The sequence below is a fragment of the Lepisosteus platostomus genome, chromosome 14, assembly GCF_059453375.1.
Source record: "Lepisosteus platostomus isolate fLepPlt1 chromosome 14, fLepPlt1.hap1, whole genome shotgun sequence".
NCBI classification, from domain to species: domain Eukaryota; kingdom Metazoa; phylum Chordata; class Actinopteri; order Semionotiformes; family Lepisosteidae; genus Lepisosteus; species Lepisosteus platostomus.
The window spans coordinates 34962872-35098509 of record NC_142624.1 but is presented as its reverse complement, the minus strand read 5'-3'; the positions used below and the strand labels follow the sequence as shown (position 1 = coordinate 35098509).

General features: G+C 50.6%; 11 protein-coding genes and 1 long non-coding RNA gene across 38 annotated transcripts in view; 4 read left to right on the top strand and 8 right to left on the bottom strand.

The window, feature by feature from the left end:
* LOC148649348 (gamma-crystallin M2-like) overlaps nucleotides 1–1343 on the bottom strand; it is a 1854-nt gene extending 511 nt beyond the window's left edge. The window contains exons 1-2 of the mRNA XM_088605945.1: nucleotides 1212–1343; nucleotides 795–1037 (exon numbers count right to left, since the gene is read on the bottom strand). Of these exons, the coding sequence (XP_088462071.1) occupies nucleotides 795–1037; nucleotides 1212–1220 (252 nt within the window). The 5' untranslated portion in view covers nucleotides 1221–1343. The remainder of the gene's footprint in view (nucleotides 1–794; nucleotides 1038–1211) is intronic.
* A 1264-nt stretch (nucleotides 1344–2607) lies between these two features.
* On the top strand, nucleotides 2608–4550 carry LOC148649347 (uncharacterized). The gene is made up of 2 exons (XR_015926339.1): nucleotides 2608–2651; nucleotides 3419–4550. It is a non-coding gene; the product is annotated as an uncharacterized LOC148649347 (long non-coding RNA).
* LOC148649346 (gamma-crystallin M2-like) lies at nucleotides 4374–5540 on the bottom strand. The gene is made up of 3 exons (XM_088605899.1): nucleotides 5418–5540; nucleotides 5040–5282; nucleotides 4374–4690 (listed from the first exon to the last, which is right to left on the bottom strand). The coding sequence occupies exons 1-3, from the start codon at nucleotides 5523–5525 to the stop codon at nucleotides 4412–4414; spliced, it is 630 nt and encodes a 209-aa protein (XP_088462025.1). The 5' UTR covers nucleotides 5526–5540; the 3' UTR covers nucleotides 4374–4411.
* A 2838-nt stretch (nucleotides 5541–8378) lies between these two features.
* On the bottom strand, nucleotides 8379–9341 carry LOC148649345 (gamma-crystallin M2-like). 2 transcript variants are annotated; one of them, XM_088605912.1, is made up of 3 exons: nucleotides 9253–9341; nucleotides 8911–9153; nucleotides 8379–8723 (listed from the first exon to the last, which is right to left on the bottom strand). In XM_088605912.1, exons 1-3 carry the CDS (start codon nucleotides 9259–9261, stop codon nucleotides 8448–8450), a joined length of 528 nt encoding a protein of 175 aa, XP_088462038.1. In that variant the 5' UTR covers nucleotides 9262–9341; the 3' UTR covers nucleotides 8379–8447. The 2 variants fall into 2 exon arrangements, with proteins under 2 accessions (XP_088462038.1, XP_088462037.1); XM_088605911.1 differs by lacking the exon at nucleotides 9253–9341 and having other exon boundaries at nucleotides 8911–9174.
* Nucleotides 9342–12872: 3531 nt separating this feature from the next.
* Nucleotides 12873–14467, bottom strand: LOC148649344 (gamma-crystallin M2-like). Its single transcript, XM_088605951.1, has 3 exons — nucleotides 14314–14467; nucleotides 13949–14191; nucleotides 12873–13206 (listed from the first exon to the last, which is right to left on the bottom strand). Exons 1-3 carry the CDS (start codon nucleotides 14320–14322, stop codon nucleotides 12931–12933), a joined length of 528 nt encoding a protein of 175 aa, XP_088462077.1. The 5' UTR covers nucleotides 14323–14467; the 3' UTR covers nucleotides 12873–12930.
* Nucleotides 14468–16957: 2490 nt separating this feature from the next.
* Nucleotides 16958–18852, bottom strand: LOC148649343 (gamma-crystallin M2-like). Its single transcript, XM_088605919.1, has 3 exons — nucleotides 18696–18852; nucleotides 18085–18327; nucleotides 16958–17303 (listed from the first exon to the last, which is right to left on the bottom strand). Exons 1-3 carry the CDS (start codon nucleotides 18702–18704, stop codon nucleotides 17028–17030), a joined length of 528 nt encoding a protein of 175 aa, XP_088462045.1. The 5' UTR covers nucleotides 18705–18852; the 3' UTR covers nucleotides 16958–17027.
* A 415-nt stretch (nucleotides 18853–19267) lies between these two features.
* On the bottom strand, nucleotides 19268–27252 carry c9h2orf80 (chromosome 9 C2orf80 homolog). 2 transcript variants are annotated; one of them, XM_088605898.1, is made up of 9 exons: nucleotides 26937–27252; nucleotides 25599–25713; nucleotides 25066–25147; nucleotides 23209–23291; nucleotides 22370–22457; nucleotides 21635–21712; nucleotides 21459–21546; nucleotides 20720–20838; nucleotides 19268–20001 (listed from the first exon to the last, which is right to left on the bottom strand). In XM_088605898.1, exons 2-9 carry the CDS (start codon nucleotides 25637–25639, stop codon nucleotides 19918–19920), a joined length of 663 nt encoding a protein of 220 aa, XP_088462024.1. In that variant the 5' UTR covers nucleotides 25640–25713; nucleotides 26937–27252; the 3' UTR covers nucleotides 19268–19917. The 2 variants fall into 2 exon arrangements, with proteins under 2 accessions (XP_088462024.1, XP_088462023.1); XM_088605897.1 differs by having other exon boundaries at nucleotides 25599–25693; nucleotides 26937–27251.
* A 599-nt stretch (nucleotides 27253–27851) lies between these two features.
* On the bottom strand, nucleotides 27852–35297 carry sgo2 (shugoshin 2). 3 transcript variants are annotated; one of them, XM_088605867.1, is made up of 9 exons: nucleotides 35166–35297; nucleotides 34037–34176; nucleotides 33507–33682; nucleotides 32850–32927; nucleotides 32379–32455; nucleotides 32090–32262; nucleotides 29100–30737; nucleotides 28733–28847; nucleotides 27852–28100 (listed from the first exon to the last, which is right to left on the bottom strand). In XM_088605867.1, the coding sequence occupies exons 2-9, from the start codon at nucleotides 34161–34163 to the stop codon at nucleotides 27977–27979; spliced, it is 2508 nt and encodes an 835-aa protein (XP_088461993.1). In that variant the 5' UTR covers nucleotides 34164–34176; nucleotides 35166–35297; the 3' UTR covers nucleotides 27852–27976. The 3 variants fall into 3 exon arrangements, with proteins under 3 accessions (XP_088461993.1, XP_088461994.1, XP_088461995.1); XM_088605868.1 differs by having other exon boundaries at nucleotides 32090–32256; XM_088605869.1 differs by lacking the exon at nucleotides 35166–35297 and having other exon boundaries at nucleotides 33507–33662; nucleotides 34037–34169.
* A 9058-nt stretch (nucleotides 35298–44355) lies between these two features.
* LOC148649340 (lectin-like) lies at nucleotides 44356–50665 on the top strand. Of its 7 annotated transcripts, none has more exons than XM_088605932.1 (7): nucleotides 44356–44471; nucleotides 44697–44754; nucleotides 45143–45214; nucleotides 47112–47269; nucleotides 48321–48458; nucleotides 48859–48964; nucleotides 49917–50665. In XM_088605932.1, the coding sequence occupies exons 3-7, from the start codon at nucleotides 45157–45159 to the stop codon at nucleotides 49982–49984; spliced, it is 528 nt and encodes a 175-aa protein (XP_088462058.1). In that variant the 5' UTR covers nucleotides 44356–44471; nucleotides 44697–44754; nucleotides 45143–45156; the 3' UTR covers nucleotides 49985–50665. The 7 variants fall into 7 exon arrangements, with proteins under 7 accessions (XP_088462058.1, XP_088462052.1, XP_088462054.1 ...); XM_088605926.1 differs by having other exon boundaries at nucleotides 44358–44471; nucleotides 45146–45214; XM_088605928.1 differs by having other exon boundaries at nucleotides 44456–44527; nucleotides 45146–45214.
* Nucleotides 50666–56090: 5425 nt separating this feature from the next.
* On the top strand, nucleotides 56091–60905 carry LOC148649339 (lectin-like). 5 transcript variants are annotated; one of them, XM_088605921.1, is made up of 7 exons: nucleotides 56091–56187; nucleotides 56367–56426; nucleotides 57078–57146; nucleotides 58381–58538; nucleotides 59020–59157; nucleotides 59408–59513; nucleotides 60243–60905. In XM_088605921.1, the coding sequence occupies exons 3-7, from the start codon at nucleotides 57089–57091 to the stop codon at nucleotides 60308–60310; spliced, it is 528 nt and encodes a 175-aa protein (XP_088462047.1). In that variant the 5' UTR covers nucleotides 56091–56187; nucleotides 56367–56426; nucleotides 57078–57088; the 3' UTR covers nucleotides 60311–60905. The 5 variants fall into 5 exon arrangements, with proteins under 5 accessions (XP_088462047.1, XP_088462050.1, XP_088462046.1 ...); XM_088605924.1 differs by having other exon boundaries at nucleotides 56097–56187; nucleotides 57075–57146; XM_088605920.1 differs by having other exon boundaries at nucleotides 56158–56251.
* Nucleotides 60906–62334: 1429 nt separating this feature from the next.
* pikfyve (phosphoinositide kinase, FYVE finger containing) lies at nucleotides 62335–99690 on the top strand. 4 transcript variants are annotated; one of them, XR_015926338.1, is made up of 42 exons: nucleotides 62335–62712; nucleotides 65860–66050; nucleotides 67854–68018; nucleotides 68466–68575; nucleotides 69171–69342; nucleotides 70096–70303; nucleotides 70464–70553; nucleotides 70977–71115; nucleotides 71528–71685; nucleotides 71911–72022; nucleotides 72510–72657; nucleotides 72804–72971; nucleotides 73479–73544; nucleotides 80826–80955; nucleotides 81776–81956; nucleotides 82224–82298; nucleotides 82709–82816; nucleotides 83058–83198; nucleotides 83581–83707; nucleotides 84078–85249; nucleotides 86037–86137; nucleotides 86325–86396; nucleotides 86706–86880; nucleotides 87889–88067; nucleotides 88327–88440; nucleotides 88712–88820; nucleotides 90150–90304; nucleotides 90608–90698; nucleotides 91071–91131; nucleotides 91450–91608; nucleotides 91688–91808; nucleotides 92066–92161; nucleotides 92350–92433; nucleotides 93095–93189; nucleotides 93405–93464; nucleotides 93575–93751; nucleotides 94296–94399; nucleotides 94584–94712; nucleotides 94836–95097; nucleotides 95710–95784; nucleotides 96622–97267; nucleotides 97446–99690. XR_015926338.1 is itself a non-coding variant. In XM_088605880.1 (41 exons), exons 2-41 carry the CDS (start codon nucleotides 65870–65872, stop codon nucleotides 96735–96737), a joined length of 6183 nt encoding a protein of 2060 aa, XP_088462006.1. In that variant the 5' UTR covers nucleotides 62335–62712; nucleotides 65860–65869; the 3' UTR covers nucleotides 96738–99690. The 4 variants fall into 4 exon arrangements, 3 of the variants coding, with proteins under 3 accessions (XP_088462006.1, XP_088462007.1, XP_088462005.1); XM_088605880.1 differs by having other exon boundaries at nucleotides 86709–86880; nucleotides 96622–99690; XM_088605881.1 differs by having other exon boundaries at nucleotides 93408–93464; nucleotides 96622–99690.
* Nucleotides 99691–100526: 836 nt separating this feature from the next.
* Nucleotides 100527–132711, bottom strand: ankrd44 (ankyrin repeat domain 44). 10 transcript variants are annotated; one of them, XM_088605892.1, is made up of 28 exons: nucleotides 132143–132708; nucleotides 123833–123916; nucleotides 123016–123094; nucleotides 122363–122433; nucleotides 121795–121995; nucleotides 120987–121074; nucleotides 120709–120851; nucleotides 120409–120621; nucleotides 120192–120270; nucleotides 119323–119437; nucleotides 118036–118118; nucleotides 115217–115334; nucleotides 114966–115034; nucleotides 114743–114883; nucleotides 113023–113088; nucleotides 110413–110524; nucleotides 109581–109652; nucleotides 109289–109490; nucleotides 108510–108597; nucleotides 108094–108211; nucleotides 106410–106626; nucleotides 105913–106000; nucleotides 105260–105343; nucleotides 104896–105041; nucleotides 104494–104576; nucleotides 104021–104103; nucleotides 103800–103891; nucleotides 100527–103380 (listed from the first exon to the last, which is right to left on the bottom strand). In XM_088605892.1, the coding sequence occupies exons 1-28, from the start codon at nucleotides 132167–132169 to the stop codon at nucleotides 103121–103123; spliced, it is 3222 nt and encodes a 1073-aa protein (XP_088462018.1). In that variant the 5' UTR covers nucleotides 132170–132708; the 3' UTR covers nucleotides 100527–103120. The 10 variants fall into 10 exon arrangements, with proteins under 10 accessions (XP_088462018.1, XP_088462019.1, XP_088462010.1 ...); XM_088605893.1 differs by having other exon boundaries at nucleotides 115217–115280; nucleotides 132143–132707; XM_088605884.1 differs by lacking the exon at nucleotides 132143–132708 and adding an exon at nucleotides 125596–127379.
* Nucleotides 132712–135638: the final 2927 nt, after the last annotated feature.

The window sequence follows — 135638 nt, the reverse complement described above, 5'->3', positions numbered from 1 at the left end:
TGGTTTGCTTAGCTCTATGAAATGTGAATACGTAGCACAGGATCGTCTCAGTTCACAAATTGAACTCAGAAGAACAGAAGACAGGTTGCAGAAGAGATGACGCTATGCAGCCCTGGAACATCTGGATCTGGAACATCTGTTTGGTTGCTCAAAGATCTTATCCAGCCATTTCTTGAAAGCAGCCAGTGTACCAGCTTCAATAACATGACTGGGTCGCTTCTTCTAGACAAGCTCATGGTTTTATTCTACATGTAGTGAAATTTATTTGCTAATATTGACATAATAAACTGGGTCTTTTTCAGTGCATAGTAACTGCTTTTGTGTTCTGTCCCTCATTGTATTTCTTCATCTGTCTCTTTCTCTGACTTTGCATCTGTTCATGTGATGCAGTGATCCACAGTTTCTGCTATTAGTGAGTCTGTGGTCATACACACCAGGAGAACATCAATCCACAACTTTTATCTTCTTTAAGAGCACTGTTCAATATCATTTGCTCTACGGGTTTTGCCCTCAGTTTAGCCCTAGACAGGCTAAAGGAATGATTGCAACAAGAAGGCTGTAATTCTAACCCTTCTGCAGCACTGATGAACATACCTAGTGGACTGCAGAACTCCCATTTCAGATTCAGCACAATACGAAGCAATCGGGCAAATCAAAGCATTCAGGCAGTTCACAGCACCACTGGATCTCCCACTTACAACACAATGAGCTCACAGAGTTCCACGTGCGCAGAAAGCACAGTGTCCACTGGGAAAGCAGTTCCCTTCTAGAGACAAGAAGGAAAAAGAACTTACATGAGGAATGAAGCGGCAGGACCTGATGCAGTCGTTGTAGCCCATCCAGCGCTGGTAGTCGGGATACTCGCCCCTGCGCAGGAAGTACTGGTAGCCCATGTAGTTGGGGCGCTCGTACAGAACCCAGCAGCCGCTCTCCACTCTCATGGAGTTGCAGCGGCTGAAGTAGGAGTGCAGGTCGGCGCAGTCGCTGCTGCACTCATAGTTGCGCCCCCCGAAGTTCCTGTCCTCGTAGAAGATGATCTGAAATGAGCAAGTGCAATTATTTTGTCAGTCATTCTGTAACTACTGACGGCGTTAGTCAGAAATGTACTTTACAGTGCAAACCTTTGCTGAAACCTAAATAAAGCAACGGGGGCTTGAAAAAGAGAAGTATGCCCTGAGTTTGTGAAGCCTACGATGGATCTCTGCGTTTACCTTCCCCATGGTGCAGCTCTGCCAGGTCTCTGCTTACTGCTCAGCGCCTCCATCTCTGGGCTTTTATAGAACCAGCTGTGTGATGGCCACGCGCAGGGCTTTGTCATGCAAACGCCTGATTTTAAAGAACCACTTCTCTGTGTCAGTGGCGGGGTTAAAAACACAGGATTATGATTAGCTGGCCCTTCATGTGTCCAACATTGACCTTGTTGTTCTACCTCAGTTTCTACATATTCATCAGTATTCATAGGGGGAAAAAAACTCTACTGTCGCACATACAGTACTGTAGGTACAAAAAGACACATACTGCATTTCAGCAGAAATCTCAGTCAAACACTGACCAAGACAAAACTGTTGAAAATATGTCAGGAACTTCAGAGCTGTGGGGTCCTTTTCACTGTTTACTAAAGCCCACCATCTATAGATCCCCCATTCAATCCTTTCTTCTCTTTCACTCTGTGTTTTCTACACACTTCTGGACTGGGTGCTGTACACAAGGTCTCAGCATGAGGGGGGGCATTGTCACCTAAATCCTCACTTCATTACCAATACAAAGCCAAATGAATTAGAACAGCTATTTTTGGTAATAGTACCTCATTCATTTAGCAGGTGCCTTTAACTTGTAGTTAGTACACGGTAATTGTTACTATATATACCAGCAGGAGATTGCAAAATATAACCAATAATAATAACTACTGTGACTATAATAAACAGTACAATCAGGAGTGAACCTGGACCAGTACATTGAAGTGTGTGATGCATCATGCACTCAGTTATGGTTGAAATTAATGAATGTTGGAATTGGTGAGGCCCCAAAAATGTTTTTTTGATCTCTTTTATTACAAAAGCTCATTCACAGATTTCTGCAAATCAAGCAATAATAATACACTGTGGGCCAAATTCACCACTCACCACTCACACCTGATTATACTTTCATAGGAAGACAAAAGACTTTGCCAAGTGTGTCAGGTGTGTTTGACCCACTTTTAACTGCTTTATCCAATTCAGAGTCGAAGGGGAGCCACAGACTAAACCCGCCAGCAGTGCCACAAGGCAGGGCACACACCAGCACACTGACACCAGGGCCGACTTACAGAAGCCAATTAACCTACAGTACAATCATGTATTTGGGCTGTGGGAGGAAACCCACACAAGCAGGGGAGAACATACTGTACCAAATCAGTATATCTATTTATAGCCAGCAGTATATCACCCTGCAGCTCACAACTAGCAACCTGCTGAAGCTCAGCAGGTGTGAACCTGGCCACTAAGCTGCATGGTAGACTCCTGTGAAAAACTAAGGTTGCTGCTGGAAGAGGTGTTATTAGGGCCAGCAGGGGGCGCTAACCCTGTGGTCTGTGTGGGTCCCAATGCCCCGGTCTAGTGACGGTGTACAACCATTTCAGTGCAACTGCGCTGCTGTCCTATCCTCGAAACACGGTAAAGCATTTAAGACCCTCGCACTTCCAATGCATACAGTACCTTAATTGTAGAAGCGCTCATATGATCGTTTACTGTTACTGTTGCCATTTAAAAAACAGGACGCCTTCTTACAGGCCGTGTAGGTTTAGAAACACCCAGCCTCAGACAGGAAACCAAAAAGTACTGTAAACGCACTCTCCCGGTTCGGTTTCTGCGGCGTGGGGCAAACGAAAAAGAGCAGATGTTTCGGTTTTTCCCGTTGTATTATAGAGAGAAAAAGGGGGTAAACCTGGGGTAAAGGAGGAAAGGTATAGGGAAAGTCCAACGCGGGGCAGGAGAGCGGATCGCTCCTGTGTAATAACTGTACTGTACATCAAGCTGCAGGTCGCCTGGGTGCTCCGGTCACCCAGTAATTCCCCTGCTTTGCAGAGAGTTCTCCGACTTTCACACACCGCCAGGCCAAATCAACCAGCTTTTCAGAAGAGGATCCTTCTCCGAAATCACCTTCACACGCCTGGACGAGAGAGCCCTGTATGAGACGCATCAGTTCGTCTATTGCATAGTTTTAAAACAAACTCCTCGCGCGGTTTTTATTCAGCAGAAAACAGAAATCCAGTGACATCCATTCTGTGTAGGTCAGAGATTTGCACTTCGGCGCAGTCCTTTAAAAAAACACGACGGGACAGGTTAGGACTGGAATGATCAGAGCTACCAGAGGCACGGCAGTGGGCGTGGTGTCTGTGTGTGTGATGAGGTGTTCTTGTTTATTTTGGGTTTTTTTGCAGGAGATGCACTTGCAGACGTGGCGAAAGACTCCTGAATGTAAAGTTAAGTAAAACCTTTAATCATAGCCGTTGTCAAAAGTCTCAGGTGTTGTTGTTGTTTTTTATTTTATTTTGTGTGTGAATCTTTATTAGTGTGCTCCTTGTCCTGGGCATAAACTCTACACGTGGCCACTCGTGATTTCTTCACTAGGAATAACAACAGCCGAGAATTAAGCGTGCCGAAAATGCTTATCGAGTCTTTTAGTGGCAGTAAATTTGGCTTGGCCCATGGGACACAGAGGCCTGGAAACCTCTGCGCAGAGTGACCAAGGGGCAGCTGCAGAGGGGGAGATTGGGGGTGGAGGAGGGATACAGGAGACGACTGAGAGGGAGAGGAGGGGATGACATATTTTGTTTAACCTGAGTGAATGACGTCACGATTTAGGGCAGCTGAGGCCGATTGATCCTGGCTCTTGTCGTCCCTCCCTTGTAAGCACTGTTTAACCCAGGGCAGTATTACCTATCCAGGCCTGACAGGTTTTAGAAAGGGAAAGGCTTTCAGCTGCTCTCTGCCCCCGCCGGGACTCCACCACTGTGGGCGCCTGTGGGCTCCGAGCAGACATGGCGGCACGCCCCAGACAGCGCGGCACTCTGCTGTGCCACAGGACCCAGCCTGCTGTGGCGAGACCCTTCTGCCCTGTTTAGCTTGCAAGGGGGTGATGTCACCCCTCTGTGATGTGTTCAGTAGCACTGAGCCCTGTTACATGTGCTAGATGTGTTTTTCCGTGTGGGGCCAGTAGAGAGAGGCTAGGTTAGGCAGCAATAGCCTCTGTGATCTTTTCACCACTCCCTGGATTTACTGTGATTCTCTTAGTCAAATAGCAACCAGGTGTGGATCTGTATCAGGTGGCGCGACGTAGGCCTGTATGTTCTTTAATCATGCCCAGAAATTCCCCCAATCAACAGTCAATAAAAGTATTTTCTAATGACTTTATTTTTAAGAGCACTTCAGGTTTAACATTCAAAATCAGTGATGCGCCTGAAAGAGCCCACTCTTGCACTCATGGCGCCCCAGTCGCTGAACCTGCGGTACTCTCCAGCTCTCAGGTAGTACATCCTGCCTCTGTAGTTGGGCTGCTCGTAGAAGAGCCAGTGCCCATCCATCACATTGCAGGAGAAGATGTCATTGTAACGGAAGCGGTCGTAGACATTGGGACAGTCGTCCATGAACTCCATCATCTGGCCTCCAAACTCTGCTCTCTCGTAGATCCTCATCCTGTAGGAGCCATGGTACTGTTGGAAAACAGAAGGGGCGCGGTCAGGTGTGATAAAAAACCTAAAGGCATGCCTGTGGACCCTTTATAAAGAGTTCTGTGAGACATTTAACTCAAAATATATAACAAACAGGCATGAAAGCAGTCATTTATTATAGTCCAAATATAAAAACAGAGGGTAATATTTAAGACCTAACAGTTGAAAATCAACTGAAAGTTGAATGTCATCAAGGAATATCAAAGCATTTTATGTGACCGTTTCTCTTCTGTTGAGAGACAAAGATAACAGTCAGGCTGTATAACTGCAATTAGGACCCTGGGAATAAATTTTCTAAATGACATAATTACCACATGCAGAATTAACTTACTGGTTGGATCATGCGGCACGACCAAATGGAGTCGTTGAAGCCCATCCAGCGCTGGTAGTCGGGATACTCGCCCCTGCGCAGGAAGTACTGGTAGCCCATGTAGTTGGGGCGCTCGTACACCATCCAGCAGCCGCTCTCCACTCGGATGGAGTTGCAGCGGCTGAAGTAGGAGTGCATGTCAGCGCAGTCGCTGCTGCACTCATAGGAGCGCCCCCCGAAGTTCCTGTCCTCGTAGAAGATGATCTGCAAAAGCACAATCGCCACAATATTAGAAGAAGGGCTGCGAATGGAAATCCTTCATATTTCAGAAACATCTTTTGTATTATTAGATAACAGAAAGATCCAAGACAAAATAGTCCAGGGTTTTTAATTTTTTACCTTTCCCATTTTGACGTTGACAGACTGCCTCTCTTTTCCACGTCTTTTTCGAAGACACAATCTCAACTTTATATAGGAAACGTGAATTGCAGACTGTGCATGGGGCATTCAAACACAAATGTCCGCAAGTCAGCAAGTGCTTAGTTCCTGTGCCATTGTCATTAACTGATGGTTTCATGAAGAGGAAAGAAAAAAAATGCCCATTGTCTCCAGCACCACTATAGTGTACAGCTAATGCAAAACGTGTATTGTAATCCACGTAACAAAGCCTTTGTCAATAAACACGTGCCTGCATCAGATGAGAAAGGCTTTAATTATTTTTATGTTAACCTAATGAAAAAGGGACTTTTGTGTGCAATGCCTTGGTAACTTTGTAGGTTCAGATGTGCAATGCAGAAATCCATTGTTGTATTTACTTGTGGTTACATTTTGTGAATCTAAAATCCGATCATCTGCAAACATGGCAGAGAGTAAGGAGCATGCAAGAAAGAAGACTTGGGATGAGTTCTCACGCATCATCAGGCTGTGTCTAGAGCAGCACAGATTCATATGCTGTCAGGAAAAGAAAAGCAGAAATTAGCCTTTCTGAGAGATTAGATTTTCATCCATTTGTCCTGCAAACTTTTGAGGTTTTGGAAAGGTGTGCAGTGTTTCCTGCTTCCTGATGTCCTGGCAACACTGACTGGGCTGTAGGAGTGGAGAACAACCTGCACAGCCGTGTGGTGGATGCCAGTACCCTGGCCAAGAAACAGCTGCAAGAGATTCTCGGATCAATTAACTACAAGCATCCAAACAGGCTCAATGGGCTGAATGCCTTTGTCTCGTTTGTGACCTGTCTTGTGCTCTTATGTTCTCTGTGCTGCCTGTTTAGCTTTGTCATCCATGACCTGGGAACCACAATTTTGGAGAACCTTTAAAAAGACTGATTCTTCAACCAGCTTAATATTAAATTATCTTAATATTGCAGTGTAATTATTGCTTAATAAGCCTAAATACTTATAATATATTTGCTTCTTAACGGTACAGTGAAGGTCCTAAGCAATGTAAGTAATAATTTTTTTTATTATTTTTAAATTTAAATCTGTCATCTGATTCCACTCTGACCCACAATCATGAATACACTAGGTGCTATATTCATATCACATTTAGATAATAAGAGGATGTCTACTGTTCATTTAAGTAGTATTCAGTATGAATGTTGTATATTAGATTATAAATATAAAAATATTGTAACACATACGGCCTCCATTGCTTGTGAGAGCCGGCTTACCAGCGTACCGCCCTTCCCTGTGAATAGCAGGGACTGCAGCCACTGGGCTGAGGGGAGATCTCCCTTTGGCTCAAGAGGCTGGGTCCCTGTTGAGTGATACCGCAGGCCTGGGTTTGAGACCCTGACGGTGGGGGGCTGACCTGATGCGGCAGTGGTGAGGGTGCCCACGTGAACCCCGGAGTTCTAAAATATATTATAACAGATTGCATAAATTCTTGTTTATTAAAGAGTGTTTGTTAAAACAGGGTCTTGTGTGTTGACATTAACAGTGTGTTTTTTTTTATTCCTCTTTGTATTTTTCAGTTAAATATATCATTTTAAACTTTACTGCACTGCCAATCCCCTGTTTAGGCAGGAGGATGAAGGCTTCTGAATAACCGTGGAACAAAAGTTAAAATTGTAGACAAGCAGGGTGTCACGATCGTAATCCCTCCTCTTAAGGGCGCTCCAGCTCTTTCACATTTTGCTTATTCCATGTACCTGCCCTCAATCCTGCCCCTCCTTACTTAAACTGGGCACACTCGTTACTCCTGGCTCTGCATTGGAAGACGGACGCCCGGAGGTCCGCCTACCACCAAGTCACCCTACGCCCTATGACTTGAGCGCATAGACCTCCTATCGACGTCCTGACCCAGCTGAGTCCGGGGCTCAGAGCGCCTGGCCTCAGAGCGCCTGGCCTCGTGATAATGTATTTATTTCACTGTACCGGATCCTGTTGTGGTTTTTAACTGTGTCTTGTTTTCATTGCAGATGGATCACTTGGATTAGGACCTTGGACTTCGCCCTGGATTTCCCCCTCGACTACCCTTGGACTTGTTTGCCTTGGCCACGCCCCCCGAGCACCAGTTCACTGTTGTCACACCCCCCTGTTTGTCAACCTGCCCTGTTCCTCGTTGTCTCCTCCCCATTGTCCTACTCCACTCACTTCCAGATTATACTGTCTGCATAGGGTCCTGAACTACACATCGTTACACAGAGTGAGCTCCAGTCAAGGAAGATTGCTGCCTGCCGTGGCGATTGTGTTGGACAGTACGGGGAGCAGGCGCAGAGCAAGAGAGAATTTATTTTTGCACAGCCTATAGAGAGTGGAAAGCAAATACATCTGTGTTCTGGGTTTTCTTTTTCTGTGACCAGCTGCCTTTGCATAACAGACTCTGGGAGCCCAGACGACTTGATCTGAATGTTGTCTGGTTTGGGCTTCATCTGGGTAATCATGTTCAAAATCACGCTCTGCAGAGTACAGTAAGCTTGTCTTCCCCTCAGACTCAGGCTGTTTGTTTTAATCTTGCCTGTCTGTGTCTCAGCTCATCAGTATGGAGCTCTTAATTAAAAATCAATCTTCGGGAACGGTGAAGGCAGCTGAACTAATTGAGCTCTGTAGCCAAAATTCACAACTAATCTTGACAGAAATTGCCTCAGTTCCCAGCTATACCATTCACTCGATTTTTGTGTTCTCCATTAGCACTTTCACTGTTAAAAATAAACCTTGTGAGTGTCAGTGCTGTGTCCCTTCTCTGTCATTTATAGCACAGTTGAACCCCCCGATAATAAATATGAGGTCCTAGTCTTCAATATTTAACAATGTCAACAATGTATTATTGACCCTTTTAAATGCTATTGTCCCCTGCAATATCTTCACCTCATTTCTCTTAATACCATTCATTCATATGCATAAGCGGATACAAAACAAGTTCGCAACACATCTTCATTTTATTTAAGACAAATCTGCAAAATGCGGGAATTTTACACTATTTCCTTATTTAACAGAAGTCCATGAGGCGCCGGAAGGAGCCGATCCTGGGGCTCATGCCTCCCCAGTCGCTGAACCTCCTGTACTCTCCGGGCCTCATGAAGTACTGCCTGCCTCTGTAGTTGGGCTGCTCGTAGAACATCCAGTATCCATCCATCACATTGCAGGAGTGGATGTCATGGTAACGGAAGCGGTCGTACACAGACTCGCAGTCGTCCATGAACTCCATCATCTGGCCTCCGAAGCCTTCTCTCTCGTAGATCCTCATCCTGTAGGAGCCTTGGTACTGTGAACACAAGACATTCCTTAATACAGACTGAACTGGAATATAATTAAGATTAAACACCGATTCATTTCAACAACTCCAGTCTGAAGATAACTGATTCACTGTTTCTTGCCAAAATCTATATTTACAACTTCTGAAATATATTAATATGATTGTTTAATTCCTATAAAAATACAGAGCAACTTACATGAGGAATGAAACGACAGGACCTGATGCAGTCGTTGAAGCCCATCCAGCGCTGGTAGTCGGGATACTCGCCCCTGCGCAGGAAGTACTGGTAGCCCATGTAGTTGGGGCGCTCGTACACCATCCAGCAGCCGCTCTCCACTCGGATGGAGTTGCAGCGGCTGAAGTAGGAGTGCATGTCAGCGCAGTCGCTGCTGCACTCATAGGAGCGCCCCCCGAAGTTCCTGTCCTCGTAGAAGATGATCTGCAAGTGAGATGAAGACATTCAGAACAGCATGTTTTAAAGTGCGTTGAAATCAGAATGAATCAGAAAAAAAGAGTAGCAAAAAGTCTTCGCTGTTACCTTCCCCATTTTTTGTTTCAGTGTGATCACAGGGCCTTAACTGCTTGTATGAGTCCTGGAACAGGTCTCCTTATATACTTATCTCAGTAGAATAGGTTCCATTTGTTATTTAAATACAGATTGGTCCACGTCAGCAAACCTTTTAAAGGTGTCTTACAACATTTACTTTTCTGCACTCATCATAATAATTGCTTTCAGCTTATTGTTTCCACACATTCAGCTGTCCAGCACAATCTGCAGCATTGTAAACCATTGAAAAGCCTGTGGTTTACAACATACAGTTCTGCTGCTGGCTACAGCACTCTGTCAGGTTTTAAATACGAGAACACTTAAAAGATCAAATCACCAATTAAACTAATTGTGCATGACATCTCTTTAAATTACAAGTGCCTTATGAGCTACAAAGAGAGCAAATGACCACATTACTTGTTCCTTAACTAGTAGTTCACCAGTGTCTGGTAACATGCTTCTTTATTTAAATCTTTAGTTTTCTTAATGAGTTGTAGCTTGCAATGGGTTATAGTTAGGATTATTTTTTACAGGGCTTTCAAAATTCTAGGAAATAGCTTCTGAACTTTTGTGTTAGAATTAGTGATAGGATTATGTATAGTTTTAGGGATAGATTTGGGTTTTGAATGAAATTAAATGGTGTTTTAAACAAAATTTCAAACCCAAACCTCATCCTCTTTCACCCATCTACGTATCAATATCACACTTCTTGCTGATTTGCTTGTATTTAATTATCACATTCTTCGCTCCAGCCCATCTTCACCCCTGCTGCAGCTCTCTGGCTCATTTCCACTAGAGATGAGGGCAGGGCCGTGGCCAGGAATTGATTTTTTAGGGTGGGCCTCTGCAAAAGTAGGTGGCCCGGGCTCTAACTGACCGTCCTGCCAGCATAGTGCATAGCATCCCTCCAATTTACAATCCAATCCTCAAGGGATATAATCAAACAGCAGAATTAGCAGAACCTTTATATATATATTGACTCTCTCTCTCACTCACACACACACACACACACACACACACACACACACACACACACACACACACACACACACACACACACACACACACACACACAGGTTATGCCACGTTCGTAAACCCCTCCTCTTAATGACGCTCCAGCCCTTCCTTGTTCTTTACTCATCTCCCGCACCTGCTCCCTGTTCCAGACCCCTTTTCAGTTCCCCTTAAAAGCCAGATGCCTACTCTGTTCCGGTCTCGGCATTGGTTCCTGCACCAGGCGAGTCCGGGACCTGGAAGCGCCTGGTCCCCTCAAGCTTTTAAGTTCCTGTTCCTGCCGGTTCCAACCCGGTTCCCGTTTTTATTCTGTTCGTCTTGGATGGACCGCCCGGTTTTGGATTTTCGCCTTCTCTTGGATTCCCCCTTGGACTTGTTTCTGGACTGTTTGCCTCGGCCACACCTCCCCCGAACACCAGCGCACCATGGACACACCCCCTGTTTTCATTCCCGACTCCCGCCTGCTTTTTCCCTGTTTTCCTCACTCTACCCCAGATCATGTCGTCTGCATAGGGTCCTTAAGAACGCTTCCGTTACAGGTTAAGCAACAATTACCTAGGCTGCCGAACACAACTGTGCCACAGCGGACACACACAAAAAAACAATCAGTGCCTACTTCTGTTGTGAGGTTTTAGCCTTCTAGACCAGACGCAGGCGTCGGAGCTTGGAATTGAATATGGCGATAATCTCCTCACTGTCTAGAGAGTCTGTAAATTCCCGTTCAAATGACAGCTAGTTTGCAAAAGTCTCTCATATGAGGACTTTGTCTTTAGCTGAAGAAAAGCTACAAGAGCTCATTTTCACTTGTTGCTTGTAACAGTTCTATTTTCGTATGCCTGCTTTTAGATTGTACAGCAGTCTTACGAGTTACTGTAAAGTTAATATTTATTTGCAAAACACAATGAACACAACGCAGAATGCAAGATTCAAAATCCATCTGAAATATTGTATTTAAAATACCATGCAGGGTTTACCTTGCCTTTAAATAGAAAAATAGCCAATTAGGCTACTGCTACGCCTGCCCCGCCCCACCACATTTACATATTCTTATTGGCCCCAAAAGATACAGAGAGCCAATAGCAAATCACATAGATGAAAAAAATCAAACACGTTACATTAAAAGGCGTAACGCAAACAAGGTAAAAAAAAAACTTAAATTACTTTGGACTGATTGGGTAGGGCTAGGATCTATTAGTCCCACCCATGGCTACACCCCTGGATGAGGGTGTCCGACAGCCCAGTCATTACAGACAGTTTGTTGGTCTCCTTGACCTGCTGAGTTACCCCCAAAATGATCTTTATTCGAATCAAGCCTCTTCTCTCCCTGAATTAGGGTTTACCACACTACTAAGATGGCGGTGTTGCTCATAAACAGCTGTACCAATAATGGCAACCTTTAGGAAATGAAAGCTTAGAACAGAGTGTTGCAAAAGCAACCCAAACAGAGGTAAGTGACACGCTACTCTTTCAGTCCATAACCTCAGGTTAATACAAAAGTAATTAATCAACCATCTAGGATTAAATACAAAATGCACCTCGATATGTAAGTACAGTTAATGTGTTGTGAGAGAAAGTTTAACTACAGTACCATAGAGTTATCATCTCTTATTTAAATGTGGCCAAACGTAAAGATGCTTGAATTCCTTAGAACATTTTTGGTGAACAGTGGACACTCCCTTTTGAAGATCATGACTGAAGTCCTGGAAATACAAGTTAACAATCTGTGTAAATGATGAATGGTGATCTAAATGATCACTGGGATCAAGTCTGACAGTTCCAGTGACAGCAAAAAAACCTACAATGGCATTCTTTGACTTTTAAGAGGCAAACTTGACATGCAGTGCTCTCCACTAGCACCCCCCTCCACTAGCATCTGACTGCAATCTGCTGCAAGGGGCCAACTGCTCCTGATGAGGTTTGTTCATTCTGGTTCTGTGCTTAAACAGTCCTCTTTCTGTGCTCAGTAAGCAAATATTCATAGTATGTTTGCTGGTCTGTTTATTTTAAATGGGAAACAATGTGTAATACTTGCATTCCATTCTATGAAGTATTTTGAGCAAGAATGACTTTTATAGATAGCTCTACTCTTCTGCATTTTGCAGGTGCCAAAAATGCTTAAACATCTGTAGTAAATACAATTTTAATTTATTCCACAACCCAAAATTCAATCAATATTTTATTCATTTTGTTTCACTTTCGTTGATACTGAATATAAAACTGGACTAGAAATGTCCAGCTTTTTCTGACACTATTTGAAGCAATGCTCTTTCACGATATTCTGCTGTGAAGATCTTTTAAGATTCTCAATAACATATGGATAGAAATGGCAGCTGCTCCAGTTTTTTAGACTTAGAAGTGGTCCAAATAAACTCACTGATCTATGAATTAGTCACAAATGAACCCAAGCTTAAGGAGATAAGGAGATGGCCTCATGCAAATAAAGACTCTTTGTGAAGTACAGGTTTTGCACCTTCTTAGTGGTAGTAGGGGTCTAAATTGTGATTTGCTCGAGGCCTCAGTGTAGAAACATCATGACCTCTGAGAAGAAGCCCTTGTGGAGACATTGTTTTCTAACAAAAGGAGGAGGACAGAGCTGGTATTCTAAACAGAGTACTTTATTTTGCAAACAAGGTTTACTGCACAGTGTTGCCCAGGTCAGTTGAAGTCAGTGATGCGCCGGAAGGAGCCGATCCTGGGGCTCATGCCTCCCCAGTCGCTGAACCTCCTGTACTCTCCGGGCCTCATGAAGTACTGCCTGCCTCTGTAGTTGGGCTGCTCGTAGAAGAGCCAGTAGCCCTCCATCACATTGCAGGAGTGGATGTCATGGTAACGGAAGCGGTCGTACACAGACTCGCAGTCGTCCATGAACTCCATCATCTGGCCTCCGAAGCCTTCTCTCTCGTAGATCCTCATCCTGTAGGAGCCTTGGTACTGTAGACCACAGGAAGAAGCTTTTACATATTAATATTTTTTTTCACATGACAGGAATGGATATTTGCATTAGTTATGTCCAAGAACCCTACCAGCTGGCACATGAGCCTATCCTCTCTCTTCTCCATCTGTGATGCCCTTCTGCCTCTCTTGCTAGCACTGTCACATGACAATGCAAGCATTCTCTGTCACTGTGCACCAGCCTTCCCCTGAATGGACAAGACTCAAGTTTTCCTTCTTTTGTGAGAAAGAGGGTATGCAGCATCTAGAAATGAATCGTGCAGCTGGAATCTGTATGGTGTGTTTGACTGAGTGTATTTGTTCCTTAGTACTCAGCTTCTGTCTCAAACAGGAAACACGTCCTCCCTGTTTCATAATGCAGGACGAGTCCTCTTGCTACTGGAATTAACACATGTATAGCGATGACTTGACGTCATGAGACATGGACCACAGGGTGCAAGTGGGAGCACATCACAAACTGAGAACAGGAGGCACTTCTTTACAGGAAAGGGTGGCAGGGGTGTGGAACATGCAGCCCAGCCACGTTGCTAAAGCCGATACTCTGACTTCTCTGAAGGAACACCTGGATGAGATCCTTGCACTAAATAAAGTCCTTAGGCCACACAGTTCAGATGGCCTCCATTCAACAGATCTTAGGTTCCAGAGGTGAAAAGCTGGTGCAGCTCTACTGACTGAAAGCCAGCTCATGGCCAATGTCACGCTGTTTTTACCGGACACCTACGTGAGGAATGAAGCGACAGGACCTGATGCAGTCATTGTAGCCCATCCAGCGCTGGTAGTCGGGATACTCGCCCCTGCGCAGGAAGTACTGGTAGCCCATGTAGTTGGGGCGCTCGTACACCATCCAGCAGCCGCTCTCCACTCGGATGGAGTTGCAGCGGCTGAAGTAGGAGTGCAGGTCAGCGCAGTCGCTGCTGCACTCATAGGAGCGCCCCCCGAAGTTCCTGTCCTCGTAGAAGATGATCTGCAATTAGAAAGCAGAAAGTGAGGTCAAACACCGCCTCCAAACAGCGCATACAGATGTTTCCTTGTGACTTTCAACACAGATAATCCATCATTTTTCAAACAGAAACCCTTGGACCTCACCCTGCCCATTTTGTCTCAGTGTGATCGGAGACCCTCAGCCACTGCGTTCAGAGAGGGGACATCTGGCCTTATATACTTGTCTGAGAGCCAAATCATACAGCAAATGATTTTTGTTATGCTAATGCAGGTCCCCCGTTTCGGCATCAGCAAAATCCCCCTTTTCAGGTGGATATCTGTGTCCCCACGGACTCCTGGCCATTCACACAGAGCATCTCACCACTTTGTTTCCATGCACTCTGTGGTCACAAGACAAACCGGTGGCATTGTGATGTGTAAGCTTTTGCAGAACTAGCAGATTGCAAACAAACTAAGGACAATCTATCTGCAGGGACTCAGAGAGGCTGTGTCAGCACTCTCTCTGACAGAATCCTCTGTATAGTCCAGTAAGATGGTCTTTAATGATGTTCAGTCGCAGTGAGATGGATCTGTGCATCTCTTTCTTTCAGTACCTGTTTGTTTTTTTTTATTGAAAAATATTTCTGTTCGGCTGATACTGAAATTTAGTTCTAATTATTATTTCCCATCTAGTTTTGCACACAGCTCAGGTGCGACGTACTGGTCTAGCCAGCAGCCATATCACCCTGCAACTCACAACTGGCAGCCCACTGAAGCTCAGCAGGTATGAGCCTGGTCAGTACCTGGTCAGTACCTGGATGGGAGACCTCCTGGGAAAAACTAAGGTTGCTGCTGGAAGAGGTGTTAGTGGGGCCAGCAGGGGGCGCTCACCCTGTGGTCTGTGTTGGTCCTAATGCCCCAGTATAGTGACGGGGACACTATATTGTAAAAAGGCGCCGTCCTTCGGATGAGACGTAAAACTGAGGTTCTGACTCTCTGTGGTCATTAAAAATCCCAGGGCGCTTCTCGAAAAGAGTAGGGGTGTAACCCCGGTGTCCTGACTTAAAACATCAGTCATTTCTCTTTCTTCTTTGTGAAAGTTTCCCATTGGTACCATTGATACACACAGTTGACACTTTGCCATTCTTTTGTTGTTGTAAGATTGGGGGGGGGGAAAAGGCATTTTATTATCTATTTTAACCTCCAGTGCTATTTTCGTTTTTCTTGCTTGGCAGCTCTAAAATCCCTTTTTACCTTTTTGTTCGTTATACTATTTTTCTTTCACTGGATCCTGTTCTTTTTTAATCACGTTGCAAAGTTTATTCCTACGCCTAGCATTTTCTTAATTTAGCAGATCATTGGAACCAAAGCTTTCTTAACTTTGATATACAGCTAAATCAATCTGCCCTGTGCCTCAAGCACAATATCTTTAAACTATAGTCCAAGTCCACTCTCTGCTGGCCCCACATGCCCATCCTATCCTATTGTACATCTTCTAATCTGTCTTTTTCTCTCTTTTTTCTGCAACTATACATCTACTGCATGTATCGGACTTGATATTTGATCCAAAATGTACTTCACAACGTGCCATGTTTGTAATAGAAAACGTACCATATTATAATCTGATTTTCGATTCACTTTTCATTAACTTTAGACTTTAAAACAAAAACTTAGACAAAATGGAACAAGTGGCTGTTTTGGACTTCGGCTCGCTTGTGTTATGATTGTGCACTTCGGTCTGCTCCTGAAAAAAAAATCGGTCCCATTTCGGTGCAACTGGGGCCATCTTGTGGTCAGAGCGTGTCAGTTCAGACACTTTCTGCTCAATTCCCTTCAGAGGACAGATCGACTCCTCGGTGTCAGGGAATAAAAACAGCGAAGCCAGATATGTGATCCAAGTTATTATGAGTAATGTTAAATGATTTAATAAAACGCAAAATCTACTACGTTAGAATCAGTGTTCCAGAAAACATGAAACCCCGGGTTGACAGGTTTTCATCCTTCCTTGAAACATTTACTTCCCCAGAACGGAGCCGACCATCTGGACATCTACAGCCATGCCAGACCTGCTCCTGAGTGGGGCAAGGAAATGAGGTTCTCCTTTAATGTCATCTGAAACAAATTAAACCACGTAGATGGATGTGTTCGAAGGTCACACTTTCCGAGCAGAACTGGTAGACCTGGTCAGAGCTCGTTGAAGAAACCTTCTTCCCTTCTCCAGCAACAAAACAGACTGAACTGGTTTCTTTTCACCCAGTCTGTTAAGGAGATAGAAGACCGCCGAGCTTACATCAGGTCAGGAACAGGTGAAAGTTCATCCCATGCTGTAAAGCAAAGAAAAGAAACGCAATGTTTCGGATGTGGAGCCTCCTTCAGGTGACGCCTGACGTTGTGTTACTTTTCCTTCCCTCTCACTCTGGAATAAACCTTTACCTGTTCCTTCGCAGCTCCCAGCTGAACCTCTTTGATCGCTTTAGTTGATTTTATTGCTTCTATCAAGTCATAGCTGCAGCTACAGGGGCGATATTGTCAGTTAAGATGCCGTCTAACCTGCTTGACCGGACACATTTCCTGCCTGACTGGTCAGAATTACCCTGCTCCAAGGCTGTAGTGATTGCAGATATGAGAGGTGAACTACTGTGTTTGATCGGTCTTCTCCCTGCTCTGACCCTAAAACCATGTTGCATATTGAGATGAAGTGCGTCTCAGTGCTTTCTCGGGGGTGTTCTAAAAAGCCCAGTGTCGGAATCCCGTCACAGACGCTAGAACCTTTAATTGTTGAGTAAGATAAGCACAGGAAACGCGAAAGTTGATTTGAAATCTTTTTTTTTTATTCGCACGCCAGCACCGCTAAAGACTGCGGCTGATGTAAAACTCTTCTAAAAATCCGTGATCCTTCGGAAAGAGCCGGTGGCAGCGCAGCTGGCGCCCCAGTCGCTGAACCTCCTGTACTCTCCGGGCCTCATGAAGTACTGCCTGCCTCTGTAGCTGGGATGCTCGTAGAAGGTCCAGTAGCCCTCCATCACGTTGCAGGAGTGGATGTCACGGAAACGGAAGCGGTCGTGGACCGACTCGCAGTCGTCGGTGAACTCCATCATCTGGCCCCCGAAGTCACTCCTCTCGTAGATCCTCAGGCGGTAGGGCCCTCCGCTGGTCTGGAAGACAAGCGGCGACACGGCTGGGAGCAGCCCTGAGACGCAGTCGCCAAGGGAGGCAGATCTACCTGTCTTCCTGTGTGACGGACGGTCACGCTGTCGCTAACCTGCACCTGTCTTTTTAACTCCAGCAGACACAGCGCGCAGACTCATCACGCGCCTCTGAGTCTGTCAGACGGGGACCCCCGCAGTACCCCCACACTTGCCGCTTCTCCTCCCAGCCCAACTCGTCAAGCTTCTTTTCTATTCAAACATTACGAGATCTTACAGGTAGGAGGTTAAAAGGTGATCTCTGACCTGCTTATGAATGGAAACAATTTTCTTTTAAATTCCTATCAATTCTCTGTTCCATTTATCTGTGCCAAATACACACGCATCGCACGACTGAAGCAGAGTACCCGTACAAAGCTTCTGGTGACACTGAGACCAGCAATCCTGAGAGTTGTGAAAATCACTGCACGGCCGAAAGAACAGTTACTTCCCCATAGCAAGGGCTTGGCAGCATTAATAAAAAAAAAAAGTAGTTAACATCTTGCATTTGTAAAGCGCTTTTCCAAACTTAGTGATAAAGAGAAATCAGGGGAGATTACTATAGGAGGAATCCCGTGCCCTTAAAAACTGCATTCCTTCCAGCCAGAGACGACCGGAGTCAGTCGGCCATATACGAGCCAAGTCAAGAACGACAACCTCAGCGCTCGGTATTTATTCCCGGACGATTAGACGAGCGTGCTCGCCGGGTTCTTTATAGCTCAGGAAGCGTGAAGCACACATGTCTGCTTACATAGGTGAAGGTGCGGCAGGACCTGATGCAGTCGTTGAAGCCCATCCAGCGCTGGTACTCTGGATACTCCCCCCGGGTCAGGACGTACTGGTAGCCCATGTAGTTGGGGCGCTCGTACAGAACCCAGCAGCCGCTCTCCACTCGGATGGAGTTGCAGCGGCTGAAGTAGGAGTGCATGTCGGCGCAGTCGCTGCTGCACTCATAGGAGCGCCCCCCGAAGTTCTTATCCTCGTAGAAGATGATCTACAGGCAAAAGAAAATGGTAGAGAAAGCTCTCAGTTTCTCACACGTTTCAGAGCCAGATGTTTAGTCCTGCATTTCTCAGCTTTTCCCCTTCGATACTAAAATGACTACGGTTATTTCGTTAACCTTTTCGTTTAGTTTCCAGGCATCGATCAAAACTCAATGAACACTACAAACCATGGACAGATTTTTAACCCGGACCGCGAATAGTTACCGCATTCTGTAGACAGTAGCCCCACTATGCGGGTACCGTTAACACACGGTAAAGAATAATGGCCTTCGTCTTGCAGTACCCATTCTTACAAGGGAAATACAGATCTTAGATGTGCACTGGAAATTTGAACTTAAAAAAACCCAAAGATTCTTACCCTACTCATTGTGTCCAGGCTGAAGGAGCTTCTCTCTCTCTCTCTGTGATAAGCTTCTCTCTCTCTCTGTGATACTCATGGCACTGAGCCTAGCCCGTTTTTATACACCTCAATTAAAGTTCACTGGATCAAACGTATTGTTATTTTAATGACTGGAATTTTAACATCAGCAATGCTGCCAAAATCTGGATCCCTTCTATAGAGGCAAAGCCCTGATTCATCATTAGTAAAAGTCCTAGCTGGCACATTGCTGACCCTCATCCCCTTTCAGTCTCTCCAAAAAGACATTTTATCCAATAATCCCCAATAAAAGAAATGTATAAAGTCATCAAAAGGCACACCTCTGAGCTGGTAATCATTTAATCGAGAAAATAAATACAGATGTGCTGCAAAGAGACTGTGCCTGCACACAGACAGGTAAGAGGTCAGGCAAGCAGTATTTGTTTCTGGGCAGGCTCTTGGGATAATCAATTTCCACACACATGACACGCAATGTCAGGCTATAGGCATTTTAAAACTATGAGCTTGACATGTGCTGTGGGACTTCCTGAGCAGAGGAGCAGGAGACAACCTTGTGCAAAGTCAGCTTTTATTGAGCTCAATACACACAGCAACACAGCGTGGGGTCAGCCCTGCAGAACACAGACCGCTCGAGTTTTCTAACCCTTTTTATACACTACAGCCACATGTAGTCTGTGACAGGTATTTCAGCTCAGGCTCTGGATGATGTTCTTCGAAGCTGATCACTCCTTCTCTCGTTAGGAGCAAATTAGTTACTGTTGTTCTTACAAAGTTAGTTCGTAACAGACCCTGGAGCAGTTTGGCAACTGATACAGGCCTGTAGGGCTAAGCTAACTCACCTCTGCAGTCTCTCCACCACACAGTTAAACACTAACTCTAGAAGTGTGAACATGAGTCGAAATATCTGTCCCACTTCAACATGAATATAGTTTCTAGTGTATTAAATTCAACAGATACGGGGAAGCATGAGAGAATACAAAACTGAACCTTCCTGTCAGCAGTGAGAAAACGATTTACAGTCCTTTGCTACATTTCAGTCTGTGCACTCAACACGCCACCATCGCCATCAGAGACTGACAGGCCAGCTGTGGACTGACCCCAGTCCACTTCAACAGCAGCCAGACCGCCTTCACAAAACAACAACTGTGCGAGATGTTTCCTCTTCCTTAATGGCCATTGGCCTTAAAATAGTAGCCATGATTTAGTCGGTCGTGTCCCTGTAGGCATGAAACGATTCCTCCGAGCCGTTTCTATCTTCTGCTTCTTCTGTCGAGTCACCGGAGACCTGTGGGTGACAGACAGCGTTGGTCTCTGTTAGCGCCTGGTGATTTCAGAACAGACCAGCGTTCCCTAAAGTCCCCCACAAGAGGTGAGCCCCCAAGGAACACTATCACTTCACATATCACGGGTGGACTTAAGGAATAAATATTATTTTCTATAAGAGACCCGGAACAGTCATTTTAATCTTTTCACAAAGTGGCAAAGCTTATGGAAAACCAGCAGAGCTAAGGGTGTGCAGTGTCCTTGCATAGTAACGTCAGCATGACCTGACTGAGCACTGCAGAATGCTGGAAGAAGCATTAGTTCTTCAGAGACGCAGCCGATACTAGTGCTCGTGTCCTGCTGTCTAGATAGGCGCTAGGCCAGGTCTGGGCACTGTCACTAGCAGAACATGACTCAGATCCCCTGCCTGTCATGCAGTCGCCCAAGGCTTCCCCCGTAACAGTGACCGCAGAGACCCTCCTGATCTCCCAGCAGGGCCACTGAGAGACACTTGGCTTCTTCTACCTACGGATTCTCCCCTCTGGAGCTCACCGTGCACCACGCAGCAGCACACATCTGACACCCACCTCTCATCTCTCTGCTCTAAGCCTGTTTATAAAGCACGATTCCCCATTGAGCCCCTATGGCAGTTTCAGGCATGTTGAAACAGCCTGTACATACAGGCCCCAGTGCAACCCGGAGCCCTCAAGCCCACACAGTCCCACAGGTCGGAGACTCACGCTGAGCGAGGGCTCTGTGCTGCTGGGGGTGCTGGGGGTGCTGGGCTGTGTTGGGAGGTTCTGATCCGCAGTGTTCCCCAGCTTGCACTTTTCAGATTTCCAGAACTGCAGCCTCTGTGCTGGACAACCAAACAAAACAGTGATGGTGACTGTCAGCCATGATCACCCCTCAGTTCTGAGACAGCTTGCTCCTGCAGTGCAGGACGAATTGGCCCCTCTCAGGTGCAGGAAGGACACTTGGACCAGAGAGGAATGTCTGGCTACCTTTTTCCTAATTAAACATACACAAATGTATTCAAGAAGCACGAGAAATCATACCAATGCAGATGAGCAAAACATCGGGCCAACAATATGATAGAGAATAAATTGAACTTCCAATATTAAATAGAAACAAGCAAAGTGACTAAATTTCAATTGGGCAAAAAGTAAAAATGAATCGCACACTAGAAAAAGTAAAAGGAAGACCAAGGACTTTTCCGCATGGAATTAAATTAAGCTTGTTCCTTCCCAGCCAACACACACCGGGGGCGCCTTCCCACTCAGATGTCTGTTGGATTGATGGACGTGCAGTGATAGTGCTTTTCACTGCTCGTGCTGCCCTTTCCCCGCGCGCGGGAGCTGTCATGGTGTACAAACTTGCCCCCTCTTTCTCCTTCTGTCGCCCCTCCTCGGTGACTCGGCAGGAGCGCAGAGGGCAGAGAGAGCCCAGGAAGAGAGGAAGGCAGACACCGGCCCTTACTGTGCTTCTTGGCGCGCTCCACAGCCTCGTGCGCAGTGAGCATCGCAAACGGGTGGGAGGAGAGGGTGAAGGGGTGGACGATCGGGCTCTGTGAGGGCGAAAGACAACAGCGGGTCAAGCTCGAGCCACTGCCGCGCCCGGCGCCGCCACGCCACCGTGCCGCCCCAGCTCCTCACCTGGCTGCTCCTCTGAGCGTACGTCGTGGAGGGCTTACACCTGTAGAGCCAAAGCACATCTTCCACCGGGAGCCTGTTCTGTAAAAAGAAAACCAGCAACACAACTGAAGAAGAGTCAAGCACGACAGATCAGGTCCGAGAGGGCAGCACCAGCACAGCATCTGTCTTCTGTCTCAGTGCGAACAAATTGCAGTACATTTGAAAGAGGTGAGTCGTCTTACTTGATAAAAACGCCTACTTTCAGTTTCCTTTGTAGTCTTCCGCTTCATGTCTCCTTTCAACAGACATTTCACCTTTTCTAAATATTGTCAGAGTAGCGAGATCATTCAAGCCCAGAGCAGAATCTAGCCAGGACAACAGGGCTAACATCCCTAGTCTCCAAAGAGTGCCATGGGATTTTTATTGATCAAGTAGTGATGTTTAATAACTCTTCCAAAGGACAGCACCTCCTGCAGCACAGTGTCACTATATTGGGATGCTGGTCTGGATATTCTGGTTCAGAACAAAGTCACCTAGTGGTAAACAAACAGGATTGACCTGAATTTCCTCAGTGATCTCCCATCATGCCACTGGGCTCAGTCATGCTGACCTCCTGAGATATGATGGGATCATCATATTTCCTTATTTCTGGCTCGTACAAAAAATGCTTTTCCACGTGGTAGTTCTCATTTAGGGCTTGCTGTGCATGCACAAAAAAAACTGACACGTCTAAAGAGATTCTACTCTCACACTCACCAGGACTGTCCCAGCAAAGGAGGACAGGATCATGGCCTCACGTTCCAGCCTGTTGGGGTATCTGCCAGGTCGGGGGTATTCCTTGCATCTAGAATACAAAGGGAGGCATGTTCTGCAGGGTAGAGCCCTCCCACAGCCTGCTCATCTTAACACACAAGGAGAAACACAGAGACCACAGGCCTGTTCCCTGGCGCCTGATCTCGTGGACAAGAGCAGGGTGAGACATATCCGCAGCCAGTTACAGTACCAAACAGGAACCAGTAAGAGACAGTTCAAGGCTGGTACTGGAGTGTTAATGATTCATGAGTGATATGGATGGGATGTGGAAACAATGAAGAAACACACAAACTAATAAATTGACGTTTCTGCCATATTCCTTGCAACTGCATTTCAGAGAGCTTCAGTCTTGCACGTACATAGTCTGCAAAGTTTCCCCTCGCCACAATGTCTCTGCCTGGTAGGAACTCTCTGCTGTCTTACTCCAAAAGTCACGCAGTAGCATCATTGAAAATTACAGGTTGTGGAAAGAAAAATCAAACTTCATACAAATTAATGTTCCCGGATCCATGCTAGCATGTGTATAATTGCTGATACATTAAAGAACATGCACCATACATGGATATACTGTGCAGCTTTCTTACAAAGGGGACACACTGTTCCACCATCACACTTCATCACCATCATTGCCTGTAGTACAGATTATAACAAGACGCAGTGATCTGCTTCAGGATGATCAGATATTAGTGAACCCCGGGATCAGAATGAAGAAGAATGAACAATATCCGCCCATTAATAACTTTCGATTGGAACACTACAACTGTTGCCTTTGCAAGACTCACCTTGTGTCTTTTTCAACACCGTCTCCTCCTTCGTCTTCATTCAGCCAATGAAGAGCGACTGCAATGGCCAGGTCATAATGAGCCTGAAAAAAGCAAGCACACAGTTCCTGTACACCAGACGATCTGGGCAAATGTTCTCCACCAGCCTTCAGGATTGGCCTGAATGTATAAAGATGAGCCAGGAGAGTTTAGGAGCAAAGTTGTATGGACAGATGAGACCAAGATAAACCATTACCATAGTGATGGAAAGCTAAAAGCAGGGAGAAAGAAAGGAACTGCAGTTGATCCAAAGAGCACCACCTCATCTGTGAAGCATGGTGGAGGTTGTGTCATGGCCTGGACAAGCATGGTTATTTCTGGAACTGCATCACTCATCTATATTGATGGTGGCAGCAGCAGAATGAATTCTGAAGTTCACAGAAGTATTTTGTCTGCATGTGTAGAAGAAAGCACTCCCATATTTACTGGGCAGCACCTCACCATGCAGCAGGGCAATGGCCCAGAACAGGCAGCCGGTGCAACCAAAGAGATGACCAGGAGAAGAAAGTGGAAAACCTTAACCTGCATGTGCATTGATGGATCACCAATGATGTTGTAACTGAGCATGTGGTGTCTGAAATTAAGATGAGATAAAACAGGCTGGAAGGTGATGGTACAGGGGAAATGGCCTCAGAGTCTCTTTAACCAATGACTTTAACCAACGTGCGCTGTGATAGACAGAAAGGGGCAGAAGGGAATGACAATAAACCTGAAGACAACACAGAATGGATATCATCATCAACCTGCAGACATACTTAGGCCACAGCTGAGAGGACATGGCCGAGGGAATCGTATTACCTATACGAGGTACCACGTTCCTATATGAGGAATGGGGGAAAAATGGTCCCAAATGACAATTAACATAAAATGGGACAAACATTGTGACACTATCTATAAAAAAGGCCAACAGAGACTCTTCTCTCTTAGGAAACTCAGATACTTTAAGGCAGGATAAAACTATTCTTACACATTTTTCTACAAATCATTCATTGAAAGTGTCCTAACATGCTGCTTCACTTGCTGGTTTGGCAACATCAGTAATTGTAATAGGCTGGTAAATCAGTGAATATGAGTGGCAAAATAATCGGGAATAATCAAATTAACTTAAGTATCCTTCACAAACAGAGGGTGGCTAAGAAAGCCAAAAGCATCAGGGAGTGTGTGTCTCACCCCCTCCATTGCGAATTCACACTCCTCCCAACTGCCCCCAGGTGTAAAACCAACGGACTCGGGAAATCTTTTATTCCCACTGCAATCACACTCTTAAACAATGCACAGTAACTACCTTGTCTCTTGTCTCTTGTCTCCTGTGACACTACTGTATTCTCTTCCCTCTTGGTGATGTTTATTTGTCATTGTGTTGTGTTTGACTGTGCCATATAAAACAAATTTCCCCTAGGGGACAATAAAGCTGGACTAAATAAAATAAGATAATTAATAAAAAACAAGAAAAGGATCTGTCTTGCGGGTGGCGAGATTAAATCATCACATGCGCTAGAGCAAGCTCGATGAGGATCGATGAAGCTGATGAAGTGCGATGTTCATTCAAGAGTCGGAGGATTTCCCAGCGGTTGACTTTGGGATTTTGGAAAAACAGATGTTGTTGACGATTTCAGACTCTAATTTGCTCATCAGTTCAACCAAAGCCAGAGTTTTGAAAGGCATCAGCCTGTACCAGTAGCACCTTGCCTGCTTCCTTTCACACAGACGCCAGGCACAGAGCAGGCCATCCTGCTCAACATGAAGGTCTGGCCCTTTCTTTGTCAGGCAGGGGTAAGAGGGATCCCAAAGTCCCATCGATCTCGACATTCCACTTACCAAGTCATCCAGCACAGTGGAAACCCTCTTTCCTTTGGGATCAAATCCATTTTCTCGGAGTCTCTGACCAATGTAATCTCCCCTGCACAGGAAAAGGGGAACTTAAACTCATGTATGGACAACAGCCTCAGAGCTTTCTTGGAAAACAATCCTGCTGGTGGTCTATTTTTTAAGTGTTTTCATACTATCAAATTACAGCAAAGGACACAGCGTAGAAAAGAGTGGGGTGGTACGAGACTGCATCTCGAGATGTCCTAGATGCTGGCAAGATAAAGGAGGGTGTGGACAGAAAGGACTGCATCTTGTCTTGCTCAGCACAGTCCACCGGCCCATTCTCAAGGGTCAAAAACACAGCTCACTGACAAGACATCCCCCGTGAAAGGCTTAGTCTTGTCATTTACAGTCAGGGAGATGCGCAGTGTTATAATCTAACGACGAGAGCTGGAGAGAGAACAAAACAAACACTAAAGGGTTTTGAAACCAAAAAAAGCAGAAGACTGGACCGCAGGTTTACACACATTCGGAACACTCACAGCAAGGCCTCGATGTCCCTCCTCAGGCGCCTCCTTTCCATCTTCACAGAGCGGTGATCTCGCGGCGTGCCTCAGGCCACGGGAGATTTGCGCATCTGAGAAGAGACAGCGGCCCCTTACAAAAGAGAAGTCGCATCAACCACCCCTCACCACCCCCTTGCTCACGAGAGGCTTGCAGCAGGTCACTTTCTTTTGCTGTACTCCAACAGAGCTGGCTGGGCTGCCCTCTGCAGCCCTGATAATTCGTTTCTAGCACTCTGCAGCTTGCACAGTACCACAGAGCCCCCGCAGAAGAATTCTGAATGGAGTTTCTGCCCAGAGAGGTGCTGCAGATGCCACAGGACACAAATCTAGGTCCCAGCCCCGGTACAGGATCTCTTCACGGGGTTCTGCCCAGACGCTGAAGATCACAGTCAGGGGATATACAGTATGCTGGCCACATTAAAATTGCGTGTGAAGCGCAGACCTTTCGTCCAGACCCGTTACCTTTCAAACGTACTTGTTCACACTTACACCTCATGGTGTAAGACACTGTATTTGCAGATATACAGTACACTGTCTGTGAATATCATTACACATCAATTTCTCATCTCCAAAAACTACGAAACCACATTTACTATATATATCGAAGTGACATGAAGGGTTCATGTGTTTGGGGAAGCACTTGTACTTCGGATGCCTTTAACACGAGTGCTCCTGTTTTAAAGAGAACTCTGCTGAACTGTATATCCCTCTCCAGGGAGACTAGGAACGCCATGACAACATGGCAGCAGCCCTAGTGAGCGTGACAGAGCCGGGAGTCCAGAGTGTGGGCTGCTGCAGTGGGGCTCCCACCCCCCCATCCTGTGCAGGTCCTGAACACTGGACCCGACAGACAGGGACCGAGCTGAGCCCAGCCCCAGGGGACTGCTGCATGCCATTAACAGAGAGATAACAGGAGCCAGACCACACCTCGCACCTGTCCTGCACTTCCAGGAGCAGAGCCGCAGGGCGCTAGAGACGTCAGGCCCGCCACGACAGTCCCGCTGGGCCCAGGGGAGGTGTCCTTTCAGGACCCATTTCCATTTAAGACACCCGACTTTGAAACAAGGGCCGGATCCGCAAGTTCCTAGGCGGGTATTTTAGAGTGAAAAGTCGCTACTTCCGACGAGAGAATCGATGGGGTTGCTGGAAAGGCAACCGCCAAAGGTGGACTGGGTGAACACAGCCAACCCATCCGAACAGCTTCCAAACCCCCCCCCACCACACACACCTTTACAAACACAACCACAGCGCGCGCGCTGCACTCGCCCCCTTGACCCGAGATGAATCAAAAGGACTGGCCGTTCTTGAACTTACCAGTGAGAGAGGAAGAAAATGAGGGCTCAGGGCTGCTATCCTCCAGGCTGTGGGCCACAGGCACGGCGCTCGCTCTCCCGCAGAGCAGCGGCTGCGTTGCTAAGGAACCGCTGGCACCACAGAGGGAGGCAGGCAGGCAGCGCGGCATCGCCACCCCCACCCCCACGAGCACCCCCCAGCATCAGGTTTCGCAGGTGAACAGGTAACACTGAAAAATTAATTGGCAGCTCGAGCTGCTGCCTGCAGCTAATGACACGAACTGGGGACAACAAAGGAGGCAGGTCGCCTGGCTTGCGCAGGAAGAGGTTGCCTAGTGACCATGTGGAAAAACGCCTCCCACTTGGCAGAGCTATCGGATTGGCCATCAGTTCAGCCGCATGGTCTTGGAATGAAAACCCTTGTGAAATTCTATCCACCTCCTTCCCTCTGTGCAGCTTTCCTGTTCTGTGGCTCACTCTAAATACACTTAATCTGTCTCCCGTCTCCCCGTGCCACCTGACAACGAGTGTGCACTTAAACCGGCATAGCGCACCAGCTTTATTCAGGAAAACCTTAATGCCTTTAAGTAAAAAGCCTCCAAGATGCTGTGACATGTAGTGACATTTCAGAAACTTTCCCCCCATTCTCCCAATCAATTTAATATAAGCTCTGCTTTAAGGCTTCTTCTTACCGATCTGAGAAAAGGCAGATACAATCAAGCACTTTTAAGCTTCAGAATGCTTTTATCTGGTATATTTACTGACCATCTGCATAGTGACACTAAGGGTCTGAAACAGAGCTGCGCAGATATTACTGTCCCTAACATTACCTGTAATAAAGGTATGTGTGTGAAGAGGACACAGCATTCATTCATCACAAGTCTGCACCACCTCACAGGATTCTAAAGCCCAGACCAAACAGCAGAAATGCAAAAGATAAAAGTCATATTTTATTGCAAAAAAATGGTATTTAAAGCAATTGTGACAGAACACTAAAACGTTATTCAAACAGGCAGTCAAAAATAAAATAAGAATAAACTAAATATTCAACAGCTCCTGGAGTCAAACTCCTTCGATCTTCACCCGTGCCTTCATTTCCTCTCTCCTGCCATGCTTCTTTCCCCTTTTGTAAATGGGCGAGCTGAGGAACCTGGTGTCTGTGTGCTTGTCTCCGCGTCTCAATTTACTGCAACAAAGCACAAGAGTGAAAGAACACACCATCAGACAATGGATATCAAGACGGACCCGAGATACATTTTCATAGCAACTTTGCTCCCATATACCCTAACTATTTTTCTCTGACAGAGAGAGTTGAATTTCAGAGCAGTGGCTCTGTGGCCAAGGATCTGTGCCTGTGGCTAGAAGGTTGCCGGTTCAAATCCCACAGCCGGCAGAGGAATCCTACTCCGTTGGGCCCCTGAGCAAGGCCCTTAACCCCAACTGCTCCAGGGGCGCTGTACAATAGCTGACCCTGTGCTCTGACTCCAGGCTTCTCTCTCCCTATCTGTGTGTCTCATGGAGAGCAAGTTGGGGTATTCAAATTCCTAATGCAAGAAATTGTATAGGGCCAATAAAGTGATCTTATCTTATCCCTTCTGCTGAAACAATAACTGTAATTAGCCATTCTAAGCTGAAAACAAAAAAATTAACCCATGACTCTGAATCCCTAAGAGCAGAGGAAATAGTTAGTTTATATTTTGCAGGATGAGCAGTTTGTTTTTACCCCAGTAGTGGTGCTGTACAAGGTTAGGAAGAGAACCGAGGCTGGGGTGCCTCTACAACTGGCCAGCAGGGCGGCCCTCCAGGCACAGGCCTTACCAGTTGATGGGTGGATCTGCGTAGCAGACAGCAGCAGAGGCACATCTCCTCTTCCTCCCCGACTCTTCACCGGAGCAGTGGTTGGTGTTCATCAAACACTTCAGCACTCTTCCATCTGCAGGGGGAGGTACAGTTCAACAAAGCAGGTGTGAAACGGCCTCATGAAGGAATGGCGTCAAATATATGAGTGAAGGCAGAATGAAAACAAATTAACAAGGCCTCTGTCCAGTCAGAAGCTAGCACTGAGGAAACAGCTGTCAATTATGCATCACTTGTCATTTGCCGTAAAAGCCCTGAAGCAGTGAAGAGCAAAGTTGAGCTTTTTTTCTCCTTTAACCTGGATTCCCGAAAGACAAACACCGCATACCTGGCAAACTGTCTGCCGTTCTCGGGGGCGAGGCCTGTTGAACAGCGGGCTGTGGCGGCGACTCCTCATGAGACAGCGCCCCCTGCTGTCTGGGAGGACTGGAGAAACAGCTCTCTGGGGAGGCAGGAAAGAGCTCCCAGGGAGGCCTCTCTTCTGTGACCAGCTTCCTCAGGTCATTCAGGACAGCGGACTGCTCCAGCACAGGCCCCCTCCGAGGCTCGGATATGTCCTCCGGGTGCTCAGGAACAGGTGCTTTCCGTTTCCCACTCTGGGATTTCTTTTTACTCGACTGATTCCTGGCTTGATTATTCTGGGCTTTTTTGCTAGTTTCTGACTCCATCGCAGCTGTGGATTTTTCATTGCCATCTTCAGACAACAGAGGATCATAGCTGGGGGATTTGTGATTTCTTTCAGAGTCGACGGACTCGGTGTCTGTTGTCACGAAGAGCACTTTCGTTCTTCTGTGGTTAACAACATCGGGAACAAGCTTTTCTCTGTGAGTGACAACAAAGGTTAGTCTGTTCGCTGCAGAATCTGTGTTCTGACTTGTGGAGAACTTGTTCATGCTTAAAACATCTCCTTCTTCACTTTTCACCTTAGGCACTTTGTGCATTTTCTTTTTGTCTTTGCTTTCAGAGTTCTGAACTCCAGTCACGCTGCAAGGACCAGCGATCACGTACGTCCGCCTACTGTCTACAGAGTCAGCCACAGATAACACAGAGTCTGCTTCAGCCTTCCTTCCCCCAGCATTTTCCACACTACTAACATCGCGCAAAGCTGTGCCTGCAGTCTGACAGTCAAGCACTGTGTCACACTCATCGGGTGGTGCTGAGATGCCTGGTTGGCCATGACCAGCCCACTTCCTCCCATGATCTCTGGGATTTCGGGCATTTTCATTGTGGGAGATCACAAACGTTTTCCTTGGATTTTCCGCCCCAGAAGCGTCAGCCTCCAAGCAGCCTAAACCCCCGCTGCCCAGCGAAACGTTCTCGGGAGGTTTGTTTGAAATGTTCCTCGTATCCCTGCGGTCCTTAAGGTTGCGGAAGGTGAAAAACGTTCTCCTGCTGCAGTCGTCGTCCTGCTGCTTGGGAGTAGGCGACCGGTCCTCTTTTAAACCAGGGCCGTGTGGCTCAAACTGCCCGTCTGCGACAACTGGACCCGCGTCCTTGCCGTGAGCAGTCGCCCTCTTCCTCTTCTTCTTCTCCGGTGGCGCCGGGGCTTTCGCACACCTCAGAGCGCCTGCCGCTTGCTCCTTCTTCCTCGGACCCGCCTCGCTCCTCTTCTTCGCCGCTCTTTTGGGCTTGCTCTCCACCGTAACGATGGTGGCGGACGCCTCGCTGAAGGTCAACTCCATCTCCGTTTCCAAGGCGGCGGACTCCCGCCCGGGGGGCTCCTCGGGCGTCGGGGGGGCGTCTGGGAGAGGCTCGGCCGCGGACCCGGCACATGTTCTGCGCCCCGCTGGCTCGCTGACGGGGAGACAGCCAGGCTTATCCTGGGAGGGCACCTCTTCTGCATCGGTGTACAAGTCTGTCCATTTCTTCATCTTCACTTCTACCTCGCTGGGGCCTCGAGAGGGACGCTCGCTCGCTGGGCACGGACGGGCTGGCGCTGCTTCGGGGTCAGGGCAACAAGAGCTCCCTGCAAGAAAAGACCAGAGCGCTGCAAAGGGAACTGCAACTCATTTCAGGATTATAATGAATCAGCAAAGAAAAGTGCGTTTCAAACCACAATGAAGCTACCAAGTACATGGTAACGTGTCCAACCTCCAATTTACATCACAAAAGAGACAAAGTTTCAGTGTACGTATATCACCTTTCTGCTGTCATTGTTTGCGATGCTGAACAAGGTGACAATGTTTCCGGCAATGCAAAAGGACTTATTTCATTTCACTGTAAACATGCTTTATGCCAAGCAAATTTTGCTACCATATTAACGGTAAATATTTTCAAGAAACCAACACATACAAGGGGACATGTTTTTTAAATCGTTTTAAGTACTGCAAAAAAAGCCAACCAACTGAAATACACTCATAATAATTAATGTTGCTAGGAGACCACGTTTCTTATTTGCTTACAGAGACTAGCGAGCAGAAAGGGCTGCTTTCACTTCCCAACTCACACAAACTCTCGCCCTCACCCACGGCGAGACCAGCGGTTTCTCGTCTGCCTGGGAAACCATGGCAACCATACAGTGCTTTCACAAAGTTCACAATTTTACAGCCGATTTAAAAGTTGTAAAATGTTGCTAAACCGTCATTTTTTTGTTACCAAGATTTACTAACCATTCCGAGAAGTTGGGACTGCAGTTCCCCCTTAAGCTTACAACTGCACTAGAAGTGGAAGAGCGTTTCAAACTGAGCACAAGAGGTACTACTTCACCCAAAGGGGGGTGGGAGTCTGGAACAAGCTACTCAGCCATGTAGTTAAAAACGCTTGATTGTTTCCCACCCATTCCTTTTGGCTTGGGGAACATGTCAAAATCCTATGCCCAGAGAACTTCAGATAGAGTTCACGGAAATGCTCAGTGGACACCCCAGGCAGGGTAAGGATCAGCATGAATTCTGTACCCTGGCTTCTTTCAAGAAATGGATGAGATCCTCAAAGCAATTAACTACTGATTACCACATGGGTTTAATGGGCTTTTGGCCTCCTCTCTTTTAACTTCTATGTTTTCACTGTTTTTAAATGTGTTGATAACAGTAACACGGACACCAGACTTTTCAATTCACCTCTGCGAATTAAAAGAGGCTCGAGTGGGGAGCTGTGACAATGTTTTAAATGTTTTAAAAGAACAACATTAATCCAAAGTGTTTTTTCTCTCTTAATTTTCAGTGCAGAAACTTGTCTACTTGCCCCTCTCCATACCCATGACACGATCATATCGGATATCAGCACTATAAAGGTTAGCATAGTGAAGTATTCAAGTATAGATTCAAAGCTCTCCTGAACGTATGACAGATAAAAGACAAAAACATGATACCCAGATGATACCTTTGGAATGTCTTTGCTCAGGCAGTGAAGCCTTTTCTTGCTCAGGCTCGGGGGTGTTTCCCAAGTCAGTTCTGTGGCTCGGTTTCAGATGCTGTTGAACCGGGTCAGACTGGACTTCGGAAGAAGCTTTGCTACCGCCTACGGAGCGGGAAGCTCTGGTCAGCATCCTAGCACTGAACACAAAACCTCTACATTAATGATGCTGTTGGGGGAAAAAAAGTGTTCCTTGGTCACAGTTCTTTTAAATTTGAAAATTTCCTTTACACAGAAGAAAAAAAATCATAAATACGCCAGAGATGGTGCCCGGGTCCCAGCAGTGTTGATGGAGAAACACTCACTTCTGAGGGCATGAAGATCGGAGGAGTCCTTAAATGGAGAGAGAACACTGCTGGTTATTTCCACTGAAAGCTCTGTTCTCCAAAAAGCACAGAAAGACTTTGCTACTGATTTCATAGTGCGTTCTTGGAACCGTTTTTGAGATGGCTTTGAGCATTCAAACGTGTAAAGCACTATTAATGAACAGCAGAAAAAAAAAAACTTGGATTGGCCTGGAATTTAATACTACAGAAACTGGGATGAGAATGCTTTTCCCAACCCACAAAACTAAAAACACTGCTGAAACAAAATACATGGCATATCCGTTCAATGCCCAACATAAAACTTGACAAAGCCCTTGGGATATACTGCATGCTTAAACAATCCTGCCCCTGAGAAAGGTCTTCTGCAGGTACATGACTCATTCAAATAAAGAGGCCCTTACATCTGCATTAGAGCACAGGTCTGCGGCTGTAGCCATTGTGCTATAAGTACTTTCCAGCAGGTTCCTCAGGAGTGACAGCTGCAGAAAGATAAAGAAACAGTGAGGGAGAGCTTGCTTCATGCATGAGCACAAGAACAGTTACATTTGGCCATTCAAGACCACCTGGGAGTAAGCGGATAACTGACCCCTGGACCTCATCCAGCTGATTCCTGAAAGAAACCAGGTTATCGGCTTCAACAACATGGCAGGGTAGCTAGCTGCACGCTCCCCCCCATGCTAGAATTGTAGTTCAGCAGCTTATTAACTATACCACAGCAGTTATTAAATATAAGTTATTTGTACCTTGGCTTCTTCTAGTAATGGCAAGATGAGAGATTCTCTGGGATCACTTGGCTACAAGCAACCAAGCAGCTCAGTGGGCTGAATTGCCTGTCCTATATTCTCCACAGTTAAGTCTGGAGTCTTGATTCAACAAGTTCTTACTGGCAATGCCTTATCTGGATATACTGTATTAACATGACAACAGGAGGGAAGAGAAAGGCTATTAATACGCCCCAATGACAAAAGAAGAAACTACTGCACGCTCCGAGCCATCGCTTTGTGGCAAGGCCCTCGAACTGCTCCAGCAGAGCGCGAGACCCTTTGCCTCCGACCCACCAGCTGGCTCTGCCTGTGCCGATAGGACGCGTTCTCGAAAAGCAGCTTCTCCACCTCCCTCTGCAGCCGGACCGTCTCCGTCTCCAGCGCCCGGTACTTCTCCTTCGCGGCCGTGAGAGCCAGGGCCAGGGCCTTGTTGTTGTTCTTCAGGGAGATCTTAAAGATGGAAGAATTGTCTGAGAGGGAAACGAGTGGAGCGAGGAGCAAAGAAAAAAAAAGACAATGGCAAGTTAGGCATGTGGGGCACACAATTACGAAGGGCGGGTGGCGTCGAAGCAGCCGTACCCAAGAGAATTTGTATTGGGAGCAGCAGCTTTTAGCATCACGAGCGAAAAGGACCAATATTAAGCAGAGCACGCAACGCGCATTAGGTCAAGAGCTACAATGCACGCCAGACAGAAATAGACAAACAGACCTGTTCCTGCAAAACAACACCCACAAACTTGTGATGGCACTTTAATTGTGAAAGCACGACAGTTAAAGGGTGGTACATATTCTCGCCTCCCCAGCGAAGGTGCTGCTCTACATACTGATGTTTTTGGACTTTATCTTGGAAGCCAGCGACAAGTTCAGCTTGGCTGCTTTCAGAGGCCCCTGCTTCTTGCCAGCCATGATCTCCCGGATGTCAGCAATGGCAGAGTAGCTTGGAGACACCATGGTCAGGGGAGGCCTGGAGACAGAAAAAGAGCAGAAGAAGCACATGTACACAGTAGGTATCTGCCCCAGTATTCCTGGCCTGAGAGAGGTGACACACACACAGTAGGTATCTGTCCCCAGATACCTAGCATTCAGCAAAACATAAAAACAAAATCAAACATTAAGTGAAGTGCTGAAATTTCCTCAGCAGCCTAACAGATCCCCAATGTCCAATAAACAGTCATATCTATTACAGAAGAATGGTTTTAATCAAGAGGAGGCCATTCTGCTCGAAGAGCTCTTGGGGCAGTTTGTCGCAAACTGATTCCAGGATCTAACACAGCAGTCTCTTGGAAGAACACAAGGTTTTGACTTTAACAAGATGACATGAATGAGAGCAGCATTACTGTTTTTTTTTGTTTTTTTTTTTACACAACAGCGCTTTTTGATTCGTTATTCTTGTGCCGATGTGCGGCCCAGCTTTCCTGAGAAGCTCAAGGCCAGTTAACAGCCCTCCAGCCCCCTCCCTGGGGCTGAGACGTTATTGTCATGTAAGGACTTTTTTATGGACATTAATCTCGATAAAAACCCCGCGTCTTAAACTTTTAGTAATTATATGCTGCTCTGGCAATTCATCGTATCGGCACTATATTACTACTACTTTCTAGAACATTAGTCCTCTGTAGTTAATCGCTAATCAATAAAGATACAAGCAAGGCATCATCATTTGTTTCAAATAAAAAAAGCCGCAAGGGCGGAATCATTTAAAAGCATTTTGCACAGATGCTGTATTATCCTGAAAATGTCCGGTGCACACTAATATTATTTGACTAATCATTAAAAAGAGAGCTAGGGACGACAGTGAAAAATGTGCCTTAGAGCGTCGCTGCCTATGAAATTCAAATGTTTGAAAATATCGGATCTCCGTTGGAAATTATCACCATAAGCTACTACACCTAGCTTGAAGCTTTGCTATACGCTTACACGTTATCCCAGACTTGCAGCAAAGTCTGTCTTACTTACTATGTCGAGACGAACACCACAGTAAAGATGATATTTTTATTTAAAACGTCCCCACTTCAAATCCAAACAACGCGCAAACCAAACGACCACCCACCAGCCGGTTCAAAAGTGAAGTCCCGCCTCCCTGCCGAAAGCCAACGGCCAATCACAAACCGCCTCAGCACCGGACGCACTGCGACCGGCTGCCACCTACTGGAAGGCGTCTGTATTACCGACGCGGATTAACTTGGCAGGGGTGATGTATTCATTTCAGCGCCTCCAGAGAAATCCCATTCAGAAATTATTTTCTGTATGTATTTTTCTCATTTTTAATGAGTTGTAATAATAATTCCAATGTTCCCAATGTCCTACCAAAAAAAAAGAGTAGGACCTACAAGGGCGTGGAATACAGATCAAATATTCCTTAATTGGAAACGATCTCTTAAAAAGGCACATCAACGAATTAAGGGAACCTCCTTCAGTGGCCGAGTCAAATTCTTGAATCTGACAGAAAATCTGTGGTAAGACTCACAACTTTTAATGCTGCCAAAGGAGTTTCCAGCAAGCATTTATTCAGGGCTGAAAAGGGATGAAATCTCCAGTCTTCACATGAAACAGATCAGACCAAAGAAACTGAAATCTCCAGTCTTCAGATGAAACAGATCAGACTAAAGAAACTGAAATCTCCAGTCTTCAGATGAAACAGATCAGACTAAAGAAACTGAGATCTCCAGTCTTCAGATGAAACCGTGTAGATTGAACAAGATGAGACCTCCAGTCTTCAGATGAAACCGTGCAGATTGAACAATATATCAGCTAGTGATACTGCTGTCCCTGGAGTATCAGTATCCCATGTGGGAAGTGCTCTGTGACCAGGGCTGAGTGGGGATTGTGAGAATTGTGCAGCCATTACTCACCAGAAGCCCCAATGCACAGCAGATCAGTGAGAAACTGCTTCACAAACTGAATTAGGGAGCACGTTTAGGGAGAATGGATTGTGTACATGTGTTGTGACACCCCTACTCTTTCAAAAAAGTGCTATAACCTAGACATCAGAACTTCAAATGTATAATCTTGTGCAAAGGATGACACCTCCTACAGAAGAGTGTCTCTGGTCACCCTACTGAAGTCACTGGTTTGGACATTCTGAACCCAAACCACCTCTTACAGCAGCAATCTGGTTTTCCTCTTACTCCGAGGTCTCTGGTCCCTGTACTGACCAGGCCCAGCCTTGCTTAGTTTCTGAGATCCAACAAAATCAGGGCACTTTGTGGTAACATTGCTGACCGAGCTGTAAAACATCAACAATTTTTCTAGATGGCCTGCTTACCTGCAGTGACACAAACTCTCCTTTTGTCTTGCCTGTGCCTATGACACTAGTACACTCCTCTGCTCTCTAACTCTAGCTGTTGTCTTCAGTACCTGTGTCACTAGTACACTCCTCTACTCTCTAACTCTAGCTGTTGCCTTCAGTACCTGTGTCACTAGTACACTCCTCTACTCTCTAACTCTACTGTTGTCTTCAGTACCTGTGTCACTACTACACTCCTCTACTCTCTAACTCTACTGTTGTCTTCAGTACCTGTGTCACTACTACACTCCTCTACTCTCTAACTCTACTGTTGTCTTCAGTACCTGTGTCACTAGTGCACTCCTCTACTCTCTAACTCTACTGTTGTCTTCAGTACCTGTGTCACTAGTGCACTCCTCTACTCTTTCACCAGCTGTATTTAATCTTTTGGCCTACGGTACATTTTTGTGTCGTCTCCTTAAGGCATTTATAGATCCAGCCTCGGTCCTCCAGAAGAACTCAGTCAATGGCCTAGCAACTGGCTGGCCGATTCATTGCGTGATGAATACATAGTACTGCAAGCGATGAAGCAAGTCGGAGTGCAGTTTAATAGCTTTAATGAAATAGAGAAAAACAAACCGAAATCCTGATTCTTCGAGCCATAGAAGCTAAAAAGTATACCAAAAATCTTAATTTCAAAATGCTGAAGCTCCAGAGCTCACGAAGTTCCCCCCCCCCAAAAAAAGGGCTGAGTAACGGTATTTGACACACATGGTTTTTCACATTTGACAGGTCTACCGCACTTCAGATCTCACTAGAGATGCGGTAAAAAATAGAGAACCCCAAACAACGCCTTCCAGAGAGGTGCGAAGCGAGCTGCGACTTCCCCTCGTGAGTAACCAGAGCTGAGCGGACCAGCCGGAGGAGCGAGGAGCACAGCAGGTGAGTGAGCCTCCGTCGCACGTGAGCATCCCTAGAGCTGAGATACACAGCCACTCAAGTGTTTGAGTTGAGCTGAAAAACAATCAGCATAATAAATCTAAAGATTTAATAAAGTTAAATTTAAATAAATAATAAATATTAAAAATAATAGGGATTACAATGCATTTTACAGAACATCCTGTGTGGGGGTGTGTGCAGTTTGAATGCATAAATCAACTAATGAACGAGTCTATGTTAACAAAAAGATAACGACGTGTTTTTTGATGTGAAACAGAAATTCGGTTCTTGGAAAACAATAACAACTTTTGTTTCTGAAGAAATTGACGCCGGTGAGGAGATCAGACGGAACATCAGAAGGTGTGTTATGGATCGCACGACGAGCGATGAACTGGCGGATTTGGAAACGAGATTTTTCTGAGAAATCAGGATTGAAGCACTGTGTCTCGATTGCCTATAAACCTGCCATTTATAATAAAGTTTATCATTACTGTAGCTTGAAGGAAATAACACATTTATCCCAAAAGTGAGTAAATCAAAAGCTAAAACGCAATAGCCTAAAAGGGTTCAAGAAGTCATTTAGGTTCAAGACAAGGCAAAAGAGAGCACTTTATTAACTTTTTAACAAACAACCAGTTAAAAAAAAAAAGAGTACGTGAAATAGCAAGCACAGGTAAAAATCATATTACAAAAAGCCAGGAAAGGAACGGGAATATTGCAACGAATAAGAATAAGAATAAGAATAAGAATAAGAATAAGAATAAGAATAAGAATAAGAATAAGAATAAGAATAAGAATAAGAATAAGAATAGTTATTCCAATTTGATAACAGCAAAAGAATTGTCAAGCATGAAGAAAATATTTCAGAACCAAAATGGGAACCTTCTAGACAACATCAGTAAGGGATACACACAGGGCTCGTGATCTGGTGTATTAAGGTTTTCTGAAGACGTCTGAAGAAAGTTTCCATTAAAAGATGAATTCTTAAATTGCAGGCATTGGACGTTGAGGAAAAAGCGGGTGTCTGGTTTTTGAGAATTGGTTATGAAACAGGAATCAGAGGTCTAGGTGAGGGGTGAATACTCAGATTGGGGAGGTGTAACGAGTGGAGAACCACAGGGATCAGTACTAGGACCAGTTTGTGGTCATTTGTGAGTTTCAGGACTGCCCCAAGTCAGGTATGTGTGCTGAAACAGAACCAATTACTGTAGACATAAGCAGAAGGAAGAACACTGACTCACTGTGGAAATATCTGTGCATCCTCAATAAATCACCTATTGAGAACTATATAGTCTGAAATAAAGGAGTGGATTCTTAATTAGCAGGTTGAGGAGAGACGGTCTGTGAGCTGGAGATGTTGGAAATATTGCAGTTTAAGTTGGGAATTTTTGAAACCAAGAGACCAGGGAACAGAATAAGTCTCACCAAGCTGGCAGCTGTAAGCACAGGTGATTAGGGGCCCGGGTAGAAAAAAAACACGGCAGAAAGAGGGGTCCCCCAGGGCTAGGACTGAGAACCCCTGCTCTACTGAATCACGAGCACTGACAGTTCGAAGGGGAGGTTTAATACCGGGGTCTCAGACTCAGGACTGAAGGGTCTTCTGGTTTTTGTTCCATCCACGTTCTGTTCCACAGCTGATCCAATTATATAATTAACTGCTTGATTGGAATACTTTCATCCATCCAATTTTCTAAATGCTTCATCTAATTTGGGGCGCAGCGGTGGCTCTGTGGCTCAGGACCTGCCCCTGTGGCTGGAAGGTTGCCGGTTCAAACAGTTGGCAGAACAATCCTACTCCGGTGGGCCCCTTTGCAAGGCCCTTAACCGTAACTGCACCAGGGGTGCTGTACAATGGCTGACACTGCACTCTGACCCCAATACTACACCCCTGCACCCCCTTCTGCCCTTCCTCTGTCTCCCTTTCAGACACCCCCAACTCCTTTTCTCTCCAGCTCCATCCCCCATCCCCCATCCCCCAAGACTTCTCACCTAATGCACCTCAGGGTGCAGAACTGAAAGTCTGAAAACAGCATGCTTTATAACGGCTAAAAACTCACTGTGAAGCGCTGCATAACTGATCGTTTTCCAGCAACCTCACAAAATGAGAAGTAAACTTCTCACACAGTGCAGCTTTTGACAGTTTTACAGAACTCTGATATTCTCTGACAGTCTCATTGAGTGCCCACCAGTGTCAGACAGTGCCTTTTAACCTTCATGTTGGGTTCTTCTTCTTCCTAATCTGTTTTGGACCCAATTAGACATGTAGGTTTTGCAAAACTTGTTTTGTTTCTGCATTCCTCCTGAAGCTGAGAGGCCTGTCTTTTGCAGACATCAGCAATAGCTAGACTGCCATCACACAGATAATGCCTCTTCATCCATCAGCAAGAGTTCATGTTGGTCATGAGAGAACCAAAAACATGATATCTTAATAGGACACTAAAAAGAAGTTACTAAGCAGAAAGACACCATAAGGATAATTCTACAAAATCTAGATCATTATTACTTTCATGTCATAAAATGATCTCTATATCACATGTAACTTTCCAGGAAAGTTATTTTGTCAAAGTAAGTTTGCAGAAGAAACAAAGGAAGACTGTACAGCTCATCTGTCAAGAGGTGTTACCATGAAAAACTAAGAACAAGTTTCCCCTCTGCCCAAAAAGAAATCAACATGTCAAGACATATCTTACTTCATCTGCACTGCATATTACTGCAACCGAAATCTATTACAACTACATCACATCTGTGATATTGTACTCATTAGACTGTGAGCTCTGATCTGGGAAAGAAAAGGCTTATGTTCACAAGGTACTCTAACGGATAACTATACCCTCACACCTGCGGACCGCGGCAATACTGGAAACATTTTTTTATTTTCACATAACAGAAGTGAACATATATCTGAATTCTTTAATAAACTCATTATCCTTGTATTTGTATTTACAAGGGTCTTATGTGCAAACATGAAACATGAGCTCACAGTCCTTTTATCTGTGTGTTTCCGGACAGTCCTTGGTGTAGAATACAGCGTGAGGGCACACCTGCCCTCTGAAGACACAGGTATGGGTGCCTGTGTTACATCCTCAGGTGAAGTCGAGTCTTCTGCAGTCTGCAATGTAAAGACTCAGACGTGTTTGCTTGTGCTGCTCCATGAAGTTGCCCACCCGCCCGTCGAACAGCACAAACGACGAAACTCACCGCAATCGTTAGTGCTGCGTTTGTCGCTGTAAGTAGCGTTTGTGCTGCTTTCGTTTCCGAGATACTGTATGGCGCCTTGGTTTTTCGGGTAATCATGTGACTATCTACAAGGAAGTTTATAGGTACCAACAAACTCGGCACTTGAACTCCTGGTTGTGATTAAAACAATGGGGGCAATTTGTTTTCCGAGTCTGTCTGCTCGGGTGGGGTTGATGTTTCCTCTGTCACTCTGTGACGTACAAAACAGCAAAGTAACGACCACCAGATCTTTCAGTTGTGATCTTTTGATCAGTTGATCCCAGACTTCGCAGCCTTTACGCGAATAAACAGTCTTACATTTAGGGAGGAGTTACTATGAGTTCATTGGGTTGGGAGTTTTCTTTTAATTTTAACCATGTTCTCGAAAATGTTTTTCTTGTGTACTCCTTTCATTGGTGAAGAGACACCAGTTTCCAAATTACCGCTGGTACAACACGAGAGCCCATATTCACATTTTCAGGTACTAGTTTCAAGATCGATATAATTTAACAATAAAAAAAAACAAAATTGAAAGCACGAGCATAATACTGTAACGCAACGGGGGCTCAGGCGGGCGCCCTTGCCGCATCTGGTCGGCCCCTGCACCCTCCGGGGCTCGAACCCGCGACTTCCGCGTCTCTCTGCAGCGACCTAGCCCCGTGAGCCAAAGAGAGATCTCTCCACAGCCCAGTAGCTGTGGTCCTGCTATCACAGGGAAGGGCGGTGACGTCACCCGCTCTGGTACGCCGGCTCTTACACAGCGCCTGTCGGCCGTAAGCGTTACAATACTATTATGATCATAGACTTTACATTTCTATAATTTTTTTAAGTACAAATCAGAAGGTGTTCCCCTACCTTAAATATACGATGACAATTGTTTAAATACCATGTATTCATTACAGAAAGCAGCGGAGACAGTTATATTGCAAATAAAAAAAATATTTATTTCGAAGCGTACGGGACGTTGTGAATCAATAAAGATGTTAAAAAAATAAGCCGATGTAGTTATTTTGTAAATAAGTAAAGCATTTAAAAAATAGATTCTCATTGACAATGAGCCGATCCACCTGGCGCTGCTCGCTTGAACAGCTCTCAGACACGTGATTAGCTAAACCCCCGAACAGCTCGGGCCGCGATTGGGTGAAGAGTGAGAATCGACACTCTGATTGGGTACAGCGCCACAGCGGAAGTTCCTAGAACATGTAGATACACAGGTGATGGATGTTCTTCTTGGTCCAAATACTGTAGCCCCGGTTAAGCGTTTGTGCTGTATGAGCACGCTGGATATACAGTAACACATCCATTGTGTTCCAATTACTAATCAATCTAACAGAAGACGCACTGAGGACAAAACTGAATAGCAGACAAAGTATGTCATGGCATTCACAGCGCGTTCACGACTCCGATAGCATGACACGATAGGAGTGCGCGCATCACGATCACATCGCGATACCCATTGCGACTGGCGCATCACTGTCACGGCGCCACTGTCGCGACATTAAGTCCATATATCGCGATATGACATACCCCGACAAAACGCCCCGCCCCCATGTCGCGACATGGAGTCCGCATATCGCGATATGACATACCCCGGCAAAAATGCCCCTTCCCCATGTCGCGACATGAAAGGCCCTATGTCGCGATATGACATGCCCAGCCAAAACGCCCACCCCCATGTCGCAACATGGAGTCCACATATCGCGATATGACAAAAACTATCACGCACATGTCGCGACATGGAGTCCATATATCGTGATATGACAAGAACTTTCACATACATATCGCGACATGAAGCCCGTATATCCTGATATGACATACCCCGACAAAATGCCCTGCACCCATGTCACAACATGGAGTCCATATGTTGCGATAGGACATACCCTGACAGGATATGCTGACCCCATGTCAGGACACAAAGTCCATATATCGCGACACGTCCTATCTGGGTATATGATATGAGACCTTTGTTGCGACAGCTGTGCCAGGGTGGCATGGAAGCAAGGCAATATACAGTACATATATCCCTATCAACGTGGTGCGGAGGTCTTGTCGCGATGGTATTCCACAGTTACGCGTTTGACAACAGAAAAGGTTTTACATACATTACAACCACAGGTTTATGTCATAGATGGTTAACTTGTTGGTATGCGTCATGTCTTAGTATTATTCACATCTAAGGAGGCTCATATGTTTATCGATATTGATTGTCTTTAAAATGTTAAGGGTACGAGCTAAACTGTAACAGACGCTTGAACTCGGCAGACGGGGTCACTGGAGGTCAAAGTCACCGTGCATGGTCACGCGATCAACAGGAAACCAAGGCGCTGTATCTCGGGAACGAAAGCAGCACAAACGCTACTTTCAACGGCACAAACCGGCACAAACGTGGCACTAACGAATGAGGTGGGTTTCATCGTTTGTGCTGTCTGTAGGGAGCCAACTTCACGGAGCTTTTATCTTGCCTTTAAATATTCAGCGGACTTGAGCATAACATACCAGAAGAACGTGCACGTACGTGTGGGTTTCAGAGTTTGGAGTAAATGCATCACCCCAAGGGTAATATCGAGTGAGGCACCATGAAAGTAAAAACTGCCAAGGTATTAAAATATTAAGTTCTGAAGATCTTGTTTGATCCTTCATGATGCTTTTAAACTTGTATGAAACCCACGAAATTAGTATTCTACTGTATTTCCGATGCCAAAAGACACCTAATCTGTACATTCGTGACTTCCCACAAGACTTAACACTGAATTGTTATAGTCGTATTACAGTGCTAACCAATTAATCGTACATTTAATTGCAAGAATGGTCCGCTAACAAAAGCGTCAAATACATACCTTGGATGTATTTTAGCTCGGTAAACGTCGTTCACTTAAAAATACTGCAGGGCATTTAGAGGGGATCTGAATAGTTATAAAATGCACACTCGCATCTATCCGTCAATATAATCTTAATGTTATTCATGCATTCCAAATCTTTTTTTGCGTTTAAACGAGATATTTGCAGCACTCAAATGAGATAACATTGCGTTTAAACGCAATTGTTACTTCATGAATAATATTGCCTATTATATAAATATCTTGCAATATACAGAGTAATGTATGCATTAACATTATTTCATACATAGTAGCATTGTCTTTAACAACAGCAGAAACTCGTCACACTCCTCTTTGTGCAAATTAATTAATTAGAATTAGAACCGTGTTATTCATCACGTGAAACTGCAGAAACATGTACTTTACATAGATTTTGCCTAATCTTTAAACAATTAACATAATACATTTTCCATGACTTGACAGTAAGGCTATAGTAATACCTATTATTAGATTACTGTTACTGTTGGTCCATCGTTGAATCTTTAAGAACAGAAAACCTTAAAAGCCTTTAGCCTACGATTACAACAAATATCTGTGAACCTGGTATTATTTGGTATTGAAGGGAAAAACAAGAAAAATAAGTATTGCTGTGTCAGTGTGTACAGACATACATGTAAAGAGATATGTACTGTCAAACAAAATTGAAAACAATTCCAGCATGGCACACAAGCCGTAGCCAACAGAGTGACATAATTAGGAAGAAAGTCCTGGTGCTGGCAAGGAGTTAGCAGCACAAGTTATTGTATGTATCTCATTTAAACTTAAGTATCTCGTTAAAACGCAATATTATCTCGTTAAAAGGCAATACATATTTTTTTCCCCCGTGGCGCTAATCAGCTTCCGTAATGATATCCCAATACTGGAATATTTGCACGCCTCCGTGCCCCAGAAGTGAGAGAACTACTGTACAAGCAACACTTCGAGGAAGGTGCAAAGCGCCGCTCAGGATTCCCCTCATAAATAGGAGCGCAGCCAGAGAGCCTCATCAGCGCGGGACAGAGCCGGGTGAGTGACGCTCCTTCGCGTGGACACGTGGACAAGCACCTTAACTGCTGCTGCATGTACGGGATTCAGTCCATTGAGGGGGAATCAGGTCTTTGTATTGCAAAAGTACGGTCGTATCCAATTCAATGCATTCTCGCATTTGAGAGACTAGGTGCGATTTAAATGCACAGAAGAAGAAAAAAGATTTACGTCATGTTAATTAAACACTGACATTTCTTTCTAAAGTTTAGGAACTGGTGTTGGAGGAAAGAAAAAACACGTTTTCCGGCAGAAATTTGAGCGGGTAAGGAGCCGGAGTCACTGATGGCACGACGCGCTATTAGCGAATGGGAGCAAGTTTGTGAACAAGAGATTATTTATCTGAAAATACGTCTTGAGTGGCTTTGCTATGAGTGCTTTGAAAAGCTCACGATACAACAAAGTGTATAAAACACAATGGCTTCTTATAAATATAGAATTATTTTGCATGATACTTTGTATTGTGTAATAAACTGTATAAAACGCCCATGATGGATACAGATCCCACACTTTGTTGTAGACGCTGTTCAATCTAGACGCATCTTTGACTTTTGAGTTTTGTCCCGACAGCAGGTTCTTATTAAACAAGCAGGAGAAAATGTATCTGCCGTCATCGTCTTGTCTGATAAGCGCTGTCACTCTTTCTCTGTCAGCAGGGATCGGAGAAATGAAGACTTTATCTGCAGTGTGTGCTCTCGCCTGCCTGGTGCTCGTATCTGCCTCAGGTATAAACTGTCCACCTTTTACACTTCTGCCTCCCGGCTGCTTATATCCTATCTATGTTGTATCGTATCTTCTGACGAATCATGTTTTGGCAGTAAGAAATGGCAATGTTTAATTTGCTCATGATGCATTACTCCTCATTAAAAAACAGGTTGCGTTATGTGCAGGTACAAACGCAGATGCTACTGTAAATCTTAATTTTTAACTTCAGTTGGCTATGTGTCTGTGAGAAAACAGAGCGAATAAGCATTATTTAAAAAGATACAAGAAACAGAAGCCAGGTCAGAAAAAACGATTTGAGGCTGGGATTTATTTTAAAACTGAACGTTCTGTGGTTGTTTAGGTGTAAATCTCATGTATTATATGTACCAAAACGAAAAACAAATGTAATTTGACGTTACTGCATAGTATAAGAGAATAATATAAGTGTATAGTATATTTATACTATCAAATCATAATGCAAGGCAGCAAACGTTTTTTTTTTGTATATGTACATTTCCTCAATTTATACTATAAAACATGTAAATGGACAAACGGTAGAAATCGGACTATGGAAACGTTTTCTGTGCAGTTAAACTCAGAGAAACGGAGATCCGCTCATCGCAGACGTGTTTAACCTCTTAGTCGTAGTCAGTCTCTGCCAGCTCCACCTCTACCCTCTCCTACTCTCACCTCGTAGTGCGCCGCAAGTATCTTTTTATTGTTTTGTTTTTTTACATTTTTTCGCAGTAATATTTTTTTTTGTATTTGCGTCTTTGTATGTTTGTTTAGTCGCACGTATTGAGTGCGTTTCCAGACGGGAGGAGGCACGTCTATCTGACCAATGTAGTTTTGTAGCTTGAGTACAGAAATACCCCCTATTCTGAGTTATGAATAATAATAATAATAATAATAATAATAAATAATAATTATTTGTAAATCAACTTTCCAAACCCAAGGACGCTGTACATACTGATAAAGAAATGAAGACTTTACTGATAAAGACGAGCAATAAAAAGTAAAAGGAAAAAAAACGAAAACAGCACATATGGCCGAATGCAGAATGCAGGGAACGCAGACGCCGGCCCTAGTGAAAGTGTTCTTCTGCTATCTTCTTCCGAGAAGCCAGTCAAGAGAAGTAAACCGCCGGCCGAGACCTCCGACTGACCCTGAACCCAAAGGCTCGTTTAACAGCCACGCGTCGCGGCTTCAACACAGCGGGTTTCTTCTTTCTGTTCTCCACGCGCAGTCGGCCAAATACAGTAGCTCTTACCTCATATTATTAGTATAGACTTGTCCTTACAGCACATGTCTTAATAACGCCCATCTCTGAACTGGCTTCCTCACTCTGTTCTCCTCCCCGCCGAGAGCTGGTGTGTGGGGAGCGTACTGGCGCACACTGGCCAATTATTATCGTCATCATCATCTTCATCTTCATCGTGTGATCAAGGCACGTTGCCGCATGTGCCTCTGGTTCATGTCTAGCTGTTGATTCTGAAAGAGTCCAGTCAGTCAGTGAAGCCCGTCAGGGATTCAGTGAGGATTCTGAATACTTGAATGCACAGCCTTCTCGGTGAAAGACTACAAAGAGATAATACAGACAAACTCTATACCTCTTCTGCACAGTAAATATCAAAGGATGCTCACTTTCATTTCATGGTACAGTAAGTATTCCTCCTACGTTTTAATCAAAAGAAAACTGTCTGTCTGTCTGTGTCTGGGTGTGCTTTAAAATGGACTGGTGTCCCATCCAGGGAGTACCCTGCCCTGCACCCACTGCTTGGTGGGATAGGTTCAGGTCCCCTCTGACCCTCTGCTGGATAGAGCAGTTAGAAAATGGAGGGATTTCCTCCACTGAAACAGATTTCACTTCCATCTTGCTTCTTCTCCTCCTTGTCGTTTGGTGTCTCTGCTCTGCAGATGTTCCAGATGTGCAGGCAGACCCTGAGGTGGATGTTGGAGACTGGGACACCTACTGCCCCACTGCCTTCCCCGGGCTGTGTAAGAGCCAGTCCTTTACTGAGGGACACAATGTTTACACCTACTTCACACACCACCTCAACTTCACTTATGCTGAGGTATGAGGTTCCTTGTTCCTTGAATATTCCCATGATATCTCATCCAGCTTCAGGTCATCAGTGAACACTGCTGCACAGTGTCACGATGTGTAGGTCAGGACCCTATGCAGACGGTAAAATCCAGAAGAGACTGGGAACAACAGGGAAAAATGACAGGATCAGGATGGGATGACTGACAGGGGGGCATGACGGCCGTGTTCCGGTGCTTGGGGGGCGTGGCGCAGGCAGACAAGTCCAAAACTATCCAGAAGGGGAAACCAGGAAGCTGTCCAAAAGTCCAGAGCCGGGAGATCCATCCGAAACAAAAACTAGACAAGGATAAAAACCGGAAGGGGATCCGGTGCAGGGAGAGGGAATAAAAATGGGATGTGGAGGCCAGGCGCTCTGAGCCCCGGACTGAGCAGGGTCAGGACACCGATAGGAGGCCTGTGCCCTCAAGCCGCGGGCGTAGGGCGACCAGGTGGTAGGCGGGCTTCCCGGCGTCTGTCTTCCAATGCAGAGCCGGGAGTAACGAGAGCATCCGGCTTAAATAAGGAGGGGCAGGATTGGCGGCATGTGCACATGATCAACTAAAATGTGAGAGAGCCAGAGCGCCCTTAATAATTCCTCTTTAGGAGGAGGGATTATGATCGTGACACACAGGCACCTAGGAAACCTGCTACTTCTGAAACCAGTCCACATTGTAACAAACGCTCACCTGTGTCTATGAGTTTGTCAAGCTGTTAATCTGTAGCTCATCTGAAAACCCCAAACCTCCCTGAGACAGTTCTGTAATGTGACCAGGGGAATCACATAGTCACATGATGGAGGCTCGAACCTGCAACAGTGAATCATAAAGCCCTTCTTCAGCCCTTCACAGAAGCCAGATTCTTTAACCCCCTGTGCCACTTTGGAGTTCTCCTGTCTTCATCTTCTTCAATTAACTTAAACAGTTTTTGAAGCTCATGAATCATTAGGGGAAATCATCTCATGAATGCTGATGACAATGTCTGAACCCAGACTCCAGCGGTGCTCAGGGGCTCATCAGGCAGCATGCTTTCTCTGCACACAGATGTTCTGCCGGCGGAAATACAGTGGCGGACACCTGGCCTCCATTCACAGTTATCGGATCAACCGGCTCGTCACATGCCTGACCACTCACTGCAACCACGCGGCCCGTGTCTGGATCGGGGGGTTCGAGCTGTTCCGGGTAAGAACTACGCCAAGCAACACTGTGGTATCTTCCTCCCATCCGGTTGCAGTGCTGTTGTTACAGCTGAGAGCTGGAGTTCCCCTGCAGAAGTAAGGAGCACTTAGACCAGGTTATGTACAGTCGAGAGGAGGCCATTCAGCACATGTGGCCTGTTTGGTAGCTAGCAGCTAATTGATCTGATGATCTCATTCAGAGTTATTGGCTTAAACAAGATGTCTGGGCAGCTCCACACTCCTACAACCCCTTGTTGTGTAAAGCTGGAAAGAGCTGGAAAGGAAACTTGCCAGGGTCAGGAAAAGCAAACGTATTGCACTGCTGATCAACACATGTTAAGTCAGTGCAGCCTGCAGCACCTGTGTATGAGCCTTGTGCCCTAACTCCCATGGTGTTCTTTCAGAGTGGTCGTTTCACATGGACTGATGGCACACAATGGGACTACTCTCGCTGGATTGCTGGGTTTCCTGTAAGATACATACGGGCCTGTGTGGAGCTGAACTGGAACAGTAAGTGTGCCACCATAGTTCTGCCTTCCTTGATAACCAGCACGTGCAAGGTGAAGCATCTCAGTTTGTATCACCTGACAGCTTGTAAAACTTTCATTGAGGAAATATAACGTGCAACAGTTTACAGCTACTCTCCTTCTGAATGTGTGACAATGTGAGCTGAGAATAATATAGGGAGAAATCTGAAATATTCTGCACTTATAAACTGGAATCTACTGGAATCTAGGTTATGTGTAAAAACTGACATGGATCACGAGGTCATGGATCACGAGGTCAAGGATCACGAGGTCAAGCTCCCAGTGACCCAGGACCTGCCGGCTGTGCACTGCTGGCTGCAGTAAATGCATTTCTGTGTGCTGGATGAGGAGGACACCTGTGGTTAAGAGCTCTAGAGCGTCACAGCACAAAGGAAGGAGAATTAACCAATAGCACCTGCAACAGTACCTCAATTACACAGGATAGCAGGAAGAAAAGTCTCTCAGATTCAGTGAAAAGCCTTTTCTTCAGGGGTGAATGTCAGTTTGAGCATTTTGTTTGTGCTCTAATAATAATAATTGGTTACACTTTTTCTGGACACTCCACTCAAAGCGCTTTACAGGTAATGGGGACTCCCCTCCACCACCACCAATGTGCAGCATCCACCTGGATGATGCGACGGCAGCCATAGTGTGCCAGAACGCTCACCACACATCAGCTATCAGTGGGGAGGAGATCAGAGAGTAATGAAGCCAATTCACAGAGCACAGAACTCTAGCATTTTTAAACCCTTCAGAAAGTCAATAAAATATAATCATTCCTTTTAATATTAATAATGAACTACTGACAACAGTGCAGGAGGTTCTGCCTCCTCCCTCGTCAGACTTAATGAGCCGCTACAGTGCTGTGCGGGTAGGCAGGGGAACCTCTCGTGGCTCATCCTGGGACTGGGGGCCTTTTCCTGTCTCTGTTCCAGTCCGAGGCACCTGGAGTGACCACAGCTGCAGCCTGAGGAAGCCCTTTGTGTGCAAGCACAGTTTCTAAAGGAAAACCTCTCCGCTCTGCCTCTGCGCTGTGCTACAGTCATCGCTGACCACGGGCACTGACCACTGACCACTGACCACCGACCACCGACCAGAGCAGCCTTGCCTTCTCCAGGTTCAGGAATGGGGGTGGGGGGAGTTTGTCTTCCCCATTTCCTGAAGAATTCGATCAATGCCACTGTCTTGCAAAGCGATTCAACAGAAAAGTTTATTTTTCTATTGATGTAGAAGATTTTTCAGCAGCAGCTGCCTTGATAAGAAGTTACAAATGGGAGCTGTCAAGTAAAAAAGATGAGCTAATACCAATTTACTAAATTGTTTTGTTTGATTGTTTCTGCTTTTCAGGAAGGGATTAACTTTTAATTGTTCCTTTTCAAAAGTAAATCTATGAGTGCAGTCTTATAAAAGCAGACACCCTTCTTCAAATTACAAGATGAAATGTCGTTGTTGGCTTGACTCAAATAAGATCATGCTCATGTTTTGTCTAAGAAGACCTGCCCTCTGGGTTTTTAATGAAGGACTTGTGTTTTCATCTAGACTGTAATGATACTGTTTAATAACAGACAGAAGGAAGATTTCATTCAGTCTTTGTGTCCTGGTGAGTCTGTGCTACTGTGTCCACTCGGTGTTCTTTGCTTCTGCAATATGAAATAAGCAATAAACTGCGTTTGATGAGCATTGAGATGTCTGCATCAGTGTCCATCTTTCTATTTTCTGACTTCTCCTGTCTTGCTGTGGTTGAACTGCTGTGTAATTTACTAGCTGGTTTTCTTGACAGGCTGGCAGTGCTTGGTGGGGGACAGGTAGCAACCTGGTACCTTGGAAACAACACTTCCGTTGTACAGATCAGGGCTGGCCCTTGGCTCAGGTGACGAAGGACACTGCCTAGGTCCCTAGAGGCCACCAGGGGGCTCCCTCAACATGCAACACAGTCTTTTACTCAGCACATTAAAATGCGAGCCAAAAAAAATCCCTCCGGTGGTTCAATCTATTGCTTTTGTGCTAACCTAGGCTGTTTGTCAGCTATAAATGACAATATTATTAGCTGTGAATGTAAGTGGAGCAGTTTATTTCACTGTCAGTGTAGCAAACGACTCTCATGTTCGCCGTAAGGTGACCGTATCGGAATGGTTTCAGCCGCTGCTGCCGAATGTTGCGCTGTTAACACGTTCTGGTTCGGAGCTGATAACAGGAGCGTACTGTAAGAGCAAATCCTGATATGGAAGCATCCCCTTCCAAGATCTTGCCTAGGGTCCGCAAAATGCTAGGGCCGGCCCTGATAAAGATATTCAAAAGTTATAAGTGAGCTCTCTCTTCGTCAATCGACTGATGGTTTAGTTCACTGCCAGCAGGCGGGCACGAGCGATGCAGTTTTCCCAACCATGACAGTAGACGCCATCTTGTGGTGAAGTGCAGCAGAGCAAAAAAGTCCGTTTCTGTGTGTTTTACAAACTTTAATGAATGTTATACGAGAATCTCCACACCGTCTTATTTTAGACATTTTTAACCCCGCACAGTAACACCATAGCGCAACCTCAAGCCGAGTCACCCTCAGCACCGTTAAAACAAAATAAAATTGTTTAAGTTAAACCTACAAAAAGCAAAGCCTGCAGTGGTAATTCTTAGGTACTTTGTGAATGTACAATGTGATTTTGGGGGGATTTTCTGTGCTCTGCGCAGACAGGCAACATCCCTGCTCCATGAGATGGGTTTGTTTTAATCAAGCTCAACACCCAAGGATCTCCATACTGGGCTGCATCCAAAGATAAACGACACATTCAACAGCACATCATCTGTCTTGGGGACTCTCATACTAACACCGGGGAACACGGGATCCTATGGAAGCTACCTTTTCTTATATGTTCCAAGTTATTTATAACTTTAAACTCTGGACGTGAGTCCTTTGCAGGGCACACACAGACGCAAACACACAAACCAAGGGCCAATTTTCCCAGAAGCCAGTTAACCTACCAGGACATGGAGGAAATCCACACAAACACCATTCAGATAGTACCCTATGAATTGAAACCAGGGCCACATTACACAGCAGAAATGTTAACCATTGTGCTAACCATAAACAGAGTGCTGTGCTAGTGCTGTGAAGCTCTAGAGTCCTTATATATATATATGCACAGTGTGAACCTGTACCTCCACTGGCTGGGGCTTTATAGCTCTTTTCTGGCCAGGGCTCCAGGACTTGAATGGGGGCTCGTGGGTCTTTGTGGTGTAAACTGAGCCCCCAGTGCCTTACTCCCAAACCCTGCTCCCAGTGCCTGGCTCCCCTTAACCCCCAGGTGACCTGGCCCACCTGAGCAGGTAACCCTCACTGCCTTTTCCCCAGTCTCGACCTCCCCTCGGGTTCTGGGACTGAACTGGGACCTGATTGCAACTCATTCGAGCCCGTCAGTGCTCACAGGATCATTAGGTTCCCCCAGACTATCCGCGCTTAATGGAATGTGGGGTTCCCCCAGCCCATCAATGCTCACTGGATTGCAGGGTTCCCCCTGCCTTTCTGGGCTCACAGAACTGTGGGGTTCCCTCAGTCTGTCTTGGGTTTAAAACAGAAAAAAAAAGAAATGTACAAGATACAAGATTTTGATACTAGAAACTCTAAAGTTCCTAAAAATCACCACTCAGTCTTGTGTTGCAGGAATTTTTAAAAACGTAATTTCATATTACTAAGAGCAAAGCATTTTGGAGCATTTTTGAATGAACCCAAGCTTGCTAGAAGACATTGAAGCTTTTCAATGGCTCTTGTCTTCAATTTGTTACATTTTCTTAAATGTACCAGCCACACCTCCCCTTATCTTGTCACTAGTGATAGGGGTTATACTTCACCACTGGAGGTGACGCATGTCTGTGTTTTTCCATTAGACTCTGTAAAATAGCGTACCAGAATACAAAAACAAAACAAGAATATTTTGACATCCCTGTAAAGTGAGCCTCTGGTATAATGAATACTGTCGGTCAAACACAGAGACCAAAGAAAAGGTTTTTTTTTTAATTGTTCGAAAGAGGTCCCAGTGTTGCAGAATAAAATCCTAAACATGGGATTATTGTTAGTCTCCGTATTTTTCTCTTTATCAGTACATTTTTCAGTGTCTTATTTCTTAAAAAGAATTTGCTTGCGAAAAATTTACATCAGAGAAAATACCCTGTCTATATCTGCTAGTGTGGAGCACATCCGCAAAGACAGAGCCAGGCACCAGACTCGGGACCCTAGAGTTTGAAATGACAGCTTCACCAGCCCTTCCCCTTGTCCCAGTGGATCTCCTCTCACATTCCCCGTCCCACTCTTCCTCTCTCACTCTCCCTCCCTGCCCTCTGCTCTCAGTACTACACCCCTGCACCCCCACTGTCTCCCCTTCAGACACCCCAGCTCTGGAGTTATATCATCCCCAGACTCCTTTTCTCCCTTCCTCTCCTCCTCCTCCTCTCTCCTCCTGCACTGTGACCCCAGTGTGCTCCCTGAGGAATGTCTCCCTGAAAGACGCTGCTCGTCAGTTCTGAACAGCGGGAGTACAAGACTGTCAGCAGGAACCAGCACACTGCGGGAGAACATCAGAGAGCCACCTGAGAGCCACCCGTCTTCGGCTGCTGGATATTGAGGTGTCTCTTCATTTTTCCTAAATATTTCTTAGACAGTAAAACAAATAAATATCTAATATTTTTTAATTAATAAACAATATTATTATATTGTACGTAAAATATATACAATATAATATGTTATATTGTACATTATATTGTGTCTTATATTGTACTGATGGGAAAAAAGAAACGCAACATTTTCAGGAATGAGAATACTAGAGTTATAGTTTATGTATTTTTGCAAAACGTTGTCAATTTGTTTTAAGCCCTCTGACCAGCAATACAGCTTGTGCAGTGAGGTACTGCAACTTGCCAATCACACGAAAGTTCGTTAGGTGCACTTTTACCCAACGAGGTCCAGGTGGAACAATGCCTGATCAGGTCCCCTTTAAAAAGGCCTTAATTCAAAGCTTAGGTCACTGCAAGAAAAAGACCACACCAGAGCAGGACCGACACATCAGACTAGACCATCTGAGAGATCGTTTCAGATCTGCCACCCATACTGCTGCTGAAACTGCCATCAGACACAATCAGTGAGAGGACAGAGAGGCTCCATGCTGCTGGCCACAGAGCAAGGCGACCTGTCAGAGGCCTTCTGCTCACACCTCCTAGACAGAGCCTGCAATGGACTCGTCAACAGTGGCATCAGGTCCTCTTTACGGATGAGTCACAATAAACACATTCCTGTATCCATGTTACCCTGTCATTTTTTCCTTTTTTTCCCTCAAGATCTCTACTATTCCAAATTCAAGAAACTGCTGAACGTGTGTCTTGTGCAGCAATTAGAAGATTACAATTAAACTGTAGTATACTGTAGTATACTATACTGTAGTATAGACATACCAGTGCCACCAGTGCACCCACAGTCCAAACGAGACAGTCATCCTGCATGCTGGAATTGGAGTATTTATTCCGCTCACAGCTGCAATCAAGATTACTAATCTCTATCTCATCATTGAAACACAGAAGAAGCATCCCCAAGGGGAACACACGCCCACAGAAACACATGAACCCTCACGGACTCCAGTTACCCAAGACATCCCAAAGAATTCTCCTCTGCCATGTCTGCTGTGTGAGTCCCCCTGGCTGGGGTTCATAAGGGCCCTGCCTGGCCAGGGCTCAGCACTCGTTCTGGGGGTGCGAGTGGCCTTGTGATGCCCTGGGTGTAGGCAGAGCTGACGGCCTGGCGCTCATTAATGAACTGACTGTCTGCAGATGGCCAGGTGTCGTCGTGGAGCCCTGTCTCCGCTTTGTTTCCCCCCTGCCTTAGGTCTGCTCCACGCTGGCTCAGCACCACCACTCAATGGCGCCCCCTTTCTGTGTGGTAATTAATGAGCCCCGCCCCCACTGCCTGTACTAGAGCCCGGGGCCTTAAATAAGACTAAGGGGATGAGACACAGGTGAAACTACTAAACTAAAACCAATACCGAAAAAGGTAGGAGCGCCCTCTAGAGGCGGGCTGACGACCATGACACTGTGTTGACTTAAGGTATGCATAGGATACCCAGTGTCTCTTTAAGAGAAAGCGTTTGTCTTTCCCATTGACCAAAGGTCCTTGCACAGACACTCGTTAATCCCCACACAGTTCAGAGCAGACGTGGGATTGAGAGACGGGTCTCTAGAACAGGGTGCAAATACGCAGTGCCTTGTTACACCTGGCCATCTGCATACAGCCAGCTGATCACTGAGCCCCGAGCAGGTAGCTCTGCCCACACCTGGCCAGATAAGGGCTTCACAAGCCCCAGAGATGAGCACTCCCCAGCAGACAGAGCCAGCAGAAACTGGGACACACACAGTCTGCGCCACAGCTCCCAGGAGAGACCAGGGGCTCTGCAGAGAGCAGTGGAGGAAGGCCCCAGCATCGTCTTCCTCCCCCCTCTATACCCAGCACTGCACTCAAAGTTTCACACGCAGGACTACATTGTTCAGGACCACCGAGTCTCTTCCCTTGGTGTGGCAGGAGCAGGCACACCAGGTCACTGACCGCAGCTGGTCCCGGAGAACAATTCCGCTGGACTTTTCCACTGGGACATTCGGGATCTGGCAGCTGGGGTATGTTCTCAGAGCAAGTGCCTCTGGGGGATAAGTCGTGTTGGGTGTTCTGTGTGTTGGGCAGGCGCTTACAGAGACGTGCCGAAGGGACATTTATGTGTGAGGCTTGGGATAAAGGGATGTAATAAAATGGGATATTTTAAATCATAGGATGAAAAGTAAAGTGGTCCTAGCATCCCTATAATTGCTAGGTGGTGTAGTGGCTACCAAGCTACCTTTTGAAAGCACTGGCTGCATTAAGGGGTCACCATCCGTGATATTAACTCAAAGTAATGTGATGATTATTGTGAAATCGCGTGATGTTGCCCAATAACCTAATAATCATTGCGAAACAGCGCAATGTTATCTCGTAAAAATGCAAAACCTTTTGCGAAAGAGTGCACTGTTATCCCCTAATACCGTAATATATATATATAGATTTGGTCCGTAGCGCTGACACGCCTCCGTGCCCCAGAAGTGAGAGAGTACAAGCAACACTTCGAGGAAGGTGCGAAGCGCCGCTCAGGATTCCCCTCATAAATAGGAGCGCAGCCAGAGAGCCTCATCAGCGCGGGACAGAGCCGGGTGAGTGACGCTCCTTCGCGTGGACGCGTGGACACGTGGACAAGCACCTTAACTGCTGCTGCATGTACGGGATTCAGTCCATTGAGGGGGAATCAGGTCTTTGTATTGCAAAAGTACGGTCGTATCCAATTTACTTCATGTTAACTAATCACAATGACATTTTTTTTTCTAATTCTAAGGAACTGCTGTTGGAAGAAAGAAGAAGAAGAAAAAAAGCATTCTGGAAGACGTTGGAGCGGGTAAGGAGCACGTGTGCCAAGCAAACCGAACCGAATGCACGATGCGCCGTTAGCGACTGAGAACACGTTTATGATCAAGAGACTATTTACTGTATCTGAAACTACGGCTTGAATGGCTTTGCTATGAGCGCTTTGAGAAGATCGCTATACTACAAAGTGTATTGCAGCGCACTCTCCAGTCTCTTGGGGGGCGAGGGTAATGTAACGGATTCGGGGTCCCGGGCTTGTGTCCCCGCCCCCGCTTGTCCCTCGACCGCTTGGGCTCGAACCCGGGTCTCTGTCGCCCAACAGGAGTCCTGCCGGCTGAGCCAAAGAAAACCTTCTTAAGCCCGGGCGGCCAGCATCCCTGTTATGTGCAGGGGCGTATTTGTTATTATTAATGTGAACAAATGTAAAAACAGCGACCAATACAATGGGTTCCTTTGTCTTAAAAAATAGGATTATTTTGCATGATACTTTGTATTGTATAAGAAGCTGTATAAACCGCCCATGATGGTCGCAGATCAGGGACTTTATTGTTGTTCAGTCCAGACGCATCTTTGACTTTTGAGTTTTGTCCTGACAGCAGGTTCTTATTAAACAGGCAGGAGAAAATGTATCTGCCGTCATCGTCTTGTCTGATAAGCGCTGTCACTCTTTCTCTGTCAGCAGGGATCGGAGAAATGAAGACTTTATCTGCAGTGTGTGCTCTCGCCTGCCTGGTGCTCGTATCTGCCTCAGGTATAAACTGTCCACCTTTTACACTTCTGCCCCCCGGCTGCTGCTGCTTACAGTATATCGTAGCTATGTGTCTGTGTGAAAATAGGTCGAATAACGTTATGCAGTATAAGATACACTTAGAAAAAACTTAGAGATCCTCTTAGAAAAAACAAAATGAGTAGCTCGGGTCGTCTTGATGTTAAAACTAAATGCAGCTGTTAAAGAAATCTCGTGTATTTTAGGTACAAAAAAGAAAAACGCATTTTAACTATTACGTTTCTGGATAGTATATTTCAATACTATATCCTGTTATTCTCATAATGCGAACACGTCAGAAGAAGAAAGTTGTCACTTTCCTCTCAGTCGTAGTCGGTCTCCGTCATATCCAACTCCACCTTCTCTTACTCTCACCTCTAAGTGCGCCGCAAGTGTCTTTTTATCGTCTTTTACTTATTTTGTTAATAATATTTCCGCATGACTTCCTTTTGTATTTACGCCTTTGTATGTTTGTTTGGTCGCACGTGTTGAGTGTGTTTCCAGGCGGGAGGAGGCACGTCTATCTGGCCAATTAAGTTTTGTAGCTTGAGTACAGAAATGCCTCCTGCTCTCAGTTTTAAAAGTAACCACCATAGTAACTTTCATCTTTAAAGCCTTTCTAAAGCCAAGGACGCTGCACATAGTGATAAAGACAAAAAAAAGTACACTAAAAAGTAAAAATGAAACAAAAACATACAGCTTAGGATGTACAGTGGAGCGATGAGACACATGTCCACACGTACCGCTGGTTCATGTCTTGCTGTTGATCCTGAAGGAGTTGACCTGAGTCAACTCAGTGTCCTTGAGGATTCCCAATACTTGAATCAGGTCTCCGCACAGCCTTCTCAGTGAAAGACTGGAAAGAGATAACGCACACAAACTCCATACCTCTTCTGCTCAGAACGCTCCTCATCAAAGGCTGCTCATTCTCAAAGACTGGACAGTAAGTTGTAATTTATCAAATACATCTCAAAATATAACGCACTGAGACTTGCCCCTGGTGTGAGTGTGTGTCTTGGGTGTGCTTTGCGATGGACTGGGGTCCCATCCAGAGAGTACCCTGCCTTGTGCTCGTTGCTTGCCAGGAGAGGCTCCAGCTCTCCTGCAATTCTCTGCTGGATAAAGCAGTTAGAAAATGGAGGGATTTCCTCCACTGAAACAGATTTCACTTCCATCTTGCTTCTTCTCCTCCTTGTCGTTTGGTGTCTCTGCTCTGCAGATGTTCCAGATGTGCAGGCAGACCCTGAGGTGGATGTTGGAGACTGGGACACCTACTGCCCCACTGCCTTCCCCGGGCTGTGTAAGAGCCAGTCCTTTACTGAGGGACACACTGTTTACACCTACTTCACACACCACCTCAACTTCACTGATGCTGAGGTATGAGGTTCCTTGTTCCTTGAATATTCCCATGATATCTCATCCAGCTTCAGGTCATCAGTGAACACTGCTGGACAGGCACTAAGGAAACCTGCTGCTTCTGAAACCAGTCCACATTGTAACAAATGCTCACCTGTGTCTATGACTTTGTCAAGCTGTTAATCTGTAGCTCAGCAAAACCCCAAACCTCCCTGAGACAGTTCTGTAATGTGACCAGGGGAATCACATAGTCACATGATGGAGGCTCGAACCTGCAACAGTGAATCATAAAGCCCATTCTGTGCTCAGGGCAGATTGTTTTACCCCCTGTGCCGCCACTTTGGAGGTCTCCTGTCTTCATCTTCTTCAATTAACTTAAACAGTTTTTGAAGCTCATGAATCATTAGGGGAAATCATCTCATGAATGCTGATGACAATGTCTGAACCCAGACTCGAGCGGTGCTCAGGGGCTCATCAGGCAGCATGCTTTCTCTGCACACAGATGTTCTGCCGGCGGAAATACAGGGGCGGACACCTGACCTCCATTCACAGTTATCGGATCAACCGGCTCGTCACATGCCTGACCACTCACTGCAACCACGCGGCCCGTGTCTGGATCGGGGGGTTCGAGCTGTTCCGGGTAAGAACTACGCCAAGCAACACTGTGGTATCTTCCTCCCATCCGGTTGCAGTGCTGTTGTTACAGCTGAGAGCTGGAGCTCCCCTGCAGAAGTAAGGAGCACTTAGACCAGGTTATGTACACTACCCTCTAACCCAGGGGGGTTCTATGAATTTGTGTTGCTTTTGCTGAACAGCTAGTGTGACAGAGTAACCGTACGTCATTGTCTGTGTATGAGCCTTGTGCCCTAACTCCCATGGTGTTCTTTCAGAGTGGTCGTTTCACATGGACTGATGGCACAAAATGGGACTACTCTCCCTGGATTGCTGGGTTTCCTGTAAGATTCACACAGGCCTGTGTGGAGCTGAACTGGAACAGTAAGTGTGCCACCATAGTTCTGCCTTCCTTGATAACCAGCATGTGCAAGGTGAAGCATCTCAGTTTGTATCACCTGACAGCTTGTAAAACTTTCATTGAGGAAAAATAACGTGCAACAGTTTACAGCTACTCTCCTTCTGAATGTGTGACAATGTGAGCTGAGAATAATATAGGGAGAAATCTGAAATATTCTGCACTTATAAACTGGAATCTACTGGAATCTAGGTTATGTGTAAAAACTGACATGGATCACGAGGTCAAGCTCCCAGTGACCCAGGACCTGCTGGCTGTGCACTGCTGGCTGCAGTAAATGCATTTCTGTGTGCTGGATGAGGAGGACACCTGTGGTTAAGAGCTCTAGAGCATCACAGCACAAAGGAAGGAGAATTAACCAATAGCACCTGCAACAGTACCTCAATTACACAGGATAGCAGGAAGAAAAGTCTCTCAGATTCAGTGAAAAGCCTTTTCTTCAGGGGTGAATGTTAGTTTGAGCATTTTGTTTGTTCTCTTGCTTTTACTGTCTGAACTTCAGAAAGTCGATAAAATGTAATGTCATTCTTAGTGATCCACAGCCACTCTCAATAGGCCGTGATTTGAAATGTGGCTGGAGGTTCTGCCTCCTCCCTCGTCAGACTTAATGAGCCGCTACAGCGCTGTGCGGGTAGGCAGGGGAACCTCTCGTGGCTCATCCTGGGACTGGGGGCCTTTTCCTGTCTCTGTTCCAGTCCGAGGCACCTGGAGTGACCACAGCTGTTACCTGAGGAAGCCCTTTGTGTGCAAGCACAGTTTCTAAAGGAAAACCTCTCCGCTCTGCCTCTGCGCTGTGCTACAGTCATCGCTGACCTCGGGCACTGACCACTGACCACCGACCACCGACCACCGACCAGAGCAGCCTTGCCTTCTCCAGGTTCACGAATGGGGGTGGGGGGAGTTTGTCTTCCCCATTTCTGAAGAATTAATATTGGACAAAGGCCACAGTCTTGGAGAGGGATTCATAAGAAATTTCAGATTTTTCAGCAGCAGCTTCCTTGATAACAGTTACAAGTACAATTTGTGATACATTTAAAAGATAAGCAAATGCCAGTTTAAAAGTCCCTTTTAGCTCAGGTTAGAACTTTTAACTGCAGTAGCCTTGATTCACATTTTTGAATAACAACTAAAAAAGCATAAAAAAGCAAACTTCCTTGTCGACAAGGTCATTTCGGTACATGATTAAACTAAGGTCACGCTGCAATCTAGAATGTAATGAAGGAACATTTCATTACAGTAATCCACCCTTCTCTTTTGAGTCTTTGTGTCCTGGTGAGTCTGTGCTACTGTGTCCACTTGGTGTTCTTTGCTTCTGCAATATGAAATAAGCAATAAACTGCATTTGATGAGCATGGAAATATCACCTCAGTGTCCATCTTTATATTTTCTGACTTCTCCTTTTTTGCTGTGGCTTAAATCGTTCTACATCTGAGCAGCTGGTATCTTCATGTACACATAGAGCACTTCAGATACCCTGGAACACAATTCTATAATACAGCTTTAAAAAATGTGGAAAAGGTAACCGTCTCTTTGTCAATCGACTGCTGCTTTAGTTGGCTACCAGCAGGTGGTACGATCGATGCGGTTTTCTCACTCTGCAGCACGTGGGGTCAGCAGGGGGCGCTCACCCCAAGGTCTGTGTGGGTCCTAATGCCCCAGTATAGTGATGGGGACACTATACTGTAAAAAGGCTCTGTCCTTTAGATGACACGTATAACTGATGTCCTGAGTCTCTGTGGTCATGAAAAATCCCAGGACATTCCTCAAAAAGAGTAGGGGTGTAACCCCAGCATCCTGCCCACATTCCCCCCTGGCCTTTACCAGTCATGGCCTCCTAATAATCCCCATTTCTGAACTGGCTCCATCACTCTGCTCTCCTCCCCACCGATAGCTGGTGTGTGAGGAGAGTACTGGTGCATCATCCAGGTGGGGCTGCACACTGGTGGGGGCGGAGGGGAGTTCCCATTACCTGTAAAGAGCTTTGAGTGGAGTGTCTAGAAAAGCACTATATTATTGTAGTGTATATGAATTATTATTATTAATAGTATTATTACTATTATTATTATACCAAGTGTTAATCTGGGGGTATAATTCAAGTTCAGACTGCAAGGGGGGTCATGAAGGCCGGTCCTGGCCAGCCCTCGTGTCAATCTGTTTGGCAGTGCCACATAGTTCGTCCACTCCAAGACAAGGACATGGGTCCAGAGCTCAGCTGTCCACAGTAGCTCTGACATATCTGTGACAGGAAGAGGCTGGAGTTCAACGAATGGAAATATGTCCCTGAACACCAAAAACACCACCAGGTTTAGATTCTATTCAATGAACAGCAAGGGTTAACAAATGCCAAATTATTACACGTTTAAGGATATTAAATGTAAATAAAAGCATTTTGAGACTAAAATGAATTTTAAAAATAAATTAAAAGTGAATTGATCAGGCTACATATTTTCAAGAATTCACAATGCCTCGAATGAAGGTGAAATGCACCTGTCTATCTGTCAAATTTAATTGCAATGACATTGTGTTTTGTTGTGGACAGTCCTGGTTTTTGTATGTTCCCTGAAACGCCAAACACTGAAGCTAATTAGAGGGGGCTCTGTGTTTCAATAAATAATACAGCGATACCACGTCTTATCTGTCACTACTGTCAGAACAATTTAGTACCTTCCAAAATGATTTGTATCCGGTTCAGAACAGTAGTTTGTCTAGGACTGCCAATCTAAGTTGTAGTATGTTATACAGGGATCTGATGCGATGCTACGTTATTTGGATGCGCGATTCAAGACGCCATCTTTTATAGGTATCGGTCCAGCGTTTCAAAACCCTTCCGCAGTGTAGCTACAAGTACAGTTGTTTAAACAACAGCTTAATCGCGCCTTCTCACTTCTTCAAGGGGAATGATGCCTTTTTTTCCCCTCTAAGTAATACGGTTGATTGATTGCGATACGTCCAGAGTTTAGGGCAGAGCTACGGTGAATCCCGCTGTGCAGTTTGGTTGTGCCTGCGGTAGATTGGTCGAGTCTGCGCATTCGAGGGAGGGCGATGATGACGACACATAGCTGAGCTCCGAGAAACAGGAAGGGGTTGATTTATAGAAGAAAAACACGGGCGAGCCGTCTTCTCTGTACTGAAACAGTAATGCTATAGCGGATACAACCTTCAGAGGTGAGTTTGATTTTTACTTTTCTGACAGGAAACCTTGCGGGTTCTTTTCCTTTTGAACAGAAAGTGCTCCGGACAAGGGTCTCATAGGTGCTTTAAAACCGTATTCCCGGTATATAGTGTGTTAGACTTGCACGGTTGGTCATGCCCAAGTTCATCCGATACTTTCATTTTATCTGGTGTTCCGCGACGTGGAACCGAGATGTTTGTGCGGTATTTTAAGGAGATGAGAGATTTCTCACATGCAAGTTTGATTTAGTTTCTAAATTCAGCAGTCCTAATGCAGGACACAAATACTGACTGCAGTAACACTGCATGGGTAGACGATTGATTTAATGGACTGTACCGTAACCCGTTGGAAGCCCCTTTATTATATTATAACGTTGCGACGCAATAGTTTGCTGTATGGAGGGGGAGAAGCTTTCGGGTAACTCCGGCTATTTCAAGGAAACCGGCTTTAACAAACCTGTTCTTCTATGTGAGCCAGCGACTGCACAAAACGCGGCTGATGTGGAGTTGATCCTACAGGGGCGAGAAGCAAAGAGCCGCCTCTCAGATTTAACATGGAAATGGAATTGAACACCGAACGGGGGGCAAAACGCCAAGCCCGGCGCTGTCCTGCAACTGCGCGGGTCACCCGGCCCCCGGCGGGGCAGCCCCACCTGTCCCGCTGCGCTTAGGAGAACGGCTGCTTTCAGCCCGGGAGTTCCCTGCCCAGGCCCAGGGCAGTCCTGATGCTGATGCCTGTTTTCCATACCCGCTCGGTTCTCTTGCGTAACAGAAACCCCGAACTGGCCTAGCAACCGGATTAACGATTCGAACCCTTTCGCCGTTTCCGGTGTCTGAGCGTGCTGCTGGTTGCCCTTTAATTAGGGCATCCCATCAGCAACTTCTTGGTCTTCAGCCCTTCAGTTAAAAGGCTTTTGCCCAGGCGTAAAACCTGCCGCGAAATGGGGCCTTCAAGACTGGGATTTGGGGATCCCATGCTGTAATCGGGGAAGCCCTGCGTTGATCCTGAACCTCTTGAGGGTCCCGTCAAGCACAGGGTCGGGTGGACGCCGGCACGTTCGGGGGGGCAGGGGGGTCTCCGGGTTCAGGGTCGGGGGGGCCCCGCTGTAGCTGAAGACTCCAGCCGAAGGTGCAGTGTGTAGACCTGTGATGAATGAGAAGAGCAGGACTTGTGAGTCCCCTGTTGGCACAGGTCTTACTGTGTGGGGGTCTCGCACCCTGCTGTTTGCAGAACAGCCGATGTAGGACAGTGTGCACCAGGACAGGAGTGCGGGGAATATGAAATTCATTTCCCAGCGGAAGAGGGCAAAGTTTTGATCCCCCGGAGTTAATGATTGCTCAGGACGCCGTATGAATTGCACTGGAATAAGCTCGCGTCCCTGATGAGCTTTCCGTACAGTGACGCTCCCTGCCCGCGGTGTTCTGGCTCCGGGGGTGAGCTGCCCCGTGTCTGCAGGCCAGAGGGGCAGCTCTTCAGTCATCATTTCTTCCTGTTCTCCAACACGCAGCATACACGTACACAACAACCTCTCCAGCCTGCCATTCACACCACTGGGAGCTCGGTTCTTGTGTGTGCAAGCAGAAGGGAGGCCTGTCGGGCCTGTTCACAGCCCCAGTCTGGGGCAGGAGTGTTGAGCAGTGAAGGGGCCCTGACCCCAGTCTGGGGCAGGAGTGTTGAGCAGTGAAGGGGCCCTGACCCCAGTCTGGGGCAGGAGTGTTGAGCAGTGAAGGGGCCAGTCTGGGGCAGGAGTGTTGAGCAGTGAAGGGGCCCTGACCCCAGTCTGGGGCAGGAGTGTTGAGCAGTGAAGGGGCCCTGACCCCAGTCTGGATTTGTACAGGATCCTAAACTGCACGGAAAAATGAATACTCGGCGCCCTTTATCCTCATTAGTGATCCTGTTATCAGCTGCAGAAAGTCAAGCCTTAAGGACTCAGGTGTCTGGACTGTGTGGTTCTTGGATTGCTGTGGGAGAAGATAAGATCACTTTATTAGCCATATACGATTTCTTGCATTAGGAACTTGTCTTTTCACTTAACCCATGAGACACACAGGCACACAGGTGGAGACCCAGCCCTTCCTGCCTGTTTTGTAATTAGCAGTTAACTGAGCTGAGGAGCAGCTTGGCGTCTTTCAGCAAGGACGGTGGCTACAACAACATGAATGGGTCCCCCGTTCCATGCCCCCACTCCCCTTTGTGTAAAGAGTCATCTCCTGCTCTTGGCACAACTGTGTTAAAGGCACAACTTGGATGCCTATTAACGTTGAGGTTATGGGCGTTCCTCATTACTGACTCGCGGTACAGCGGCTTCAGTACCACGCTGGAGGACCACTTCCTTAATTTCCTCTCAGTTCCCTTAAAAGCGCCGAGCTAGAAATGTTCTTGGAAGATGAGAGCGAGTGAGAAGGTTGCAGGCGGGTGTTCAGGTGGGGGGCGAGCGAGGGGGAGAGAGGGGGGGGCTGCTCTCACTGGGGGCGTGCCGTTTGTGCCGGTCCTCGTGCTGTGCCGTCGGAGAATCGGGAGCACATGACGGCACTCCTGACTGAACTGTTCTCAGGAGGCCATCTGGCACGAGGCCCCCTGCTCTCAGGCCTGCAGGCAGGACATTCTTCAGCGGATGTGACTGGTTTAATGATCGGCTTGCTTGCGTGTTTTATTCAATCTGATTTTACACGGTAATTGATCTAAAAAAAAATAGTTGGCGTTGTGTACTGGACCTAGAAATTATCTTGGTCCTTCTGAATCAGCTGCGCCAGTCTGAGCTTGTTCATTTTGAGTCATAGCTGCAGGGGGCGGTTTGCTCAAGATCCCACTCAGTGTGACCCAGGGCTTTCTAGACTTTGGTTTTTTTTTGGGTCATATTTAAAATAAATTGAAATTGTGGAGCGTGGGGTGCAGTCAGGCGCTCCTCCCAGGGCTGTTGGCGCACTAGGTGCTGGAGCACCTGCATGTTCACATGCGCGGTCGTGCTGGTTTGTATGCATTTGAATAGCCAGACCCTGGAGTCAGAGCGACGCAGACCTGTTTGCACCAGAGCCTGCAGCTCCTAAGACGCGGGGCCGGATCAGCCCGCTGCGCAGCGGGAGTCCCGCCGCCTTCACTGCGTTCCGTGACCCTGCCACGCGCGCGGGCTCTTCCCACAGGAGCAGGGAGATGTCCGGGGACGACCGGTCAGCCTTGTCCTCCTCCACGCTGGAGCTGAGCCTGGACCAGGCGCTGAGCCCCGGCAGCCCCTCCCACCTCACGCACTTCAAACCGCTGACGCCCGAGCAGGACGAGCCCCCGCTGCGCTCTGCCTACAGCTCCTTCGTCAGCCTCTTCCGCTTCAGCAGAGGTGAGAAGCCCCTCGCCCCCTCGCATCTCTGTCCCGCAGGGGGGGGTCCGCTGGCGTGGCTGTCTGCTTCCTGGGGGGGTCTTTCAGGCACCCTGAACTGGCTTGGGCAACAGATCCAGCCCACTGAGAAGAATGAACAGGGGTGAAATGTGTGTGCAAATTGCTGAGGAGCAGATCGTTGGCCCTGCTCATGTAGAAACAAACCTGCCTTCTGCATGTCATCTGGGCAAATGAAGAGGATCCCAGAAGAGCTGAGCTCAGAATCTCTCGACGGCAGACTCTGCTTCCTGGAAAAGGGTATCGAAGAACAGTACGCTTGTTATGGATACCTGCTTTTAAAGTTGAAAGGCTTTGTTTTCTTCCCGATGCAGAGTGAATGGGAGGTGTGCTGTGAGTAGTCTCCAACGCTGCTCCAGATTTCTCACCAGCTGATTATCTGGTCTTGAGCCACACTGCCGGGGGGGGGGGAGGTCATGTGATGGGGGTGGTGTTCCTAAGGTGACATCACAATGAATGTCATGTGCTCGGGGGTGTGACTAGGATGACATCTCAATGAGTATCATGTGCTCGAGCTTCCCTCACTGGAGAAGCTGCAGTGTGTGTAACAGGGTGGCCTTTTCTGCTGTCTGTCTGCCACAGCCCCTAGGAAAAGTACAAGCAGGTAGACCAAGGGGTCGAATGCAGAAGGTCTCAATGGATGTGATATATCTAATGGAGAAATCACTTTTATCATTAGAAATCAACGGCTTGTATTTGCAAAAAAAGATGGTTAACATGGGAAAGAGATGTAGGATCTCTCTCTCCGTAACAAAGAAGTGAGAAAGATGCAGCAGGCAGAATTTGAACAAAGAGTAAAAAGTAGACAATTTTGATCCATCAATTTTGTCTACTACTAGCAAATTGTCTACTTGCTTCCCCCTTTTCACTGTTGATCTTCTTTGTGATGCATGTGAAAAGGGAAATAATGTTATTACAATGCAGTATTGAAAAACAGAATAAGCAAATGGATACAAGTATTCGTTTTTCTAAATGTTGGTAGCTGCCGTGTCGATAAAGGCTGAGAGCCAAGAGTTATACTGGTAGAAAGATGCATGAATTTGTCAGTTCAGGCTCAGAACTGCAGAACGTCTTGTGAAACTGTGCGTCTCTGTCTGCTTAGTGCAGGAGGGAGAGACTGTTAAGTTTTTCACTCTCTGTCGTTACTCTTTTGCAGCTCACAGTAGAGGTGCAGTTTATGCAAAAACATTTCTGGATGTGTCCCTGGGGTATTTCAGATATAGCACACTGCTGGCCTATTGGCTCTGTGTGCACCTGTGTTTTTTCCCATTTCCTGTCTGATGTAGCAGCCTTCCTGCCCATGTCTTCGCTTCACAGCCTGTCAGTTGCAGCTGGAGACCGAGCCTTCGACTGTCCTGAACGGGCTCTGCTATTGCTTTTTGCTGTGTGAATACCGAGAAATCTGTGCGTGCTGTGTGCACTTGCAGCCTGCCTGTTGGTTTTCTCCATTTGTTCTGTTGTGTACATGTGAAAATGCCCGGGAGCTGACAACCCTGAAATGGATCAGCGTGGGAGTTGTATTGAACTGTTTCCATGTCTGCCCCTTTGCTTTCCTTCTGTGTTCCAAGCCCTCACTGGAACAGTTGAATTCTGCTGTTTCCACTCACTGTGTACTTTTTTTCCTCTCTGTAAAGAGCTCTGAGAGTCCACTTTTAAAGGCGCTATATACACTAAAGTTGCGCTGGGATTGGCTGCTTTCGTGGGCCCTGTTCTGTGCTGCTGACGTGTCCCCCGGTTTGTGTCCAGATGAGGGCCGGGCCCCTGCGGCGGTGGAGAAGCCCGAGGCTGTCCAGGGCCCCCTGCAGGGGGCACGGGCGTCCTGGTCTGCCCCCTCACCCCCTCTCCGTGCCTCCGGCTCTCACAGGAAGTCCCACGCCCCCGAGCTGCACCGGCGCACCTCCACCGCGTCAGGTACCGCCATTACCGCGGGCTTCCCGGGCGCACGGCGCTCCTCTCCTCCCGCAGGTCCCCGGCTGGGCCGTGGGCGCAGTCGGACTTCTTCAGCCATGTTGCACGGCCTGCCGATCACGGATAATCTTGCAGGGCGACCAGATGTTTTCATCCTGCTTGATTATAGCCGGGTTTGTGGCTGCATCGTTGTTTTCCATAATTGTGCGACCTCTGCGTTTAAGATAAACATACTTCTTGTCAACAACGGGCTTCAACACCGTGACACAGCCTGCTTCCTCTTGACGGCAGCCCAACCCTCCTCATCCTCACTGCTCCTTGTTCTGCTCCTTGTTTGTGGAGTGGAAAGTGGTGTTGAGGCCTTGCTGTGCACTGCACATGGCAGCAGGGTGTGTAATCTGTGAGCCAGTGAGGCCCACACTGACGCTTGCTTCCCATGTGCCTCTGCAGAGGGGCGGCGCAAGACGGAGCCCCCCCTGGGGGGTCACGACCCTCGCACCGCCGTCCAGCTGCGCACCGTCCTGAAGAGACTGAAGGAGATCATGGAGGGGAAAAGCCAGGTAGGGGCTGGGAGACTGATTCCCAAGGGAGACGGGGAGACGGACAGGTGGGGGCTGGGAGACCGATCCCCAGGGGAGACGGGGAGACGGACAGGTGGGGGCTGGGAGACAGGGAGACGGACAGGTGGGGGCTGGGAGACGGGGAGACGGACAGGTGGGGGCTGGGAGACGGGGAGACGGACAGGTGGGGGCTGGGAGACGGGGAGACGGACAGGTGGGGGCTGGGAGACGGGGAGACGGACAGGTGGGGGCTGGGAGACGGGGAGACGGACAGGTGGGGGCTGGGAGACCGACCCCCAGGGGAGACGGGGAGACGGACAGGTGGGGGCTGGGAGGTGTGGGCCAGAGAGGCGTGCTTGTTCTAAGGCGCAGAGGTGTGCACTGAGAGATGGACTGGAAGGCAGATGGCAGAGTTTGAAAGGAGTAGCCCCAGTGTGAAGTGGCAGACTGTTTCCGAACGGCCCCGACTGCTCTCCTCTGCGGAGCGGAGGTGTCTCTTGCCCTCGTGCGCGTGTCGCTGAGCTCGCGGCCGAGGGGCTGACCAGAGGTCTTCCTGCGGGGCTCACCCGCGGCTTGCCTTGTCTTGACGTCGCAGGACAGCGATCTGAAGCAGTACTGGATGCCGGACAGCCAGTGCAAGGAGTGCTACGACTGCAACGAGAAGTTCACCACGTTCCGCCGCCGCCACCACTGCCGGCTGTGCGGCCAGATCTTCTGCAGCCGCTGCTGCAACCAGGAGATCCCCGGCAAGTTCATGGGCTACACCGGTGAGTGAGCCGGGGCCTGCTGTGCGCACCGGAAGGGGACAGGTGTGGGTTTGTGGCCTGAACCTGTGACCCCCAGGGTACTGGGGCTCAGAGGTGCAGCATAGGCAGGCCGGGCTCTTCGATTCAATCGCTCATCTTAATTCCAAGTCGTGCTCAGTTGTTTATGTACCGGCAGCGCAGCTCAGCAGGTGGGAGCCTGGCCGGTACCTGGATGGGAAAGTCCTGGGAAAGCTGAGGCTGCTGCTGGAAGAGGCGTTAGTGGAGCCAGTAGGGGGCGCTCACCCTGCGGTCTGTGTGGGTCCCAGTGCCCCAGTATAGTGACGGGGACACTACTGTAATAAAGGTGCCGCAGGGGTAGGGCCAGGTTTGTCCTGGCCAGATTTTCCCCTGGTCTTTACCCATCATGGCCTCCTAATAATCCCCGTCTCTGAACTGGCTTCATCACTCCGCTTTCCTCCCCACTGAGAGCTGGTGTGTGGGGAGAGTACTGGCGCATCATCCAGGTGGGGCTGCACACTGGTGGGGGTGGAGGGGAGCCCCATGACCTGTAAAGAGCTCCGAGTGGAGTGTCCCAGCAGTAAGGAATTATGTTCAGCAGCCAGATCCATTCCACGTTCAAGGATTACTAGAGTAATTGAAGTTCCAGCTGGACTGCAGTGATGCGTTCTGGACGTTGCAGCAGGTGGTTCCCTAATCGAACACAAGGTTCTGACGTCCCGATGCCCTGTCCCCCCCCCCCCTCCCTGCCCGCAGGGGACCTGCGCGCCTGCACCTACTGCCGCAAGATCGCGCTCAGCTACGCCCACTCGGCGGACTCGGGCTCGATCGGGGAGGACCTGAGCGCGCTGTCGGACTCGCCGCTGTCGGTGTGCGTGCTGGAGCCCAGCGAGCCGCGCACGCCCGTCGGGGGCAGGAAGGCCAGCCGCAACATCTTCCTGGAGGAGGACCTGGCCTGGCAGAGGTGCGCCGGCCGCGGGAATGAGTTGCAGGAGCGTCCCCCTCGCTCCCTCTTTTAAAGATCTGAGTCGGCGCGGCCCCAAGGGGTTCTTATTTAGCCCTGCGCTTGATCCGGTATCTCGCCACGCTGACCGTGTCCCTGCTCTGTCTCTCTGTCGTGCCAGCCTGGTCCATCAGGACTCCCAGCCCAGCAGCCTCAGCACCCGCCTGGCCTCTGTGCAGGAGGACGTGGGCATGAGTCCCGCCAGGAAGAGGTACGTACCCCCTTTGATTTGTAGGAGACTTCAAAGGGGGCGTTTTCTTGTTCACTTCCCAGTGGCTCGTCCCAAGACTGCTCTCGCGCTCTGAACCTGGTGTTTGACTGGGTCCTGTTTGCACCTGCCCAGTTGCCTTTTGTCGTTGCCAGTTTTAATTGTTAAAACCGATGCTGCAGTCCTGAGCCTGAATATAGTGTGGACATGCTCACATGCTCTCTCGCGTTCAGACACAAGACAGAAGCAGTGGGAGCTGGAGTCCAGACTTCTCCCCCTCTGCCTGTGAATAAGGGGCCTTGTTCAGGGCAGCTGGCGCCTCTCCCAGGGGCGGGTGTCTGGAGGCTTGGGGGGGCACAAGCAGTGTTATGCCAGCTGCGTGCCATGGCGGCTCACCCGCTCTGAGTCCTACTCCGCTCTTCACAGATCGGCCAGCATCACCAACCTCTCCCTGGACCGCTCAGGCTCCTCCATGGTGCCCTCCTACGACAGCTCCATCAGCCCGCAGGCCAGCCGCGCCCCAGCCAAGCCCGACGCCAACGAGGAGGAGCGCAAGATCCTGCTGGTGAGTGTCTGCCCCGCCGCCCTGTCCCGTTCCGCTCCCGATGCCCACTTCGCCCGTCGCGCTGTAAATCGTTGTTTACAAGTGCCGCGGGACAGTGGAATTCTTGATTTCAAACCAGGGTGTCGACGAGCCGAAAACAAATCGTTCTGTGCCGACCGTGCCAGGCAGACTAAATATCATGAACGCTCACTCCTTGATGAAGCTTGTCTGGTGTGTAAATGCCCCTCGTTATGACACTGTCCCACGTCCCAGAGCCTCCACTGCAGTGTTAAGCTCTAAGCAGAGATTGGACTAAACCCGGGCAGTTTTTCCGAATATCTCGCTCCGTAAAGCATCGGAAGCGCTGGTTGTCCCTCCTGCGCGGGGTTTTCCAGCGGAGGGGGGAAGTCTGATAGCCTGGTGTCTCGCTCAGGACTCCTCCCAGCTGAAAGACCTGTGGAAGAAGATCTGTCACCACAGCACGGGCATGGAGTTCCAGGATCACCGCTACTGGCTGCGCACCTACCCCAACTGCATTGTGGGAAAGGAGCTGGTTAACTGGCTGCTCAGAAACGGCCACATCTCCACCAGGTTGGTAGCGATGTGCTGTGCTGGGGTGGGCTTTTTTGTTTTTTTCTTCCTGGGCTCCGGAATAAGAGTGCTTCAAACTAGGAGCCTGGAAAACTGAGGCGAGAAATATTGAAAGAGTCCGTTAGTTCAACGGATTCCTGCTGAGCTGGGGTCAGGGTTCAGGTGGGCGGTTTCAGACGCGAGGTGTGGTGGCTGTGTCTCAGGCCTCCGTCTCTGTGTCTGCAGGGCCCAGGCCATCGCTATCGGACAGGCCCTGGTGGACGGCCGCTGGCTGGACTGCGTCACCCACCACGACCAGCTCTTCAGAGATGAATACGCGCTCTACCGCCCCCTGCAGGTGAGGGTGGGCCGAGCAGCTTGCTCTCGATTTCAGAAGCTCTTTATCACAGCATCTTCACCTGAATCAGGACTATATCTGATATCCGTTCCTGCGGACGTTTTTCGCTTTTCCAGTTTTTGCACAACTAAAAAATTATCGTCGGGGTTGCGGCTCCTGTCTTCAGAGTTTTTTCGCCTGAGCTGCTGGGATTTGAGCAGCAAGCAGCAGGTTACAGGTATTAAAGTGCTTTGTCCCCGAGGAATGGGATTCCCACTCTTCGTTCCTCACTGCCCCCCTCGTCCTCCCGGGAGGCGGACCGGGGGTCAAGCGTGAGGCAGGACCCCCGCTGCCCGGCTCACTGGAACCAAGAGCGTTTATACCAACGGGAAATTCTGCCTGAAAGCAAACCGCTGAGAGTCCTTGAGCAGCCGGCCCCCAGTGCGAACCCCTCTGCAGTGGCTGTCTGTGGGCCCGCGCTGAACTGCTCCTCCTCTCTCCCGCCCAGAGCACGGAGTTCTCGGAGACGCCGTCCCCCGACAGCGACTCGGTGAACTCCCTGGAAGGCCACTCCGAGCCCTCCTGGTTCAAGGACATCAAGTTTGACGACAGCGACACGGAGCAGATCGCCGACGAGGGCGAGGACATCTTGCCCAGTACGTGGTGTTGGCCTGCTCTGTGGCAGATCTTTAAAAAATATATATATTTCTAGACTAGATTGGCATGAGCCGTCTCTTCTCATCCCGTCATTCTCATCCCGAGTGTGTCCCTCTCACTCTTGGCCCCTCTCTCTCTCTCTCAGACTCCGCCAGCCCCAGTAAGCGCACTTCTGTCAGCAGTTTCCACTCTGCGGTGGACAGTGACTCTGCTGCCTCTATCAACCTCAACGTGGAGCTGGACAACGTCAACTTCCACATAAAGAAGCACTCCAAGTACCCCCACGTCCCCCCCCACCCTGCGGAGCCGAAAGGTACTGTACCCCGATGTCGGTGTGCTGCCCAGTCCAGCTCATAACTCTGAGCCACACTGCTTGACATTTTACAGAAACCACATTGCTCTTTCTAAAATCTTTCACTGGTGTCATTTAGAGAGCACTGCATGTGCTAAATGTCCTACAGGCACCCTTACATAAGGAAGATTAACAAGAGGAGCCATTCAGCCATTCTGTTGGGTAGTTCATAGCTAACTGAATCAAGAATCTCATCCAATTGTGTCTTGAAAGAAGCCGGGTATCAGCTTCATGAGCATGGCTGAGTAGCTGGTGCTGTGATCCCACATCTCTTTGTACGAGGTGGGAGTGAGCTTCTGGAGCTGCTGGAGGGGAGGGAGTTTTCCCTTTTGAAAACCAAAGGCTGTTTCCTTCACAAGCCGGTGGCATGTGATAAGGCTGTCTGAGCTCAGGCTGGAGTGTCGTCTGTTGCCCTGCAGCAGACACTTGTCCTGCCTCCCTCTGACGTCATTTCCTTTCCAATTCCAGCTGAGTTTTTGGTATCTGAAGACCGAGGGCAGCAGACGATCTCCATCAGTGATGCTTTCATTAAAGGTACCGGCGCTTGTCTCTGTTAAAGCCTCATCTGCTCTCATTCCACTTCCTTGTCCTCCCCCTGGATTGTCTGTGTGCATCTCCAGTGGCGTTCTCTCTGTGCGCATGTGTCTCTCTGATGGTGCTCTCTCTCTCTCTCTGCACGCGTCTCTCTCTGACGGTGCCCTCTCTCTCTGTGCGCGTCTCTCTCTGACGGTGCCCTCCCTCTCTCTCCCTCTCTCTCCCTCTCTCTCTGATGGTGCCCTCTCTCTCTCTCTGTGCGCGTCTCTCTCTCTGACGGTGCTCTCTCTCCCTCTCTCTCCCTCTCTCTCCCTCTCTCTCTCTCTCTCTCTCTCTCTCTCTCTGATGGTGCCCTCTCTCTCTCTCTGTGCGTGTGTCTCTCTCTGACGGTGCCCTCTCTCTCTCTCTGTGCGTGTGTCTCTCTCTGACGGTGCCCTCTCTCTCTCTCTGTGCGTGTGTGTCTCTCTGACGGTGCCCTCTCTCTCTCTGTGCGCGTGTGTCTCTCTGATGGTGCCCTCTCTCTCTCTCTCTGTGCGCGTGTGTCTCTCTGACGGTGCCCTCTCTCAATTCAATTCAATTCAATTCAAGGTGCTTTATTAGCATGACCGATGGGTACAATCAGTGTTGCCAAAGCAAATAAAAATAATAAAATTAACATAGAACAAAACAAAAAATAGAAGTAAAATAAAATCTACAGACATGTTACAGACATTTACAACAAAGACATATTATATAATATTGACATACTGTAGGCAGCTGGAGCATTATTGGGAGACGGACTCACTGTTCCTCAGGCTGTGACAGGAGATCACATACTGGGCTGCCAGATCAACTGAGTTCCCTCCTCCCTCTCCCAGTAGGATTGGGACCTGTTGTGGTTTTGGCAGGTGTGGGAACTCTGGGATTAGATTTCTGAATTTCGGGAAGAATGTTTCTCTAATCCCAGAGTATCTGTCACAGTGCAGTAGGAAGTGCACCTCTGTCTCTATTTCTCCCTGCTGGCAGTGGGAGCACAGCCTGTCCTCTCTGGGCAGCCAGGTCTGCCTGTGTCGCCCAGTTTCTATGGCCAGGTTGTGGTCACTGAGCCTGTACTTCGTCAGGGTCTGTTTCTGTTTGTTATTTTTTATTTTGGTCAAATATTCAGCTAGTGTGTATTGTCTGTTTAAGGTTCTGTAGCATTCCAGTTTATGTTGTTTGTGTGTGTGTGTCCCAGTGTGTGAGATATTGCTGTTTGATCTGTGCTGTGATGTGGTTGAGTCTGGGTTGTGGTGCTCTAGCAGTGCTGTCCTGAGGCTGGTTAGTGTTGGTGTGGCTCAGGTCGGTGAGCCTCAGGACCAGCTGGCTCAGGGGGCTCTGTTTTGGGCTCAGCTCTTGGCTCAGCAGGGCTTTGTGGTGGTAGGAATTTTGGTCGCTGTTTTTTAGGTGTAGCCAATACTTTAATATTCTTTTCTGTATGTTTATCAATAGTGGGTACTGGCCTAATTCGGCCCTGCACCCGTTGTTAGGAGTTTTTCTCTGCACACGGAGGATGATTCTACAGATCTCCATGTGCAGAGTTTCTGTGGGGTGTTTGTCCCATTGGGTGTAATCCTGGTCTGTGAGGGGACCCCAAACTTCACTGCCGTATAGGGCAATGGGTTGGATTACACTTTCAAATATTTGGAGCCAGATTCTTGTTGGTGGGTTGATGTTGAAGAGCCTCCTTCTTATTGCGTAGAAAGCCCTGAGTGCCTTCTCCCTCAGTGCCTTCACTGCCAGGTCAAAACTCCCGGAAGAGCTGATGGTGAGACCGAGATATGTGTAGCTGGATGTGTGCTCCAATGTGTTGTTGTTCAGTGTGAATTTGTACCTGTTTCCCTGAGGTCTGGCTTTCTTCTGGAAAACCATAACTCTGGTCTTGTCCAGATTGACTGTCAGTGCCCAGGTCTGACAGTACTGCTCCAGCAGTGCCAGGTTCTGCTGCAGCCCCTGTTCTGTGGGCGACAGCAGGACCAGGTCATCTGCGTAGAGCAGGAACTTGATTTCTGTGTCGTGTAGTGTAAGACCAGGAGCTGCAGACTGCTCCAACATTCCTGCTAATTCATTGATATAGATATTGAACAGTGTTGGGCTCAGGCTGCAGCCCTGTCTCACCCCGCGGCCTTGGGTGAAGAATTTAGTCCTTTTGTTTCCAATTTTCACTGCACATTTGCTCTCTGAATACATTGATTTAATGATGTCGTACACTTTGCCCCCTATGCCACTTTGGAGTAGTTTATAAAACAATCTCTCATGCCAAATCGAGTCAAATGCTTTTTTGAAATCGACAAAGCAGGCAAAAATTTTTCCTTTGTGTTTTTGGTGGACGTGTTTGTCTATCAGTGTGTGTAGGGTGTAAATGTGATCAGATGTGCGGTGATCTGGCAAGAAGCCAATCTGACTTTTACTCAGGACATTGTGTTCGGTAAGGAAGGCCAGTATTCGTGTATTTAGGATACTGCAGAATACCTTCCCCAGGTTACTGTTCACACAGATGCCCCGGTAGTTGTTGGGATCGAGTTTATCTCCACTCTTATAGATGGGCGTGATCAGTCCTTGGTTCCAGGCCTCGGGGAAACATCCGGCTGTCATGATGAGATTGAGGAGTTTGAGCAGGGCTTGTTGCAACTTTGGGCTGCTGTGTCTCAGCATCTCATTTATGACTCCATCATGGCCACAGGCTTTGCGTGGTCTGAGGGCCTGGAGTTTGTCCAGTAGCTCCTGCTCAGTGATTGGGGAGTCTAAGGGGTTTTGGTTGTCTTTGATAGCCAATTCCAAAATTTTGAGTTTTTCATAAATGGTGTTTTGGTCTGATTGATTTGTATTTGGGAGCTTTTCATAGAGATTTTCAAAGTATGTTTGCCAGATTGTTCCATTTTGGATGGCCAATTCTTCTGGTTTTGATTTGTTTAAGTTGTTCCACTTCTCCCAGAAACAATTCTGATTTAGTGACTCCTCAATTTCTGCAAGTTGTTTGTCTATGTATGTGTTTCTTTTCTTTTTCAGCGTGTGTTTGTAAAGTTTTACCATGTCACAGTACCTGAGTCGCAGATCTGTGTTGTGTGGTTGTCTGTGTTTTTCATTTGAGACTTTTCGTAGTGCATTTCTGATGTCTTTGCACTCCGTATCAAACCACTTTTCTTTTGCTTTTGTTTTTTGGTAGTTTTTTGATGTAGTTGTTTTTAGCTTAGATTTTGATGCTAGTTTGTGGAATAGGTGATTTAGTTTTTGTGTGGCCAAGTTTATGCCTAATTTGTTGGTTTGATACGGAGTGTTTAGGAATGTGTCCATCAGTGTCTGAATTTCCTCATGGCCCAGTGCAGTTTGGTATCTGTCTAGGCTGTCTGTGTCCCATCTGTATGCCTGGTTGAGGTCATACAGCTGGCTGGGCTGTGTCAGTGTGTCTCTGTGCTGGTGTGTTCTCTTCATGTAGAGTGTGATCTGGCTGTGGTCGGAGAGGGGAGTTTGTGGCCTGACAGTGAAGGCACTGATACAGGAGGGGTCCAGGTCGGTGATGGCGTAGTCCACCACACTGCTGCCCAGAGCTGAGCTGTAGGTGAACCTGCCTAGAGAGTCCCCTCTAGTCCTGCCGTTGACGATGTACAGGCCCAGCCCTTGACAGAGCTGCAGCAGCTCGCGCCCGGTGCTGTTGACCGTGGTGTCATGGCTGCACCTGTGTGAGGTGACCGGTGTGTGGTACAGAGGGGATTGTCCGAATATGTGAGTATTTCCCTGTGTGCTGGTGAAGTCTGCCAGTGTGCCTGTTCGTGCGTTGAGGTCACCACAGAGCAGCACGTTTCCCTGGCCCTGGAAGTGACCGATCTCCGTGTGGAGACTGGGGAGAATTCCCTCACTGTAGTAGGGGGATTCTGAGGGCGGGATGTAGACAGCACACAGGAAAACCTCGTTTTCTGTACAGATGGTATTTCTTTTGATTTTAAGCCAAACTCGTGACTCTTCTTTCTTTACTAATTGTATGGAGTGACTGAGCTCCGCTCTGTACCACACAATGATCCCCCCAGAGTCTCTGCCCCGGGTGATTTGGGGTTTTTTGACAGAGGGCACCATGATCTCCTTGTAGCCTGGGGGACAGTGGGTAGCCAAGTCTCCCCGACACCATGTCTCCTGTAGGATCATGATGTCTGTCTCCTTTACATCCTTGATAAATTCAGGATCAGTGCTCTTCAGCCCAAATGCTGACGAGCCCAGACCCTGAATGTTCCACATACTTATCTTTAGAGATCTCATTGTCATCGTTTGAATTATCTTTGCAATTTGTTATTGTTTTCTGGAACTGTATCAAATTTGTGTCGGACATTTACATCATCAACAGAAACAAGTATTGTGCTGGGTTTTTGTCTGTCGCTGTGGGTGATGGAAGTTCAGCTCATAAGCCGGGTGCAGATGAGGTTCAGGAGCTGCCGGATTTCTCCCAGCTCCAAACCACTCGGGACTGCTGGTCTGGCCAAGGCTGCGGCGTAGCTGTGCAGGAGGGGCTCGGTCCGGCTCTGTTGTTGTGCTGGGTGGGGAGGGGTTGTGGTTCTGGTCCGGTTCAGCTGCTGGTCTGGGTGAGGGGCATGGGGTGGGGCGCTGGTTCTGGTCCTGTTCGGTCGTTGGTCTGGGTTGGAGGGCTGTAGGGTGGTGCTGGTTCTGTTCTTTGTGGGTTGAGCTGGTCTGGGTTGGGGGTGTGGGTGCTGGGGCGTTCCTCTGGTAGTCCTCCTGTTTCTCTCTGGGATGCTGTTTGGGTGTCTGCCCAGTGTGGTGTCTTTCAGAGTTTTTGTGAAGAGTCCAATGGTCTGTTTTTTGAGGTGTTTATGGTCGTGTAGATGCTGTGGTCCAAGGGTGGAGTGATGGGCCAGATAGACGTTTGGGAGCAGGGCGCAGCACCGTGAGATCTCGGCATTGATTCTCTGGATGGTGTGGTGCTGCTCGTCCTGTCTCGGCAGCAGGGTGGAGATGACAATTCGGGCGCGAGGGAACTCCTGTATGGCCCTCTCTGCCACTCTCCTGATGGACTGGGCCACCTGCTCCCTCTGGGTCCTCAAGTCGTTGGTGCCGGTGTGGATGATGATGTGCTGAGGGGCTCCCAGTACCGACCTGTGCGCGTGTGTGTCTCTGACGGTGCCCTCTCTCTCTCTCTGTGCGCGTGTGTCTCTCTGACGTTGCCCTCTCTCTCTCTCTGTGCGCGTGTGTGTCTCTGACGGTGCCCTCTCTCTCTCTCTGTGCGCGTGTCTCTCTCTGACGGTGCCCTCTCTCTCTCTCTGTGCGCGTGTGTCTCTCTGACGGTGCCCTCTCTCTCTCTCTGTGCGCGTGTGTCTCTCTGATGGTGCCCTCTCTCTCTCTCTGTGCGCGTGTGTCTCTCTGATGGTGCCCTCTCTCTCTCTCTGTGCGCGTGTGTCTCTCTGATGGTGCCCTCTCTCAATTCAATTCAATTCAAGGTGCTTTATTAGCATGACCGATGGGTACAATCAGTGTTGCCAAAGCAAATAAAAATAATAAATTTAACATAGAACAAAACAAAAAATAGAAGTAAAATAAAATCTACAGACATGTTACAGACATTTACAACAAAGACATATTATATAATATTGACATACTGTAGGCAGCTGGAGCATTATTGGGAGACGGACTCACTGTTCCTCAGGCTGTGACAGGAGATCACATACTGGGCTGCCAGATCAACTGAGTTCCCTCCTCCCTCTCCCAGTAGGATTGGGACCTGTTGTGGTTTTGGCAGGTGTGGGAACTCTGGGATTAGATTTCTGAATTTCGGGAAGAATGTTTCTCTAATCCCAGAGTATCTGTCACAGTGCAGTAGGAAGTGCACCTCTGTCTCTATTTCTCCCTGCTGGCAGTGGGAGCACAGCCTGTCCTCTCTGGGCAGCCAGGTCTGCCTGTGTCGCCCAGTTTCTATGGCCAGGTTGTGGTCACTGAGCCTGTACTTCGTCAGGGTCTGTTTCTGTTTGTTATTTTTTATTTTGGTCAAATATTCAGCTAGTGTGTATTGTCTGTTTAAGGTTCTGTAGCATTCCAGTTTATGTTGTGTTTGTGTGTGTGTGTCCCAGTGTGTGAGATATTGCTGTTTGATCTGTGCTGTGATGTGGTTGAGTCTGGGTTGTGGTGCTCTAGCAGTGCTGTCCTGAGGCTGGTTAGTGTTGGTGTGGCTCAGGTCGGTGAGCCTCAGGACCAGCTGGCTCAGGGGGCTCTGTTTTGGGCTCAGCTCTTGGCTCAGCAGGGCTTTGTGGTGGTAGGAATTTTGGTCACTGTTTTTTAGGTGTAGCCAATACTTTAATATTCTTTTCTGTATGTTTATCAATAGTGGGTACTGGCCTAATTCAGCCCTGCACCCGTTGTTAGGAGTTTTTCTCTGCACACGGAGGATGATTCTACAGATCTCCATGTGCAGAGTTTCTGTGGGGTGTTTGTCCCATTGGGTGTAATCCTGGTCTGTGAGGGGACCCCAAACTTCACTGCCGTATAGGGCAATGGGTTGGATTACACTTTCAAATATTTGGAGCCAGATTCTTGTTGGTGGGTTGATGTTGAAGAGCCTCCTTCATATTGCGTAGAAAGCCCTGAGTGCCTTCTCCCTCAGTGCCTTCACTGCCAGGTCAAAACTCTCTCTCTGTAAGCGTGTGTCTCTGATGGTGCCCTCTCTCTCTCTCTGTGCGCGTGTGTCTCTCTGACGGTGCCCTCTCTCTCTCTGTGCGCGTGTGTCTCTCTGACGTTGCCCTCTCTCTCTCTCTCTGTGCGCGTGTGTCTCTCTGACGTTGCCCTCTCTCTCTCTCTGTGCGCGTGTGTCTCTCTGACGGTGCCCTCTCTCTCTCTCTGTGCGCGTGTGTCTCTCTGACGGTGCCCTCTCTCTCTCTCTCTGTGCGCGTGTGTCTCTCTGATGGTGCCCTCTCTCTCTCTCTCTGTGCGCGTGTGTCTCTCTGATGGTGCCCTCTCTCTCTCTCTGTGCGCGTGTGTCTCTCTGATGGTGCCCTCTCTCTCTCTCTCTGTGCGCGTGTGTCTCTTTGATGGTGCCCTCTCTCTCTCTCTGTGCGCGTGTGTGTCTCTGACGGTGCCCTCTCTCTCTCTCTGTGCGCGTGTCTCTCTCTGACGGTGCCCTCTCTCTCTCTCTGTGCGCGTGTGTCTCTCTGATGGTGCCCTCTCTCTCTCTCTGTGCGCGTGTGTCTCTCTGACGGTGCCCTCTCTCTCTCTCTGTGCGCGTGTGTCTCTCTGACGGTGCCCTCTCTCTCTCTCTCTGTGTGTCTCTGACAGAGTCCTTGTTTAACCGGCGGGTGGAGGAGAAGGCCAAGGAGCTGCTGTTCACCCCTTTGGGCTGGCATCACAGCTCCCTGGAGCAGCTGAGGGAGGAGAACGGGGAGAAGAAAGCCATGGAGAGGCTGCTGTGAGCACGCCGTGTGCCCCGCTGTCCCTGTGCTTTCTAGTTCTTTAACCTTTTCATAGGGTAGACACACACTGGAGTGCTGTACCTCCTCAGAGCTCATCTTATCGCAGGTGTCTGCTGCGATACCAGTCCTCTCCTCTTCCCTCCCCATTCCTCAGATGGCGCCCCTGAGGGGTGTGCGCTGGAACTGGCAGGTTGTGGGTTCGAATCCCGGGTGGGGTGCTGCCATCGTACCGCTGAGGTCCTGCACTCATATCGCCACCCTGCTGTTCAAATGGAAGTTGCTTTGGCCTGTATCATCAGCCGAATCAGTAGTAATTAGTAAATTCGCGTAATTTACTATTTAGCATCACTCCATTCCATTGGAAGCCAGTGTTTAAAGAAGTAGCATCCATCCATTTCCTGACCACTTCTTCCAATTGGGGGGTCATCTGGGATGCGGGAACCCATCCCTGCAAGCAGTGGGCGCAAGGCAGGGTACACCCTGGACAGGACGCTAGTCCATCGCGGGGCACACATCCACAAACACACACACGCTCCAGGGCCAGTTTTCCCAGGAGCCAGTTCATCTACCAGTATGTCTTTGGACTGTGGAAGGAAGCTGTGGCACCTGGAGGAAACCAACAGCAGCACAGGGAGAACATACAAACTCCATGCAGACAGCGGCCCAGGTCTGGAATTGAACATGGGGCCCCAATGCTGACCACCGCGCCATCGTGCCGCCCTCCTTGGGTGTTAGTGTATTAAAGATATCATTTTCAAAGTGATACCTCGCGTCTGGGTCCTCTGAAACGTCCTCTGATCGCTCTGTCGCATGCAGCTCTGCCAACCACAACCACATGATGGCGCTCCTGCAGCAGCTGCTGTACAGCGAGTCCCTGTCGCTGTCCTGGCGCGACGTCATCGTGCCCGTGGTCAGGCAGGTGGTGCAGACCGTGCGCCCGGACGTGCGCGGCAACGACGACGACATGGACATCCGGCAGTTCGTGCACGTCAAGAAGGTGAGGCCGGCGCTGACCCGCCGCGGGGCGGGAAGATGAGACCGACCTGCGGCATGGAGTCTCTCTTCTCTTGGGTGGGGAATGTCAGATTAAACGTTGACTCGGCTATCTTTTACTTCCTTCTCCTGACGTTTCTCAGTCCCCTTGCTGCAGGGACCTTCAGTCCTGCTCCTGCAGGATTAGTGTGTTCTTGGCTCTTATCAAAGCATTACTCTTGAGTTCAAGCTGAAGTGCAACGTGTTCGGTTGTTGTTGTTTTTTGGCACAGATTCCCGGAGGGAAGAAGTTTGATTCAGCTGTTGTGAATGGCTTTGTTTGCACCAAGAACATAGCCCACAAAAAGGTAAGGAGAGTCATTGAGCATTTGGAAACCATTGGTTGTGTCTGGTTGTGCTCTTCCGAAAGCTAAGGGCACTTGCACAGGCCGGCTATTATAATCAAAGAGTTAATCATTTGCCTTAGGGACGGCTGGCTTGTTAGTTTTGTATCTCATGACATTCTTAGGACTTCAAGCAGTTGGCTTAGACTCCGGGGGAAAGAGAGGCTTTAACTCTTCCTGCCCAGCCTCCAATGTCATTCCCATACTGGAATATTTGGAATATCTGTGAACCTCTCTACAGGGATGTGGCAGAGCAGTAGAGGCTTGAATATTTTTTTGGGGGTGGTAAAACGATCCTCTGCGTGTTAAAAAGGGCCGCAGGAGTAATGGAAGAGCGGTAGCGCAGTGGTGGTGTCTCTCGTTGTTGCCCGCAGATGAACTCCCACATTAAGAACCCCAAGATCCTGCTGCTGAAGTGCTCCATCGAGTACCTGTACAGGGAGGAGACGAAGTTCACCTGCATCGATCCCATCGTGCTGCAGGTCAGTCCTGGTCAGCGTGTCCCGGCTGGACTGCCCTGCAGGGGCTGCTCTGGGAGGGTGTTACAAGTAGATCCTTGCACGTCAGTCCGTGGGTTGTTGATGTGTGCTCTGTGAGTGATGCCCATCGCACTGTGTGTCTTTGTGTGCCTGAGGACTGTATTCTAGAGGTCCACTAGTGTCTAAGAAGCGGGAACTTAAAGTCACTTAGAGTCTTGGGGTGACCTTAAAATGTTCCCGGCAGGAGCGAGAGTTCCTGAAGAACTACGTCCAGCGGATCGTGGATGTGCGACCCAACCTGGTGCTGGTGGAGAAGACGGTGTCCAGGATAGCCCAGGATATGCTTCTCGAACACGGGATCACCCTGGTCATCAATGTCAAGCCTGTACGTAACGCCCGAGGGTGGGGAACAGCATGGAGCGGCAGCTGATCAGCCCCCTTTCCTTTCCCTGCTGGAGGGGGGCCTGCGCAGCTGCCTGCCTGCCTGCCTGCCTGCCTGCCCCGCCGTCAGTGGGTCCGTGCGTCCTGACTCTCTTTGCCGAGTGTAGTGGAAACGGACAGTCTCGTGCACCTTCATGGATTTAAAATGGAGATGGTGGCACGTTTGCACCAATGTGAGATTCTTAAAGAATCAGATTTTTTGGTTAATCGATCTCTTTGCTTGATGGGGACGATTCCCTGCTGGCGCTGATCGTGTAGCTCAGTACGGAGCTGGGGGGGTGAAGCAGTCGGCCGGTGACGCAGGTGGACTTGTGCTCTTCCCACAGCAAGTGCTGGACCGAGTGAGCCGGATGACCCAGGGAGACCTGGTGATGTCCATGGACCAGCTGCTCACCAAGCCCCACCTGGGCACCTGCCACAAGTTCTACCTGCACTCCTTCCAGCTGGCCAACGGTAAGGACCAGCACACACAGGCCCCCCCCCCCCCCCCCCCGCGGCCTTCCCGCGGGGCAGCCAGCACCTGGGGAGAGCGCGTGTGCGCTGCAGGCTGCAGAGAACACTGGCACAGCATTGCATCACACAGGGCCTGGCTGTGAGATTCAGGAGCAGAACCGATGGATGATCGGACTCCTAATGCAGATAACCTCATTATTTGTAGTGACGTGAATGACGAGCTCTTGCAGGCCTTTCTGCTCTGCCTTTGTGTACCGTTTCAGGTAACATCTGACGTGTCGTGCATGGGCGACGGGATGGTGAGAATCACGTGGTTTTTAATTGTGTGTCTGCTTGATCCCCCCTCTCGCCCCGGTTTCCCCGTCTCCAGAGGAGTCGAAGACGCTCATGTTCTTCGAGGGCTGCCCCCCTCAGCTGGGCTGCACCGTCAAGCTTCGGGGCGCCTCGGAGTACGAGCTGGCGCGGGTCAAGGAGATCCTGGTCTTCATGGCGTGCGTGGCGTACCACTCCCAGCTGGAGATCTCCTTCCTCATGGACGAGTTCGCTATGCCCCCCAGCCTGGCCAAGAGCGGCTCCTTCCACTCGCTGATCGAGGGCGAGGGGCCCGGGGCCGAGCGCCCCGACTTGTTCCAGGCCGGAGACGGGGGGGGCGCCCCAAAGGAGCAGGAGTGTGGCCCCGAGAAACTGCCTGCCATCCCCGAACTGGAGGGCTCCCCGAAAGACGGCAGCCTCACCCAGGAAGGGGTGCCTGCTTTTGGGGCCGAGGCCACATCCTCCCCCAGACCGGGGGACCCCGAAGTGGACACCGCATCCCCCCACCGGACATTGGTGTCCATCTCTCCCGTGCCGCTGTCCGGCACGTCGCTGCCTTTCCTCATCGCTGACGCACAGGACGAGACCGACGGCAAGGACGCCGCCGCCGCCGATGTGGGGGGCGGCTCTGGGGGGGCCCCCGACTCGGAGGCGCGGCCCCGCCTCTTCCGGGACCCCCTGCAGGACGACACGGGGCTGTACGTGACGGAGCACGTGGCCTCGGCGGACGACCGGCTCAAGTCGCACTCCGCGGCCTTCAAGCAGGAGCTGAAGGACGTCATCCTCTGCATCTCGCCCTTCATCTCCTTCCGGGAGCCGTTCCTGCTCACCCCCCGGGGCATGAGGTGCCCCAGCAGGGACTACTTCCCCGAGCTGGTCTACCTCTCCCCTCTGCTCAACAAGGACTTCAAGGAGCTGGACAGCCGCAGGAAGAGGCAGCTGCTGAAGGACACGGCCCCCGCCCAGGCCGCCAACGGCAGCGCGGCCTCCCGGGCCATCGAGGTGCTGCCCTCCCATCAGCTGACCAGCACCCGCATCGCCGAGCACCTGGGCAGCAGCCAGGACCTGGCCAAGATGCTGGCGGACTTCCGGGCCCGGGGCGGCCGGATCCGGCAGAGGGACGTGGACCCCTTCGTGCAGAGCCGAGAGCAGACGGCGAGGGCGGGCCCGAAGGGCGAGGGCGAGGAGGACCGCGGGCAGGCGCAGAACGAGATGGTCTGGGCGGCGAAGGTGAGGCCGGCGGCCCCGGTCGCTCTGCGGCCACCTGGGCACTGGCGGATGGATCGCGTCTTTGAGGAAAAAAAAGTGAACTCATTTCGGCCTCGTTTATTTATTCTGTTATCGCCGCTTTTATTTCTTTGCCGATAACGGCTGGAAGCTCTTAATGGAGCACTTCAGCAGCAGCTGTACTGCCCTCTGCCTTTGCGTTACCCACTCCTCTGCCCCGCCCACTCCTGTACTGCCCTCTGCCCCACCCACTCCTGTACTGCCCCGCCTACTCTCCTGCTCCACCCCAGCCTCTAGCTCCCACTGCCCTGCCCCGTGCACTTCTGTACTGCCTTTCCCTTTGCACCCTGTCCACCGCCCCCGCCCCCGTACCTGCTTGCAGACCCTGCACCAGGAGTAGTTGAGGATGGTGTGCTGGTAGCCCGGCATGGGGGAGTGGATCGCGTCTTTGAGAAAAAAAAAAAGTTAACCAATTTCAGCCTCGTTTATTTATTCTGTTATCGCCGCTTTTATTTCTTTGCCGATAACGGCTGGAAGCTCTTAACTCGGTTGTGTGCCGATCCGGGGATGCGCAGCAGGTGTTGAATGAATGGTGATCAGTGATGGTCACTGATTAGCAGGGATAGTGTTGCTGTGGTTGTGCATTTCGTGCCCTTTCAGGAAATGAAGCGAGCTCTTGTGTTCGCTTGTACGAGACGGCCTGTTTAAGCCTAACGCACCGGTGCCACCGGCCTGTCGGCACGAGCGCTGTCGGTGTCTCAGGGGGTAACCATGTGCTTCGGTCCTGCAGATGGACTGCCTGAACCCTGTCAACCACCAGCGCCTGTGCGTCCTCTTCAGCAGCTCCTCGGCGCAGTCCATCAACGCTCCCCACCCCTGCGTCAGCCCCTGGTACACGCCTCCGCCCTCTCGCTTCGGTGGTAGCGCACCAGGATAGTGGCTCTCGGTGTCGGGGGGGGGGGGGGGGGTGTCCGGTGGAGGGAGGGGTTAGTCGCCACAAGAAAACGACTGGATCAATTTGGGGTGCGGCGACGTCAAGTATGGATCACGTTATTCACTCTCCCTTCCTTCTCCCCAGGATCGTTACCATGGAATTCTACGGGAAGAACGACCTGACCCTTGGGGTGTTTTTGGAAAGATACTGTTTCAGGTAATACAAACACATGCAAGAAAAATGAGCCATGGGCGAGAGAGTTGTCAGAACAGGGGAGTGTTTAAAAAGCGCTCGGTGATGACTGCTTTATCCTGACACATTTAGATCGTCTTCCAAAGTGACCCCCGTTTAAAAGCGTTTCCATGTCTAGGCCCGTCGGCAGGTGTGCAGTTTTGGGGTTCAGTTTACAAGCCCCCTAGGATGGTGTGCAGCCGCAGCGGCAGAGGAACGCCGTTGCAGCCAGGTGCGAGGCGGTTGCCGAGGGTAACCAGCAGCTGCCGTGCACTCTGTCTCCTGTGTGTGAAGCAGGCCCTCGTACCAGTGCCCCAGCGCGTTCTGCGACACTCCCATGGTGCACCACATCCGGCGCTTCGTGCACGGCAGCGGCTGCGTTCAGATCGTGCTGAAGGAGCTGGACTCCCCCGTGCCGGGCTACCAGCACACCATCCTCAACTACTCCTGGTGCAGGGTCTGCAAGCAGGTACGGGGGTGGGGGGGGTGGACAGGGTGCAAAGGGAAAGGCAGTACAGAAGTGCACGGGGCAGGGCAGTGGGAGCTAGAGGCTGGGGTGGAGCAGGAGAGTAGGCGGGGCAGAGGAGTGGGTGGGGCAGAGGGCAGTACAGGAGTGGGCGGGGCAGAGGAGTGGGCGGTGCAAAGGCAGAGGGCAGTACAGGAGTGGGCGGGGCAGAAGGCAGTACAGGAGTGGGCGGGGCAGAAGGCAGTACAGGAGTGGGCGGGGCAGAGCAGTGGGAGGTGCAAAGGCAGAGGGCAGTACAGGAGTGGGCAGGGCAGAGGAGTGGGCGGTGCAAAGGCAGAGGGCAGTACAGGGGTGGGCAGGGCAGAGGAGTGGGCAACGCAAAGGCAGAGGGCAGTACAGGGGTGGGCAGGGCAGAGGAGTGGGCAACGCAAAGGCAGAGGGCAGTACAGGGGTGGGCAGGGCAGAGGAGTGGGCAGCGCAAAGGCAGAGGGCAGTACAGGGGTGGGCGGAGCAGAGGAGTGGGCGGTGCAAAGGCAGAGGGCAGGGCAGAGGAGTGGGCAACGCAGGGGCAGAGGGCAGTACAGGAGTGGGCGGGGCAGAGGAGTGGGCGGTGCAAAGGCAGGGGGCAGTACAGGAGTGGGCGGGGCAGGGGGCAGTACAGGAGTGGGCGGGGCAGAGCAGTGGGAGGTGCAAAGGTAGAGGGCAGTACAGGGGTGGGCGAGGCAGAGGGCAGTACAGGGGTGGGCGGGGCAGAGCAGTGGGAGGTGCAAAGGCAGGGGGCAGTACAGGAGTGGGCGGGGCATGGGGCAGTACAGGAGTGGGCGGGGCAGAGCAGTGGGAGGTGCAAAGGCAGAGGGCGGCAGAGGAATGGGCGGGTTGGGAAGGAGGAGGTGAATAACAGCAGGTGACGGCAGGCAAACCCATCTAAAGCGAAGACATTATGAAAAAATGCTGACGGCTGCCGCAGAGAGCCCATGAGCACAGCAGAGTTTTGCAACTCCTTCTTTCTAGGTCACTCCGGTGGTTCCCCTGTCAAATGACTCGTGGTCCATGTCCTTCGCCAAATACCTGGAGCTCCGCTTCTACGGTCACCAGTACACACGCCGCGCCAACGCCGAACCCTGCGGCCACTCCATGCACAAGGATTACCACCAGTACTTCTCCTACAACCAGATGGTGGCCTCCTTCAGGTCAGCCTCCTCCCATCTTCCCCAGCTACATATTATTACATCAATACTAACCACAATATAAAAATCAACTCCAGATCGATCAGTGTGTTGCAGCTCTGTACTTTTTAAATTATGGAGGGTTCATGCATGATGATTTGAGTTACTTAATTAAGTTTGAAGTCTTTATAGAGCTGCAGAGTTTGCTTTAATGTAGTAGCTGTGGGATGCTCATGTTTTTGTGTCCTGCTGTGGTTTCCTTCCTGCCCTGTGTGACTCTTAGCTACACCCATGTAAGACTGCTGGAGATCTGCCTTCCTCCGCCCAAGATCTACATCAAACACCAGGGCCCCTCCAAGACCACACTGCTGCAGGATCTCAAAGACTTCTCCCAGAAGTACGTGCTTTCTTGTTTATTTTTACTTTCTAGATTGCTTGGTCATCCTTTGAGGAACGTCCCACAGACCAGGCTGGCTTTCCTTGGTTCCCTTGAAAGCTCAGAGGAACTGTCTGCCGTTTTCTGCTCTGTTCCCAGAAGCAGCTCTGAGGCCACACTTTCTGTTAACGCTGTGAAACCAGCTCTGAGGAGGAAGTGATGTCGTTGGATGTGGCTTTGTCACGTTTTTTTTTCGCTTGTGTCCCTCACTGGCCCTGTGCTCTGTCCCCAGGGTGTCCCAGGTCTATCTGGTCATAGACGACCGCCTCACGTCCTTGAAGACCGACACTTTCAGCAAGACGCGGGAGGAGAAGATGGAAGACTTGTTCGCCCAGAAAGACGTAATTTCCTTTTCTAGACCTTTGTGATTTTTTTTTTAAGTGCTGGGCCGTGTGGTGCAGTGGTCAGGCTTGTGCGATCGAATCAGAGGTGAGCTACTGCTGTGGTACTCCTGAGCAAAAACGTCACCCACGTACTGGAGCTCCAGTACAATAGCCAGCTGTAGAAATGGTGATACACAGCAAGTGTAAGTTAATTAGGATAAAAACAAACCAAATTAATTTGGGTTTTTGCGTTATGAAACCATTATAAAGTAGGGTCTCTGCACCGAACCCTTGTGAATGTAGAGAACTGCCACGAACAGCCACATTTGCATGTAATCAAGTCTGTACTGTTACATAATGTACTACAGCATGCATATATAGTACGTAAGTAACCCTCCTTGACATGATGAGGTATTAATGCCTTGGCTTTCTGTTAATTTAAATAACATTGATCAACTAAAAGTAATCCCAAACTTACATCGATCATGATAATTTCATGAATGAGTCAAATAAACAGGAGTTCCTCGTCTGCATCCAGCCTGCACTCTCTGTCTGGCTCTGTGATCGGCCCACCCCACTGTAAAGAAACAGGCAGTAAAGCTGTCGGAGGGCTTGTAGCGCTGTCTCCGGTCTATCGATCCCCACGCTGCCGACAGAGCCAGGACCTGCAGAAACAAGGGCCGGCTGGCATGCAGATGCTGTGTAGAGGGTATCTGGGCAGGGGGCCGGGGGTGACTCTCTCACCAGCTGTATTCCCCTCACAATCGCAGTCTCAGTCGCCAACGTGAAAATTGCGGTTAACCGCCGTCAGCTTGGTTTAACCCAGTTCTGCTCTTTTTTCCCCGTAGACCCTGTTGGCCAGACTGAAGTTTTAAATGTTAAATTTGCACACGTCGAGACCCTACAGTATATCCATAATTAATACATTTGGAACAAGTAAAGGTTTATTCCAGGCTGAAAAGAGAAGAAAGGAAACGTGTCGGCTGTGGAGCCTTCTTCAGGTGTGACACACAGCTGAAACGTTGTTTCCTTTTCTTCTCCTTTCGGCAGCCTGCGCATGCTGATGCAGCTGCCTACTTGTATTAATCATTTGACCTTCAATCACCTGATTCGGATTATTTCCTTTATTGTGCTAAGTAAACTGGGGGTACACATTACTATTTCATGCACAGATTTTTATTTTATTTCCATTTCATGCACCGTGATATCTTAAAACACCAGATTGGTAAATTCTTACCCTCTGGCTCTCGAGGAACGGGGCGTGATCGTGCTGGGGCCAGCGAGCTGGCTCCCGGCCCGTGTCCGTTGCGAATCGCAGTGGGTTGACGCGCCGTCCTGCGTCCGCAGATGGAGGAGGCGGAGCTGCGCAACTGGATCGAGAAGCTGCAGGCGCGCCTGCTGTCCTGCGGCCTGGACTCCCCCCAGCAGCTGCAGGCCGGGCTGGAGTCCGTGGTGGCGAAGAAGCAGGGCCTGTGCGAGATGCTGCAGTCCTGGAACACCCGGTGAGGAGGAGGAGGAGGGTAGATCGCTCCCCGCAGCGGCCCTCGCTTAAGACGAAAAAACCGTCTGCCGAAATACTTTCCGAATGAGCTTTCCTGGCTCTGCCTAAAGTCGGGCCCCAGGCTCTCTTCCCCCCCCATCCCATGACGGTAAAGAAGAAAATCTCTCTTAATTAGATACCGTCTCCCAGTCACTCGCTTGCTGATGCCTCTAGTTCCAGTTAGCAGGGTTCGAGTCAGGACCCTGATGTCCTCCTCTGCGCTCCGTCGCGGAGAGAGCCTCACGGCGCGCTGTTTCCCTCGCAGGCTGCAGGACCTGTTCCAGCAGGAGAAGGGCAGGAAGCGGCCGTCGGTCCCGCCCAGCCCGGGGAAACACCGGCAGACCGAGGAGAGCAAGGTGAGCAGGGGTCGTCTGGGCGAGGGCCAGGGGGGGGTCCCAGAGGCACGAGCGGTGGCCGCAGGCCAGATCTTATTGGTCTCACGGTCTCCCTTTCAGGACGTATGTCTTGCAAACGCATACGCTTCCGTTAGCTTCTTCTGGTCCCTCTTGCTGACATTGGTTGCGTTCCAGAGCTTGGCTCGTAAAGGTCGAGAAACGGGCAGGTGTTGCCCGTCCGCTGCTCTTCCGGCAGGGGCGAGGCATCATGTGCCCAGTGGAACGGGCAGCGTCCAGGTGACCGTGTCCTCTTTCGTCTGACTTTCGGGCTTCTGGGAACACTGGTCACCTTCCTGTAGAGAGTGAACACGCGACTCTCCCGTGTCTTCGCAGACGAGCGTCCTGGAGTCTTCCCCACGCAACCCCTCCCCCGTCGTGCAGAAGGAAGAGAAAGGTGAGGGCAGGTCTCGGCGTGGCGCCCCGGTTCGGCGGTCGTCTTGGTTTCAGGGCACCTGGCTTCGTTTCCCCGCTGTCTGCCGCTCTCCCCAGTCTCCCGCCAAGACCCCCCCCCCCAGGCCAAGGGCCACGAGGGACGTTATTGGACCTAAGTGGCCTTTGAGTATGCGACTGGCTGACCGATTCCAAAATCTGTAGGACAGCCAAGCTCTGCTCCACTGGTCACGACTGGCGTCAGCTGAACTCGCCCCCTTTCCCAGGCTCCACGCCGGAGGAATCATTCTTCTTTTGTGTCTCTGTGTGTCCTGTGCGTCAGAGGACCGCCACCTGACCAACATGTCCTCCAGCGTGACCTCGTCCTCCGCGCTCCAGCTGCCGTCGCCGGGGGACGCCGGCTCCGAGCCTCCGTCGGCCGGCCCCTCCTTCCCCGGCGCGGCTGGCCCCGGCGACCAGGACTCCGCCAGCTTGACAGAGGGTGCGTACCGCGCCGGGCGCCGGGCGCTGGGCTCTGCCCGCGGGTGCGCCGTCTCTGACGGACGGTCTGTCCTCTCTAGACGTGTTCGACGGGCACCTGCTGGGCTCTGGCGACAGCCAGCTGAAGGAGAGGTCCACCATGAAGGCCATCCTTGCAAACCTGCTCCCGGGAAACAGCTACAACCCCATTCCTTTCCCCTTGTAAGTTATTTTACTCTCATGTCCGATTGTTAGGGCTCTGACAGATTCTGCACAGGAACCTTGGAACGTCTGATAAGCCGTGTTTACTTGGCGGACAACGCCCGCAGATATTCCTTGCCTCGGCCGACCTCGCTGGGCTGCCCGAGCGCGGTCTTCGGGCAGGCGGGGGCCCGCGGGGCGCGCGCGCGCGGTGGGCTTGCCGGAGGGCCGGCGTGCTCAGCGGCCTGCCTGCCTGTGTTTTGTCGTGTTTGTGGCAGTGACCCGGACAAGCACTACCTGATGTACGAGCACGAGAGGGTGCCCATCGCCGTGTGCGAGAGAGAGCCCAGCTCCATCATCGCCTTCGCTCTCAGGTATGGACCTGCACTCGTCTCCCTGTGGGGGCTGGAGCCCGTCTCCCCTGTCCCTCAGTTTGCCTGGCCTGTGGAGGGGGGGGCCGGGGGCCTGAGAGCCCGGGGGAGGGCGTGAGTTTGGGTCTGAGGGCCTGAGAGGGTGCAGTAAGTGCCTTGTTTGCCACCCTGATGATGCTCCGTCTCCTCAGCTGTAAAGAGTACAAGATGGCCCTGGAGGAGCTCGCCAAACCCGCCGCGAAGACCACAGCAGAGGAGCCAGCGCCTCCCGGCAGGTAGGGCTCATGGCACCTCCAGCCCTGCCTGGTTTTCATGACACCTTTCTGGCCAGGTCTCGGCAGCTCAGCAAAGCAGGGCCTGGCCAGAGCTGGGCTGGGACACCTGCAAGCCAAGCCAGGCTGTTGCTGCTGTTGGTTCCCTCTGGACCAGAATTTCCACATCAGCGTCCCAGTGAGCTGTAGAAGGTGCTGCCCTGCGTGGACATTAAAATGAGGTCCTGACTACTTTGCTATTAGAGGTCCCATGGTGCAATAACTACGGAAGGGGTGTAAACCCCAGTGTTGATGTATAAAGCCAGGAAGAATTTAACAGCCTGTTCTTCCTCAAGTTCCTCCTTCAATCACCTGGTGCAGCAGTTTCTCACTCCTCCCCTCATCTGCTGTTCAGCAGGGCCGCTGATGCACAGTGCTGTGTGTCCAAGAGGTCATACTGCTCTTCGGAAATGGATGAATTGGTACCCTCCCATAAAGGACTCCCCAAACTACACAGGGGATTCTCTGGGATGGAAAGCTCACAATAAACGCAATTATGATCAAGTCATTTTCAGGATTGTTAAATAAAATAAATAATTAAGCGGATCACGGTTCTGCAATTACTACAGAAGTGTTTGTAGACTAACAACGCGAGGCGCTTGACTCTGTTTGTGTTGGGCTGCAGTGCTGGAGAGGGACGACTGAAGATGAGCAGCCCTGCCAAACAGAATGACACAGCAGCAACCCAGCTGGGCCGCAACGTGGAGACAGACACCCTCAGTGAGTGTGACCCCTGCCCCCTGTGTGACCTCTCCTGAGTGCTTCTACGCAGTCAGTGACCCCTCTCACTGTGAACAACCCCAGCTACCTGGGAGAGCTCCAGGCAGAGTGTTACCCTTCTAGTTGGTAAATCAGAAGCTCATTCTACAGCTGTAAAGACCAGAGCTCTTGCCTGTTGCCGATTCTTTCTTTTGGCCTCTTGCCCTCGGTTTCAGAAGACGGCGACGCAGGAGACAAGCAGAAGAAGCAAGCAGGGAACCCACACATCGAGCTTCGTGAGTGTCTGACCCCCGCCTGCTCCACCCCTCCCGGCCAGATCGTCCTCGCCGCTCAGGTACAAATCCCCCCAGCTTAAAACTTCCCTGTGACGTGCTTCTCCTCCCAGAGTTCTCGGACGCCAACGCCAAGTTCTACTGCCGCATCTACTTCGCTGAGGAGTTCCACGCCATGAGGGCGGAGGTCATGCAGAGCAGCAAGGAGGACTTTGTGCGCTCGCTCTCGCGCTGCGTCAACTGGCAGGCCCGCGGGGGCAAGTCGGGGGCCGTCTTCTACGCCACCGAAGGTAAGGACCGCCCATGGCATCCTGCGTGGCTCGTGCTGCCCTGTGAGCTCGCCGGTTCGGGTGGCGTCCCCAGCCGACTGTCGCAGCGACCGGTCAGACGCGGCGGCGCGGCTCGGACTGGCGCCGCAGAGGTGTGGGGGCGGGTCGTTCAGGACCGCTGGCTTGAGGAACGCCTCTCCTCCAATCGGATCAGTGTCGTGCCCCTGCACGGAGCTGCGTTTCCTGCGACGTGAGACAAGACGAGTGGCGCAAACACAGGCGGCGTCACGGCCTCTTCCTCCCCGTGTGCGGGGACGAGGTTCGAAGCCATGAGCCGGGGTGTGAAAAACACACGACTGGCCCCGTCTAAACTTGAAAAAAGGTTCCTTACCCGGCAGCTGGCCCGGGCAATGTATTCTCCCGGAATTTTTAGTTCCGGCACATTGTGGGGCCAGTGTTTAGCCAGATTGCACGCACGAACGCTGCGGTGCAGTAGGTACACATTGAAACTCCCCTCGGTGACCTGTGCGGGCCGCCCTGACGCTCTCTCCTCTGCTCTGTCTAGACGACCGGTTTATCCTGAAGCAGATGCCCCGTCTGGAGGTGCAGTCCTTCCTGGACTTCGCTCCCCACTATTTTACCTACATTACAGGCGCCGTGCAGCAGAAGGTATTTCGCTCTCGCCTTTCCTCTCCACTCGGTGGTCTAGTGCTGTCATTGTGCAGCAGGAACAAGCTGTTGCAGCCAGAGCTCAGACCATTGCATCACCCACTGACCCTGAAGAAGTCTGGACCACTGCAGTGTTGACGGCCTTCCGTATCGGCCAACGGTGATCGTTTATAACGTGTTTCAGAGACCGACTGCCCTTGCCAAGATCCTAGGTGTCTATCGGATTGGCTACAAAAACTCCCAGAACAACACGGAGAAGAAGCTGGATCTGCTGGTCATGGAGAACCTTTTCTACGGGCGGAAAATGGCTCAGGTGAGCACGCGATACCCTCCTTGGGTCCTGGCCTGCTCGGTGCACCTCGGCTGCTCTGCCGCCGCCACCGCGAGGCCAGTTGACGGTACCTCCCCGCGCTGACCTCTGACCTTTGCCCCCCAGGTGTTCGACCTGAAGGGCTCGCTGCGGAACCGCAACGTGAAGACGGACTCGGGGAAGGAGAGCTGCGAGGTGGTGCTGCTGGACGAGAACCTGCTCAAGCTGGTGCACGACAGCCCGCTGTACATCCGCTCGCACTGCAAGGCCATCCTGCGCGCCTCCATCCACAGCGACGCCTACTTCCTGTCCAGCCACCTCATCATCGACTACTCGCTGCTGGTGGGCCGCGACGACACCACGGACGAGCTCGTCGTGGGCATCATCGGTACGCCCGCACACGCGCCCTGCCGCTAGGCGCCAATTTCCTTTACTGCTGCCCCCTCTGAACTTCACCTGCCCCCCCCCGCCCAGAGTATATCTCTTCACACAAAGGGTTGTTGGGGAGTGGAACAAGCAATCCAGCCGTGTTATTGAAGCCAAAGCCCTGGTTTGTTTCGAGAGAGAGCTGGATGAGTTTTTCGGGTAAAGTTTTTTCTAGCTACGAGAAAGAGAGAGTGGGCGGGCTGCGTGGCCCCGTCTCGTTTGTAACTGTTGTTGCTTTCTCGTGGTCTCGTGTCTGTTTAGCTCTCGCCTACACGGCGCATCAGGGGAAAATGGGTCGTCCCATTCCTTGGGGAGAGGGGTGTTCACGTCGAGTTAACTGCAGCTCCCAGGCACACTTGTTTCTAAACCCGTCTTCATCCCTCACTCATGACAGACGTGTGCGCACTGGGCTGCTCAGGGGTCAGGGCTCTGCTCTGCCAGCAGATCTAGGCTAGGGGGTCAACCAGGTCTTTGAGGGGATTCAGTTGCACCCCTGTTCTCCAGGGATCAGATGGCTGCTTCCTTCCCCCCCACAGCAACCTGTGACTGACTCGTTTGCTTTTTCTTTCCAAAGATTATATCCGGACATTCACATGGGACAAGAAACTGGAAATGGTTGTAAAATCCACAGGAATCCTGGGGGGCCAAGGTAACTGGTTCTGTCTCATTGATTGTCTGTTTCAATGTCCTGAAGTCACCTGATTTTAAAATTTATTGCTTTTCACTGTCGTTATCCTTTTCTAAAGCTAATCAGGGTGCCAGACTTAAGCAGGTTTGTCTGCTTCAGTTCCCTGGCTTTGGAAGTTAGTTTTTTTGTTTTTCTAGGTATGAATTAAACAGTCTTGGAGATTTGAATTTAGAAGAGGCCTTAGCCATTGACCCAGTGATACTTTGTGTGTGTTTGTTAATATCGGTGCCACACAAAAGTGTGCAGATCACACTGGAGTTGTCTTTCCAACCAGGGGAAAAGGCAGCCAGGGAAAAGTACCATTGTAAATACTTCTGCTATAAAACTGGTTCTTTTGTATCTGTCTCGACCATCACCCGTTTTGGGTTGTATCTCTTCTTGACCGTGTTTTACTCGATTTCTTGAGGATTACAAACTCCAGGACATAGATGTCTGACCATTTTTGTATTTCGTCTTTTTTTTTTTTCCTCATGGTGTCTGTGAAATAGAAGTGCTCTTAAAACCCCTTCAAATTAGGACTTAAAGTATAAAGCTGTGCACTAGGTGGCGCCACTGTGCGGGTACTGAATTGGTCACTGTGCAGTTTGCAGAGGGGGTGTAAGGTGGCTTGTGTAAAACTGGCCCTGGTGTGAGAGTGTGTGTGCCCGTGTGATGGACTGTGATGGACAAGATGGACTGGCGTCCCGCCCAGGTTTTATCCTGCCTTGTGCCCATTGCTTGCTGGGATAGGCTCCGGCTCAAAAAAGAATGGACGTAACCTGTTCTGACATTAAAGAGGTGCTTCTGTTTTGTTACCAGGCAAAATGCCGACGGTGGTCTCCCCTGAACTCTACAGGGCCCGGTTCTGTGAAGCCATGGATAAGTACTTTCTCATGGTTCCGGACCACTGGACCGGACTCGGCGTGAACTGCTGAACACGAGGGACGCCACAGGAAGGAGGCAACTGGATTCACTTGAAATTTCACTCGGACAGAAAGCTAGACTTCAGTTTTGCATCGGAAATGCTGTACTCCTTGTCGGAAGCTGGAAAAGCACAAATGAAGCAGAGAGTTTGCGTTTTAATTTGCCACCATGTCGTGGCTCACTGAGCAGGTGAATGGAGCACCGTTCCGCAAGGTCTGCTTTGTCCTGCCGGGATCTGAAGAATCCTTATTTGGAAGGCACGGGAAATATGACCTTGCAAAGGACAAAGGTTTGCTGGAAGCTCTCTCTCGCACCAGGAGCAGCATGGCCTATCATTCCTGGAGCACACCTCTCTTTTTTTTTTTTTTTTTTTATGCACTGCTGGAGACCTCGCTGGGACAGCTGGCCGGCGGATCAGGCTCATTGGGTGATCATGTGCTCGGGGGAGAGCAAGACACTGGTGCATGGCAGAATGATGACGTCGCCACCAGCCTGTCCTCACCCCAGTTCAGCTGCTCTTCACTCTGTAAATCCTCAACTGGTAAGACATGATGAAAACCTGTCTTTTTAAAAAAATCTGTATGTACAGAGCTTGTACACACTGTGTATTATAATAGGTTGGCTTGCATCCGGGATGTTGCGGTGGCACGTTTGCTGCGATCTCGGCCCGGTTTCTGAGAATTGTTCCTTTCACGATGGGCGGTTCTCATCGTCCTCAGACTGACTCATTCCTACCAGTCAAGTGGACCTGAACCTCGCTGCTGCGGCGCCCCACTGAGGGGGATAGAGGATCGGCTCCGGTTCGCGGTCCCTTACTGCTGCACGCACCAGAGCCAGACTCCTGCGAGACACACCTTCCCAGCTCCGGCGACGCCGTGGCACAGCGTGTGGATTAGAACCTCAGGATTCCTCCGGCGTCACTCCCCGAGCGAGACGCAGCTGCTGAAAACGTCTGGGCAGAACAAAGTGCCACCAGCTCCCCTTCCCTCACGTGTGGAGGAAGGGAGTTCTGCAGCAGGGATGGCCCAGGCTGGAGCGCTGTGGCGGATCGCCTTGAACAGTTCGTTCAGTAAAACGATCGCCCTGAGTAATGAAGTCATCTGGTAGGAATAAAGAGCAGGGCTGGCCATTGATGACTCGAGAGTGTACTCCTATGTCCCGGGGGAGAGTTCGGCTCGTCCTTACTCCGATGCTTGAGTGTCGCAGAAGCTGGTCCATCTGTGAGCGGAGGGGATCTCTGCCGCGCTGCTCACGGTGAGCGCAAGAGGGAAAGGTGTGTCTGTAACGATGCCAGTAACTTTGGTGCTATACTGCACGTAATGTGTGTGTATGTATTTACAGTCTAATTTATATTCACTGTGTATCAGGGCGTGTGAAAATGGGTACAGTAAGGCTCAACAGTGTGTCTCCCTCTAAACGGACACACAGATTCGGGGGTCATGGCTGTGCTCCTGCCCCACATGGGCCAGATCTTGCCCGTACACAGATTTTACGAAGGTGCTGCTGGGTTTGCAATCCAGGTTAAGCTGCACCTGAAGAACAAGGAGGAGGGATATCTTCTCGAGGAAAAAAAAAATAGATATTTTTTCATTTGATTTATAAATGAAAGAAGAATATGGATTTACATTTAGACCCTGCGTGTCAGAGCTCATATAGGCGTGAGCTCTTGCATGTATAGTCTGTATGGATTTATGAATATTAAAATAAAAAGTTAAAATAACTTTAAAAAGGGGGCCCAAATGCAAGCTGCTATTTGGTCATACAGTTTGTACTGTTGCATATGGCACCATACTATACATCCTGTCCCAGCAATCGCTGTCCATCACGCCATCCTGTCCCAGTAGGCCCATACTGTCGCATTCGCTGTCCAGCACGCCATCCTGTCCCAGCAGCCCCATACTTTCGCAATCGCTGTCCAGCACGCCATCCTGTCCCAGCAGCCCCATACTTTCGCAATCGCTGTCCAGCACGCCATCCTGTCCCAGCAGGCCCATACTGTCGCATTCGCTGTCCAGCACGCCATCCTGTCCCAGCAGGCCCATACTGTCGCATTCGCTGTCCAGCACGCCATCCTGTCCCAGCAGGCCCATACTGTCTCATGTGCTGTCCAGCACGCCATCCTGTCCCAGCAGCCCCGTACTGTCTCATGCGCTGTCCAGCACGCCATCCTGTCCCCAGTTGTCCCTGTCCCAGTCTTATATCATACATCATATTGTCCTAGCACTATATAGCACTATACTATCCCACACAGCACTACCCTTTATACCATACTGTCCCATAAGCATTATAATTTACAGCATATTGCCCTTTATAAGCACTATACGGTCATACACCTTGCTTTCCCACCTACCCAGTCGCAGTGCTATACTATACGTCACATTGTCCCTTATAGCCCTATACTGTCTTAAACCTTTCTGTCCCACACAGCACTATACTACACCTTACTGTCCCACACAGCACTATACTACACCTTACTGTCCCATAGGCACTATACCCACAAGAGTAGCTTTCAGGTACTGCTTCCTGTTCTCCTCCTGAGCTCCTGAAAGAGACGCCCTGTTCCTGATTGGCATGGTTCTCTGTGCTCCAGGACGTCCTGTGTTGCCCCATGACCCCCCAGCCCATGTCCGGGTGAGTCGCACCCCCTGCCTTCCTGCCCTCCCGAGTTCACACGACTGCTGCAGTTGGTACACTGGTTAAATTATAAAGTATCTTGCCTGTATTCCACACCTCCAACGGAAATTATTCCAAAAATGAGTGTTATTGATAAAATAGCTCTTATTAAAGAAAAGTATAATATTTGATGTATTTTAACTTTAAGTGTCATTTTTAATGTGCTTGGAGTGGTGGAGATACTGAGGACTGGTCTTCGACTTATCCTGAAGCACAAGAGTAGTGTAGACCAAGCCTGAATCGAGTCGTGAATTTATACTTACAATAAAAACAAGGTGACGAAAAACAGAATTGTTCTTTTTTTGGGTTGGTAGCTGCGTCAGCATGTGAAGGCTGCAAAGGAACAGGTTGTAGGTTTATTCCATGCTGAAAAGAGAAGAAAGAAAACACAACGTTTCGGCTGTGGAGCCTTCTTCAGGTGCGAGGGCTCCACAGCCGAAATGTTGTTTTCTTTCTTCTCTTTTCAGCATGAAATAAACCCATTACCTGTTCCTTCATTCCATAGTGTCCTACATGTGTACTTGTGTATGTAAGCATAGGCACAGACACATCTTACAATATGGAGTATAACAAGATGTGTGTTTCCCGTTAGAAACAGGATTCCTTACACCAAAGGAGGAAAAAAACTCCACTGTTGCTAGAATGATAGGTTCCCAATTATGATCAAGTATGGGAGGAAGCGTGGAGTGAGATTTTTCAAGAAAGTGACCCTCCAGGCTGGGATGGTTTGAAAGCAGTGTTCCAGCAGGGGGCGCTGCCTTGTCACCAAAGTATTATTAATTGGCCATGGGAAAGGACCGTGTGGCATGTGCTTCTCACCCTTCCCCTAGCACAGCTGCCCCTCCAGCTGAGGCTGGAAGCTGTGCACACCCAATCCCTCTGTCCCTGAAATCTGCTGATGCATAGAAAGGGTCTCAGGCTACCACCTATACCCTATATATACACACACGCACACACCCCAGCCCAGAGGCCAGCCCCGGCGCAGGGCGTGGGAACTGTGTGCGCAGCGAAAACGGACACTCGGACACGCAGCTGCAGTCCGCCCCCAGCTGGCACGTGCCTGCGCGCCCGGGAGAGTACGGGAGTCTCGGCGCAGGAGCAAGAATGAGACGGCGGACACAGTGAGCCAGGGTTTTATATTATAATTATTCGATTCATAGAAAACACAGCTCGCAGGGCCGAGCGGCGGTCTGGCTTGGACTGCTGCAGCAGGACCTCCGGCGAGAGGCGCGCACGAGCTCGTCGGATTGTCACAGGCTCCCACCGCCAGCACTCGGGCGATACGGATGGGCCGGGCCCGCTGCTGCTGCTGCAGAAGTTCTACTTCCGCCTGCAGCACTCTTAAAATAACTGCAAAGGTTGTTTCATTTTGTTTTTTTAAGTTTCATATATTCTTGAAGTTTTAATTTTAATATTATTTGCTTCTAGTCTCCGCTGCACATTAAAACAGGTATTACAAAACAAGATTTAATTTCATCCTCGTTAATTCAAATTGACACACCCCCAAACACATATACATATACACACACACACACGCGTGCGCACTTGTGCAAATGACCAAGTTTTCACCAGAGGCTGGCTAACAATCCTCAGGGAGAGAGAGGGGGAGAGGAGAAGGGAGGTTAAAAGACTGTGAACTGGTCCTCTCCCCCTCTCCCTCCCAGCTGGAATGGCTCTAGAGAAACAGACGGATGAAACTGCTTTGTCGCACGCGAACACGGACACTCTCGCTCTCGCACGGAAAAATACACGTCAAACATGTGTCAAAAAAAAAATTACAAAGAGATGTACAAGGCACTGGACACGTTTGAAAAAGACTGGCACGACACTGCAGCTGAAGCAGATACCCCAGGAGGGGAGGGGAGGGGTGGGTGGGGGTGGGAGATCACAGTTGGCACCTACCCCTGTCACGTCTGTAGGTCCAAGGGGGTTTTCCACGAAGGGACAGCGTGGTTCTTTTTTATAGGTCTTTCTGTACTCGATTCGAACAGGTGGGGAACTGATCCCGCTGGGGTGCACCCTTCCTGTCCTACAGGATTGGTTCACCTCGGTTTTCTGAAACCGTACCGAGACCCCCGCCTGACAGCTCAGTTTCACATGTGACCCCTCTCGCAGCAGCCTGATCCCCCCCGACGCGCTGCAGGCCTCCAGCTCCACTGCTGAACACCCGCCAGCAACACTTCTGCTGCTCCATCACAGGAGGTGCGTTCTCTCCCGACGGGCCTCGGGGCTGAAACCAAGCCTTCCCCTTTCCCTCTAGTATATTCAGTATTGTGGACGAGCCGGGGGCGCGGGGCACAAGCTGCCCCGCCACGTTGCCGAAGCCGATACCCCGGCTTCCTTCAGGCAACGGCTGGCTGAGATCCTCCAGTCAGGACAAGAGGCACTTTACACACAGTGTGGTGGGAGCATGGAACAAGCTGCCCAGCCCTGTGGCTAAAGCTTGCAACCATTTCATTCACAAAAACAGCTGGCTGAGATTCTTGGATCAATTCACTACTAAGTACCGGGGGGGGCCAGATGCGGCCCCTAACAGAGCCTGCTGTATTTTCAGGGGGCCTCTATCCACCCCCGGGCCTGGGGGGCACACTGTCCTGGGATTTTCATTCCACTCCAGACTTTTAACCAGACCTGAGTGAACTGGGCTCCTTGAGCACGGTTTCCTGGTCTTTACTCATGGAGGGCTGGGAGTCGGGAGCCTGCGGGTCTCCTGCTCCAGGAGTGAATGGCGCAGGGGACGGGGATACAGCCCCACTCCGACACCGTGCTGGCACAAGGGGGGGGCGTCCAGCGATTTGTTTTTTGTACTCGTAACGTCTGGCCACAGCAGAGGCCACGCTCACCCCTCGGGAAGAGTCACCCCAAGGGGGCTGCGGTAACCCAAGACCGAAGTCTCCCCGCGACTGCACGCAGGAGAGAGGAAAGAACGGAAAGAGCAATGGACAGTGGGGAAAAACGGGAGCGAATCCGGAGCTGCAGGGAAGCTGCGGTCCCCGGCCGAAGTACCGTTCCCGGAGCTGTGCAGGAGGGGGCCCTCCCCGGGACTGGGCCTGACTTCCACTCATTTCACATATTCTTAGAACACCAGTGGGATTAAAAACACCCTCCCTGCGCTAAAAAATAACCTAAAATCATCTCTAGGAACGTGTGAAGATGCTGTATATAAATACACAGGGCACAGCAGTGCGGTAGGAGAAAGAGCACACCCACCCCAGGACACGGGCCTGGCCCTATCTCTCCCTCTGCAGCACAGCCTGACCGCAAGAGCGTCTGCGTCAGGCCCTGCTCCAGGCCAGCGCTTCCAAGGGGAGGGCGTGTCCGTGTCCGCTGCCGTTCCGGGCCTGGGGTCGTGTCCTTTCCACGAGGCAAGGCAGGGCACATCTTCTAAGTCCTAAAATCTGAATCGAGTTAAAATGGGTGGCGCTACCCCACCCACCCACCCTCCAGCGGAGGAGCGACCCCGTCAGGCCGCGCCCGGGGCGCCTGGTGGGGGAAGCAGGATAAGTGCTCATCGGTTCTCTGGCCAGTCCATCTGCTTCAGCCCCGGCCACAGGGACGAGGGGACGAGGGGACGAGGGGACGCTGGGGGCGGGCGGTGTCTCCGCGCTCGTCTGCAGCCCCCCTCCTGCTTCCAGACACACACGCCTGTCCGTGCCCACAACCCCCGCTCGTCCGCAAAGGCCCCTGCCCTCCACGGCCACCTGCAGGGGGCGCCACGGGCTCAGAAGGTCTCGGAATCGGAGTCGTTCTCGGTGGTGTCCCCCTGGCCCTCGCTGGGGGGGCCGGAGGCGCCGGCGGGGCTTGGAGGGGACCGAGCACCCCTGCCGCCCCCCCTCCCGGCTATCGGCGCCTTCAGGAGGGAGCCAGGGGAGGGCGCTCCGGAGCTGCAAGGGGAGCAGAAAGGCATCATGGTAGCCAGAATGAGCGCCAGGCAGTCAGCCACCTCTCTGTTAGGAGCACAAGCCAGAGCGGGAGTGAGACCTGGGGGAGAGAGACAGGGAGGGGCGGGGGGGGGACAAGGCAGCATCCCGTTAGTGAGAGACACAGCCGGCCCAGGGAGACAGACACAGACGGACACGGACCGAGAGAGAGGGGGAGGGAGTGTCAGAGCCGAGGTGAAAGGAGCAGAACTGGACACGTGCACAGAAGACGGGTCAGAGTGGGACAGAGACGGGAGACACAAGACCAGCCAGATGCTTTTTCTCTCCCTCAGACAATCGGACACAGGGAGGCAGGCCTGCTGCCATGCTGTGGTTAGACAGGGCGCTACACAACGACACTGCATGCAGACGCCATAACTTGTACTGAGGAATATTGGCGTGGGGCGACGGCAAGCGGTCTGCTTCTGAGGCGTCGGCCTGTCTCGCTGTCGTGTTTGAACGGGCCGGCGTCTCACGTACCGTTCTCATCCTGAAGCTGGACACTGGCCCCTCGGGACAGCAGCTCCTGGACAACGTGCTTCAGTCCACTGCGGGCAGCCAGGTGGAGAGGACTGGGAGAGAGAGACGGAGAGGCTTCACTGCACTGCAGTGTACACAGAAACAGACCACAGAGACGAGAGTAGAGCCGGAAAGAAGACGCACAGCAGAAAGACAGACACAAACGCGCCTCGAATACTCACGTCTGCAGCGCTGCATTGGCGGCGTTGATGAGGTTTGGGTCTGTCAGCTTCTCCAGAATTAACAGAGCACACTGCTCCTGCCCCTTCACAGAGAGACAGAGGGGTTAATGCACACTGCTCCTGCCCCTTCACGGAGAGACAGAGGGGTTAATGCACACTGCTCCTGCCCCTTCACAGAGAGACAGAGGGGTTAATGCACACTGCTCCTGCCCCTTCACGGAGAGACAGAGGGGTTAATGCACACTGCTCCTGCCCCTTCACGGAGAGACAGAGGGGTTAATGCACACTGCTCCTGCCCCTTGGGCCCGAGCTGTGACAGGTGTGTGCAGTCACTCGATGGATCTTAAGCGTCTGTAATGCTCTCAGCAACGTGCCTGAGACAAGAAGGAAATGATGCAGAGGCACTTGAAAGTGAACTGCACTGAGACAGCCATCATCATTATTAAAAACTGCGCCCCTGGGTGGTGACTCACATTACTGCAGGCCAGGTGAAGCGCTGTGTTCTTCTTGTGGTCTGTGAGGCTCAGGTTGGCCTTTGCACTTCCTACCAGCTCCCCTGAAACAACAACGGTACAACACTGTAACACAATTTGACACAACAACGAACACAGCACTGGTGAGACACAGCGATGGGAATTCATCAAGAAAGATGGTGAGACTGACGGCACAGGCTCAAACAGGCAGTCAGACACAGTTTGAGAGGCAGGCAGAATGTGACAGCGGAAGACCGCTGGACAGCTCAGCATGTAGAAACAGTCAGGCAGTTCCAGACAGTGAGAGCCACGGCGTCACGAGGAGCCAGACCGAAACACTCAGAAAGAGGGAGTTACAGATCGAGGCAGGCCGTAGAATACACAGCAGGGCGGGACTCGTACCTACAGCCCCGACGCTGCCCTGCTCCGCCCCCATCATCACCGCGCTGCGCCCTGATTGGTCCACGGCGTTCCCAGATGCCCCATGGGACAGCAGCAGCTGCAGGCAGTCCACGTGGTCCATGAAGGCTGCTGCGTGGAGAGGGGTCCTGCGGGGAGAGGGAGGGGGAGACAGCCCAGCATGTGATCTCCTGTCCCAGCCTGAGGAACAGCGACCTGTCTCCCAGTAATGCTCCACATGTTTGCATGTAAATGTCTTATGACGTGTCTGTATTGTAAATGGCTGTAGATTATATATTAATTGTATGTGCTTTGGCAACACTTGATTTATTTATTGGTCAGTATTTTTCTCAGACATCTCCCTTACCTTCCCTTGGCATCACTGCAGTTAACAATGTCAGAGCCCAGAGCATCCAGCAGCATAGAAGCACAGGCCTCATGGTTATTCATCCTGTAGGGCACAGCACACAGCAATGTCCAGTACAGTACTGTACCATTATACACACAGCACACAGCAATGTCCAGTACAGTACTGTACCATTATACACACAGCACACAGTGCTGAACACGCAGCAATGTCCAGTACAGTACTGTACCATAATACACACAGCACACAGCAATGTCCAGTACGGTACTGTACCATTATACACACAGCACACAGCAATGTCCAGTACAGTACTGTACCATTATACACACAGCACACAGCGCTGAACACGCAGCAATGTCCAGTACAGTATTATACACAGAGCACAGCTACTGTATCAGTCAACATAGCACAGCACTGAGCACAGGGTCCAACACACATATATGCTGTATATAAACAATGCAATACTCATATACACACTCACAGCTACTGGATCTCACAACAACACAACTGTACACTACAAACACTCACACAACATACACTCATAGCTACATGATCACACAACAACACGACTGTACACTACACACACTCATACTGTAGCTACAGGATCACACAACAGCAGTGAATTCAGCTGAAGTCGCGTCAGTGACACTCACACTGCGCAGTGCAGTGGGGTGAAGGGGTTCCCCTCGAAACGACGACAGGCCTTCTGCTCCAGAAGCACCTCGACACAGCTCTCATGACCTGAGGAAATGTGGACACCAGTCAGACTGTGTCTGTGTAGCTGTGTCCAGTGTAAGTCGGTGTATCAGTGTGTGTTCAGTGCAGTATTGCTGTAGTCCAGTGTGTCAGTGTGTTCAGTGCAGTACAGCTGTACTCAGTGTAAAGCCAGTGTATCAGTTTGTTCAGTGGGTGTCCAGTGTAGTACAGCTGTACCCAGTATAAAGACAGTGTGTCAGTGTGTTCAGTGCAGTACAGCTGTACTCAGTGTAAAGCCAGTGTATCAGTGTGTTCAGTGTGTGTCCAGTGCAATACAGCTGTACCCAGTATAAAGCCAGTGTATCAGCGTGTTCAGTGCGCGTTCAGTGCATTACAGCTGTACCCAGTGTAAAGCCAGTGTCTCGGTGTGTTCAGAGTGTGTTCAGTGCAGTACCGCTGTAGCAGGCCCAGTGCAGTGGGGTGTAGCCCCTGTTGTCTCGGAAAGGGGGCGAGCCCTCAGACAGAGCGATGTTCAGCAGTTCGTTCAGGCAGGAAGCGTGTCCCCCAGCGGCTGCCAGGTGCAAGGGGGTTCGTCCGGCAGCGTCCCCCACACACACGGCCGCCTCCTGCTCCAGCAGGCACTGCACGCACTCCTCCTGTCCGCACAGCAGCTGGGAGAGGGAGGAACAGTGACTCCGCGGCACGGGCCCGGCCACACAGCTGCTGGGACAGTACGGAACGTCTCGTCGCTGCGTCAGGACAGCAGGACAGCAGTCCAGACCAGTCACTCACCCAGAGGTGCACTGCTGACAGTTCAGTCCAGTCACTTCCAGAACAGAGCAGTGTTGGTGCACTACAGTCCTGTCTGGTCTTCTACAGTATAGAGCAGTGTTGGTGCACTACAGTCCAGTCTGGTCTTCTACAGTATAGAGCAGTGTTGGTGCACTACAGTCCTGTCTGGTCTTCTACAGTATAGAGCAGTGTTGGTGCACTACAGTCCTGTCTGGTCTTCTACAGTACAGAGCAGTGTTGGTGCACTACAGTCCTGTCTGGTCTTCTACAGTACAGAGCACTGATAGTGCACTACAGTCCTGTCCGGTCTTCTACAGTACAGAGCAGTGTTGGTGCACTACAGTCCTGTCCGGTCTTCTACAGTATAGAGCAGTGTTAGTGCACTACACCCCAGTCTGGTCTTCTACAGTACAGAGCAGTGTTAGTGCACTACAGTCCAGTGTGGTCTTCTACAGTACAGAGCAGTGTTAGTGCACTACAGTCCTGTCCGGTCTTCTACAGTATAGAGCAGTGTTAGTGCACTACACCCCAGTCTGGTCTTCTACAGTATAGAGCAGTGATAGTGCACTACACCCCAGTCTGGTCTTCTACAGTATAGAGCAGTGATAGTGCACTACAGTCCAGTCTGGTCTTCTACAGTACAGAGCAGTGATAGTGCACTACAGTCCTGTCCGGTCTTCTACAGTATAGAGCAGTGTTAGTGCACTACACCCCAGTCTGGTCTTCTACAGTATAGAGCAGTGTTAGTGCACTACACCCCAGTCTGGTCTTCTACAGTACAGAGCAGTGTTAGTGCACTACAGTCCAGTGTGGTCTTCTACACTACAGAGCAGTGTTAGTGCACTACAGTCCTGTCCGGTCTTCTACAGTATAGAGCAGTGTTAGTGCACTACAGTCCAGTCTGGTCTTCTACAGTACAGAGCAGTGTTGGTGCACTACAGTCCAGTCTGGTCTTCTACAGTATAGAGCAGTGTTGGTGCACTACAGTCCAGTCTGGTCTTCTACAGTATAGAGCAGTGTTAGTGCACTACAGTCCTGTCCGGTCTTCTACAGTATAGAGCAGTGTTAGTGCACTACACCCCAGTCTGGTGTTCTACAGTATAGAGCAGTGTTAGTGCACTACACCCCAGTCTGGTCTTCTACAGTATAGAGCAGTGTTAGTGCACTATACCCCAGTCTGGTCTTCTACAGTATAGAGCAGTGTTAGTGCACTACACCCCAGTCTGGTCTTCTACAGTATAGAGCAGTGTTAGTGCACTATACCCCAGTCTGGTCTTCTACAGTATAGAGCAGTGTTAGTGCACTACAGTCCTGTCCAGTACAGTGTACTGTGCCTTATCACTAACCCCAATGTGCAACGCAGTGCGGCCTTGTGAATCCGCAATGTCCACACTGGCCTCTCTCTCCAACAGCACAGACACAGCATCACCATGACCACCCGCGACTGCCAGCATCAGGGGTGTCCTGAGGGTCAGAGGGCAAAGGTCAGGGCTCAGCCTCTCTCTGCAGATCCTCTATACTGAAAATAATGCGTCCAATGGCAAAGGCTCTACTTTTGCTGTGAACACTACCAGCAATTATGAGACCATTATTCATTATACTCTTTAACAGCTACTAATTCTGCTACTAAACTACCATTAATGACAACAATGCAATGCAATACGTTTTTCATGGCGTGCATAAAATAGCCATCGCCTTCCCCCATGTGCAGTATGAACACAGTTGATAAAAGAGAGACGAGGGTGGTGGTGGAGAGACTCACTGTCCCTGAGAGTCCACGGCATCTACCACATCTGTGCTGTCAGCACCCTCTATCAGCAGTCGCAGGCATGACGTGTGGCCGTTCATCGCTGAGGGTGGGAGGCAGAGTGAGGGAGAGGGGGAGGAGGAGGGGGAGGGAGAGAGAGAACAGCAGGAAAAGAGTGAGTGCTGCTTTTTCTCACACTGTAGGACACACCAAGACACTGCAGAACTGCAGCCCTGGGTTCAGGAGCAACTTTCAAGAGGGCACAGTCAGACTTATTCTGCATGTTGAAGTCTGTACTGATGAGGAACAAGTAAAGGTTCATTCCAGGCTGAAAAGAGAAGGAAAGAAACACAACGTTTTGGCTGTGGAGCCTTCCTCGGGTGTCACCTGAAGGCTTCTCAACACCTGAAGAAGGCTCCACAACCGAAACGTTGTGTTTCTTCTCTTTTCAGCCTGGAATAAACCTTTACTTGTTCCTTTGCAGCCTACGCATGCTGACGCAGCTCCCTGCTTGAACTAGCTCGGTACTAATAGCGTTCTCCAAAAGCACTTGAACTGAGCAGAAGGTGAGCCCTGTATCCCAGATGTCTGGGCCACGACATGAGCTGACTGTGACTGGGGTTCCCCAGGACGTGCTGGGCTCTGGTGGGCTCTGCTGGGCTCTGCTGGGCTCTGGTCCGCCCAGTCAAGGCCGCAGTGCTTGTGGAGCTCACTGAGCGACAGCCAGCTCTGACAGGTGGGCTCGTGGGACAGAGCAGACAGAAACCCTGGCCCCCCTGCACCGAGAGCATTACCAGCGAGGTGCAGCGGTGTCCTGCCACACACGGTGTCTCGGGTGCTGGGCGAGGCGCCCTGGCTCAGCAAGGTGTGCACACACTCCACGTGGCCCCTCAGCGCCGCCAGGGCCAGGGGGGTCCGGCCCCCCTCGTCCACCCGCTCGACCTCACAGCCCCCCTGCAGCAGCACCTCCACCGCCTGGGACTGCCCGTGGTACGCCTAGGGAACAACAGGGGGCAGCGTTGAGCGCCATGCAGGTCGGGCACGGCTACACCGCCCCGTCTAAGGGGGACACCCGCTCACACCCACCGCCAGATGCAGGGGGCCCCTGAATCCAGGGGAGCCCAGGTCTTCCAGCCGAGTCTCCTCTCGGTCCAGGAGCTGGAAAACAAGCACACAGCGCCGTCAGAGCCAACAGCAGGCAGAGGGGACACGGACAAACTCCACCTGCCACAACCCCAGCCTTGGCTACAGGCTCGTATGCAAATCGCGCCAGTGAAAACACACTGACTATCAGATCAAATTCATATCTACGCAAATCTGTCACAATAGGGTAACATGCCTATAACGTCTAGCTGCCGACACCAGTTTGCACACGAGCTATGCGACAGGCAGCTTGCAGATCTCAGTCTCTCGGGAATCTCTACAGGGCACAGAAGATGCACCGCAGGGGGGGAGAGAGAAATCCATCTCTGTGGAGCACTGCAGGGCTGTCAGAAACACATGGCTCCCCGCAGGAAGTACAGCCAGACGAGAAACCAGACACGGGAGGCACACATGTCCAGAGTGACACACTAGAAAGACCCTCCTCCTCCACACAGAGGAGCTCATGACTCCTTAACCCTGCTGCCAGAGACTTGCACAGCTGCTGGGTCCTCGCTGGCCTCTCTGCGCTCAGGCTAGAGATGTGAAGGGCAGCTATTGTTCATCTGTGATCAGGGGGCCTCCTATCCCTGCTTGGGGGTCTGAGCCACACAGAGCCACACAGCCCCAAGAGGACAGGCCGCAAGTCATGAACTGAACCATCTTCCAGACCCGCAAATGGGATTTGGTTAATTTGGTCATAGTTCTAGATCGGTGTAAGATCGGTTTTATTTCCTGAGTTGATGCTTGAGGATAGGCCCTGTGGAAAGCGTCTCACCAGCTCCAGGCAGTGCCGGTGTCCGTAGGCCGCGGCGTAGTGCACGGCACTGTAGCCCTGCCGGTCTCGCAGCGTCGCCTCCGCCTCGCTCTGCAGCAGGAACTCCAGGCACCTGCACGCAGAGACAGACAGCTGGTGAGGCAGCGGAGCCTCGGGGCGGGGGGGGGGGGCGGGGGGGTCTCGGGCACCAGCGCGCCGGCGTCGGCAGGGGGAGCACACGCGCTGCGTCGGATCGCCGGGCCGCACCGGGGACAACGGCCAGGGTGCAAGCGTGTTGAGAGAGAGCGGGTAGCGTTTACACCAGATCACTGCAAGACACGGCGCCGGGCGTGGGTGTTAGTACACGCGCACAGCCTGCTCGGACAGAGGCTCACAGGCACAGAAACTGGGGCTGAAGAAGGGAGAGGGTTCATCCTGGAAACACAGACCGAAACAAGCGTTTTACAACACTCTCACAGTAAACAGGCTCCCCTCAGGGCTAAAAATCTGAATTGCAAGAGCAACATGTCAGAGCTCTGTCTTGTAATTCTGATGATACAGCAATCAGCAAACTGAAGCCCATAAGACAGACAGCAAAGAAGGAGAAATCAACATCATTCGATACAAGTGCTCAGGACAGAACGCCCCATGAGCTAAGGAATGTGGACCACAGGAAGAAGATTCAGACACCTGAGGAACTGTATGAGTCACATGAGCACACAGAGACACGAGGGGGTTATTCACCCTGGTGGAGCCAGGATGATCCAGAGCCACAGGCAGGAAATCCAGCTAGGAATGGGACAATACGAAGTCATCACTATCATTCTGCTAGCGGTTTACTGCACTGCAACAGATATTAATAAGTAATAGTCCAGGAGTATGGGGATGTGTGGCCTCAGTGTCAGCAGTGTTCAGTCCAGGAGTATGGGGATGTGTGGCCTCAGTGTCAGCAGTGTTCAGTCCAGGAGTATGGGGATGTGTGGCCTCAGTGTCAGCAGTGTTCAGCCCAGGAGTATGGGGATGTGTGGCCTCAGAGTCAGCAGTGTTCAGTCCAGGAGTATGGGGATGTGTGGCGTCAGTGTCAGCAGTGTTCAGTCCAGGAGTATGGCGATGTGTGGCCTCAGGGTCAGCAGTGTTCAGCCCAGGAGTATGGGGATGTGTGGCCTCAGTGTCAGCAGTGTTCAGTCCAGGAGTATGGGGATGTGTGGCCTCAGTGTCAGCAGTGTTCAGTCCAGGAGTATGGGGGTGTGTGGCCTCAGTGTCAGCAGTGTTCAGTCCAGGAGTATGGGGATGTGTGGCCTCAGTGTCAGCAGTGTTCAGTCCAGGAGTATGGGGATGTGTGGCCTCAGTGTCAGCAGTGTTCAGTCCAGGAGTATGGGGATGTGTGGCCTCAGTGTCAGCAGTGTTCAGTCCAGGAGTATGGGGATGTGTGGCCTCAGTGTCAGCAGTGTTCAGCCCAGGAGTATGGGGATGTGTGGCCTCAGTGTCAGCAGTGTTCAGTCCAGGAGTATGGCGATGTGTGGCCTCAGGGTCAGCAGTGTTCAGGAGTATGGGGATGTGTGGCCTCAGTGTCAGCAGTGTTCAGTCCAGGAGTATGGGGATGTGTGGCCTCAGTGTCAGCAGTGTTCAGTCCAGGAGTATGGGGATGTGTGGCCTCAGTGTCAGCAGTGTTCAGTCCAGGAGTATGGCGATGTGTGGCCTCAGTGTCAGCAGTGTTCAGTCCAGGAGTATGGGGATGTGTGGCGTCAGTGTCAGCAGTGTTCAGTCCAGGAGTATGGCGATGTGTGGCCTCAGGGTCAGCAGTGTTCAGCCCAGGAGTATGGGGATGTGTGGCCTCAGTGTCAGCAGTGTTCAGTCCAGGAGTATGGGGATGTGTGGCCTCAGTGTCAGCAGTGTTCAGTCCAGGAGTATGGGGATGTGTGGCCTCAGTGTCAGCAGTGTTCAGTCCAGGAGTATGGGGATGTGTGGCCTCAGTGTCAGCAGTGTTCAGTCCAGGAGTATGGCGATGTGTGGCCTCAGTGTCAGCAGTGTTCAGTCCAGGAGTATGGGGGTGTGTGGCCTCAGTGTCAGCAGTGTTCAGTCCAGGAGTATGGGGATGTGTGGCCTCAGTGTCAGCAGTGTTCAGTCCAGGAGTATGGCGATGTGTGGCCTCAGGGTCAGCAGTGTTCAGTCCAGGAGTATGGGGATGTGTGGCCTCAGTGTCAGCAGTGTTCAGTCCAGGAGTATGGGGATGTGTGGCCTCAGTGTCAGCAGTGTTCAGTCCAGGAGTATGGCGATGTGTGGCCTCAGTGTCAGCAGTGTTCAGTCCAGGAGTATGGGGATGTGTGGCCTCAGGGTCAGCAGTGTTCAGTCCAGGAGTATGGGGATGTGTGGCCTCAGTGTCAGCAGTGTTCAGTCCAGGAGTATGGGGATGTGTGGCCTCAGTGTCAGCAGTGTTCAGTCCAGGAGTATGGGGATGTGTGGCCTCAGTGCTGAGTCCGGTGAGTATTCAGGTGTTGGCCATGCGGTGTTGATGAACGACCCCTGGCATCACGCAGCCAGCAGACACAGACAGACAGGCAGAGAGACTGACGGGCGGCTCGGCGAGAATGGGGGTTAGTTCTGGGAGGGGCGGACCCCCGGTTCACTCACAGCGCGGCCTCCTTCTCCCTCTCCGCCTGCACTCCCTCGCTCTCCGGCTCCAGGACCACGCGCCTCCTTGAGACCAATCACAGGACAGAGCTGAGCCCACTCCCGTCGCCCTGAGCAACACGATGCGCTACAGCTCTTCTCCTGCTCCTTCCTGACCCCCCAGCCCTCTGCCCCTGCTCCAACACTGGGGTCCTCCCAGATTCAGGGCGCCGCCTCTGTGGAGGGGGCCACACGGGGGGACCTCTCAGCCTCTCGGGCCGAATTTCTCCTCTGCAGGCGTCACGGACTGTTCACCCCAAATTCAGGGCACTTTCTTTGGGAAGGGGGAGGAACAAGGCCCCCTGTGCTTGAACCTCCGAAGGCCCAACTCTGGAACATTTACACAGGCCTCCTGAGGGGCAGATGTGCCAGTCTGCGCTGGTTTCCCATGAGGAAAAAGAACAGTTGTGCGTTTTCAAGGGGTCCATGATCACGAATGGTGCATATGTACTGCACACACCCCGTACATAAGCAGCAAAATAAATACCCACTTTTCCACTCTTAATTCCCAGTTCTGATACTCTATCCTATTTTTTACAGTAGCTAAATGCAGAACCTACTGGCACTGGTGCCAATGCACCATCAAGTAAGTTGTACCCATACTGACCCAGTGGGCAGTGTGAATCACATATTATGGGAATATGTGCTGTCAAGCACATCCTGGGGACGGATTGCCCTCCCCTCTCCTTGTTTCCTGTCTCCTAATCCAGTGTCTCCAGTCTCATCCCTACATGTAGTGCCCTGCTGGTTTTTAAATCTTCATCCCGCCTTCCTAATCTCCTGTGGTACATGCATTCCCTGCAGGTCAACAGCAGCGTCTTCACACACAGGCAGACGCAGTTTACAGCGTGGCCGAGTGGCGGCACCGACGTTATCTTCAACTTGCCATTAACAGCTCAGCTCTGGGTGCGACAGGACCGCGCAGAGCACGCCGACAAAACCGCGGTTTCTGCTCTGAGTCGGCAGCGCGACGTCGCTGCTTTTTATTAATGACTCGTGGCTCGTGAGCGAAAAGAGCAGACCGGCTCAGCGTCTGCTGCACACTTGACCTGAATGCCTAGCGCTCGGCCTGAAAGTGGCGGTTTGATCGAGCACCAGCACAAGCTGCACAGTCAAGGGCAAGAGTCTGCACGCGCTGTGAAGCTCACGGAGAAACACAGATATGCTCGTTGCTCCAGATAAGAGTTTGACACAGTCTGAGGCTCGGGGAAGGGGGTACTGTATGTTGGGCCGGCATCCCAGCCTGGATGTGAATCTGTGACCACCAGGCTGTAGGGCAGGGGCAGGCAACTTGGGCTTCTTGGTTCCATGGTTCCAGCTAAACTCTCATTAGAAACGTTTTCTGCGCCAGCAGCATCTGTTAGTTCAGTATTTTAAGATCCTACGCAGTAGTTGCAGTGAAGCCCTGCGATGGTACGATCAGAGACTCCCAGACCTCTTCAAGGATTACAACCCCAAGATGTTCTGGGTCTTACCAAGCGCACACGTGCTTTTCAACCCCACCGAGCAAGAGGGCAACTGAACCTCCAGGGGCAAACCCGCCTCCATGACGGAGTCCAGAACTACAACATGCAGTTTAGACAGGACCTGCCTGGCACGGCGAGGAGATCGGTAATTAAGCACTGGATTTTAGGCCCAAAGAAGACACCGCGCCCCTGGGACACTGGGGTGCCCCTCTTACCTTCTGTCAAGGTCGGAGGCAGCAGCGTAATGCAGGGCAGAGCGCCCCCACTGGTCGGCGGCGTTCACGCAGGTCCCCGAGGACACCAGCAGCTCCAGGCACTGATAGTGGCGGCTGGCGGCGGCGTAGTGCAGAGGCGTCCTGCGGCACACAGAGGCTCCCGTGAGTCTCTCTCTCTCTCACGCACCCACGCACACGTTCACTTCCTGTTGCCCGCCCTCACCTGCCACACTTGTCCTTCCTGCTGCAGTCCGCTCCACTGCTCAGCAGCAGCTTGACGCACTCCACGTTCCTGCGGGAAACAGGCAGGGGGGGCGTCACCGGCACCGCTCCGGAAGGGGGCTGGGCAGACGGACAGGAAGTCGCCCCGAGCGACAGACACGGGTACAAGACGACGGCGAGGAGGGCTGGGGGCGGGCACAGGAGGGGACAGACTCTCCGGCAGGGTGCCGGTGCCGAGCCGGGCGGACTCACCCCCCTGCGGCAGCCGCGTGCAGACAGGTCCTCCCGAAGGCGTCAGGGGTGTCTATCTCAAAGCCTGCAGACAGGACCAACTCGTTACTGAAGGAGCACACTATGCTATACTTCCGGCCTGGGGCAGAGGCAGACACGCCGGCAGACGGACAGGCAGACAGGGAGGAGGAGGAGGAGAAAGGGAAGGAAAGAGGCAGGGAGGAAGAGCAGGACAGGGAGGAGAAGACAGGAGAAAAGGGAGAGAGGTGGAGAGAGATGGGTGTTAGTAGTACGGAAGCAGACAGACAGGCTGATGGAGAGGAGACGAGTCTGGTTAAGTGTCCTCCGCTCTCCGGCATGAAGGCCAGGCCAGAGTCGCTCTTCCTGGGACAGGCAGCGTGGGATTCCGAGGGAGATTCTGTATGTGAGGAAACCTCCAGCATTACAGTCACCTGTAGTGTTTGGGGCCCTGGGCAAGTGCGTTTTCACAGGCCCTTTGGTCAGGGGTGCATAAAATAAATACTTGAAATTCACCCTGCCGGCCCTACAGTCCTCCTACAGGCACTGTGCTGTCCGATTTCCTGGCTCAGTGGTTCCATGCGCAGCTGCAGCCAGGGAATGTGTTTTATTTTATCCAACTCGCCAGCTGCCTCAAACGGCCCGTTTAACTGCTCTTTCGAGAGCGCCACTTTTCTGCTTCAGCGGCAGGGGTAATGTAGTATGACTTCAGCTACTGCGCTGATGGCCGGCAACCGGTTTCAAAAACGGCCACCGACTTCCCCTCCCTCTCCCATGAACTTTACAGATCTCTGCGTGGGCACTCGTGTGGGTCTCGTTAACGAAGTCAATCAAGCTTGAATTCACGTTTTATATCCATACACCCAGCCCCAAGTCTAATTGGATCTTCTTTTGAGATAAACTATATCATTAAGCAAATGACAAGAGGCTTTTAGAAAGTTCCATGAGTGAGACAGACTTTAAACATCAGTGGTATATATATATACACAAGTAAATCAAGATTAATGTAATAGATCAGCAAGTGCATTTTTCTAAAACATACAGTGCTTAACTCCTTATGTGTCGTACCGCAAGTTACAAGCAGACCAATGGCTGGATACGGAAATAGAAATAACCCCCATTTGACTCTTCTGGATGCACAGCCTACAGCCCCCCCCCCCAACGCCTTTGAAAAGGATCCCCACCAGCATCTCACCCTTCCTCCCCGTGTAGTTGGATTCAACACTATCTCCAGCGCAGGAACAGGCAAAGGCAGGAGGGAAAGATCTGGGCTGAGTGTTGGTCAGTGTCCCTCAGGGCTCCATGCTAGGTCCACACATACAGATACACAGGTGCAGGTGTCTGGAACCCGCTGGGCAAATGTGCCAGTTACACGAAGCTTGGAGGAATGGCCAAGTGCCAAGACACGGCCCTGGGCAGATGTATGGCATCTAAACCTCACTGTTAGTAGACACAGAGCCTTTGTGTTCAGGTGAGAACAGCACCGGACAGAACGAGACCACAGGAGGTGCAGAAGTCGGAATCACACAGTGACAAAAAGAACTGGGGACTGCAGTGGGTTCACTGCTTTCAGCACCTGGGTCACGCCAAGAAGTCATTAAAAAGCCAACAACACTCGGGCACACAGCACAGAGCGCTGAACGCACAGTAACTCAAGAGGGGTTATGGTGAAACTGTTCAATGCATTATGGGCAGACAACGGGATCCCCGCATATACCTGCAAGTAATCGTTTCAAATTTAATTTAAAGAGCAGAACACGGAGACAACTGGAAAATGCTTAAATGCAGATTCTGCGCTAGATTAGACGTCTTTCATAAACGGTGCCATTAATGCACGGAGCGCATTACTAGGACACAGAGGAGGTGGAGACAGTGGGCACATCAAGCCTGGGCCTGATACTGTGATAAATCCGCATGACTGTCTATTCTCATCGGCTCATTCTCCTGCTCCCCAGACACCTGCCCACCCCCCATCTCCCCCGCCGCCATCCCAGGGCTCACGCACAGAGGTAGCCTTAACGAAGAGAGCACACAGCAGCCTTACAGCAACTGCAAATACATGGGCTCAGCTGGAGACACCCCAGCTGGAACTCCACCAGAAGCACAGCGCGGACTCTCACCACCGCAGAAACACACACCACAGCCACACAACAGGTTCACACCCACAACCACACATACTCGCTGCCACACACCAGGCACGCACACATAATCACACTCACACACTCACACACACACACACTGCCACACACCAGGCACGCACACATAATCACACTCACACACACACACACACACACACACACACACACACACACACACTGCCACACACCAGGCACGCACACATAATCACACTCACACACTCACACACACACACACTGCCACACACCAGGCACGCACACATAATCACACTCACACACACACACACACACTGCCACACACCAGGCACGCACACATAATCACACTCACACACTCACACACACACACACTGCCACACACCAGGCACGCACACATAATCACACTCACACACACACACACACACTGCCTAGCACCAGGCACGAACACAGTCAGGCACACACACTGTACAGTCACATAACTCCGTACCTACTGCCGAACATGGAACCCCACTCCCCTCCTCACCCCAACACCCAGCTGTGCCATCAGCCCCTTCTGCCCTGCTCACGACTACAAATAACCCCCAAACCTCCGCCAGCACTCACAACTAACCCAACAAGCCCAAGGCGCAATGTAGACACTTTCCAGGGGTTCTTCACCCCCCAGTTCACAATCTTCACCCCCCGCCCCTCTTTACCACCCCTCGCTTGTACCTGAGGACAGCAGCTTGCGGCAGCAGTCAGAGTGGGCGTTCAGCGCTGCCAGGTGCAGAGGGAACATCCCATGGACCCCACGCCTGGAGAGGGGGTACAAAACTGCACTGTAACACAGCAGAATGCATTGTGTACTGTAGCACACTGCACTGTACTGTAGCACACTGTGGTCTATTCTACTGCATCACACTGTACTGTAGCACACTGCACTGTACTGTAGCACACTGTGGTCTATTCTACTGCATCACACTGTACTGTAGCACACTGCACTGTACTGTAGCACACTGTGGTCTATTCTACTGCATCACACTGTACTGTAGCACACTGTACTGTACTGTAGCACACTGTGGTCTATTCTACTGCATCACACTGTACTGTAGCACACTGTACTGTACTGTAGCACACTGTGGTCTATTCTACTGCATCACACTGTACTGTAGCACACTGCACTGTACTGTAGCACACTGTGGTCTATTCTACTGCATCACACTGTACTGTAGCACACTGTACTGTACTGTAGCACACTGTGGTCTATTCTACTGCATCATACTGTACTGTAGCACACTGCACTGTACTGTAGCACACTGTGGTCTATTCTACTGCATCATACTGTACTGCATCACACTGCACTGTACTGTAGCACACTGTGGTCTATTCTACTGCATCATACTGTACTGTAGCACACTGGTCTATTCTACTGCATCACACTGTACTGTAGCACACTGGTCTATTCTACTGCATCACACTGTACTGTACTGTAGTACTGTGACCTATTTGATTGCACCACCCTGTGATCTATTCTACTGTATCACTGTTCTGTATCAATATGATCTATTCTACTGTATCACACTGTGCTGCGTTGTCAGTTCTGTATTGTATTACATTGCGGTGCACTGCACTATACTATATTACACCGCACTGTACAACATATTGTCACCTTTGCTGTATCACACTGTGCTACAATACATTGTGTGCACAGCTGCTATTCTGTACAAATGCTTCAGCGAAACCTGCACAACACGTCCTGCCAATAAGCTTCACTCCGAGTTACAGTGGGAGAAGCAGAGGACAGGGAGGGTGAGGAATTGGGCCCCGCTTCCTCTGCTGCTGGGACAGGCCGAGCCCAGAACCCCAGGTGAGGGATCCTGTAAGCCCAGAACCCTGTCCTGGCAGCACGAGGTGCAGGACAGGACCACACCCAGCGCAGGGTGCGCGGGGATGGGCCTGCTGGCTCTCTGGGACTCGCCCGCCCAGCGCGGGCCGGCCCGGCGGCCATGAGCGACCGACCTGGTGCAGTCGGCCCCGCTGGTGATGAGGGTGTTGATGAGCAGCTCGTGGCCGTAGCGCGCCGCCACATGGAGAGGGGTGTTCCCGTCCTTGTCCACGCTGTCGATCTCCCCCCCTGCAACACGGCCACAGGGACACGGGTCTCAGCACGCGTGTGTGTGACAGGCTCAGAGCCCACACTGACACACACACAGGGCACGGGGCACAGAGTGTGTGTGTGTGTGACAGGCTCAGAGCCCACACTGACACACACACAGGGCACGGGGCACAGAGTGTGTGTGTGTGTGACAGGCTCAGAGCCCACACTGACACACACACAGGGCACAGAGTGTGTGTGTGTGACAGGCTCAGAGCCCACACTGACACACACACAGGGCACAGAGTGTGTGTGTGTGTGACAGGCTCAGAGCCCACACTAACACACACACAGGGCACAGGGCACAGAGTGTGTGTGTGTGTGACAGGCTCAGAGCCCACACTGACACACACACACACAGGGCACAGAGAGTGTGTGTGTGACAGGCTCAGAGCCCACACTGACACACACACAGGGCACAGAGTGTGTGTGTGTGTGACAGGCTCAGAGCCCACACTGACACACACACAGGGCACAGAGAGTGTGTGTGTGACAGGCTCAGAGCCCACACTGACACACACACACACACAAGGCACAGAGAGTGTGTGTGTGACAGGCTCAGAGCCCACACTGACACACACACACACACAGGGCACAGAGAGTGTGTGTGTGACAGGCTCAGAGCCCACACTGACACACACACAGGGCACAGAGAGTGTGTGTGTGACAGGCTCAGAGCCCACACTGACACACACACAGGGCACAGAGAGTGTGTGTGCCGGCAGGGCCTCACCGTTCTGGATGAGCGTCTGGGAGCGCGTGAAGCGTCCGTGCACCGCGGTCATGTGGAGGGGACTCTTCCCGTCCCAGCTCTGGGAGACACACCAAGGATCCAGGGGTCAGGACGGGAGGAGAGGGAGGGAGAGAGAGAGAGAGGGAAAGAACGAGTTGGCAACGGTCCGGTCATGTCCACCCCTCCAGAGCCGGACCCCCGGGGGCCGCGGGCGCACCTGCACGTTGACGTCGGCGCCGTTGTTGACCAGGAACTCCAGGCAGAGGGCGCCGTGCGTGGACGCGGCGGCGAAGTGCAGCGGGGTGAAGCCCTTGCCGTTGGGCTGGTTGACGTTGGCGCCGTAGTCGATCAGCTCGCTCACCACCGCGTCCTGCCCGTTGAAGCAGGCCACGTGCAGCGCCGTGTTCCCGAACGTGTTGGCCTCGTCGATCTGCGGGCGGACGGGCGGGCGGGCGGTCAGGCGGGGGCCCCCGATCCCGTGCCCGTCCGCGGCGGCGCACCAGCGAGCGCTACTGACCTCGACGGACAGGTTGAGCAGGTGCTTGACCACGGCGATCTGCCCGTTGGAGGCCGCCGCGTGCAGCGGGGTGTACCCCCGCTTGTCCTTGCAGCTGACCTCTGCCCCCTGGCTGACCAGCAGGCACACCACCTCCAGGTGACCTGTAAGGCAGAGCCGCGTCACCGCCGGACAGAGCCCAGAGCCGCGCGCTGTGCGCCACGACACACGGGCTGAACAGCAGAGGAGGGACTGCGCCTCCTCCTGACCCCTCGGTCGCCTTCACCCCCAGATCTTACCCATGTAGGCTGCCCAGTGCAGTGCCCGGCCATCCTTCTTGTCAAAGGCGTTGATGTTGGCACCCTTGGCCAGAAGCAGCCGGACCATCTGGAGGAGGAGGAGGAGGAGGGAGGAAAAGAGCAAGGGCGAGAGGTAAAAAATATAACCCTGTTATAGCTCAGTGCTTTTCCATACAGTACGTTCTAAAGAACTCGCATCAACACAAAGAGGGGCGCAGCGTCTCAGTGTGTTGGGGTGTCGGCGGACAGGGGCGCAGCGTCTCAGTGTGTTGGGGTGTCGGAGGACAGGGGCGCAGCGTCTCAGTGTGTTGGGGTGTCGGCGGACAGGGGCGCAGCGTCTCAGTGTGTTGGGGTGTCGGCGGACAGGGGCGCAGCGTCTCAGTGTGTTGGGGTGTCGGAGGACAGGGGCGCAGCGTCTCAGTGTGTTGGGGTGTCGGCGGACAGGGGCGCAGCGTCTCAGTGTGTTTGTGGTGTCGGCGGACAGGGGCGCAGCGTCTCAGTGTGTGGGGGTGTCGGCGGACAGGGGCGCAGCGTCTCGGTGTGTTGGGGTGTCGGCGGACAGGGGCGCAGCGTCTCGGTGTGTTGGGGTGTCGGCGGACAGGGGCGCAGCGTCTCGGTGTGTTGGGGTGTCGGCGGACAGGGGCGCAGCTTCTCGGTGTGTTGGGGTGTGGGCGGACAGGGGCACAGCGTCTCAGTGTGTTTGTGGTGTCGGCGGACAGGGGCGCAGCTTCTCGGTGTGTTGGGGTGTCGGCGGACAGGGGCGCAGCGTCTCAGTGTGTTGGGGTGTCGGCGGACAGGGGCGCAGTACTTCTGTGTGTCCATTGAGGGCAGCATGGTGCAGGGCAGTTCGGCCTCCCCGATCCGACACGTTGACGCTGCTCAGAAGCGGGATGATGACCTCAGCGCAGCGCAGGGCCTTATTGGCAGCAGCCAGATGCAGTGGTGTCTGCCAGTTCTTGTCACGGGCATTGACATCAGCTGAGTGACGGATCAGCACACGCACCGCCTCCTACAGCACGGGAAGCACACGGGACACCGATCAAAACTGGGGATTCACACGGGACACCCATCAACACACACGGGTAGCACACGGGACACCGATCAACACACATGGAAAGATTCTGTCTACACTTCCTACATTCCCCCCATGTGCGAGTGCGGGGTTTGTCAATGAAGGTTTATCCGATTTGACTATTCCAAATCACGTGGGTGTGAAACAAAAATACCCGGCAATTTTTTCTTTATCAAACAAGACTAAAATCGGAAATGTCTGGACTCAAACCAGCGAGCACTGACCCTTCTTAGGAGAGCTCATTTCAGTGTTAACACTATAGCGCTCCCTGTGGAGGGTTCACTAGGCTGGCTGAGACACTGACCTCACTGCGAGATGCCACTGCCCGGTGCAGGGGGGTCAGCCACATGTTGTCCTTCGCATTGACACGCGCTCCTGCAGGAGAGAGGGAGGCTTGTGAACGAGGGCAGGAGAGAGAGAAGGAGGCTTGTGAATGAGGGGGGAGAGAGAGAGGGAGACTTGTGAACAAGGGGAGGAGAGAGAGAGGGAGGCTTGTGAATGAGGGGGGAGAGAGAGGGAGACTTGTGAACAAGGGGAGGAGAGAGAGAGGGAGGCTTTTTAACAAGGGGAGGAGAGACAGAAGGAGGCTTGTGAATGAGGGGAGAGAGGGGGGGGGTTGTGAACGAGGGGAGGAGAGGGAGGCTTCTGAACGAGGGGAGAGAGAGGGAGGCTTTTTAACGAGGGGAGGAGAGAGAGAAGGAGGATTGTGAATGAGGAGAGAGGGAGGAAGGATTGTGAACGAGGGGAGAGAGAGGGGCACTTGTGAACGAGGGGAGGAGAGAGAGAAGGAGGCTTGTGAATGAGGAGAGGAGAGAGAGAAGGAGGCTTGTGAATGAGGAGAGAGGGAGGAAGGGTTGTGAACGAGGGGAGAGAGAGGGAGAGATGGATACAGAATCTGTTGAGCTGGCGGGAGAGAGAGAAAGAGGAGTGTCAGGTGATGGAGGGAGAGAGACAGACCTGAGAGGATGAGAAGCTCAGTGATCTCTGCATCTCCCAAGAAGGCTGCAGCATGGAGGGGGGTACGCTTCTCTGTGTCCTGAAAGGCACAGAAAGACCCCAACATATTACACAGCTACCCAACAATATGGTAGACAGGATTATGTGCCAATAACAGAATTCTTAAATTCTGTGGCAAAGCACAGTATCACATGTGTTGTATCAGCATTAAGACACAATGATGCTGTAACTGTATCCCCAGGAGCAGTGACAGTGCTTTAGCATTAAGACACACTGACACTGTATTTCCAGGAGCAGTGACAGTGCTTTAGCATTAAGACACACTGACACTGTATCCCCAGGAGCAGTGACAGTGCTTTAGCATTAAGACACACTGACACTGTATTTCCAGGAGCAGTGACAGTGCTTTAGCATTAAGACACACTGACACTGTATCCCCAGGAGCAGTGACAGTGCTTTAGCATTAAGACACACTGACACTGTATCCCCAGGAGCAGTGACAGTGCTTTAGCATTAAGACACACTGACACTGTATTTCCAGGAGCAGTGACAGTGCTTTAGCATTAAGACACACTGACACTGTATTTCCAGGAGCAGTGACAGTGCTTTGGTATTGAGACACACTGACACTGTATCCCCAGGAGCAGTGACAGTGCTTTAGCATTAAGACACACTGACACTGTATTTCCAGGAGCAGTGACAGTGCTTTAGCATTAAGACACACTGACACTGTATCCCCAGGAGCAGTGACAGTGCATTGGTATTGAGACACAGGGCTCTAAAAGCAGGAGCAGTGGTATCAAGGCAGAGTGCCCACCTGTGCATTGATATCCTCCGACTTATAGATGAGCATGCGGATCTCCTCTGGGTCTCCATTGAATATGGCCTGGACCAGCGGGGGCTGCAAATCAATACACACCGATCATCAATACACACGGTCCGTAACCCTTTACCCAGCCCATCACCCAGACAGGCCCACAACCTGTATCAAATTCATCAATATACCTCATCAATAATCAATACCATTGTACGTATGTAGAGCAAACATCAGTCATCGAAAGAAACAAGTGAGGACACAATTAGAAAGAAATTCATTAATACAAACGAATAAGATAAAAATGTAATACTCAATACACCCAAATTAATATAATATGCATCTAATCTAGAGAAATTTGTTTATCAATAACCTAAACACTGATGAACACAATATATTCGCCAATAGAGCCATAAAAATAGAGTCTACTATCAACCCTGTCAAATGTAAATAATTCAATCACCAATCATTAACAAGCCTAATCAATATATTCAAGTCAACCTGTCAACAGACTCTAATCTAATCAGTACTCAGAGAATCACTGCAAGTCTTTCTCTCAGCTGTTGATCAGTCTGGACACTGACCAGTACATCCTTCCATCCAGTCAATAGTTCCAATCACTCGATCAACGTGCCCTAACGAGCCCGGGGTGAGACCCCCGCGCCCTAACGAGGCCAGACAGGGTCGCTCGCGCCCTAACGAGGCCCAAGGAAGAGTCACTCATGACTCAGCACTGGGGAGCAGTCAGCCAGTGCTCAGCTCTCTCAGCTCCTGGACAGTGGGGTGACTTCCTGGGCGTCAGTGAGCGGGGAGCGCCTCTGCTCCCCCTGTGGCCCTGACCAACAGCCACGGCTGGGTGGGTATGTCAGTAACTGGCCCTCCTACGCGTGGAAGTGAAGAGGGGGACTGGATTTAAACCCGCTGGTTTAACTTGACCGTGTAGCACACAGGAACTTCCGCCCCGCCCAGAGACGAACCGCGCTGGCCATCCCCGCCCTCCTCTTCCTGCCCCTCCCCTCCCTCTGTCTCGGCACGGAGCGAGACGCTGACAGCTGCAGCAGGAGCCCTTGCACTTCCGCTCCGAGAGAAGTGCACGCACACGCACACACGCACACACACACACGCAAGCACGCACGCACACACGCACGCACGCACGCACGCACGCACACACACGCAAGCACGCACGCACCACAAACTGGATCCACTAGCTCAGCACACACACACAGACACCACAAACAGGATCCACTCGCTCAGCACACACAAATACACCACAAACTGGATCCACTCGCTCAGCACACACACAAATACACCACAAACTGGATCCACTCGCTCAACACACACACAAAGACACCACAAACTGGATCCACTCGCTCAACACACACACAAAGACACCACAAACTGGATCCACTCGCTCAGCACACACACAAATACACCACAAACTGGATCCACTCGCTCCGCACACACACAAATACACCACAAACTGGATCCACTCGCTCAGCACACACACACACGCACCACAAACTGGATCCACTCGCTCCGCACACACACAAATACACCACAAACTGGATCCACTCGCTCCGCACACACACAAATACACCACAAACTGGATCCACTCGCTCAGCACACACACACACGCACCACAAACTGGATCCACTCGCTCCGCACACACACAAATACACCACAAACTGGATCCACTCGCTCAGCACACACACAAATACACCACAAACAGGATCCACTCGCTCCGCACACACACACAGAGAGATAACCTTGCTGAGAAGAACGTATCTGTCTGTCCGATCTCTGTGCATCTCTGCTGCCTGCCTGCCTGCCTGGCTGCCTGGCCTCTCCCCCTGCGCGCGCGGCTGGATCTGCGCAGCAGGAGACCGCTGGAGGAAGAGCTTCCACGTCGGGGATCGGACTCCTCCGTGGCCAGGAAGAGCTGCGAGTCGGGTGCCCGGTCTTTCCACGCTTGGGAAAGGGCCCGTCACAGGACACGCCACGGAGCACGGACAGCGGGCACCAGAGGAGCCCCTGACACGCAGGGGACACGCCCCACGCACCGCCAGAGGGCGGGCAGGGGGCCGGTTCCAAAAGCAGGCAGTCAGAGGCTTCTGCAGATGCCCGCTGCTGAACAATGTGAGCTTTAATGAGCTGAATGGCCCATTCATGTTCCAGAAACTGCCCTCACAACGAATACCAACACTCCCAGGACTAAACGCTACCCATGATGTAACACAGGCCTGTTTTCCCCCCACAACACAATGCCAGTGCTTGTGTGTGTAGGATGGGGTGGAAGTCGAGACAGGGCATCACAACAGAATGTCACTGACCACACATACCCAGTTCCTGCCAAACACCGAGCCTATTGTTACACACGGAACCTTTACACTCTCATCCAATCACGGCTCGCCATCCTACCTTCCGCCCAATCACGGCTCACCATTCTACTTTCCGGCCAATCACGGCTCGCCATCCTACCTTCCGCCCAATCACGGCTCGCCATCCTACCTACCGCCCAATCACGGCTCACCATCCTACCTTCTGCCCAATCACGGCTCAGCATTAACCTACCGTCCAATCAAGGCTCAGCATCTACCTATTGCCCAATCACAGCTCAGCATCCTGCCTTTCCACCCAGTCAATGAACAGTGCCTTTCCCCATCACCTTGTCTTACAACCAACTGGTTTGGTGAGCATCCTACCCGTCACCAAATCTGTACGTGCACCCTGCACCCATTCACCCACTCAGCACAAAGCACACCCCTTCAGTCTCCGGCCATTCTGGATCCAGTCATTTTTGCTCTATAACAACGGGGTCCTGCCCCATTCGCTTATTAGTGCGCCAACTCTTCCAGAGCACGTCCCCACTACCCTCAATTCTCCTGATGTTTAAAGCAGACGTGTTAAATCAGATGTTTCACGTGATGTTTCGTTTTCTTTAGCCATTCAGTACAAGCCAACTTCCTCAAAGTGGAACTGGCATTTCTGGGGGGAAGGTTCCTGTAATTAAGACATGAGTAGCACTCTGCCCAAGACCACACAGCTGCCGCACTCTCCGATCTCCTGACCCACAGACTGCTGGGATACTAGCACAATTACAATGTCAGGCCCCTGTCTCATTTCTTGCCCACGACACAGCCTTTTCAAAAGTCACAGATTCTAACAGTGGATTTCTTTCACATCGTCAGTTCTTTGCAATGCACCGCAGCCTTGACACTCCGGACTTCAGTGACCGAAATGATTAGTGACCAAAAAAACAGAAAACAAATGAAGAATCTGCTTCACCTGCGTGTAACACCCAGTGCCTGTGATCCTCCTGGCAAAGCAGAAGTACTAATCGAGGGGATAACAGCATGTCAAAGGAAACACGTCTCTGGCGTTTGCTACACTGAACACACTGTAAAAGCGCAGGGGGAAACTCAGCTAACCTCCTGAGATTACACACCAGGTTAAGAAGCGAGCAAGGGTGACCACACTTCTTCAGAGGCAGGGAGTGCGGTTTTGACACACGTCTCCTGCCTGGGCCCACCAGCAGGCCAGGAGCCGTCACCAGGGCCCGACTGCATCTAGGCTGCAGCAGCGGCCGAATTTCCCCGCTGCGCAGAGGCGCACGTCTCGAAATCAGCGTGAGTGGGCGTGCAGGATGAGTGTCTATCAGCAAAGCAGCGCACTTCAGTGCTTATGGGTAAGGGACGTGTCTTTTTCTAACTAGGATAATAAAAAACAAGAACAGGAAGCTCTGATTAACCAGACTTCAATCTCCTCCGAGTCACTTCAGTAGTACTGCTCCAAAAAAATAATCACAGTCTCTCTCCCTCGCACACACTCGCACACTCTCTCCCCCTCTCTCGCACACACTCACACTCGCACACTCTCTCCCCCTCCCTCGCACACACTTACACTCACACTCTCTCCCCCTCCCTCGCACACACTTACACTCACACTCTCTCCCCCTCCCTCGCACACACTCACACTCGCACACTCTCTCCCCCTCCCTCGCACACACTCACACTCGCACACTCTCTCCCCCTCCCTCGCACACACTTACACTCACACTCTCTCCCCCTCCCTCGCACATTCTCTCCCCCCCCCTCGCACACTCTCTTCCCCTCCCTCGCACACTCTCCCCTTCCCTTGCACACTCTCTGCCCCCCTCGCACACACTCACACTCGCAGGCTCTCCCCCTCCCTCGCACACACTCACACGCTCTCCCCCTCCCTCGCACACACTCACACGCTCTCCCCCTCCCTCGCACACACTCACACGCTCTCCCCCTCCCTCGCACACACTCACACGCTCTCCCCCTCCCTCACACACACTCACACGCTCTCCCCCTCCCTCACACACACTCACACGCTCTCCCCCTCCCTCGCACACACTCACACTCTTCCCCCCTTCCTCGCACACACTCACACTCGCAACATCTCCCCCTCCCTCGCACACTCTCTCCCCCTCCCTCGCACACTCTCTCCCCCTCCCTCGCACACACTCACACTCGCACACTCTCTCCCCCTCCCTTGCACACACTCGCCCTCCCTCGCACACACACTCACTCTCCCCCTCCCTCGCACACACATTCACACTCGGACACGCCCTCTCCCCCCCTCGCACACACACACTTGCAAACTCTCTCCCCCAACCTCACACAAATTCACACTCGCACCCTCTCTCTCCCTCCCTTGCACACATTCACACTCACACACTTTCTCTCCTTCGCCCACATTCACACTCGCACACAGAGACATCGGCGTCCTGTGAGAGAGCAGAAGGGAGCTCAGTGGGAGGGGAACATCCCGCAGGGGGCGATAGAGGAAGAGGAAGAGAGAGAGAGACCTGACAGCACAACCAACAACTTCCTGATCTCTTCCTCTCTGGCGTGCACTGCTCCACTACAGCAAGGCATGAGCTACATGCAGGCACCGAAACCAGCATCACTCCAGCTAGCATTGGACAGACACTCTCCCGTCTCACACTCGCGAACACGCATGCCACTGGGTTTGGCTGCGATCCGCCTCAGCCACGGGTCCTTAACCCATGCAGCGCCAGACTGCAGCACAGCCTTATAAGGCAACAAAGCGACAAAGTTCTCCTCCCAGAATCCGGCTTCACCAGAACCACACACCTTCTCACTTCCTCCCCACCCCTCCCCCAGCCAACGCACACACAGCACCATGGCAACCGCGATAAAGATCCGCCATCTGCGCTCCTCTCGGCCAATCACAGGAGGAAGCAGAACTCACGGGGAGGGAGCTGGGATTGGGGTACAGGACGGACATGCAGAGTCTCAGACGGAAAGTGGGACAGGGAGACAGACAGGCGCAGGGCGCTCTGGAGGGATTGTGGTGGAGACAGGTGGGTTAAAAACAGGGCAGACAAGAGGAGGGAGGGAATGACAGAGGGCAGGCAACCGACATCGCAGGGTGTGAGAGGGGCACGCCAGCCCAGTACGCTCTGTCCTCTCACCACACACTAGGAGATTCATCCACTACTGGGATAGCTCTCACTATCACCCCTAGTATCACTGTCCTGTATCAGTGCTGCCCTCAGTGCTGTCCTGTATCAGTGTCCTGGTGCCCTCAGTGCTGTCCTGTATCAGTGCCCTCAGTGCTGTCCTGTATCAGTGGTGCCCTCAGTGCTGTCCTGTATCAGTGCCCTCAGTGCTGTCCTGTATCAGTGGTGCCCTCAGTGCTGTCCTGTATCAGTGGTGCCCTGGTGCCCTCAGTGCTGTCCTGTATCAGTGTCCTGGTGCCCTCAGTGCTGTCCTGTATCAGTGCCCTCAGTGCTGTCCTGTATCAGTGGTGCCCTCAGTGCTGTCCTGTATCAGTGGTGCCCTGGTGCCCTCAGTGCTGTCCTGTATCAGTGTCCTAGTGCCCTCAGTACTGTCCTGTATCAGTGATTTAGTGCCCTCAGTGCCGTCTTGTATCAGTGGTGGCCTCAGTGCTGTCCTGTATCAGTGTCCTGGTGCCCTCAGTGCTGTCCTGTATCAGTGTCCTGGTGCCCTCAGTGCCATCTTGTATCAGTGTCCTGGTGCCCTCAATGCTGTCCTGTATCAGTGGTGCCCTGGTGCCCTCAGTGCTGTCCTGTATCAGTGTCCTGGTGCCCTCAGTGCCATCTTGTATCAGTGTCCTGGTGCCCTCAGTGCTGTCCTGTATCAGTGTCCTGGTGCCCTCAGTGCTGTCCTGTATCAGTGGTGCCCTCAGTGCTGTCCTGTATCAGTGTCCTGGTGCCCTCAGTGCTGTCCTGTATCAGTGGTGCCCTGGTGCCCTCAGTGCTGGCCTGTATCAGTGCCCTCAGTTCTGGCCTGTATCAGTGGTGCCCTCAGTGGTGTCCTGGATCAGTGGTGCCCTCAGTGCTGTCCTGTATCAGTGTCCTGGTGCCCTCAGTGCTGTCCTGTATCAGTGGTGCCCTCAGTGCTGTCCTGTGTCAGTGCCCTCAGTGCTGTCCTGTATCAGTGGTGCCCTCAGTGCTGTCCTGAATCAGTGGTGCCCTGGTGCCCTCAGTGCTGTCCTGTATCAGTGCCCTCAGTACTGTCCTGTATCAGTGCTGCCCTCAGTGCTGTCCTGTATCAGTGGTGCCCTGGTGCCCTCAGTGCTGTCCTGTATCAGTGTCCTGGTGCCCTCAGTGGTGTCCTGGATCAGTGGTGCCCTCAGTGCTGTCCTGTATCAGTGGTGCCCTCAGTGCTGTCCTGTGTCAGTGTCCTGGTGCCCTCAGTGCTGTCCTGTATCAGTGGTGCCCTCAGTGCTGTCCTGTATCAGTGCCCTCAGTGCTGTCCTGTATCAGTGGTGCCCTCAGTGCTGTCCTGTATCAGTGCTGCCCTGGTGCCCTCAGTGCTGTCCTGTATCAGTGTCCTGGTGCCCTCAGTGCTGTCCTGTATCAGTGCCCTTAGTGCTGTCCTGTATCAGTGCTGCCCTCAGTGCTGTCCTGTATCAGTGCTGCCCTGGTGCCCTCAGTGCTGGCCTGTATCAGTGTCCTGGTGCCCTCAGTGCTGTCCTGTATCAGTGGTGCCCTCAGTGCTGTCCTGTATCAGTGCCCTCAGTACTGTCCTGTATCAGTGCTGCCCTGTATCAGTGGTGCCCTGGTGCCCTCAGTGCTGTCCTGTATCAGTGGTGCCCTCAGTGCTGTCCTGTATCAGTGTCCTGGTGCCCTCAGTGCTGTCCTGTATCAGTGGTGCCCTCAGTGCTGTCCTGTATCAGTGTCCTGGTGCCCTCAGTGCTGTCCTGTATCAGTGGTGCTCTCAGTGGTGTCCTGTAACAGTGTCCTGGTGCCCTCAGTGCTGTCCTGTATCAGAGCTGTGGTGCACTGAGTCTATCAGCACTTCCCGCTGAGCCTGCTACTCGCTCTCTCCTCTCCCTGTCGCCACTTCAGTACCGGTATCTGTGAATCAGGCTGCAGTTTCGATCTGAATGTTGGCAAAAAGATTGCGAAGCTCGCGAGCAGCTCGACTCTTGCAAAAAAATAAAAGGGGAAGAGAAGCGAAACTGAAAAAGAGGAACAAGACGGAAACGGTGAAAATTAAGAAATTAAAACTTTAAAATGTGAAATGCTTCCGTAACACCCTTCTGTCACTCATTACGGACGCGAGTGGGTTAGGAAGTTTAATCACGACAAAGCGCTGAAAAGTAGTTTGAAGCGAGATCGCCGGAGCGGAGCTGCCGGTCTCCAAAACAGCTCCTTTTCCACTTCATCTCAGGGCCACAGTCCGACAGACCTCAAGATGAAGAAAGTGTTCGCCGGCAAGAAAGGCTTCAAGCTGTGATGCGAGCAGGGCTTTCGCCACTCGCGAAGTAAAAAAAATAAAATAAAATCAAAGTTACACCGCGAGTACTCTTTCGGAGAGGGAGACCATAAGACTGAAGAGCCAACAGCCGTAACCCGGAATCCGCTGTCCTATTTTTAAAGGAAGTGAGCGGAACCACGCACAGAACTAAAAATACAGTTCACGGAGAGAGAAAAAAAAATGACAAAACATCGCAAACTCTGCTCCGCTCAGCCCTGCCCGCTCGCCCGGACAGCGGACCGGCCGGAGCCCCCGGCCAGCGAGCGCCCAGTCCACAGCGTTATTCACTTGCTTTAATCATTATCGCCGGCTTTAATTACGCCGTGCAAACAGGTCTGAGAGCGAATCGCTCTCTCCCTCCGTCTCTACCCCCCTTCTCCTCCTCCTCCTCCTCCTCCTTCTCTCTGCCTCCCTCCTTCCTCCTCTCTCTTTCGCGACAATTTCTGCCTTTCGGCGCCGCATCGCTCCTGCAGATGTAAAAACCGCGGTCATAACCTCTCGCCGCGTAGCGCCCTCGCGTTAAAATGGTCTTTACCTGGTCGACGAGTTTTAACACAGCCATAACGGAATCAGCCTGAACGCCACATCCAATCGCGGGACCGCGATGCACCAAATCCACAGATAAAACGATGACAAACCCGCTGGTCCGATGATGATGTTTTCCTCTCCTCCCTCTTTTTTTTTTATCTTCTTGGGTTTTTTTTTTTATTTTCCCAACAGCGGAATTATTGTCTTGCCCACCCCGCTCTGCGCGTACAGTATCCCGTGTGCTGCCGATGCGCCTCCGTCCCCGGAGAGCCGTCGCTGCAGGGCCCGGGCTCCGTCCCCCGCGCTAGCCGGCGGTGCACACGCAGTCGGCGGAGAGCTGCGCTCGCTGTAGCCGCTGCCACGCCGCGGGAGGAAGAGAGACAACAGTCCGCATTCAACACCAGGCGTCCAGCCGATCTCTTCCTCTGTCATGCAATCACACACACACACACTCGATCCCTCCCTCTCGGTCTGTCGGTCGCGCTGTGAGCTCGGAGCAGGAGCCCGTGTGTGTGTGCACAGGCTTGCAGGCTGGCCCTCGGTACAGGAAGTCCTTGCCTCCCTCAATCACTCCGCCACTCGTCGGCACAGAGTCGGCCCTGGCATCACGCCTACCTGACTGACAGCCCGCCTGACAGGCTCGCAAGCGCCGCCGCTTTGGCTCCCTCCGGTGGCCAGAGCGGGGAACAGCAGCCTCCTGCATCCCCACTGTAAATAACGTCGCACCAAGCTGGCCTGATTTTGATTCTCCCTTGTAAAATAACATAACATCACATCACTTTATCAGCCCTATACAATTTCCTGCATTTGGAATTCGTCTCTTCATATACCCCAGTTTGCTCTCCATGAGACAGAGACACACAGACAGAGAGAGAAGCTGGGGGTCAGAGCGCAGGGTCAGCCATTGTACAGCACCCCTGGAGCACTTGGGGTTAAGGGCCTTGCTCAGGGCCCAATAGAGTAGGATTCTTCTGCCAGCTGTGGGATTTAAACCTTCCAGTCACAGGCGCAGATCCCTAGTCACAGAGCCACCACTCCACCCCTAATGTACAGCTGCCCACCTGAATGTACAGTGTTTACTACTGTACTTGAATAGATTCTCTTAATACACCAATACAGTTCTGAGTGTTTAAAGGGTGCTTTAAGTGTTTTTGTGAATTGTAGTTATTGCGTACATTGTGTTTTATTCATATACTGTATGTGGCATTTCGAACTTGCTGTGAAAGCTGTGTTCTTTAATGTGCAGAAGCGCTTTTCGCAACGTATGGTGCTTTTGTTAGGTTGTATTAAAGCAAGTCATCTGGAGTAAACATCCACTTCAGAGCACCACTAAGCAAAGAAATGGAAGAAATGTCTTATCATAAGATTTATAGTTCGCTGCAGTGCGATGTCAGAGATCTACAGCACTGCTAGTAAACACACATTCACTAACAGTCCTATGCATCTGTCGGTCTCCTCTCAGGGGATGTGTCTCCTGTAAGCCAGAAGCCTTGAACCCTGCAGCAGAGGCCATCCGGTCCTGGGATCAGCGAGATCTACACAAGCCCTTCCTCTTTTAGGTGCTCTGTCAGGCTGGGTGAGAGATCTGCCCCTAACCCTGCCTGCCACTACAGTTCCTCCCAGCAGGCCTTTCTCGGGCTGTGGGGGGAAGCTGAGGTCTCCCATGCACACTGTTTCCTCTGCTGCAGGTGAACCCTTGGCTGAGGCTGCTGGGAATGTGGACAGTCAGACCTGCCCTGTGTGTGTGTGCGTATGTGAGGCAGCACTGCTTGCCTCTGTCTCATAGCTCTGTGCCATCAACGCACCCAGATCAAGGAGTCCGTTCTGCGCTACATTTACATTTACCGTACTTTTCTGAGCTGGGGAAAAAGGGGGGAGGAAGGCCAGAGTGATTATGTCAAATAAACACTATTCCCAAACCCCGGGTGTCATGCCACGAGGAAACAGAAAGTCAGAAGCTGCGTGTCGAGCCGGTATGGAGACAGTGCTGTGTGTGTGTCTGGGGCCACCGGCGTTTCAGGGCTGCTTCCTGTGTGAGCTCCACCCACCCCCCCCCACACCACCTACAGGCCACACCCACACATGGGCCACACCCACCACCCAGTCTCCAGTGCTCCTTCAGAAGGTCACATGGTCACCCAGCAGCCAATCCTCAGCGTGCATCCCCATGTCACATTCACACCCCACCAGCCCTCACTTCCTGTGGCAACCACAGGTTTAAGATTCAGGGCAGAGGAGAATTACCTAGAACTCACTGAACTCGTCATGAAATTCATTGACAATGAACAACCTAGAAGCAGTGCTTATTTCGGCTGGGGAGATGGTAAAAGCTAGAAGAATTTTTTTTAAATCAAGCACATTTATTTATATGCCGTCTAAAGTGTCTGTGGGAGTTCGGTGCTTTGCATGAGTGGTTAATGATATTGTACCAATATAAATGGAACCTGTCATTGACTGTGATGTTTGTCAAAAGCTACTGCTCAGAAATAAAATACAAGGGGCAGGGGGGTCAATAAGTATAGTGGGTTTGATGCAAATGCACTAAAGCCGTAAGGAGACCACCTCTTCATAAGGCCTCAGACACCCTCCTGACAAAGTGAAGGTGTCCAGTATTGGCTGTCAGACACTCACTGTCATCACTGAGGCTCTGATCTCAGTAACCCTGACCGCAGAACCGGTCCGCTTGACAAGAGAGTTTGGCACGGAGTTCGCTTATATAATTGCTGTTGAACAGCCTCTCTGCCCCAAATATCCGTGAGACAGCGCAGCTCTGAGGGAAAAACTGACCCGATCCAGACAGGCATTCCAGGAGTTTCATTAGCACCACGCAGGCCGGCTGCCATTCGGAACCCTGCTCTAGGAAGTACCTGGTGCCCGAGGGTGAAATGAAAACAAGAGAGTACTGATTTCTCTGGCTGAAAAAAAAAAAGAGAGGCTCAGCATTTGCAGGCTCTCAAAACCTCCCAAACCACAAACCTCCTGCTTTCCTGCACTTTGTAAGATCAAAATACTCCAGCTATCTGCTTGATGTTTCACTCTCTACAGCATGACCCGCAGTCCTAAACATACCCTATCCTTAACTTGTTTGGGTGACAGCTCCAACACTGATCATGCCACATGATCGCTTTCCACATATGCTATAAAGAAAAACTTGATGCGATCAAGGCAGTGAATTAGTCAGAGCTGTGCTACAGGTCTTCCTCGCCCTCCTCCAGAGGTGACTCGAGGAAGACACCCAGGGCAGCTCGCCTGCCTCTTCCCCTGGGAGCAGGAAAGCAGCCCAGAGGACACCTCTCTCCCCGGTGTGGCTGCTGGGTCGCTCCCTGAGCTGAAGACCACTGCCTTGGGCAGAGCCGTTCCACGTATCCGAAGCCTCCTCGGAGCCCCGTGTCTTCAGTCTCGCTCCCGTCCCTCATTCAGGAGGTCCGGCCCATGAGACCGCAGCCACTCTCCCACCCCAGCAACCTCCACTTCCTCCATGGCTGTTGGCTTCGCTGGCCTGA

Excerpts from the sequence above, each read along its gene's own strand:
- pikfyve (XM_088605879.1), top strand. The coding sequence starts at position 65,870 with ATGTCCGGGGACGACCGGTCAGCCTTGTCCTCCTCCACGCTGGAGCTG. Across the intron at positions 82,817-83,057 it reads TCGATCCCATCGTGCTGCAG|GAGCGAGAGTTCCTGAAGAA; the intron begins GTCAGTCCTGGT and ends TGTTCCCGGCAG. Across the intron at positions 92,162-92,349 it reads ATCATCGCCTTCGCTCTCAG|CTGTAAAGAGTACAAGATGG; the intron begins GTATGGACCTGC and ends CCGTCTCCTCAG.
- LOC148649346 (XM_088605899.1), bottom strand. The coding sequence starts at position 5,525 with ATGCCCCATGCACAGTCTGCAATTCACGTTTCCTATATAAAGTTGAGA. Across the intron at positions 5,283-5,417 it reads TCAACGTCAAAATGGGAAAG|ATCATCTTCTACGAGGACAG; the intron begins GTAAAAAATTAA and ends GTGCTTTTGCAG. Across the intron at positions 4,691-5,039 it reads CGTGCCGCATGATCCAACCA|TACCATGGCTCCTACAGGAT; the intron begins GTAAGTTAATTC and ends GTTTTCCAACAG.
- LOC148649344 (XM_088605951.1), bottom strand. Across the intron at positions 13,207-13,948 it reads CCTGTCGCTTCATTCCTCAC|TACCAAGGCTCCTACAGGAT; the intron begins GTAGGTGTCCGG and ends TGTGGTCTACAG.
- LOC148649343 (XM_088605919.1), bottom strand. Across the intron at positions 17,304-18,084 it reads CCTGCCGCACCTTCACCTAT|ACCAGCGGAGGGCCCTACCG; the intron begins GTAAGCAGACAT and ends CTTGTCTTCCAG.
- LOC148649340 (XM_088605932.1), top strand. The coding sequence starts at position 45,157 with ATGAAGACTTTATCTGCAGTGTGTGCTCTCGCCTGCCTGGTGCTCGTA. Across the intron at positions 45,215-47,111 it reads GGTGCTCGTATCTGCCTCAG|ATGTTCCAGATGTGCAGGCA; the intron begins GTATAAACTGTC and ends TCTGCTCTGCAG. Across the intron at positions 48,965-49,916 it reads TGTGGAGCTGAACTGGAACA|TCCGAGGCACCTGGAGTGAC; the intron begins GTAAGTGTGCCA and ends TCTCTGTTCCAG.
- LOC148649339 (XM_088605921.1), top strand. The coding sequence starts at position 57,089 with ATGAAGACTTTATCTGCAGTGTGTGCTCTCGCCTGCCTGGTGCTCGTA. Across the intron at positions 59,158-59,407 it reads GGGGGTTCGAGCTGTTCCGG|AGTGGTCGTTTCACATGGAC; the intron begins GTAAGAACTACG and ends GTGTTCTTTCAG. Across the intron at positions 59,514-60,242 it reads TGTGGAGCTGAACTGGAACA|TCCGAGGCACCTGGAGTGAC; the intron begins GTAAGTGTGCCA and ends TCTCTGTTCCAG.
- sgo2 (XM_088605867.1), bottom strand. The coding sequence starts at position 34,163 with ATGGTGTCTCCAAGCTACTCTGCCATTGCTGACATCCGGGAGATCATG. Across the intron at positions 32,928-33,506 it reads GGCACAGGCAGAGCCAGCTG|CTGTCACTCCTGAGGAACCT; the intron begins GTGGGTCGGAGG and ends ATCTTTCTGCAG. Across the intron at positions 32,456-32,849 it reads ACCTGTGCTCTAATGCAGAT|GACTCCTCCGATCTTCATGC; the intron begins GTAAGGGCCTCT and ends TCTCCATTTAAG.
- LOC148649345 (XM_088605911.1), bottom strand. The coding sequence starts at position 9,174 with ATGTCTTCATCTCACTTGCAGATCATCTTCTACGAGGACAGGAACTTC. Across the intron at positions 8,724-8,910 it reads CCTGTCGTTTCATTCCTCAT|TACCAAGGCTCCTACAGGAT; the intron begins GTAAGTTGCTCT and ends TTGTGTTCACAG.
- c9h2orf80 (XM_088605898.1), bottom strand. The coding sequence starts at position 25,639 with ATGGAAAGGAGGCGCCTGAGGAGGGACATCGAGGCCTTGCT. Across the intron at positions 25,148-25,598 it reads AGGGACATCGAGGCCTTGCT|GGGAGATTACATTGGTCAGA; the intron begins GTGAGTGTTCCG and ends TTTCCTGTGCAG. Across the intron at positions 21,713-22,369 it reads CCTTTGCTGGGACAGTCCTG|AACAGGCTCCCGGTGGAAGA; the intron begins GTGAGTGTGAGA and ends TTCTTTTTACAG.
- ankrd44 (XM_088605884.1), bottom strand. The coding sequence starts at position 125,997 with ATGAATGGGCCATTCAGCTCATTAAAGCTCACATTGTTCAGCAGCGGG. Across the intron at positions 113,089-114,742 it reads GCCTCCGACCTTGACAGAAG|GAGGCGCGTGGTCCTGGAGC; the intron begins GTAAGAGGGGCA and ends ATTGGTCTCAAG. Across the intron at positions 106,001-106,409 it reads GCACTGGGCCTGCTACAGCG|GTCATGAGAGCTGTGTCGAG; the intron begins GTACTGCACTGA and ends ACATTTCCTCAG.